This window comes from Callorhinus ursinus, unplaced genomic scaffold (genome assembly GCF_003265705.2).
Source record: "Callorhinus ursinus isolate GAN/ISIS: 27379988/994484 unplaced genomic scaffold, GSC_fseal_2.0 scaffold3, whole genome shotgun sequence".
In the NCBI taxonomy this organism is placed as follows: Eukaryota; Metazoa; Chordata; class Mammalia; order Carnivora; family Otariidae; genus Callorhinus; species Callorhinus ursinus.
In genome coordinates, this window is record NW_027397065.1 from 52,420,046 (window position 1) to 52,564,224 (window position 144,179).

The 144,179-nt window shown below is 47.0% G+C and overlaps 1 protein-coding gene across 9 annotated transcripts; it reads right to left on the reverse strand.

Annotated features, from left to right (window-relative positions):
- Positions 1-8,345: 8,345 nt before the first annotated feature.
- Positions 8,346-115,520, reverse strand: ADRB2 (adrenoceptor beta 2). Of its 9 annotated transcripts, none has more exons than XM_073890895.1 (2): positions 114,087-115,519; positions 8,346-8,368 (listed from the first exon to the last, which is right to left on the reverse strand). In XM_073890895.1, exons 1-2 carry the CDS (start codon positions 115,273-115,275, stop codon positions 8,361-8,363), a joined length of 1,197 nt encoding a protein of 398 aa, XP_073746996.1. In that variant the 5' UTR covers positions 115,276-115,519; the 3' UTR covers positions 8,346-8,360. The 9 variants fall into 9 exon arrangements, with proteins under 9 accessions (XP_073746996.1, XP_073746993.1, XP_073746995.1 ...); XM_073890892.1 differs by lacking the exon at positions 8,346-8,368 and adding an exon at positions 12,863-12,927; XM_073890894.1 differs by lacking the exon at positions 8,346-8,368 and adding an exon at positions 34,245-34,276.
- Between the last annotated feature and the right edge of the window lie 28,659 nt (positions 115,521-144,179).

Below are 144,179 nucleotides of genomic sequence, written 5' to 3' on the forward strand. Positions count from 1 at the left end.
CATCGCTCCGAGACACATACTGACAAATTCCTCCCCGTATCCTCACCTGAAAGACCACGCCTTGGAAAAATATGAAACACTGCCCAGTCCAGAGTGAGGCAGAGGACTGAGTCAGGGGTTTCATCTTAGTCGAAGGGATGCACCACCTTATACATCTTCTCCTTTTCTGTCTCCTGGCATACCTTCCTCATGAGTAGTGAGCCTTGAGAGGGCCTCCAGGTTCTTCTCAATATTGTTCTCATGCCGTCACTCTCAGACTGCTGGAGCTGGTCCTTATGACTGCAAGAAATGTTAGGTGAAACCTAATTATGAAGGAAGGGAGGAAGGGAGGGAGGGAGGAAGGAAGGAAGGAAGGAAGGAAGGAAGGAAGGAAGGAAGGAAGGAAGGAGCTGGTTCATGTGACTTAAAAACCAGGCCAGTTCCAGGAATGGGTTAACGGTACCCATGATGTCACCATCTCTTGTCTCTTCTTCCCTCCATTCCCTGGCTTCATGCAGTGTGAGTATGGTGACTGGCAGCTCCACTTTGCACATCCCCTCCCCCAGGTTTGGTTGCAACAGCAAAGAGAGCATCTTGCTCCCAACGCTTTGCACAAAACCTCCGGATCTGATGATGGCTGTGGCAGGGAGGGAGGATTCCAGAGTTGGGCCAGCCTGGGACACCCGGATCCAAGGATGGAACACATGGCCTGGGGACAGTGGGAGTGGGCAAGAAACCTCCCCCATAGTAGACTAGAATGTGGTTACTGGAAGTGGAAACATTCACTTCGGTGAGATGAAACCCATGTGTCTGACCTCATCTCAAATCTGATTACTCAGAGTGGGTCAGCTCCCAGGTATGCGGAAGCGGGAAGAAGGGAGCTGCATTTGGTTTCTTGGACCATCAGGCTGGGAAAACTGAGGCCAGGCGTTTAGCATGCATCTGAGAGGCTGCTCCCATCCTAGTGAATTTGGTTCTTGGTGCTCCTTGCTCTCTGTCTCTTTTCGGGTCATCTTATACTCAGGATCTGGCGTGTCTTCTCCATCACAGCCTGGGCCATAGTCACCTTCATGGCCCAGGTAACCTTTAGCAGAGACAAGGCGAATGTTTCTCAAAAGAAACCCTTACTAAATAGGTAAGTGGCAATTTTTAATAAAGGAAACAAATGAAGCAGAGTAAAACAAAATGCAGAGCTCGTGATGCCTTTTCAGGACCTACTTTACAGAACATGTGGTTTAATTCAAATTAAGGAAAGTGTAGTCATAGATTAGATCCCAGAATGTCAGAAGAGTAAGGGACCTTTAAAAACGTCCCCTAGCAGGGGCGCCCGGGGGGCTCAGTCGGTTAAGCATCTGCCTTCGGCTCAGGTCGTGATCTCAGGGTCCTGGGACATAGGCTCCCTCTGCCCCTCCTCAGAACCCCCCCAACTCGTGCTCTCTCTCACACACTCTCTCTCTCAAATGGATAAATAAAATCTTTAAAAAATTTTTTTTAATTAAAAAAAAAAGTCCCCTAGTCCACCCTCATTATCCTATAAATGAGGGCACTGAGCCTGGGGAAAGGAGTGACTTCTCCAGAGTTCACATCAGCATCAATGTCGGTGTCAGTGTCAGTGTTAGAGTTGACCTAGGACCAACATCTTTTCAGTATGAGCCCCACTTCTGTTTTCAGACACAATGCTTCTGTTGCTCCAACCTGAAATGATCTTCCGTAGGGTTCACACATGTGGAAAGAGCTCATTTTTATTTAAAAAATACTCTTTTAGCAATATATATGAACAGATAATGCATTCTCATGGTTCCCAAATCAAAAATTAAATAGGGAATGGTAAGCATATAAAGCTTCTCTCCCTCCCTGCTTCCATTTCCCTTACCCATGGGCAACACATTTTATTAATTTCTTGTGTATCTTCCAGGAAAATTTTGTGCATATACAAACCATTCAATGACATACTTCCCATTTTTAAAAAATACATTATAGCACACTATATGCCCTGCTTTGTATTTTGCTTTTTTCACTCAGGTGCTTATCTTGGACAACTTTCCCTATGAGTATATAAAGACCATCCTCATCAATTTTACAGCTGCATAGTTTTCCATCGTGAGATGGGGTCATAGTGTATGCAGCTGGTCCCGTAATGGTGGCAGGTTTGATGACATTCAATGTTTTGCTATTCTCAACAGTGCCTACCACAGATGCCTTTATAAACACATCATTTCACGTGTCTGTGATTGTACGTGCAAGATGATTTCTCCCAAAATGAAATAGCAAAATCCTAAGGGTACGTGCATTTGTTGTTTTCATGGATGTTTTTGAACTTGCCCTCCATGATAGTCCAGTCAGTGTGGGCTCCTCTAACATTTGAGGGGGCCTCTTTCGTCAGGTAACAGCTTGTTACCAAATTTTATATCTTTGTATATTTGATCGTAGTGAGATGTTATCTCACTGCTTTTCAATTCAAACTACAGAAATGCAAACAGTCACTGAACGTCTCTTCCTCATTTCTTCTGAATCCCATTTCCAGGATAAATTTCTATTACCACTCTGATGTTAAGGGTCCCAGGAGTACTGGCAGCTTTTTTTTTTCACTCAAAATACATCATTGTCATCATTCAGAACATACAGATCTGCCTCATTCATTCATACGATAGCTGTTGCCTGAGCATGCACTGGGTTTTAGACCCTGGAGATAAAGCTCCAAACAAGACACGCATTCCCTGTCTTGTGGAGCTTATACTCTAGTAGTGAAGACATTACAAGATGGATGAACAACGAGACTATCATTCTGGATAAAGTTAAGTGCCCTGAAGAACACCGGGTGATGAGGTAGAGGGAGCGGAGGTGGGGGCAGAACCAGCTGCCCCCCTCCCCCAATTCATTAGGAGCAAAAAGGTCGGTATGTAAAGTGAGCAAAAAGCTCTCACAAACCTACTGCTAATAATAGTAATTTCATTTATTAGTTTTGGCCTGAACTGACCTGTTGCTTTGGTGTTATGTAAACAGAACTTTCAGATTGCCATTAAGACGGCCCCCGGGGGGCGCTGAGCTAGCGACAGAAAAAGCCATTCCGGTCCCCCCAAGTGGGCTGGTGCTAATTCCGGAGATCACGAGGGAGAAACCAGTTAAGAAAAAAAATTATTTCCTCCCTTTCACCAAGCACTCAAGAAACAATACATTGTCTCTTGCAGGTTTAGAAAATCCTGTCTGGATTTGGAATCTCGTTCAGTTGGCCACACACGGATCAGGTTGTGCTAAGAGCACTGTGCAGAGGATCTGGTAAAGGGAGCTGCATTTCTGATGCCGCCCTTGCTGCCCACATGACGGCGGACAAGCCTCAGTGGGAGACTCAAAGACTTCTGGAAACGTAGCTTGATTAAGTCAGCTTGTGGCAGTTCTGACTCTGGCTTTTGCGTGGGTCATGGTTCTCTTTTCAGAAACCAACTGGATCTCCACCTTGGACTTCAGTTCTGGTCTGAGTTTTGTCTCTCAGAACTGCTGGAAAATTCGCTGGCCACCGCCAGCTCCCAGGCAGACAGTTCTGTGTGCCCAGGACACGGGGAGGGCCTGTCTCTACCCCATTTTGCTGGATCTCCGTTAGGCTGCCCTCTCTCTCTGGCTAGCACCCCATGACTGCCCTTCCTCAGACATCGTTTCTCTTTCTCAGAGGGCCTATCACCACCTACAGCTGGTCTGCTTCTTCTGTCCCCAACTCCGAGGCATGTCTAGTTTCTACCTTCTTCCGTTCTGGCCCATACCATGGCCAAAGGCAGCGTCTTCCACCCATCTTTTTCTTTTACACATAAGCTTTTAAGTGGAACCCCAAACAGAAAACAGTAAAAAAGGAAAAAACAAAACAAAACAACAAACCTTACTTAGGCTAATTAAATCTTCCTTAAGAGAAACACATCATGGTTTGCTGAGCCAAGAGGCACCACAGACCCCTAGAACCCTCAAAATTTAGTTTGAAACTCTGAACTAGGTGACCTAGTCTATTGCTTTCTACTTTGTAGGCAGCAGAGAAATTTAAGGGGCTTGCTCAGATCACACAGCGAGACTGGCCAAATCCAGTCTCTAGAATATGTTCCTTTCAAATAAAATCCTGCCTCTGGGAGGGTAGAGACCTTCGCTGCCATGTGTCACGGCGGTGGGCTTCGTGTATCGTGTAACACGTGGCATCTTGTAGGTGCTTGATCAATCGTGGTGAATGAAGAACGAGTCTCATTGAAGAGCTTTCCTGTGCCAGGCTCCCTGCCCTTAGCTCTGGGAATAGAACCATGGATGAGGCTGACCAATAGAACCATGGCTCCTTCTTGTACCGAGCCTAGGGATAAACTGGAACTTGGACCTGAAACATTACCACGGAGGTTCGTGCAATAATCACAACTCTCTGACTCTTGACAGATGGGAGGACAGGAGCCAGGCAGCCCACTGGGGGCCCGCTGGGTGAGGAAAGGGGCGAGGTCTGACCCTGAAGCCCACCTGTCCCCTATTAATTCCTTGTCTTGCTTCAGAGAGCTGGGCTGCATCATCTTGGCTAAGGGTGTGGCAAGGCCTGCTTGAGGGAAGGCAGTGACCTCAGCTACTCAGCTGCAGGAGCCCTGCCAGACGCTGTCACACCTACAGCGAGGGCTGCCTCTGCCTGAAGCCCTGGGCTGGGCAGGGACAGGGCAGGAACCGAGTCTCCACCCAGCAGCTGTATGTTGTGTTCCCTAAGCCCTCCCACCTGGTCAGCCTCTGCCCGAGCTGTTCTTTCCTCCTGGGGTGGCCGCTCCACTTCTCATCACCCAAAAAAGTTCTTCCCATGCTTCGAGGTGAAGTTTAAACACCACCTCCTTCAGGAAGGCTGCCCTGATTACTACATGCACTTCCTCATCCAGGAGGAAACGATTGTTCCTCTTCTGGCCTCACACAGTGCTCAATCTCTCCTTTTCCTGTTGTAGCCACAGGGGCCAACTATGGGTTCCTTGGGGTGTGTTAGATTATCCATCTCTTCATTCCAGAGCTATTTATTGAGTACCTACTATCAGCTGGGCATTGTCAACAATGTCCCAGCTTTCATAAAGTTTCCTTTTTGATAGGAGAATCAGGAAAAAAAAAGAAAATATTTTCAGGTTGATAAGGGCTAAGAAAAAAAATTATGATAGAGAGTTTTGGGGTGGAGTGTGTGTACCCCAGGTTAGACATGTCAGTCAGGGATGGCCTTGCTGAGGAGGTGAAATCTGAGGTGAGGTATGAGTGATGAGAAGCAGCCAGCTATGGAAAGAGCTGGAGGAAGGGCATTCCGGGTAAAGGGGAGAGCAGGTGCCAAGACCCTGAGGCAGGAAAAAGCTTGGTGTGTTTGAGAAACAAGAAAAGGCTAGCGTTGTGGAAATGAGTTGGGGAGAAGGAAGAAGGGTTCAGGGAGGTGGACAGGACCCAGGTCCGGTCAGACCTTGTCAGCCACGATGAGTCTCATGGGATTTTGTAAATCTGGGATTGCACGACAGGATTAAGTAGGGCACAGATGAGAACTGACTGGTATCCATTCACTCATTCAGTGATGACACATGCCTCCTTTGCGACAGATACGGAACAAGGTGCTGGCCCACGCAAGGAAGGCGGAGATGCCGCCAGCTCTCTGGGTATGTGTGTGGAGTGGATGCTTCCCCTAAATAGCATCTCCCAGCAAAGTATGGTTTTCTATTTGGCTGATTCAGATGTTTGATTTGTCAGGTTCCTTGTTATTGGGAGTGTGGTCCATGAGCCCTGCTGTATTACCTGAGAGCATGTGAAAAATGCAGACTCTGGGGCCCCATCCCAGACGGATGGAATCAGAATCTATATCCCCATTTGATTTGTATTCAGTACTAAAGTTTGAGAAGGACTGGCCTAGAAGTCATCACAGCATGGAGGAATAGACTCTCACTAGCCACACTGGGAGGACAGTAATGAGTCTACTAGCAGCTCAACACTTTGGAGTGGTGACTAGTGACCGCGCATATATTAGCGCTTCTCAAAACTCTAAAGCGTGTACACATCACCTGGAAATCTTGTTAAGATGCAGATTCTAACTCCATAGGTTTGGAAGGGGACCCCAACTTCTGCATTTCCAACCAGCTTGAAGGGGATGTTGCTGTTCCTGGCCCAAAGAGCACAGAGCCTTGCATGACCCCTGCATGAGCCCACTTGATTTTCAAGACCACCCCGTTGTGAGATGTTTGTTCGCGCGATGTGGATCAGGAAACACACTTACAGAGCTTAAATGAAGCTGTGTGACCTTGAGCAGGGGACTAGGCTCGCTTTCCTCATCTGTAAAGTGAGGCTTGATGGTACGAGCGCTTTAGAGGGTCTCTTGCAAGAGCAAATGAAGCAAAGCATGCCATGTGTTTAACACAGTGCTTGGCACATAGGAAGAGTTCAATATTTGGCAGCTTTTTTGTTTCCCTTGAGTCCAGGTTTTCTGACTTTAAAACTGGGGTTCTCTCCACCACTAGTAGAAACCAGGGTTTGGCTCAGCTAGAAGATGAAGTTAAGGCTGAAAATATTTAGCAAGAATAAAGATGGATGGAGTTGGTTGGGTACATTTCCCAGGGAAGTGGGACAAGTTCACTTCTCCACTTGGGATATTTGTGTTCTTTTTTTTTTTTTTAAGATTTTATTTATTTATTTGACACAGAGAGAGAGAGAGTGAGAGAGGGAACACAAGCAGGGGGAGTGGGAGAGGGAGAAGCAGGCTTCCTGCCAAGCAGGGAGCTCAATGCAGGACTCGATCCCAGGACCCTGGGATCATGACCTGAGCCAAAGGCAGACGCTTAATGACTGAGCCACCCAGGCGCCCCTGGGATATTTGTGTTCTTGGAGCTGGTTACCTATCAGGACCTCCGCTTCTCCTGCCTGTGCAGGAGACACATGGACACATGTTCTTTATTCTCTCTTTTCCCTTCTGCACCACACGCTCACAGCCTGTCTGCTCTGACAACAATCATGCCCTTAGTCGACTCTCAGAGATTTGTCCTGTTCTGAGCATGGCATCTAGAAGAGAGGCCCTGATTCCTGGCTGGCTTCGAGCATGTCTCCGTGGCCACCTCCATTTCAACAAGGAGGCCACCTTTGAGACCAGGTCACGGCTCCATTCACGAACGGCTCGGCTTCAGCTTTAGATATTGACATTTCTGGAAGTGCTCCAAATCCTGGGGATATACTCTGTCAGTAGTTACTTAATAAAAATAATCTATAGAGCCCTCAATGACTTATAAAGCGCTTAGTGTTATTTCACCGCTTTGAAAAAGACATAGAACTGATATAATCCATTCTGTAAGTAAGAAAATGAAAGAGGCAAAATGATTCACCCACTCCCACTCGTGCGGTACCTGCCTTCCGATGTGGAGTTCATTAGTTCCGCCAATATTTGCTGAGCAGTCCCAGTGCAAGCAGGTCCTGTGCCGGAACATGAGATTTGAACATGGAGAAAAACAGACAGGTCCTTGTCCTCCTGGAGCTCACATTCTAGCGAGGAAGGCTGCCACTGTGGTGAGAGCTATGGAGGAGAGACACATGTCCCTGTGAGCACCTAACAGAGATCTGACGTAAAATCGAAGGCTGATGTGGCCACTGAGCTGATGTTTGAAGATGACCAGAGAGGGCCCTGACAAGGACCTTTGACTTTATCCCCACAGTGTTGTGCAGCCACGGAGGGGCTGAGGAGGAGTGATAAGTCAGGCATGAGTTTTTCATAGAATCTCCTTAGCACCAATCTTACCGCAACTTTTTCAACCTTGGCGTGTTCTCCTGCTTCCCTGAGACATCTCTGAAGATAGAGAGCAGGTTTTCGGTGGCATGAGACCCACTGGGATTACATTTGAGCGGGGTGACTCGGTCAAGGCCACGGCCACGCACGGCATCCTCAGGGAAGGTCTCAGAATGTACGTGGCAAAAGTCAACATTCTCAACAGGCAGCGAAGTGGATGATATTCTGGCACCTGAGCCTATGCTTGAAAATGGGGAAAGCAAAGACTCCGGAACACCCTGTCTTGCCCATCCTTTCTTGGAAAGTCAGGGAGTGGAAGGCAGTCAGACACGGGCGTGGCAGATTCCTGGGTTTAAATCCCAGCTCTGCCACCTAGCAGGTGCTGGGTCAATCGCTTCTCTTTTCATCTCCATTTCTTCAAGTGGGGACTCCTCAGGGTGCTGTGAGGACTGAACAGAATGGTGGCTGGGAGCCCTAACTCGGGGCCTAGCACAGAGCGAGTCTTTAGAAGTGGCAGCCATAGTTTTAATGGTGCTGGCATAGAGCCTGAGTGGTTTCATAGAGTGAACCCTGATTCTCTGACTTCTCCGGGTGGAAGACCTCCTGTGAAATATGAGTAGCTGCCTCCTTCAGATGCAGCTGAAGCATGACCTCATTACCGCCCTAGAGAAAAAAAAAAGTAAAAACTCCTGAGGTGGCAACCAAAGATGATCACCATGGGGTCCCTGCTTCAGCCTCCATTTGGATCCCTCCCCGAGTATGTCACTGCCTGCCCATCATTCTCCTCATGCGCTTCATGTCTCGGTTTGGGAACTGCTCACCTGCATAACTCTTCACCTGGCAACCTCCCAAAGTCACATCCTCCCGAAGCCTTTCCTGATTTCTCCACATAGAATACTCATTCATTCAATGATCAAGCATTTACTGTTGGCATATCTAATCTATGCCAAGTCTGTTCTAGACATTGAGGGTATAGTGATGAACACAAGATTCAAAGTTCTGCTCTGGTGGAGATTGCGTTTTATTCAGGGGAGAAGAGACAATAGGCAATATAGAGATCAATAAACAAGGTAATGTCAGAGAGTGAAAAATGCATCCGGGGGTAAAAGGTAATGGGATAGGTCTTTGAGGAGGATGTATAATCGAGGCTGATTGATGATAAGGAACTGGCAAAGTGAAGAGATGGAGAAAGATCATTCCAAGCAAGGGAAGAGAAGGACAACAGAGGCCATGCAAGGAAGGACAGGGAGGCCAATGCAGAGCGAGGACAAGAGCACCGTGATCCGAGCTGGAGAGGCAGGGGATGCCAGATCACTCTGCCTCCCTCTCCGACCCCCGCCGTGCTTCGATAAGTCCTTTCCAGGTTGGAGTGCAATTGTGGCACTGAGGACCAGGCCCTTCCATGTTGACTGAATGAGGTGCAATTGGAGACAGGGACAGAGAGTCTGGTATGGATTCTGGATGGTGCAGCATGTCTGAGGCCGTCTTTGCTGTTCTGGAAATGAACACAGGTGGCTGATCAAGACCTAATCAATTTCAAAATAGAAACTGGAACGGAGTGTAAATTACATAAGAGTAAGGACAGAGGCGTGGCCTCCCCAGGAAATCAAATATGCTGGCGGGACATTGAGCATTGGCAAAGAGGGACTCCAACGGCCGAGCATGATAACTGGAAAAAAGTCAGATCCAAGCAGGATGAGTGAGTGCCCAGGAGCAAGAGTCTGAGTCACCGCTAATGAAACATGGAGCCACACTCAGCTTTTCCTGCCTGCCTAGTGAAAACCGTTTGCTCAAATCCTGTTCTATTTCAGGAAACACCAGCTGCACCATAGGAAGTCCTGCTTTTTCCACATTAGGAACAAGAGTCACTTCTCTTTGCTTTTGGGTGCTCTCACGGCACCAGCCCTGAGGCCACAGGGTTATGCTGCTGAAACACTATAGATAGGTCTAGTCTGTACTGGGGAGTGAAGCAGGAATCCTTCCCTCAGGGAAGGCAGGGAAAAGCTGAACTTAAGAGTTGTCACCATAAAACATGGATTTCAGCCCGCCCAAGGAGCCTTAACGTGTTCCTGCACCAGCTTCAAAGGAAAGAGGAAAAAGGGGCCAGATTTCATGAACCGTCATATCTCCCTTTCCACCCCTCCTGTCCTGCAAGAGGAACTTTGAAACCCTGGCTTCATCTTCCCAGAGAAGCAGCATGAGCAAGGATGCTGGAATGCACCCTCCTTGATAGACTGATGGCTTCTGTGTACTTTGATATCCAATTATTTCCCAGGGACTGTTGCTGAAAGCTGCTCTTTGAGGTGGACTGAGGGCAGGCAAATTGCAGGTGACCTTCTTAGTGGGGCAGAGAGGAGTTTTTCTCCTTTTATCTCCTACGCCTGATTTAAAATGTTATAATCAGTATGTGGTGAGGGCCTGAGCACAGGAGGTGTGCACGGAGTGTTGTATAGGACAGAGTCCGTAGGGGTGGGGCTGGCTTTTCTCTCCCCACTGAATTCTTTTTCAAAGCAGGTTAAACACCCTGTTTGAGCACTGGGATGTTCAGAAGTCTCTACACACTTTCTAGGTTTTACTTGGGATCTTAATGGATATTTCTACTACAAGGACCTCCAGAACACATGGAAAATGAGTGGATTTGCAAAACAGAAAAACAGAAAAAAACTTTCCATTTTTGCTAATGAGAGGGATTGACGTGGCTGCCAGTTTGAGATGAATTTTGGTTTCTTCCAGTCCAAAAGTAAAGCGGATCAAGGCTGGTCTTCAGTCATGGTGAATTACAAATATAGGAATTTGTTTAGATGTTAGTTTGGTGATCTGCTGCCCACTATAGTGGAACATACTGGTCTGGGCAGAAGACAGGGTCTTGGCGTTTGGTATCCACTCTACCGCTCAGTTGCTGTTTATCCTTGGTCAAGTTGCCACCCGTCTCTGGGGCCCACCTTCCTTTGGAAAATGAGAAGCCTGAATTAGATCATGATTCCCTAAACACTGTGACTAATTATCACAACATCATAAACCATTAAGTCACATAGTAGAAACCTGTGCATAATTTAATCTTCCTTTAATCCTCCTGATTAGGGAAAGGAGAACTCTCAGGAGTGTTCATGTAACTTTAACACCTTTCAACACCTTCTGATTTTCCTTTTTTACAAAGTGAGAGCAGCCTTTGGGCTCAGCGTCTTCCTTGGACTGCACGTAACTATCCGGATGAGAGTTTAATCATACTGCTTTGTTTTCATTTTATTTATTTTTAGGGTTACCTTTTATTTATTTATTTTTGTTAATGACAAGTGATCCTGGTTTTCCATTTATGGCAGTGATGTAGAGTTTTCCCTTAAAATAAAAGGGTTTATGTAGGTGAGAACATTTAGAGAAATATATCAGGGTGGTGTTGGCATAATGGCAAAATCCCTGCGGTTGGTGGATGAAAGGCTGCCCTTTGGAAAATTCTGGTCGAGATGACCTGCCAGTACCTTTCCAGCTCTGAAGGTCCGTGGATGTGAACACCCCAGTTTCAGCACGGAGCACACACTGCTGGGCTCCAGCTGCCTTAAATGTAAGCTTTGTGTGTGCAGAGACCGTATGTGGCTTTTTGGCCACTGTATCTGAAACACCTGGTTCAGCAGGTGGCACATGGTTGGATTTCAATAAGTGACTTTGAAAGAACGAATGCATGATTCAGGTGGAAAATATGGGGTTGTGACATCTCAATATGTTTGGGAACAAAAGAGAAGGAAACGCGTGCATTTCACACCCTGTGGAGCAGTGACAGGCACCCGTGGGCATGCGTGCACGCACGTGCAAAAAAAACACGTTACGTTTTGAAGGTCAACCCAAGTTGAATTTTTGTGTTATCATTGAAATTTGTAGAACACATGTAGTACTGTTAAAAAATATATATAATTTGTCTCTTGACATTTTAGATCCTCTCCGGAAAAAGGCAAAGTTTAAGTAATGAATGAATGAACAAACGACTACATGCATTTACCTTTTCTTTTCAGTTTTCTTTGTTTTCAAGTTTCATTGGTCCTCTGCCTGGAGTACTTTTAAATTGACTGGCTGTTTAGTTCAAATTATGTTTTAAAGTTTTGGCGCGGGCTACAGACCTGGTGTGTCTGCCGAGCTGGAGTTTGGGCGTGTCACCAAGTTGCTTTGGCTGGGTGACAGCTTAAACATAGCCAAACAGCTGGTCCGGCCGGGAGAGTCATCGGTGGGTAGAGTCCCCAGCAACAGTGCTGGCCTGCGCATCCCTGCACCTGCGGGGGACATCTGAGGGGCCAGATAGTCTCTTCAGGTCCAAGGGAGAGCACTGGATTCAGGGGAGTCTTGCGGACGCCTGCCCATCTCTGGTTTCTCTTTCTTTCCTCACTTGGAGTTGTCATTGGCTCAGACTTCCAGTCGTCATGGGCAACTCTGCCGCTGGAGCCAGAGTTGGTGGAACCGAGAGCCAGAGGTTGTACTGTCTCAGATAGGACCATCCTGCCCCCCTCTGTCCAGCTCCAGCCAATTGGCTTCCTTTAATAGCCTTCTCTGAGGGCCAAGGAACATCAAGGACATGGAGGATGGGAGCAGAATTATTGCAACGCACTGCAAAGTGGTCTGGTTGCCAAGCAGCACAGATAGTTATTACAAAAAGAATAGAGTGCCACGCTCCCCAGGGCTATCATGGTGATGGATTGAGACAATGTGGATCAAGCATTCTGCCCATCAGAGGCACTCCATAAATAACAACCAGGAGTTTTTCACTCTTGACGCAGTAGATGGCTCCCAGTGGGTCTCAGTCTACGATTGTGGAATGAGAAGATGATGAGCTGGCTGCCTCCGAGGGAGGAAGCCAGAGGTGTCCAAGCTGAAGATGTGTGTTACTGAGTCACAGTCCTGGTCCTCACATCTAATATCAGGCAGAATGAAGTGAGCTCGGATCTCAAGCTTGAGATCTGCTACCTGTCAGCTGATGCTGATGTCCTTCCGGGCAGGGTGTCTTCGACTGGCCAGGCAACGACTTTCCATTTACTCTCCCCTTTCTGCATAATTGATTTTGAAGGCAGAAGATGCCTCAAGTGAGGCCACCATGTCTTTAGAAGCCAGAGTCTCGCAGCAGCCCTTTAACAAGGCGTAGTTGGGAGCAGTGAAGCAGGCGGGCGGGCATCCCCTGTCTGGCACATGCTTTTAGAGTTTTCGAGGTCTGGCTGGAGGGTCCAAGGAATCTGCTCTGGTCTCTGTGGAATAGTAAGAGGAGATAAGGTCTCTAAGGCTGTGTCTTCTGAAAGGGTTTCTGGATCTCCTTTCCTGACCTCAGGGTGTGATGAAGCTAAGCTTTCAGCACCAAAAACTTTACTCAGACTGCTTGGGTTAGAGGCCAGCATATAGAACATTGCTGGAATGATGGGGAGAATAAAGTCTACGTGAAATTCTCTTTCTGAGCCATGGTCTGCCCCATCCCGGATACCGTTGGGTGCTCAATGGCATGGTCAGTAAAATCTCTGAAAGTTTCCAGCCAATTGGCCTGTACATTTAAGGAACCTAGAACCACGATTCCCAAGGGGAAGGGGTCTCAGTGGTTAGGCATGCTGTAGAGGGGATCTAGCTCCACACAGGAGCACAAGTGACAATGGAAGGCACTAAGGGTTAATAAAAGGCTCACTCTGTGCCAGGCAAGATGTAGATGTCTCTGTCATTCCTCTGAGTGGCCTATGGCAGGTGCACAGTTGTGGGATGTCCATGTTTATGGTCCCAGGCAGCTTTCCCATATGCCAAGAGCCCCTGGTTTCCCTTTGGGAGTTCCGTCATGTTCAGTGCTTTGGTCTTGTTGGGGGTAAATCAGATGTCTACGGTGCCCAAGGTTTTCTTCAAATCACACTGGTGAGGCAAGGGAAAGTCCAATGGGAATTTCTCTCTTCCAGCGCTTGGAATCCTGAACTTATCATCTGAGAGCAGAAGAAATCCTCAGGACTTGTTGATTGCAGCTCATTTTTGGACCAGATTGCCAGATAACTTCTGCTGCCTGCCTTGGGTTTGTCCTAAACCTTTTCTTGTCTTCTGTCTATGAGCTGCCCCATGCCCTCCAGCAAATTGCTTTTTAGCCGAAGTCTTTGGGTGGTCCTGAGTTCAGGTCTGCCTGCCTCCAGAGCCCATGAACCTAACAATTACACAATATTTGTGCCTCTCTGTTTCCTCCTCGGCGTGAGGTTGTAAGCTCCTGAAAATCTGAGAATATAGGATTCTAATATATGATTAATTCCTTTTCTGTTCTTTCAGAGCTGGTCAGTGTTCATACCTGCAAACCCCCCTCCCAAATTAGCTGTCGGCTTGAGCTGGCAGCTGAGTCAGCAGCAGGGCGTGGAGGGCTGGTGGACTTGGGCTCAGCAGCCAGAACACATCCCTTTACTCATGCCTGCCTCTCCCCGGGGCTCCACGTCACACAGCCCTGCCAGAGGAGGCCCCTGGCTTGTCCATGAGACCCGGGGTTTCCAATTCCCTGGCAGAAATCTGCAGATTACACAGAAGAAATACGAACTTGAGCAACAAGGTGGAGATCCCAGGAGCGGGGACACGCCAAGAGATTTTGCCCCGTGCAGTCCCCGGCGTGGCCCCAGCATGGTCTACCGCCTGGCAGGGATGAGCTAGCCCTCCTGGTGACTTCGAGAAACACTTGACAATCTACTTGCAGATGCAAGATTAGAAATGGTCCCCTGTACCGCCATTAAGCAAATATAAACAGATATTCCTATCTAAGTGGCTACAAAGTGATACTCATTTCCTCACTGTTAGTCTCCTTTATCAACTAAGTAGGTAATTTGAATTGTGTGAAACTTTTTCCTATATGAGACACAACAAAGCTATTTTTATTTTCAACAAAAATTTGGCCCGAGTTTTCCTGAATTGCCCTTTGCCAGAAGATGTTGCTTACCGTAGGCAATCCTCTTGGCTTCTTTGGTGTAGGGGCTTGGCTTCTTCCTTCTGCTTTAGGCACCGTGGCCAGCAGAGGGGCTTTCAAACTTTTTTTTTTTTTTTTTTTTTTTTAGCAATGGAGTCAGGTTTTAGATCATAGTTTTACGGGGGACTATAATATACAAAAGAACTAAGATGGAGCTGCTTTGTTGAAGTCACCCCTGACCTGCGGCATCTCCTAGAATTAATTCTCCTACCTGGGTCCCCGAGACATCTCTGAAGAATAACAGCCGTTGAGAAAGCATCGGACAAGGCAACAGTGGACACCTGCTGGCCCAGCACGTGTCTGGTTTGAACTGGATTGGGTTCGGGGGTCATACGTCTGAATGACATCTGAGCTAAGAAGTTTGCATCTTTTTTCCTCCATCTCTGTCTCACCCTCCTCTCTCTTCCCCCAGAAATGGTTGGAGGAATCAATAGGGGGGTTTACAGAGAGAAGAGCAAAGTGTATCCTTTAAAGCTGAAGCTCTGGGCAGACAAGGGCAGAAGACCGGATGATGGAGAGGTGAGTGGGGCGGGAGAGGAACTCAGGGCTCCTCGGATTTACAGGAACGGGTGGGAAGAACAAGGTCAGTGACTAGGTGAGGACAGTAGCTGAAAGACAGCCAAGGATCCCCTGAGCTGTCTGCGGCCTGGGGCTTTTGGGTGGAGCCTGGGCTTCCTCGGAGGCCATTCAGACACAGATTAAGGGCTTTCGTACCAGCAAGCAATCTTGTTGAGTCCTTCTGCTTTGCGTCTGTCCTGCCGTTGGGCTATCTTGACGTCTCTCTAAAAAATATACTCCTTATCAGAACCTTTAATTTAGTCTTTGGGGCTCTGGAAGCCAGAAAGGTGACACGTATGTCGTTTTATGGTTTGCAAAGTACCTTCCTACACATGACCACACTGCTCCTCTGAGGAACGTAAGGGAGGCCTGGATGAGGAATGTTCCTCAGCACCTGATGTCACAGAGCCCTGGTGATGCCCCACCATGCATGCAAAGGGAAACATGAGCGAGATCGGAAGAGAAACACAGCACAGGCTGGCTAACTGTTGTCTTTTCTGTGTGAGGCCTGACATACGGCCGGCCACCCAGGCAGGACGGCAGCCACGATGCATTCCATTTGCAATAGGTCAGACTGGCTTTGTGCTAAGTTTCCTGGATTGTGTCACTCACTTGTGTCATGTGTACTTGGTTGTCAAAGCACGTTGCTCAAGAAGGATGGTCTTCTAGGCCAGAGGTCACAAACTGGTTGCCCCCAAGCTGTGCTGGTCCCCAGATGGGTTTGGTTTGGTCTGCGTCGTCAGATTTAAAATTTGAATTGATTGCTGACACTTAAAACTGAGAAGATAGAAAGAGCTGCATTTCTGCTTTGCTTGAAAAGTGGGAGGATCTGGCAATATTGGTTTTTGCAACTGCCCCCTTTGCACGAGTCACGTGTTCTCCACATCGCCACAGACCCCACCCAGCCTGCTTCACTTCTACACCTGCATAGGCTCCCCTGCATTGGAGTTTAAAACCTGTAGCCAAGGTTGTTGTCTTATGTAACTTGCCATGTAGAGCAGGCCTTCGCAAACTGTGACCTGAGGGCCAAATGTGGCCCTCCACCTGCCTGTATAAATTAAGTTTTATTGGAACACAGTCATACTTATTTGTTGACATATTGTTCATGGCTGTGTTCACATTACTCAGAGTATAGCATTGCAAAAATGTTATATTGTCTACATAGCCTAAAATATTTACTATCCTGCGCTTTATAGAAGAAGTTAGCTGATCCCTGACCTAGACCCTGGCCGGAGGGCTGACTTTTCATTACAAAATGGCCCATCAAAGTGTTTTCTAAACAAAAGTTTTCTCCTCTCAGAGAAAACCATTTCTTAAACTAACTTTATTTTTTTTTTCCCCTCCAGGCTTTATTTATACCTACGAACTGAGAGGGGAAGTTGGTGACCAATTGTTCCCTGGGTCTGGGTTATTGTGAGGTCATATAATGTCAGTGGTAGTGGTCAGGGTCATGAGGCAGTTGGCTTCCTTTCATGTTTCCCTTGCCTGCCACATCCATAGGGAAAGAACAGGACTACCTAGAATTACTGGCATCTTGCTTTTCTGGAGACTGTACCTCCAAGTTGCAGGGATTAGCACTGCTGTTATTATTTATGAGAACAATATCTTCAGTGTGTGCAGGTATGTTTCACACCATTCATGTACCTTTTCTCTGGTTTCCTTCTCAAGATTGTTCTGCAAGGCAGGTTGGTTGCTCATTCAACAGCTCTTCTTCCTCCCATCCTCTCTGCCATAGAGCCCAGTTGTAGGTAGTGACTGAAAATAGCAGAATCGTGCTTTTCTAGCCTTCTGCAGTGGGCTAGAAATTGGACCAGGGCAATCACATAATCCTGTTCTGGCTAATGTCAGATAAGAGAAGTCTTCTGGGAGGTTTCTAGGAAATATTTCCTTTCTTCATAAGAAAGCAATAGGTTCAAGAGAGATCCCCATGTTCCTTCTTTTCTGTTTCTGGGTGTGAGTTTGTGAGGATGTGATGCTTGGAGCTGCTGCAGCCATCTTGGGACATGAGGGGAAGCATCAGTGACATGCAGAGGATATTGGGAGGAAGGATGAGAAGGTCCCACGTTGCTGGAGATATCCTTGCACCTGGAACTATTGCCCTTCAAAGGGTTCTCATTATGGAAGTAATAAAACCTTCTTGTTAAAGCCACTTGTCAGGCATTCTGTTATTTTGTAGCAACCGTCTTCATTCAAACTATCAGGTACTATTAACTCGTTTGAATAATTTTTTAAAAATCTAGCAAAAATGTATATAGTTCTTACCCTGTGTGAGGTGCTGTTCTGGGTGCTTTCCAAGTAGTGACTCATTTAGTCCTCCTAATAACACTATAAAATAGGTATTATTATCTCGATTTTACAGAATAGGCAAGTAACACTCAGTAAATGCTAATCCCACATGGGGTCACGCATCGGGTGAGAGCAGAGCCAGGATTTAACTCTGGGCAGTCTGGCTCCAGAGGCTCTGGGTTTAATGGCTCTCTGGTGTCCCCTCTGTAGAGAACAGGAAATGGTTTGCTCCAGGTCACACGACACAAGTTACCTCATAGCATCTGGCGCCACACTGAGCCTGGGAAAGGCACCAGAACAGTCTGTACGGCTGTCCATCCAGCTCCTCACCAGACAGGGAGCACTCTATCACTCCATCTTTACCACCCGGAGCTGGCCGGGATCTTAGCGGCTGCTCAATCCTAGGTCCGGATTTCAAGCCTCCCTACTGCTCACCCACTCCTCTTTCTTCCTCCTAAGAAGACGCAGACACCAAACCATCGACGGCCTGGATGAGCTCAGAAGGAGGGTAGTACAGGGCTTGTCCCCTGCACCCTGTATCCTACCGAGGGACATAGCTTGGTGGTCCTGCGGCCTGGGTTTGGAGTCAGGCGGAATTAAATTCAAGTATGGGTTGGTGACTTCCGTGTGTGGTACCGTGGGAAAAGCCTCTTTGAGCCTCAGTGTCCTCTTCAGTGTCCCCTTCCACAGAATGGCATAAGAATGACCATCCCAATGAGGTGGTTTTGAGTATTAAAGGATAGGCACCTAAAATTCTTCACAAACTACCTGGCACTGAATGGTCAGTACATACTGTTGTTAGTGAGATTGCTTTTTTATTCTTACTGTCGATGTTTGGGGTGATTTGTGGGCTAAATTGTCTCAAGAACTCACGGTTCTGTGTGAGGTGGACCTGACACCTTGTGGTATCTGGGAGTAAGGGAGCGGGCTCACGGTGCGAGGCGGTGCCCTAGGAGTCAGGAGAGTAGAGGTCTATCGCAGCTTTGTGATCTCAGGGGCTCTTGTGACCCCTACCTTCTGCCTCCCCAACTGTCAAGTGCATGTGTTGATTGAGACGACCCCCAAGGTCCTGTCCCAGCTCAGACAGGCCACACCGGCCGACGCCTGCTTTCTCTCCAGGGTTCTGCTCAGCCCGGGAGCAGCTACCGTCCCCGAGGGCTCTGATTCAGTCTTCTCTCAAATCAGCCAAGCCTCCCACGGGTTTCCATCCCCTCAGCCACCAGCATACCGAGCGCCCGGTGGCTGGTAGCTGGTGCATAGTCAACAATAGTGAGTTGCATAAGTGAATGAACTCCATTGAGCCCGTGAGTGGCACCTGTGGCCCCAGAATGTTGGGCAGGTTTGGTTTCTTGCAGGATAAATATTTAGAATATGACCGTGATTACAGTTTCTGGCAAGAGTGAATTACTTACTCATGGTCATGGCCTTGAACCTAACAAAACTGTGAGCTAGTACCAGAATAAACTGCACCGAACCTCTTGGCCTCAGAGCCAAAGGAAAACTAACTTTCCATTGACCCATGAGTCAGGTCTGGTTTTAGAAAAAAATTTTTACAAACCAATTTCTAGCAAACATGGTCAAGCCAGATGCTTCCTTACATTTTCTTCTAAAACACTGAACTGGAACAAAATCAGACCCCGAATAATCCTGACTTCTCATATTGCACAATACAGGCAAATAATAATATGAGCTACCATTTGCAGGGCAATCCCTTTGTGCTTGGGCATTATCTCATTTATTCCTCCAACAAACCTATGAAGTAGGTACTATTTTTATTCCTGTTTTACGAGCAAGGAAAGTTGGAGAGTAAAGTAGCTCTTGCCAAGGTCACATGGCCATGAGAAGGCACAAGGGGACATTTGAACCCAGGTCCTTTGGATTCTTGGCACCAGGGACAGCTGCAGTTTGCTGAGCAGGCATGATGAGGCAGTCAGTGGGCTGAGACTTCTGTGTGCGTGAGCCGTTAATCCCGATGACAGCCTGTCTGGGGAGCGCTGCTGCTAGCTTCACTTTAGAGATGAGGAAACAGCCTCGGAGAGCTTATGTGATCTGCCCGCAGTGTGTGGGTGGGGGAGCCAAGCTATCACGGTGGAACAGCAGAGCTCGGGAAGCTCTTGAGAGCCACGAAGGAGGAGGGACGTTACCAAGGTCACAGGGGGACTTGGCGGTTGAACTGGGACAGGGCTTCACTGAAGACTTTTTCCATTCACTGCTGGGAGGATGTCGGGATGGGGGGGGCACCTGCCATGTGGGCCTCCACTGTTGCCCTTGCCTTCCTGATGGGAAGGATTGCTCAGTGAACTAGAGCGCACGCTTCGAAGTCAGACAGACCTGTGTTCCAATCACAGCTCCAGAGCTATCTTGCTGGGCAACCTTGAGAAAGACCCTTCTTCTTCCTGAGCCTCAGTGTCCTCTTCTGCAAAATGGGACAGCAGTCATGCCTGCCTCCTGGCACTGCTGGGGTAGATGAGAGAACACACAGCAAGGGTCTAGTACAATGGCTGGCACACAGTTAACGTGGACCAGCTGGTGTTATTGTTATTGATACGATCTGCGAGCCAAAAATGTACAGAGAACCACTGTTCCATGCAGAGAAGCCCTGAAATCTGCATCAAGACAACCTAGTGTGGTGGGAAGGAGGGCCAAGTGCACATGCACACACACTACACCAATGGCTATTGCTCACACGTGTTTGCGTGCACCCACAAGTATGTGCACGCACACACATCACACGTGCACGCACACACATCACAGGTGCACACACTCTGGTTTTTTGCCTAACGAACACCTACTCATCCTTTAGCTCTCAACCGGAAGGTCCTGGAAGGTCCCAGCCTCGGGGCAGCTGCTGACCTCCCAGGTGAGCCCGGGCCACTCAGGTTGTGTTCTCCTGGCACCTTGCCCATTTCCTCCCTGGTCTACATCTCAACTGTGCTCAAATAATGTAATAAGTTGCTTAATTCTGCACTTCCTGCTAGAGTGGGAGCTCTAAAAGCCTATCTTCCACTGATGGAAAACACCGGCCACATCCTGGAGCATAGTAGACCTTCATAGATAGGTGCCCTTGACTGAACAGAGCCACCAGGATCCCTTTTGCCAGGAAGCCGGGGGATAAGCTGCTTCATTGTGGAGCCACCTTATACAGGGTTTTTGGCCCTGAGGTCTGTTCTGGTTTGCAGGTTCACCCAGAGAGAGCCAAACCTCAGAATGCTTGGAAGTGGTAAGAAAGAAAATCCACCTCTCAAGTGCATTCCCCCAGATAACAAGTGTTGGTGGCAGATAGAAAGCCTGAGAAGTCTAAAATGCAGACAGCTCCTTACTGCTTCTCACTCCGCTTTCCCCAGGGAGACTGGGGGACACCAGGAGTTGCCACTAGTGATACAGTTGATGAGTTGCTGCCTGGGCTGGGATGGAATGGTTTTCTTTCTCTCAGACCAGAAGATTGCAGTAAGCAGGCCTCTTTAGATGTCAGAGGGCGGAGGCTGATGGACTGATGGGGTTGAGAAAGGCCGCGTGGGGTGGTGAATAGCAGGCGATTCGGGTTAGAGTAACCTACTTGCCTTCATTTATTTGTTTAAGGAATAGTTCTGGGCACGTTCTAAGTGCCAAGCACTGAGCTAGCTGCAGGGGACCCAGAAGAAAATGAGATATACATAGCCCTGACCTCTGGGTGCTCAGGTCTGCGGGAGAACGCAGTGAGGTCGGGGCTCTGATGGGGGAGTCCAGCAGAGGGGCTCCAGGAGAAGATGATGGCCGAGCTAAGACCCAGAGCATGAGTGGCCGTCAGCCAGGCTGTGAGAAGGGAGAAGAGTGGTCTGAGGGAGAAGGGTCTGTGGGCAGGCCCCGCAGGGAGGGAGGGCACAGCATGCCAAGGGCCATGGCAGGTACTGAGTGTGGCAGCTGCTGGTGGGTCCGGGCTGGGGCAGCTTGGAGGGCAGGGTCGGGCGGATGGGTAGCTTGTCCACGTGGATGCTGAAGTGTCCCGCCCCTGAGGTGGTGGCGGATGGGTCCCAGGACGGAAGTACTCAGAGGCTGAGAGGGAGCATTCTGAGGAGATGTGGGGGGAGCCCTTCCGAAGAACTGGAGCTTCGTCTGAGGCTGGGCCACCAGGTTGGAGCATCTCGGCCACAGTGAGTTCCCCAGGCCTGAGTACATGTGAGGCGGGAGAGCCGGTGCTTTGCCATTCCCTGCGACACCAGTCTCCATTCTCCAGGTGTTTTCTCACTTGTCGGATGGGCAGGAGGCTGAGGTGACCTTGCACGTACCTTCCAGCCGTTGTCACCTGAGTGCGTGTTGGGCTGGATGAGCTGCGGCCTTCCCTCTTTCATTCCCAGGCCACGCAGTGCCTCAGTGCTCTGGCCGACCCCACAGCTCTTTCTGTCCTGCGGTACCCGCCCTGGCCCCCCTCTACGTCTCCATCATTACTCGGGAGCCGCGTCACCACAAGCAACTCAGGTCGCATCTCTGGGCCTCAGTTCCCACATTAACGGGAAAGAGGTGGGAGTAATAACACAAACCCACTTCTTCAGCCTCAGCCTGCGCCCTTCTCCGCCCCTGGCCACCTGGTCTTCTCTAGCTCAGGCTCGCAGAACTCTTTCTTGCCTAGGATTCTTTGCCTTTCCCTTCCCTCCCACCCACTCCTCACTTTTGCCTTGCTAATTCTTTCTCGTCTTTCCCATCTAAGCTTAAGCCTGATTCCTTCAGAGAAGTCTTCCTGAAGAGGGCCCATCGCTTGTTATACTTTCTATTCACACTCTGTATGTTTTCTTCCCGACGCTTGTAACAGGGGGCTTTCACCCAGTTTTGTGTGATTACTGAATGCCCCAGTCCTCCTCTAAGACAGGAGTGTGCGGGGGATGCATCCGACATGCTCCTTGCTACCTCCTTTTAGCTGACACTGTTCCAGGCGTGTGTTAGGCAAGGCGCTTAGTTGTCGAGTGGATCCATGACTATCTCAACGGATTTAATACATTTCGTTTATATGTAAATGATTAATTGTACTCAGGCCAGGCCTACCTATAAATTTATTTAAGCGGTTTTTTGATGAACATCACACCCTCTGGGGACGTATCCTGGCCACTAGAGGGCGATGTGAAACCATAAAGCTGGGTGGCCTCAGGGACCCCGGCCCCTTTTGGAGAACGGGAAGGGTGAATCTCCCTCATTTTCTCTTCCGTCTATGCCCTAGACTCATCAAATAAAATTTAAAAATATAGGCTTGCCAGAGACTGTTTGATCCATCCCTGGATACTGGGGCCTGCGGGAGAGCGTCTCCTCTGCCTTCATTGGCCCCATGGCACAGACTTGTTCCTAGCTATGGGCAAACCCCTCTCCTTTTCAATATTCCTATTTTCCACTATGTAGGAGAGACAATTGTAACTTCTGTGTGTCTAGCCTTCCAATTAATATTTATTGACTTTGTACTCTGTGCTAAGTCCTAGGTAAGGTGCTAGAAATTCCAGTGTATAAAAGAGGTCCCTGTCTCATGGAGTCCACTGTCTAGCTGGGAAGAACATTGAGAAATAATACATAGTTACTCACTATGATTAGTGCAGAGAAGAAAGGCGGAGCCTGGGGGCAGGAGGTAACAAGGGCACCTGATTGGGTCTTGAGCTCACTCTGGAAGGAAGGGCCATTTACTGGAGATGTAGAGGCTGAGCAGCCACTGGCAGAGGGATCAGCAGACAGGGCCTTCCGCCCACCTGTCCAGCCGGCTGCCACTTGCTGCTGGGCAAGTCCTTTCCCCTTTCTGTCCTCTGCTCCCTCATCTGTGTAATTGCAGAGCATTTCAATCCCGAGCTTTTGCCTGTAGGAACTGGTACCTTAGATACCTAGGGTGCTCGTGTATGAGGCTCTCAGTCACAGGAGCTTGAGGTCCAACTCTTGGTTGAGAAAAGGCATCAGAATTGATGGCCTCTGACTGAGCGTGTGCCAGGGGCTGAACCTCCAAACTTACAAGCTCTGGGGAAACTTGGTTCAGGTGTAGGAGGACGGCCACCTCAAGACCTAGCCCAGGGCCTCTCTCTGTGTGGCTCAGATTGCCTGCTCCCCATCACTGGGGAGCTGGTTAAGTATGTAGCTGCTTGAGCTTCATCCCCCAAATGATGATCAGGTAGATCTGGGGGAAGTCCCCCAGACCTGCGTGCTAATGAACTCTCCGGGTGATTCGGATGCACGTGAAGGTCTGGGGATCACTGCCCTGCCTGCCATCTTTCTGTAGAGAGGATTTATGACACTCAGCCTTCCAATTGTCCTTGGTTTATGTTCTATCATGTGTATTCCAGAAAAGTTGTGGCTAAACTGAATTTTTGTCATTCAAATTATATTCCCAACAGGAATAGGGATCTCACTTTAAGGAGTCAACCATTTGTGATGTGGATTTTCACCGCAGTGGAGTTCTTTCACCTGTGTTAATTTTCGTAAACGAGGGTCACATTTATTTATGCCTCATGAACTAATTAATTAATTAACTAATTTAAAATACCTAGAATTCAGCTTTGCGGAAGATCGGCAGTCATAGTTTTCAGCAATGGGGAGACGGGGTCATTTGTGGCGGAAGGTACAAGGAATTAAATTTCAAAGCCTAGAGTTAAGCTCCTCCAGCTTAAGGCATTTATTTATTCATAATCACAACCACCTGGGACAGGTGAGCCCTGGCTAAAGCTAAATGAAGCTAAAAACCTGATGCCCTTGAGGTTGCTATTGCTGAGGAGCCATGGTTCCTGCCAGGATAGCCATCTGTGGGGTTAGGGAATGGTCTGGTCCCCCTCATTCCGGGCTAAAAAAAAGGGGGGGGGCTTTCATCATGCCAGTGTCTGGGCTTTTGACAAGGACTATTTTAATCAGAACCCTAATCTCCTTGGCCTGTCCCTCTAGTTGCTGGCCTATCCACCCTTTCCCTTTCATGAGACCGTGGCAGCAGGGAGCTAGGTTGGCCCAGAGCAGGACAGCGGTCCTCAGAGCTGTGGGCACCCTCATGTGGCGCCTCATCTGGCAGCTTTTGAGCAGAGAGGTCTAACAATAGAGATGTTGACCCATTCAGCTTTTGCCTGTTGTGGGTTGGCCAGAGATCTCTGGGGAAGAGACAGGGAGGTGATGAGGATCCAGACCACGTAAACAAACATAGAAGTGACAGGTGCGTCTATGCTGGTGGCTACTCCAGGTCATGCTAAATCAGCAGCCAGGCTGTTGGATCAGAGAGGACAATTTAAGGCCCAAAGATCTATAATTTGCATTGATGGGGAGGGAGGAGATGGCATCCGGAGGGGCAAGGAAGACGAAACAGGCCGAACAGGAGATCGGCATTGATGGAAGCCGAGATGTGTGGAAGGAAGGGAAAAGAGATTGTTTCAAATGCTAGAGAGAGGTGATGCTTTTAATCTTAATTCTTCCTGGGTTTGTTGACATGTACACTTCATGTATACTTTGCTTGTGTCCACCAGTCTTGTCCACTGTCTCTGCTTGGACCCACCACCAGTGCTGTAAGACAGGCTGGTCATTTCCATAGTCCCAGTGGGGAGACTGAGGCCCAGAGACACCACTTAGTGACGTGGCCAGAGCAAGCCTGGGTCTCTGATATCTACACCCAAAGCGGTTCCGTCAGTACGTGTCCCAAGTTTGACACTTTATGCAGGGCATACTTGTATAGTAAAGACGAAGCTGGCCTGCCCTCTCGGCTGCTCTCTTCTTGAGGCCTCACGGTGGAACTCCCTTTAGAAGTCACCACGTTCATTGGTGCCTTGTGCCATAGGTCACCCCAGAGCCACTGGCATTCCTTGGCAGGGGCGGAGTCCTGGCTTCCATGATGAAGGCCGAGCTCAGGCACTTTAACTTGGTGATGCATGCAGGAAGGATTGGAAAGGAAAAGATAGGAAAGGGGTTGGCTCAAAAGGAAGTTGACAGTTGCAAGAGATAAGGCACGTGTTGCAATGTCTTATCAGGAATCATATTCAAATGCCACAGGACGAGCGAGAGAGCTTGTGAGAGGGAGTGGGTGATCAGCTCCGAGCCCAGAGGAGTAGTGACCACAGTGCCTAGTCAGGAACCCCCTGCCGTTGGGGTTGAGAGCGGGGGCCGTGGAGTCAGACTTGAGATCAGTCCCTGCTCTGTCATCTTCTAGTTGTTTCTTTGGACCAGCTCACTGAACCTTAATTTCTTCGTCTGTAAAGTGGGAATAATAGTGCTTGTGAAGATTAATTGAAACCATGCTTTGAAAGCACTTAACCTAATAGCAACCGTTTAATAAATATCAGTTGTGACCATCATAATTATATTGAATAACATCACTTACACTGAATAATGTGAATTATTGCATAATGTAATCATGCTCCTATCTCTTCCGATTGACAAATTCTTTCGCCTGATTTCAACCCTTCTGGGCTACCACCTGAAGTATCCTCCGCCTTTCTCGCCTAAATTACTTCTAACATTTTTTTTTTCAGGTTCCGTTCACTGAAGAAAATATTAGCCTCATTTTGTGGAGGAAGAAACTGATCTTGGCGATGGGCAGTAACACTAAGTAAGGTGACCGGGCACCCCTTGATCCCAGGCTGTCTGGCACTGCACAGGCTCAGCTGCTGCATGTTAGCAGGGAAAAGTACAGTAAGGTAGGGGATCAGGGAGGCTCCCCTGGGCGTTAGCAAATGCCACAAGGGAGCAAGGGCTCCACCACCTAAGGGCCACGGTCTTCCTACAGACACGCTACTGATTAGGCTAATCATTACCCTTTATTCTAAACAAATTGCACGGTCTATGCTTGGCGTATAAGGACATCAGGAATACAGACACACGCAGTGCGCTGGGGAGCTGCTCCGAGGGGCAGGCCATGGAGGGCGTCACTGAGCTGCTAATATTTAAGCTGAGCTCTGAAGGACGAGAAGGAGAGGAAGGAACGAGTGGTAGGAATAGGGACAGCCCGTATGAAAACCTTGAGGCAGAAGGCACTGGCACGTTCATGAACACGGGAAAGGCCAATGTGGCCGGAGGGGGAAGCGGGGGGCAGTGAGCAGCAGGTCACACTGACAAAGCGCCCACTGGTCCAGGCGCTCTTGGGGGCGCTCTGTGTATGTTCACTCATCCAGTCTTCATGTCCCCCACCCCTCAGGAGGCACCCCGTAGCTCAGATACGCCGGACACAGTGATGCGCACACCTTCCTCAGCTTTCCGGCTGCCTGCGGCATCGAGCACAAACCTTTAGCTCGGCATCTCAGATGCTTGGAGAAAGAGTTCCAACAGAACTTACTTGCTGTATTTCCTTTTTAAATTTTGCTGCGCCTTAGAATTAACTTTTACTTACATAAGTAATACCCAATTATGTTTTCATTGTAGAAACTTAATACAGGTAAAGTTAAAGTCCTTTCTTCTTTTTAATCACTGTCTCCCTTCCCTCTCCTTCCTGGGTGCCTCCCAGAGGTAATACTGTAGGTATTTCCAGATACTTCCAGATATTTCTAAAATCGATCGACTTATGGATACATCGAAGGAATATACAAAACTGGCACAAAAAGAAATAGAATCATTTTGTGTCTTTTTAATAAATACACACCACTACCTCCATAATCCATTGGCTAAGACCATCACGAGGCTCCTCCATTCAACTGAAGGCGGTGTGTGTGCAGGGGGCAGAAGGTGTCAGGATTATCGTTTTTCCCATGTGTCTGGAAAGGGAGGGAGACCGTAAAGGGGGAGCACTAGCAGTTTCTACCATAGATGCTGATAAAAAAAAATGTCCTTTAAAAATAAATTTCTTGAGGGAAAAATGGAGTCATTTAAAGAAAACATGACTGTAAAGAGTGGCATGGAGGGCTTATGCTTCTGGCAAAAATAGAGAAGGTGGTACAAGAGCAGACTTTGCAGCCTCCAAGTCTCTCATCCTGTGCTCCTATGAATTGTCAGATTTGGTGGCAAAGGCCACGTCTCTTCCTGCAGAGATGTCCAAGCCCCTGCATGTGCCCCCAGCCAGGCTCTCTATAGGAGACCCAGCCTGGAGGGACACGGGCCTCAAGTGCCCTCTCCTCTCTGCTCAGAGCTTTTAGTTATCCACCCCCTCCCAGTCCGTCTCCAGTTGTCCATTTTAAGACTTCCCCTTCCCCAAAAAATGCCTGGAGACCTTGGCCCTAGGTAATGACCTCTTGCTGATCATTAGCAGCCCCAGCACCTGGCTGATTCCTTCCCACTTAAGTGTCTTATGGCTCCTGAAAATGTGACATGGGACCACCAAGAGACTCACATGTTGTTCGGCAGGGTTCTGTTTCAAGAAGCTTTGGAATGCATCCAGAACATGGAGCAGCTGCGGCGGGGGGGGGGGGGGGGTGGAAGGGAGGGAGGAGGGGTAGAATCCCTGTTGCTCACTCTCAGTTCTTCACGTTTCTTCCCACTCCTTATATTCTATTTCTTTAAAGATTTTATTTATTTATTTGAAAGAGAGAGAGAGTGCAAGAGTATGAGCAGGGTGGAGGGGCACAGGGAGAGGGAGAAGCATGCTCCCTGCTGAGCAAGGAGCCCGATGCAGGGCTCCATCCCAGGACCTCGGGATCATGACCTGAGCCGAAGGCAGACACTTAAGAACTGAGCTACCCACGTACCCCCCACTCCTTATATTCTAAAGTAAATAGCCACTTTGGACTGATGTCCGTTAGGCAGCTTTGCAGGAACTAAAGGTATGAGGATCAAAGGGCGGCTGTTCTATTCTACTGTTGGCTCCAGACCCACCTAGCTGCCTGTCAGCCTGAGGAACCTGGAGGGGGCCTCTGCTGGTGGGGGGCGGGGCGGGGAGGAGAGGGGCAGAGGACAATGGGTAGGGTAGACATGAGCTGAGACTTCGGCCCCCGGTTGGTTGCCTATTAAGTTCCAGAAGCAAGTCACTTACTCCTGTGCTTCTTCCCATGCTTTAGAAAGAACTGTACAAAGCCAAACTCAGAGGATGCCAGAGGTTGAAGAGCCTGAGCAATCAGTTTTAAGCCCAACCCTTCCATTTACAAGCAGGTGCACGGTGCATTGGTTTCTACTGCTGCGGTAACACATTGCTACAGAGTTACTGGCTTGAAACAACATACATTTATTATCTTACAGCTCTGTAGGTTAAAAGTCCAACACAGGCCTCACTGGACTCAACTCAAGATGCCAGCAGGGCTACATTCCTTTCCAAGGGCTGCCTGCATTCCCTGGCTCGTGGCCCCTTTCCAGCTTCAGAGTCAGCAGCATGGGATGAACCCTTTTCCCATCACAGCACCCGACCTCCTGTGCCTGTCCCCCGCACTCTCAAGGACCCTTGTGATTACCTTTGGCCCAGCTGAATAATCCAGGATACTCTCCCCATGTTAAGCTCAGCTGATTAGCAGGCTTACTTCCATCTGCCACCTGAATTTCTCTTTGTCATGTATCAGAACACATTCACAAGTCCCAGGAATTAGGGTGTGGACGTCTTTGGGGGCCATTATTCTATCTTCCCAGAGAGGGTTAATGACTCATCTGAGACAGGGTGAGGGACACATCTGACACTCAGTATTTTTCTATTCCCTCATGCTGTTTTCAGCATAGAAAGCAGACAGCAGGGTGGATAAAAGCATGGGCTTTGGCATCAGATAGATCTGGGTTCTGTGATCTGGGTTCAAGGTCTAGCTCTGCTTTTATGAGCTGTGAGAACCTGGGAAAATTACTTGAGCTCTCTGGACCTCAATTTCCTCATCTGTTAAATGGAGACAATTGCAACAACTTCATCATGTGAAAATCCATGAAAGGTGCTTAGCATTGTTTTTAGCACCCAGCAGCCAATAAATGATATCTTTTAGTATGATTTATAATCAAATACCACCCTTGATCATAAGCCCCTCGTGAGGAGAGCATGTCAGGTATCACAGCAATTTTATGGATATGGAAATGAGCCGAGAGAGTTAAAATATCTGGAGTCGGGTCATTCAGAAAGTCCCTGATGGCAGTGGCTCAGGAACAAGGTCTATGGACTTCTTACCTTATGTTCCTTAAGAGGACACCTTACCATTTTATTCAACCTCTAGCAGGTGATCCAAGAAAGATGTTCATCTGGTGTTTCTTTCTTACATTAGAGGAAAAGACCCTTTCATCTTTTATTAGAATGTCCTGTAGTTCTCAGGCTCAAAATATTCCACTGAATTCCTAATGCAAAATACTCCAAGGTTAAGTTCACCGGCTTCTCCCTTGGGTAAACATGCTGTGGCTCACCACTAAGGCAACATTATTGAATGTTGAAGCCGTAATTAAATTGAGGCTTCTGTCCATCATCCCTGGTGAGCACAGCTAGAACCCCCACTGAATAATACAGCCAACATTCCTATGGTGAGATTGTATTTTTTGTTAGAGCAACACACATTTATCTGACCATTTATTTCTCCCACAGCAGACACTGATATTCTTTGAGTGCTGAGAAATTGATACATCAAGACATTTTAAAGGATTGGATTGTGAGTGTTGGGGTATTTGAGAGGCCTTGGAAAATAACACCCTTCTTCGCTGCCCACATTCAGAACAGAGGGTCAGATAGATGAAGACTAAAATGCTAGTTATTACTGATTACAATTGGGTAGGGTGCTGCTTGCATGGGGAGTGAATGGGCTTGTGGTTGATTTTCCTCCATGCCTCCAGGACCGGGCCGCCAAAGGCTTCTCAGCAGGCCCAGAATTGGCCCCACTGAACTTCCTGCATGGCCTCGAGCACAGACTAGACAGTGGTCCCCTCTCTGCTGGAGCCCATCCTGAGAAAAGAGAGGGTGGGCCCACAACCCTGAGTTTGCTGCACTGACCAGTCAGATAAATCCCCTCTTCTGGAGAGAGTTGGGGTCACCGGAAGCAGACACGGGGCCAGAGTTTGGGCTGTGAGATGTTTATACAGGATCAACACCTGGGTAAGGAAAGGGGCAGATGCAGGGCTGGGCAGAGGCAGAAGTCAAAATCCCAGGCAGCGTGCTGGGGAGCTCTGGAGTGAGCATCGTCCTTCAGTGTCTCCCCACAGCGGGGCCCGATGACCAGGCCTTGGGGACGCCCCCCCCCACCGCTGCTGGACAGGGTGGGGGTGCTCAGGCGGGGCAGGGGGGTTGGGGCGGCTGAGCAGCTGGGTCTGGGCCGCTGCGTGTCTGCTACACGGGGCCTTCATTTCCTAGCCCTCTGTCCACTGTCTCATCCTTGGCCAATTCCTGCCTTTTCCATCACATTCTAGTCATGCCCTGTTGCTGAAGTGCCCACAGATCTCAGGCCTTGCATGCCTCGGGTTCTTGTCTTAAATATCCTTTCTGCTAACTTAGTCTCACTTCTCAGGGCTCAGGTGGGCATCATCTCTTTTCAGAAGGCCTCCGGACCCCCAGCCTGGACTGAGTACCACCCCTCTGTGTGCACCTAGCGTTCTCTGTGCACTGCCTGAATGACACCACATTTTCTGCAGGCAGCCCCGTCTCCGCCAAGACTAGCTTTGTCTGCAGGATTGCATCTTGTTCACTTTTGTACCTAGATGCTTAGCCAGTTCCGGGTACATGACCGATGTTCCATGGACATTTGCCCTCTCATCTCCCCATCAAAGCCATGTCCTCATTCAACAAACACTCACTGAGCACTTCCGTGCAAGTATTCCATGGCACTCACAGGTGGGTGGGCCTTCCTCATTACTGTAGCCCCCATGGCTTAAACATGAGAGTTTTCGGGGAAATACCATTTTTAAAATCGGACCCTACTGCTCTTGCCAAAATGGCTTCAGTGCGGGATCTGGAAGCAGTGAAGGGCTTGAGCAGGTATTGACAGACACGAACGAGCGAGGTCTCTGGACAGTATTTGAAATGATCCCGAAGGAGAGGAAAATGCTAGGCAGACACCCTTCTTGATTTGCTTTCATTTATCCCATGGAGGAATTACTCGGGGCTCTGTAAAGATAAATGAATCCTAGACTCATAGATCTGTAAGTGGTTTTGGGGCGACGAGGTGGGGACAGGCGTGGAATTTGCACCCAGTGTCCCAGATCACACATTCCCTGACAGAGTAGACTAGGGAGCTGGAGAAAGTCTGACACTCTTACTCCCTCAAATCCAGTTCTGGGGGAGGATGCAAACTCGTCCCATGAAGTGCTCTGGAAGAGCAGGAGAGGCAGCGAGATGTCAACCCGCTCCCCGCCAGACTGGCAATGGAAAGCTGAAAACAAACGTGCCTTGGTCCGCTGGCTGCGCCGTAAAGCCGGCACGGAGGCGAGGTCTGACGCGCAACAGCAAATTAGGGGCTTCAAACCAGCCAAACGGGAAAAGGAAAGGCCCCTTCAATTGTTTAAGGGACAAAAGGAAGACCAAAGGCAATATTATCTTTCATCCGCCACTCCCTGTGGGGGAATGAGCTGCCGAAAGAGCACAGCCTTCACTTGAGCGGGGCAGGGAGGAGCCTCCTTCTCCGTCACCAAAAAAGCCTCAGTCTGAGCCCATAGGAAGTCGGTGAGAACTGGGACTCCCTGGGGTCAAAACCACAGTCGTTGACTTGGCCCTGAGGGTCTCCTCTGCCCTGTCTGAGGGGGATTGCTCACATTCATGCTGCAGAAGAGCACCAGGTTAGTGAGGAGTTCCGGCCTCTGGGCCGTGGGCTGGGGACCTGGACAAGATCCCACGCCAGTTCTGTCCCCAACGGGCCAGAGGCTGGTTGGAAGGACAGCATGTAATGATGATGGCATCAGCGGTAATCACTGCTTGCTGAGGGCTTGCTAGGGCCAGGTGGTTACCTCCTTTATCCCTATGACAACGCTGCTGGCTGTGATTCCTTCCAGTAACACCCCATTTCACACAGGAGGGAAGGGGCTCCCAGGGTGTAATGACTGATTCGGAGTCACCAGTGCAAGTCAGTGGCTGCCAGGAGACCCAAACACAAATCTGGGTGACCCACACACAACTGAGGGTGGTTTGGGCCCCTCTGGCCTCTCTGGAGGGACACCTGCCATATCTTGGAGGCTTTTGTGCTTGCCACAATGCGGGAGGGGGTTGGCTACTGGCATCCAGTCGGTAGAGACGGGGGGTGCTATTAAACAACATGCAATGTGCAGGGTGCCTCCCTCCCCACCCCAGATATCGGGCCCCAAAGGTCCAAGGCGCTGAGGTTGAGAAATGCCACTCTAGGCCATTGTGTCTATTGTACCCTAGAGGTCTCTGCTCCCCACCTTCAACATTGTTTAGCTCTCAGTCCCTTAGTGTCTCGTTTATAATGCTCATCACAATGTATTATTTTGTTATTGTCCATTTGTGATTTCACTTGTCTCTTTCTCCCACTCAAAGCTGTGTGAGGGCAAAGGTTGCCTGCCTCGTTCACTGCTCTACACCCAACACCTGGCAACAGTGCCCGGGACATAGGGGCTCGATGAGTATTTGTTGCTTGAGGATGTGGGCAAATGAGCGTAGAGAAATTGACCGATCTGTGCAAGGTCACGAGAACAAAGTGGCAGAGACGGTATTGAATCCCAGGTCTGTCTGAATCCAAATGACATGGTCCTAACCCCCATGGCAAAGGGCCAAGACAATTTGGTGTAATGGGGCAGAGGATTGTCCTCCAGGAGCCGGGAGTCCAGCAGAGGAGAGAGAAAAGGTCAGTGGGTGTCAGGGTCGGATGCCAAATTCAAACTGGAAAAGAAACAAGGGATGAAAGAAGGAGCCAGGAAGAACCTGAGGGCTCAGCCAAGGGCCCCTGCCCTTGAGACGGAGCGAAGACTCAGTGGAGAGTTTCCCAGATATTAAAAGAATGTCTTAAAACGACCAGAATCAATCTCTCTCCCTTTCTAGCAAAGATGGGCAATACAACATTTATCCTCTCCTCGTCCTCAGGGACTTTGGGTCCCTTATGGTTCCCCAAAATAATGGCCGGTGACTCCATAAATGCATGTTCGAGTCCTAGAAGTAGCCTGAAGTCAAGTACCAGGCTGGCTCCATCTGGCAAATCCTGGCCCTGGCAGCCGCACCTCCTGCCCTGGGCCTGTGTCTTGCCCCTGCAGCCTGCCAGCCTGCTAGCCAGAGGCTTTTAGGAGCCAGTGCGGGAGCAAACTCCCATGACTCATGGCTGGGGAAGCTGTCGGGGTGAGGGGAGGCGGGGGCACGCGAGGGCAAGGGCAGGGAACGAGAGGAAAGCAGAAGGAAGGGGCCGTGCAAGGAAGGAGGGCACCAGGCTAGTGACAGAACAGGGAAGAACGAAGCAAGAGAGCGAAGGAGGGAGGAAGGGAGAAAGAAAAGAAGGGGGGAAGGAGGGAAGGAAGGAAACATGGGTGCTGGTAACCATAATAGACCCTTTCTGAGTATCGAGAATTGCCTTGAATCGTGTGAAGTCTTTAGGGTGCGGACTCTCCTGAAATCCTGAAAACTATCCTAGGGGGTGGATTGTTTTATCATGTCCTTTTTATGGATTCAAAAACCCGTGAGTTGCCAAGATCTTAACCAATCTGAGGACACACAGGTGGTAAGTGGTGGATTCAGATGTGAAAAGCACGGGAGGGAGAGAGCTGGTATGGCAGGTGGGAGGGGAGCAGGAGAGGACCATGGGAAGGAGGACAGAAGCTTTTCTAGGCTTAAAAGTTCCAGGACGTGTGGGCCAGACAGTAGCGTCCTGGAAACTGGACTCTGGCTCAGCGTGGCTGTCTTTAAGCGGGTGGGGATTGGGGGGTGGCCTACTCACCTTGGATCTTAGGCTGTTAGGATCAGCCCGACGGGGCCCTTTGCTTGAATGGGCTTCTGTGACAGATTGTATTGGAGATTCTTTGGTGACACGTGAGCCCGAGAGAATTGCAATGCCATTGTTAGATATCGATCCTTCCTTCTTAAACAAAACAAACAAATGGGGGCCATAAAAATGATCCAATTTCATTATGTCCAGGAGCAAGGAAAACAAAGAGAGAAAGGAAGTTATTAAAATAAATACAAACGGCTTCTATACGCCCTAATGTTTCCAGGTCACTTTCCCATCTGTTGTCTCACCTGATAGTCCTGTTTTGTGGTGTCAGGCTCCACATTTTACCAAAGAAGAAACGGGTTGAGAGGGAGGAAGTTCTCTTAGTAAGAATCTAGCGTCCAAACTCGGGTCTTCCCCATATCTTCAGCTCTTTCCTGGGCTCTGTATTGAAAGTCATGCTCAGTGTCCCTTATAGGAAATTAAGACTTCTCAGGCTAGCTTCCCAGAATGAAAAGTTCTGTGAAACAAGACTCTGGCCTATTACTCAGGAAGAGAAGATTAATGCTAGGATCTTTTAAAATCATGTTGCTTATGTCCAGTGTCCCTTCAGCAACTGTTTATAAAAGAGCTTATTTAGAACACAAAAAGTTGGTTCCCAAAAAAAGCAGTGTGTGTCCTCCTAGGAGCGAATTAATAGAAGCAAACGGCAGTGTTCTTGGAAATCCCTTAGATAAATAATTTTGTACATGCTGTTCCATTAGCCCCACCTCACCTGGGGTTACACCCTTGTTCCGCTCTGGAATCGAACCCAATCGAAGCAAGTCTTACCTTATTCTCTGCATTCTGGTGGCCCTTCCGTGCCCCACTCCACCTCCTGCACCCTCAGCTCTGGGGAATCATCTTGTCCATGCAGTGCCTATTGACCCCCTTAGAAAGCAGCTCCTCGGGACTGGGGCCTGGCTTTTCTTCCTTGTCACCACGTGCTCAGCATGCTGCTCGGCTCGTAGTAATTGCGCAATGTATATTTGCCGGACAAATGACGGCATGGGCCACTAGGCATTATACACAGACTGGCTGCATTGTTAATGCGAGTTCTCTTTTTCTTTACTTGTCCCTTCTATTTTTATTCCCAGCCCCAACCCCGGCATACAGAATGGGAGCTCTGTGTGTCAGAAAAATTAAGGAGTGAAAAAAATATTGAAGTGTTGTTTGGTAGAACACGCTTTCCGTAGAAACGGAATTTATCCATCTTGTAAAATAACATCATATCTCCTCCTTGTCCATAAAGACAGTGGAGGGGGTACAATGGAGGGTGGGGGGAATTTATAATTTGTAGACGTGGGCGCCTGTTGATGACGCATCCGCACAATCACAAATTCCTAATGTTTCTGCATGAGAGGCACCTTAGCCATCAAGTGGCGGTAGTAATAATAGTGATGTTTAACAGTTACTGAGTACTTTAGTCCAGGCACTATGCTGAGGGCTTTATCTGTGTTAACTCATTTCATTGTTACAACCAACCCTGTGTGTGTGTCGGGGGGGGGTGGTTATTATCCCCATTCAACCACTGAGGGAACAGAGGCACAAAGAGTTATGTAAGCAGGACTCTATGAAGGCTTACGGGTGCCCTTGGGGGATGAGGGGCAGGGGCAAGACCGTGGGAAGTCAAGAAAGGGTCTCTGGCCCCCTCCTATATCCAGAGCTGTTATTCTGTTATATATTGTATATATTGACCTTCTGCAGAAGATTTATTATAGAAACAGAATTTTATCTAACTAGAAGAAAAGGCTTATAAAAAACAAAAAATAGATGGTTGAGTTTTATAGGTAGGAAGACTAAGATGTGAGAGATGTAAAATCCTCTGGCAATTCTCATCCATGGCCAAGCCAGGTCTAAAAATCTCAACTCTTAAGTAGTCTGGAACTCGATTTCCTGTGCCATGTTGCCCAGATGCCCAGGTAGTTCCATAATGGCGCTTGAATTTGGTACTCTTGTTAACCAAGAGACTTGTTTGTCCAGACCTTTGTTTCCAGAGGTATTTACTGAGCAATACTGAGTAAAATTAGGTAAATTATAAGGTAAATTTAGAAATCGTTGTCTAGCAGTGTTGTTAGAGGAAGACAGGAAGGACGAGGCAAGGCTAGACAGGGCGGGAAGTGGAAAAAGCACTCAGAGAATTCAGAGAAGACCAGGGTGTGTGTGTGTGTGTGTGTGTGTCTGTGTGTGTCTGTGTCTGTGTGTCTGTGTGTCTGTGTGTGTGTACGTGTGTGCCCTGGAATATAAATGACAACAACAATAACAATAATATTATTTTTTTAAATGCCTAACATGTGACATGTTCACAAAACTAAATGCATTGCATGCATTATAACTTTTTAAAAATATTTTATTTGTCAGAGAGAGAGCGAGAGAGCACAAGCAGGGGAAGAGGCAGAGGGAGAGGGAGAAGCACGCTTCCCACTGAGCAGGGAGCCCGATGTGGGACTTGATCCCAGGACCCTGGGATCATGACCTGAGCCGAAGGCAGACACTTAACCTGCTGAGTTAACTTTCTACCCGCCTCCTTGTTCTCTTTCCTTTTAGCCTGTAGGAGGCGGTATGGTGCAGTTAAACATGGGCTTTAGAGGTATGCGCATCTGGGTTTGAACTGTGGCTTTCCACTTACCAATCGAGTCACTCTGGGCATGCTTCCCAACCTCTTGGATTTGTGGTTTCCTTGTCTGTAAAATGGGTATGTTCATAATATAATCACGACTCTGGAAGGTGTGAATGAGGTGATATGTGTCATGCATGGAAGAACTTGGCACGTGGTAGGAGCAGAATAAGCTACTGTTGCTCATTCGTTTATTTGGTGTTGCTCTGGTCTCTACTGTGGGCCAGGCCCTGGGCTGAGGCACTGGTGTCATAATGCTGATACCCAAAATGTCCCTTTCGAGTCTTGGGCAGGGATCGGTGCCCCACTACCCCAACTACAACGTGTCGAGGGAAGATGGCTCCTCCCAGGGAGGATCTGGAAAATGGCCCCAGATCTAGAGACGGATCTGGGTGCTGTCTCTGCAATGCTGTCGAGGCCCCAGACTTGCCTTTTTTGCCGTATTTTCCTCTTGCAGTTTCCTTGCTCAGTTTAATTCAAATAACCGGTCACACTGCGCCTACTCCTATGTGGCTGGTCCTGGGCTGGGTCCCACAGAGGACACCAAGGGGAGTAAGCTGTGGCCGTGGCCAGTCTGACAAGTCCCACAGGACATAATGAGGTGGTGATGGGCGAGACCTGCCCAGTGAGGAAGGTCCGCAGGAGCCGGGTTCTTTAGCTTGGTGGTGAGAGACTCATTGAGTCTCCTAATTTCTGAGGGCTATCATAGGAAAGGGGGGAGGGGGTCCCATGTCACTTTTGGGTCCCCCAGAGACAGCACCAGGACCTAGGGTAGAAATCACTATAAGACATATTTTGTCTCATTAAAAGGAGCAGAGCTTCCTAATATCTTAGGGTGTCCAGCAATAGGAAAGGCTTTCTGGTAAGCAGAGCAGGCTTCTCTGGGAAGACTCGGGCAAGGCTGGGTAAACACTCACCAGAGGGAATGCCTGTTTTGGGTGGGAGGTTTGATGGGATGACCTCTCGGCTTCCAAGTTGCTGGAAGATACAAGGATTCTAAATTCCACTGTCAGGCTCCCACCACCTTCCCTTGGACACTTGCCCGCTTCCTCCCTCTGGGGCTTGCCGTGCACTCCTCGCTCCTTCCTGAACCCAGCCCCGGAATCTTGTCGTGGCAACTTAGCAATCCTGGGTCCAGCATGTCAGGTCGCCGGGCGTGGGTGAGAGAGATTCCAGTCTGTGCTCTGGCTGGACTATTTAGTTTTGTTATCATACCAGCCCCTTTTAGATATCTTTGCCCTTTAGGAGGCTGTGTGTCCTTTCCTATCTTTACATTTCACACACACTTCATTTGATAAAAAGATACACACACCAGCTTCTCTTACCCTACCTCTAAGCTTGATATTTTGGAAAATCAACAGCATCGTGATTGATTAGAGTCAGGTTGCTGGATTCAAATTCTAGCGCCACTACTTACTATCAGTGTTTTCCTGGCCAAGCTACTTAATCTCTGTAACAGATTAATATCTTACTATCTGTAAAACAAGCTAATAATAACATCAGCTCACAGGGAGGAATGCTGTAAGACTAAATAGATAACAAGGTGCAAAGAACTCAGAGCAATGACTGGCATGTTGTTTTAAATAAATGGTAATGGTAAATAATCATTAAATAGCTATTTGTTTCATGACCCTTTACGTTTTAACTAGTTTTATCAATCTAGCATTAAACTTATTATTTAAAATTATTAACCATTTCATTAATGTATTAATTTTAGACCAATTTGTGCAATTTTTAGAAACCAGAATAGTATTTTTGCATATATTAGAAATCAGAGTGTTGGCCTTGAGAGTGTTTCCAAATCTAACCCATCTTTTGGCTGCTAAGGACATTGAACCTCGGAGAGGGGCAGCTACTTGCTCATCTAGTGGCAGAACCAGGAAGAGAATGCAGGTGTCTTTGCTTTTGTCTGATGCCCTTCTGTATATCATGATTTCCCTAATGAGAATTAACTAAGGGTTACTGTATTTTTCTGGTAGGTTGCTTTAAAAGATAACAAATCACAGGCATGTAATTAAATAAATGAACATTGAAACCCTTCCAATGGAATTTGTTGTTTAAATCATTGGAAACAGGAAAATGGGATTTACATGCTACTTCCCGTCACTGTGTTTCAGGGACTAGGGACACTGGCTTCCGGGGGGCCAGCAGCCCTGCCCCTCTCTCCCACCCAAACCTGCAGGTGTCTTGAGGTCTCACATGAGTGCCTCTTCTCCATGGTCCTTCTCCTTGGAATACCAGTTCCGGGGTCAGCGCTCTTAGCTTGTGTGGTTTAAAGCATTTACAAATGTGTTGCCAAACTTGGATGTGTGTAAAATTCATTTTTGCTTCATCTGCACATCACATCATTGCAATGATGCCTGTTGGGGAGAACTCTGAGCTAAGTGGAAGACATGATATCCCGCAGAGTGGGATCAACGGGCTGCAGAGGGGTGTGGTGTGATGCCAAGGCATTCCAAGGAAGACTTTTCTGGAAGATGTGGCAACTTGGTTTGGGGAGTTTATAAGAAAGCTTGATCAGGGCAGAGCCAAGTTCATGTCAACCTTTAGCTCAGGACTGAGGGCCACAGAGTGAACCATGCAGTCTGACAGTCTTATAGAGAGACTTGTTAAACTTTAGACTTGCCCATATGCATTGCCCATATTACTGATTTTCAAGTATGCTGCCCCAAATTACAGACTTTTTTCTGAGGGGGGGTGGGGAGGGAGCAGGGGCAGAGGGAGAGGGAGAGAGAAGATCCCAAACCCACTCCACACCCAGCGTGGAGCCCGACATGGGGCTCGATCTCACGACCCTGAGATCATGACCTGAGCTGCAACCAAGAGTTGGATGCCCAACCAACTGAGCCACCCAGGCGCCCCATGAATTCCAGAATTTGAAAGTGTACTGTGAACAAAGCTGGAGAGCCATTGTTCTAAGCATGACATGGAGAAAGTGTTCCCTGGTGACATAATTTTGTGCAATACTGGGTTGAACAGAGCTCAACCTAATTCCTCACTGCAGGATTTCTCAGTGCCTTTAACGTACTAATGTATATGATGGCTCCTCCAGAGCAGGTTTAGACACATGCAGCATTTATCCATCTTTCTTGGTCACACAAAGCCAAGTTTTTACTTCCAAGAACATGTGGGGACTAGTGTTCTGAGGAAATACTTCAGCAGGAACTGTGTTAGAGGATTTCATTCTCTCTGTTTTTGTCTATGTGCAAAGGCTGTTATACAAAGAGTGAATCCAAAGATTGACCCTTCATAGTCCCCGATACACAACTCAGCCACTCACCTGGACGCCTAACTCTACTTAAGGTGCTTTGTGAACACATCTGAGAAGGTTCAATGGGCAGGAGATGGAGCCCCTTCTTAATGCAAAATGGATCTCATACACTCTTCCTTGAAGGTTAGAGCATCTTTGGGGGCTTGGCCTCCTTAGGCAGATACTCTTGTAAATCTCTTTTGCTTACAAGGCAGTTTTCAAAATGTAGCTGCCAGGCTGTGCCTGGACAGGACACACCGTGTGTTGGGACTGATTTCTCTCCATTTCATCATACACTATGGAAAACCATCATGTTTTGGCCTGATTGCTACAGGCTGGAGCTAAGCCCTCGGCCAGCATGTCAATAGCCTGCGCAAGATAATAGCTTGGAATGTCTCTCCAGTTTTTTTGATTCATTTTTTTCTCATTGGTAAAATGAGGGGGAAAGACGTAGGTTCAACAGACACTCACAAGCATTCTCTGAATGGACCCTGAGTGAGACGTCATGCTTTGGCCATGCAACAGAGGATAAAATAGAGTTTTTTGATAGATGCATGACCATAAATTATAGCACGGCATGCTATCTGTGAAAAGGGCTACAGAGACAGAGAGGAGGAAGTCATAAATTCTTTCTGGAGGATCTTGAAGATTCCTTCAAGCTCTGCTATTTTTAGACACTGTGCCTTTAGGGTCTGGCCTTCTTGTTGCAGTTGACCTTCTGAGTCTCAAACCAGCAGAGAAGGTCCAGCATCACGGTCACTGGGTGCTAGATGACTGTCTGCTGATCTCCTCTTGACTACACGTTGTCCCGCCTAGACCTCGGCTTCACCCAGCCCAGAGGGGCTACCCTGCCCTACTCCCCCAAGTGGGGGTGGGTGCTCCTCCTGAACGCAAGGGTACCTTAGATTTTTGGCTAGAGTGGAGTTTGAACTGTGCAACTGGCATTGCTTCTCTTGAACCAGCCTCCAAGGATGAGAGGACGTGGATGGGTCCCTGCATGGAAACCTCTAGCTCCTTTAGCTTCTCAAGGGCCTAAAGGAAATAGCCCCAAGTCTTCACCCAGCATGCTAAACCCTCCTGTCTGGCTGCCCGTGCATGTCCCTCTTTATCACCTACCCCTCCTTACCTTCTGAGATTTAAAGAATCACCTTCCCCTCTGTTCTCATTTCTCCCCTTCCCTCTCTTTTGCCTTATTCTTCTCTCTTTCCACATTCCACGTACCACTTGCTGAGGATGAGTTCAGCAATCATGAAATCATCAATATTAATGAGTTGCTGGTTAGAGTTTCAGACAGAAAAATCAGGATACACAGTCCGACAAACCCCGGTGGACCCAGGGTGTGAGGAAAGACTCTAGCTCTGAGAACCTTCAGGCACTACTAGTATACTCTGGAGAGCTATGGCCCTTCTCCCTCCTCTAGCAACAAAAAAAACCTCCTATTCCACCAGGGACAAAATACCCGGAAGCAGCATTGTTAGTAGCTGTAGCCACAGGCCACCCACCCTCTGCCCTTCCTCACCTTCACATCCCCAGGGACACTACAGAAAACAAAGAGTTGTGACTGGAGAGAGCACAGGGTGTTGGCACAAGGAAGCCTGGAAACCTGGTATACAGAGTCCAGGAATGGGAGACCCCAGCTGGGATGCCTTCGCTGGGGTCATCGAGGGGCCACTGCCTCCCATCGCTCCCGGGTGCAGTCAGAAATCAGGTCCCCTAATCTCCTGCCCCCAACCTGAGCGCACCCTTGCCCTGCTCCACCTCTCCTGATCAGTAAGCCTCCTCCTGCCCCCTTTGCTGGTAATTTGAGCCACCCACCATTTTCTCAGAACTCAGGATGCCCGACCACCATCTCCTTCTCTTGCTCATTCCCCGCCTGCCTCCCTCCCTCCCTCCCTCCCTCCCTCCTCTCCCTCTTCCTTCCTTCCTTCCTTCCTTCCTTCCTTCCTTCCTTCCTTCCTTCCTTCCTTCCTTCCTTCCTTCCTTCCTTCCCTAAATGTATCCCTTTCACTGGATTGATCTTTCAGGGCTTCTGCAGCACCCCCCCCCATTTCTTCTCTGCCTCCTTCTCCATGTAAGTACATAGATATATAAAACATTAAAAAATGTCCAGTGTTCCATGGCTATATCATAATTTATTTAGCCAATCTTCTTTTTATGGATACGGAGATTGTTTCTATGTATGTATGCATTTGTATATTCATTCATGCATGCATTCATTTTTATTACAAACAATGCTGTGATGAATTCCTTTTATATACATCTTTGCGTACGTTTGCTCAGAGTACTGAACACTGCCAATCACCCCCTTTTTTGCTACTTCTTGTATCTCTAGCTGCTGTCTTGGTTCTCTTCTGCAAACCCCTCTTTTTTTCCTGAGCACACAATGCATGTTCACCTCTTCTTGCTTCTGTCCGAAGTCTCTCCTCCTGAAATGAACACCACTTTCTACTCAGCCTTCTTGGCCAAGTCTTGTGCAGAAGCATCCCTGATTCCCCAGACCAGCCTTCCCTAATGGCTTCCATTCCTAGAGCACTTCCTATGTGTGAGGCCGTGTGCTGGAGGAGGCGTTATATTGTCCCATCCTGGAACAGTGGGGTGAGGCAGCGACTATATTGCTGTTAGCATTTAAAAGTGATAAAAACTGAAGCTCAGAACCTTGAGGAACTTGTCTAGGTCACTCACCTCGTAAGTGTAGGAGGCAGGATTCAATCTCAGGTCTCCCCTACTCTATAAACCACAAATTCACATAACTGCCACGTTCCACTGGCCCTTTGGCTCCGGTGCTCACAGGACCCTGCACCTGCACCTCCTATGGCACCTACCATGTGGAGTCATAATGCAGGTTCGAGTCTGCTCCCTTCACTGGGCTGGGAACTCCCCGAGGGCGGACCCGGTGTCCCTTCTTTCGGCATCACCCATATTAAGTATGGAAGCTGCTGGGTCAGAGCTGCTGACATGGATTTGAATGAAGGAACCTCTGTTGGCTGAACGAAGAACCCTAGCGCTCCCTGACCCAGGTCAAGAGCCAAACTCCCCGGCATTTAAGAACACGTGCTCAGCTTGAAGTTCATTTTCTACTCATTCACGAAAATAAAATACCCTCCACCGAGGGCCCTCATTAACCAAATTACCAGAAGCTCTTGAGATTGGCAGGCACTAGAACACAATGATTTAAGAAATAGGCCTGAAATAAGATGTTTTGGTCTCAGCTCTGCAATTTATTAGGCCGCTTTCTCATTTTCCAGAATCCTCCATTAGCCAGCTAGTAAAGAGGGACGAATGACCGTTCCTGTGGGTGAGCTTAGGGTGAGGGTGGGATGAAGTAGCTGACGTAAAGCACTTAGCACAGTGCCTGGCACACGGAAGGTGCGCAGTATGTGTTAGTCGCACCGTTAGCCTCTCTCAGTCTTTGTTCAAAGTGACATAGATCCAGCGTTTTCCATTTCCCTTATCACTGTCCAAAGTTTTGACCAGGATGACTTTTTTTTTACTTTCAACTTTTACAAAAATTATTAACTTTCTTATCCTTACTTGTAAAATAAACATGCATTGAGTGCCTTCTGTTTACCAGACCACTTCATGGCCAGACCCTCACCTGATAGGAAGAGTCTACAGTAGGGAAGATAAGCACTTGCCCAGGCTAGCAGCCACAGGAGGGTGAAATTTTCCTGTTTTTTGCTGTTGAGAACATTCCCTGATGCTCTAGAAAACACACAACTCTTTTTCTTTTCAAACTTCAAGGATTTGTTTTTATTAAAACATTTTATCATGAATGTCTGAGGTTTTGTACCTTGGTGCATGAAGGAATACACAGTTTCAAGACTGATTCATAGAGATGCCTGTGCTCTCTTTGTCCTTTGAGACAAAAAGATTTCCTCTATCGGCTGTTCCTGAAGGTGACTTTAGGAACCAGCGTACTTCGTGATTCAGTGCGTGGTTCCTACCCACATCCATGTATTACTTTTTAAAGGAGTTGTTGTTTTGTTTGTGGGTAACTGGGTCTTTCCAAGGACTATATTTGGAAGGGACCCCACCCCTGGCAACCAAAACCAAAACAGCCAAGTCCCCCAACCCTGAACTCAAATCCCAACAAAAGCGAATGACTCAGTACAGGTAAGCTTTCCAGACATAATCCATAGACGGATTATTCAGTGCCAGAAGTATATGTTCTCAGAGAACCATGCCTACCATTTTAATAAAATTACCTCACAAGGAGGAAATGCCTTAGCAATGCCACTCAGCTCCAAAACTTAGAGTTCTCTCTCCTTGCCACTAACTCACGTGGCTCCTATTGCAAACGAAAGGGTCCCTTCTCCAGGGGACATCTCTGTTCAGGAAATCCAGCTTCAGGGTCACAGGCAGACATGAAGGGGAAAGGCTCACTTCTCCTTTGGGTGAGCGTCTGAAGGAGGCGTGGCTCCGGGTTAGGCAAACCCCTAGCGGCAGTACCAGACTACTTGCACGGTCCCATCAGGGGACAGACCTCCCGGGTTGCCACGGGCTCCTTGCAGCTTGGTCTTCTGGGGGCTTCTGCCTGTTTCCTGCTGCCCCAGAGCTCTGGCTTCTCTCTCAGCTGCTTTGTTGTCTGAACTGCTCAGGCCACCGTGCAAAATCGAAGGAGATCGTGGGCCAAATGGCCCAAACTCTCACCTTGAGCCCACAGTGTGACCTTGGACCAGCCCCTTCTCTCCCTGGGCCTCTGTTCCCCCAGCCAAGAGGTAAGGAGTTTCACCAGAGTGTTCCCGAGCTGTCACCCAGCTCTGATATCCTGGGGTTCCAGAATCCATTTCCCAGCCAGGCCCGTGACCTAGTTGCGGAGGACAGTGAGAACAGAGCCGTTGTTCGGAATTCATGGGTGGGGTTGGTGGGGCCCCTCCTAATAAACTTGACTGGGGATTGGACCAACCTGTTCCTCCAAGCCCGCTGAAGGCTGAATGAGGCCTGCCACTCCTTTGGCACCATCACTGCAGAGACAGCGGGAATGCACTTATCAGAGCGCGGTGGGCTCCTGAACCTGACACTTCACCATCTGAATGCCAAGAAAGAGAAAAGTGGCTCAAGACGTGGAGCCCAGATGATGCGCTGATCAAATCAGTGTCTCAGCTCTGGTTCTCTTAGCGGCCCCTGTCTGAGAGAACACCCTGCTCTGCTGTTTCAAAAGGCTTCTTAATACAGTTTTCTCCCTGAGTAATTTTGTCCTCAGGAGGAATTGTGGGAGGACCCGCAGGGATTTAGAAAGCTTAGTGCTGAACTATTTCTGTTCCCTAATGATTTTGAAATTCTGGGTAATTAGGGAAGCGGTGGCAGGAGCTTGGGTTCTGGTCCTGGCCCCATCCCCACCCCACCCCGCCCCCGCCCCGGCTGTGCAGTCTTGAGCAAGCTCCTTCACCTCTCTGGGCTTCCGTGTCCTCTAAAGCAGCGTCTCTCTATGGCTTCTTTCTGCCCTGGCATGCCATGACTCAACACTCCAAAGACAGCAACATCCCATCCTGGGTGAAGAACGGAGCCAGATCTACCAATGATTTCTGATAGTCCACTACTTCCCCCATGCGGAAACAGCGCTCTGGAGGGTATATTTCCTTCCCAAGCTTCTCCCCTGTGATGGCTTTTGGGATGGATCCCAGGAAGCAGGTGAGCGGCATGGGTGTTTGAGGCTTGGAAGGGGCTTCGAGGAGAATCACCCAGCTATTTCAAGAACGCCTTTTACCCCAGTTGTCTGGTGCCAGATGCTTCGCCTGTTTGGACAGCAGCGTTTCATAAACGTGAAGAGCCCTGACCTTAGAGGTAGTCAGCTCTTCCTGCATATCCCCAGCTTGCCAACTTTTCCAGCTCATCATTCAGCAAATATTTACCAAGTGCCGCTTTTGGGCCAGGCACTGCACGAAAGCTGTTTTGCCTGCATTATTGTATGTCATCCTCCAGGCCCTGTGAAGCATGTACTAACTTTATCCATGCTTCACAGATGAGGACACCGAAGCTCAGAGAGGTGAGGTGACTTACCCAAGGTCACACAGCTAACACATGGAACCCCGGGGGCTTGGTTCCAGGCCCAGCAACTCCAGAGCTCTAGCTCTCAGCCACTACACACTGCCATTTCCCAAACCTTATTCTACTTAATCCTCATTGAAGTCCTCATTTGCTTTATTGCAAAGCTTCCACCTCAGTGCTTTAGAAAAGCCCCTGTGAGTTTGCCAGTCCGCATCGTGGATTGATGTGCGCATCCGCTTCTGAAGGAGGACTGAACACGCAGACCTTGGACAGGGTAGTGGGAAAAGCCCTGAATATGTTCGCCTCCCACAACTCAGCTTCTAGACTTGCCCGGCCCTCGCCAATCATCTGATCTGAGGCATTTGCGCTCTGCACTTTTCCGACCTCGCTTTCCTCGCAAGGATTTTATAAGAACCAATTGAGAGTATGGCCCTGACAGGACCTTATAAATTAGAAAGTGATGAAAGAAGGCTTACCATGAGTAGGGTAAAAACGTCTCTGCTTTTGTCACTTACCAAATTGGACAGTAAGTTGCATGTTGTTTTCGAGAATCTTAAATATCCTCGCTGAGCGGGGTGGAGCCATGGGGTCCTGTGATGGAGGAGTGGGGGTCGGGTTTTGCTTGGGGACACCGGGCACTCCTGCCTGACTCATTCAGAAATGCCCCGTTCTGGGAGGCGCGGCATTACCCTCGCTGCCACTGTGACATGTGGTTGGCCCAGGAAGGCTGGAGTGTGACATTCCTGAACAGATTCAGGCATGAGAAGGGGCAAGAAGAAAACACCACATTTGTAAACAGATGGTCTGGGGCTTAAGAGAGACAGGAGGAGACAATGTGCATTTTCTGGATGCTTGTTTTGAAAGTTTGTCACGGCGCAGCTTTCCGCCCATCACTAGATCTTATCGTCCTTGGAGAAGACCGCCTTGTCACACCCTGATGACAGCCCACCCCAGGACCACGGGTTCCAGGAGGGTTGGGTGAGGAATCACTGTTTCAGCCACTCAGCCCTCCGAGGACCAGGAAGAGCTGATACACCCCAGGTGCCATCGGCAGGTGGATGGAGCTCCGCACCATTTGCCTCTGTTTCTCCACTGTGCATTTGTTCTTTCTCCTCCCGCCCCGTCGTGCTAAGGGGGCACAGGAAGAGGATCTTATTCCCTTTGAGACACTGTGTGTGTCTCATTTAGGGCCCGAGGGGGAGAGAAGAAGCAGGCTCCCGAGTGCAGGTTGGAGACAAGAGCATTTCTTAGACAAGGTACGGAAGCTGCCAGAGAACAAATTGGAACGACTCCTGAGGCCCCCCTGCCTCAGACAAGGCCGAAGGGACTGCGGTGCACAGGGCAGCTCTCTTGGGGTCTCCCTACTTTGATTTCCATCCTGTCATGGACGCAGGAGTGTTGGGGAAACTTTAATATCCCTCCCACATACCAGTTAGCAGTTCAGCTGTTGGCAAATCCCCTGCTTAGTGTGGGACCAAGTCGGCAGCTCTCATCGTGGAAACGAGGAAGGCCGGCCTCCAGAGGATGCTGCAAGACAGCGCCGTCGAGGGAAAGGCCTGCAGGCTGCTCGGTGACCTGGGCTCCTGTCCCAGCTCCGTCACTGGCTTCTGTGTCAATTTGGCCAAATCCTTTGCCTCTCTGGGACGATATTTTGTGAAAGAGGGTTAGGCAATGATCCCTCAGGTCGCTTCCAACTGGGTAACCAGCCATCTCAGTTTGCCCACGGCTGTCCTAGTTTGCCTATGGAATGTTTCAGGTCTAGGAATCCTTGTTTCCAAGTAAAAAAATCCCCTGGCTAATGGTTCTTGTACCTTCCCTCTCGGGTCCCAATCCCCTTCCTCTCTGTGCTATAGATGTCCCCTCTCTTTAGAAAATCCCTGGGATAATTCCTCCTGCTAGAAGGGCATGGTCAGACACGTAACATCCTCTATGGCAAGGCACCAACTCAGCCGAAAGGACTGGGCCCCAGGCCCCAGGCTCTGCTGGCTGACCGCTCTCGGCCCCGAGGAGCTTCCATCCCCAGGTGTGTGATAATGTCCCTTCTTTCCGTCGTCATGCCAGTGGCTTCGAGGACCAATCGATCTGAAGGACTACCTGGTTTCTCTTTTGATTCTTGTTCTCAGACCAAAGGTGCTGACTCCCCAGTTCACTGGTCAGATCATCATCCATCTACCTTCTTATGGTCTTTAAAGGTGGCATTGCTCTGGGCCCTGCAGACTCACCCCAGAAAATAATTTCCACCCTGATGGGCTGCCAAGTGTTTCTGAATTCAGAGAGGAGCCCCTAAAACATCTGGGATTGAGGAAGTTTAAAGTCTCAAATAATGGTTACTGTACATGTATCAAAGGGCAGAGGAGGGAAGACTCACGTGACCCCTGGTTCCCATTCACCTCCACGTCCGCTATGCCCATCTCACGAGCTCGCTGCCTGATTTGGTCCTTCCTCCCGTGCGCTCTCTCATTTGTTTATGCGTGTCTTGAGCATGGTCACTTGCTCAGGCACCACTGGTGAGTTAGAAGCTGGCCACCATCACTCTGGTGATGCTGCAGTGCATGCTGTGACCTGCGTGTCCCACCACGCTCAAGGGCTGTGGCAGCAGGGAGCACGGTGATTCATCCTGCCGGGGGGGGGGGGGGACACCGGGGCTGGGCCCGCAAGGGGAGGAGGAGCTACAGGTGGAGTGTGGGTGGGGGGCAGCAGACACGCCAGGCTCGGAAAATAGCGCACACAGGGCATGAGCTTTCTCCCGCCCCTTCTGACTACCTCCTCTTGCCACCCACCGTGGGTGACACTGTGGGCGGCAATGGGTCAGGGATTGCTGGGCCAGAGGCCAAGGCAGGCAGAGTCTGCCCTTGGGAGACTGCTGGGCCCGGGGGGCCCGGGCACATCAAGAAGCTTGCTTCCTATTTCGGGGAGCAAACGGAGGCCCAGCCTCAAGATTCCTCTCTTTCCTTCTCAGGTCTCAGAATTCCTGCCTCCTCCTAGGTTAAAAACCCAGCTCTGACCCTGCCTTCGTTTCCCGGGCCCGTCTCCACTCTGTGACCCATGGCTGACAATCCCTCCCCAGCCCTCTGGCGGGCCCGCCCTCTGTCCCAGTGCCCCACCCACTGCCATGGTTCAAATCTGGCTGTCGCCCACCTGGTAGTTGCAACAAGGTTCTCACGGATCTTGTGATTCAGGCCTCTCTGTTCCTCACCATCCTGTGTGCGCTGCCAGACCAAGTTTTCCAAAGCAGTGTTTTGTGACCTCATGCACCTGTTCTGAAATCTTTGTGAGCCCATTTCCTTAGACTTCACGGTCCACTATGCACAAACAAAGCCATGTTCATATCCATAACCTAGTTGTCTTTGGCTCCAGCTTGCCTGTTCACATGGGACTGCAGTCTCTCCCCAAGTGCATCCCAAGTCATTGCAGGGTCCCCCAGGGCAGTGCTCGGAGCATCTGGGCCCGTCTGTGCGTGTTTGCTGTCAGCCTGCCACCAGGTGAGCACAAGCACTAAGAAGTGTTTAGAGACTTTCAAAGCAATGTGACACGCTGCGACCTCTAGCCTACATGATTTTTTTTTTTTTTTTTTATAAAACAAACAAGGAACAACAACAAAAAGCACCTGGTTCTTCACCACAGATGATTTAGAAAGTGCTACCCTTTGGGTGTCTCCTGTACAAGTAAGTCTGGCCCGACTCCCATCACCTCCCGGTTATCCGCTGGTAGCTCGAGTTGCGTCTTTGTGAAATCCATCCCCATGGCTTCTCTTGGAGCACTGCTATCCACAGTGCTCATGGAAGAAGCAGCTTGCTTCAAAAAAAGACACCAGTGATTCAGAATATCTGCCCTTTTACCATTAAATTTGGGATTCTTATTTCAAATCCTATTTTTTGCCTTCTTTCTCTAAAGGATTTTTTTGCCTGTTTAGCTTGGGAATGAAAGAGCAACTTTAAAATCAACTTTACTGAACTACAGCTTCCATACAATAAAGGGAACTTAGTTTCAGCATACAGTTTGATGAATTTTGACCAAAGAATACGCTTGTGAGATCAGCATCCCGGTTAAACTCTGAAACAGCTCCCTCGCAGCAATTCCCTCGTGCGCCTTCATAGTCAGTCCCCATTTCTCCCGCAGCAACAGGCAATAATTGATCTGCTTTCTGATACTCCAGACTGGTTTGGTCTTTTCGAGAATAGCACGTGAGTGGGAACATCCAGAACGTACTCTGATGCCTGGCTACTTTCACTCACCCTGAGGTTTCTGAGATTCGTCTGTGATGTTATATGTATCTCAGTTCAATCCTGTTCCTTGCTGAGAAGCATTCCATTGTATGCACCACAACCTGTTTATCCGTTCTCCTGTTGATAGATATCTGGGCAGTTTCCAGTTTTTGGCTACTTGAATGAAGCTCTCTGAACATTCATGTGCAAGTCTTTGTTTGGACAAATGTTTTCATTTCCCTTGGCAAACACCTAGTGGTAGGATTGCTGGATCACAGAAGATTCTGTTCAACTTGATGAGAAATCAACATTAATCCACGGCCCCTGTCTCTTTTGATGGGAATCACATGATTTCTCTTTGGACGCCAGTTCCCGCTGCCCTGGAGGTTGTCCGCTGTGCCCTGCTTCACAGGCTCACCAAATCAACGTCACGTGCACTGCTCTATCTTAGTGTCGTGACAAAAACCTTGTTATGGTCTGTTCTGAGTTGTGTTGTGAGTAACCTGTGATCAAAAATATTTGGAAGTACTGATGTTTGTGAAAGATTGGCTGTGAAAAATAGACACATACATAGAAGCTCTTGTATGTAGAATCTATGTATGTTTGTGTAGGGTTTTAGGCTATCTTTATAATACACACATTTTCATTTGCATTCCGGTAGGCTCATCTTATCCATTGCTACAACTAGTAGTAAATGGCTGAATTAGCTAGCATCTGGCCGGAACTACGTATAGCAAAGACCCACAAGAACAGTGGCTTAAACTAGAGAGAAGTCTGTTTCACTGTCATATAAAATACTCCGCGGGGCAGTTTGTGGCTGATATGGGACCTCCACAGTCATTTGGGATGCAAGCTTCTTTCAATTTTCTTATCACCATCTCTAGGGGTGTCCCTGTCCTCAAGATCAAGGATGGAAATCCAACCATCATATCCACAATCTGGATAGCAGGGGAAGTGCGGGTTCCGGAGGGGAAGGAAGGACACACACCCTCCTTTAAGGACACATTCCACAGCTTGACTTTGCTGTTTGCTTCCATCCCATTGGTCTGAATCTAGTCACATGGCCAAACCTAGCAACAAGGAATCCTGGGAAATGTAGTCATGTTGCTATCTAAAATTGGGGAGCTGTATGACAGAGGAAGAAGGGAAGAGCAGATATTGGGGGGATATGAAGCAATTTCTGCCAAATTAACCATTATTGAAATATTATTAATAGTTATTCTCAAACTATTGTAATTTCTTACACCCGACAACATTTTGTGGGTAATAAAAGTGGGCATGCCAGTGGGAGCGTGCTATACCTGGGAACAATGTCTTGTAAGGTGCGAGAAAACAGGGTGAAGACTAGTCCCAACTTTTTGCCCTGGTATTCAAGTGGCTGTTGTGTACTTCCCTAAACTTTTCACCCTCCATATCCATACCTGGGGGCTCTGTTTGGCCAAAGGGGACCTACAGCAAATCTTAACCTCCCTGTCATCATTAATATTTCCTTCTTCACTTAGAAACTTCCCTGGGTTTTTCCAACATCCTGGGCTCCCTCCCCACCTCAAGGTTCTTGCTTCATCCCTCCGGGATGTGCTTTCCCCAGACAGGCTGCACCCAGCGCTCTCTTTTCTGTCATTCAGATCTCATTTCAAATATCAAATGCTCAGAAAGGCCTTCTCCAGTCAAGTTCTCTAATACTGCCTCTTCCCCAGCCCATTCTGTCACCCTGCTTTATTTTCCTCATAGCATTTTCTTCACTGTCTGAAAGAACCTCACTCCCTTACTTGCTTATGTTGCTTCTTTGCCTTCCCCACTGGAATGCTCTAGAACAAGCCAGGGGCTTGTCAGCTTGCTCACTGCTGCATCCCTAGCTCCATGAATCATGTTAGGGGCTCAGTATCACAGAGCTTAACTTAATAAGTGCCCAAAGACTCTTTCCTCCCTCCTCCTTACTTATGCTACAGAGCCCAGCCTCATCCCCAGTTTGCCCCTGAAGTGTGTTTTGATCCTTTCTCCCCAGGCACACCAGGCCTGGCTTCTTGTCACCTTTCAAACTGAAATGTAAAGGTCACTGCTTTGGAATGGCCATGACCACTGACTCCAGCTCAAGCAGGTGTCCCCATCCATTATTTTATCAGAGAGCCCTGCTCACTTCCTTCAGGGAGCTCCTCACAACTTGTGATTCTAGGTTTACTCACTTGTGTAGTTATTTTTGTCTCTTCCTGCTGGCAGTTAAGCTCTGGCAGTGGAAAGTTAGGTCTGACTTGTATAGATATCTCTAGGGCCCAGTATGGTTTCTGCTACATACTAGGTGCCCCAGAGACTTGCAGATTCACTGATGAATGCCCAACATGTTCCCTCTGCACCACTTACCTGGGGAATAACAATGCTTTCCCATTATGTTCAATTGTCCATTAAATCTTGTGAAGTTCTCTATCTAGAAAAGTCTTATCCCCCTATTTTGTAAGCTGCCTGAAAACAGGAACCGGTGCCCCCTTTATACCTCTTCACCCCAGTACACTGGGTTCCTTTAGATCAGTTTTTCTGACTTATATTCTGGGAATGTTGATAAGCATTACAAGAAAGCCAGATCCTGGGACCAAGTTTGGTTAGGATTAGATAAAACTTAAATGTATATTTTTAAATTGCAGAATTTTATAAGGATTTTACCAAGCTACTGAATACTATAAATCTCCAAGAGGAAAGGTAAAAGCAGTCAGCATCATCCAAAGTTATTTAGACATTGAACCCTCCACGTTCTTTATTCAGAGACACATTTTAGGCACCCGAGTGCTCCCTGGTATACCCTCTCTTACCCTCCAGCTCTTCCTTTTTTCTCTCTTCTCCTTCCCTCCTTTTTCTCTAATCAGCCTCCTTTCTTGTTAAATCTCCTTTATAAGTGGCCTTGACACTGAACCCTCCTTTGTGGGGTGCAGAGCCCGGGTGTGGCCGTTTCGTCTCACAAAAGCTGCCTCTGGGTCTCATTTTCCACTCACAGGATTTAAGAAATGGGGTGATACACAATGACATTGCTGGCGAGTGTTCGGGGGACGCAATCTGGACCTCAGACCACTTGTGGGGTCCATCTCTGGTTTCGAAGGCAGAGCTGGTGACGGGTCAGGGGCCATGAGCAGGGCGTGAACCTGTATTCTGCCCTCAAGGTAGAGCCTCAGGGGCTCGGACAGCTCTGCGAGGCTTCCTGGGCAGCAGCCTTGGGACATTTTAATAAAAGTAAGCATCTGTCCTGCCTACTGGGATGTGCATGTCTGATCTGACTGGGGAGAAATGATTGATTCCCCACTATCTGTGGGAAGTACTGACTCCCCAGGCAGCAGCAGGATACACAAAACGGTACCAACAACAACAGCACCACACCACAAAGCAAAACACACCCATAAAAGACTAGCCACACCTACCAACGGAAGCCCCACACAGCTTTGGGAAGTCTTCTACAGGCAGCATTCCAGAAGAGCAGAGTCAAGAAGCACTGAGAGAGACACGGGACAGAGGGCAAAGCTGAGGTCAAGCTGCCGGGGTGGCTGCCCAAGACCACGCGGCAGAGGCTTGGAGCAAGCCGGGGCATCAGCTGGAACTTAAGCTGGGGTCTTTTGAATTTCCCCAGGCCCCGTCCGCCCCGGGAGCACACCGCACTTCAGTGCACTGTGCTCATTAAATGTCATTGGATGTTCTCTGACTCTGCCTTACAAGCTTGGGAGCCAAATATTTTATAAGAAACATAAATTAAATTGTTATTCTATGTACCCCTTAATTGATTCCACGGGACCGTTTGCAGGCTCCGCTCCCCAACAGCCATGAGAAAGCACAGCAGGTGACGATGGGGTAGTGGCGGGCAGGGGTGGGGTTGGGGGGGTGCGGGGGAGACGGCAGCATTCACACTGTCCTGTTCCCCTGGACTTCGTTTTCAAGGTAGTCAGGGAGCACCTTCAAAGTTGTCCTTGAATCTAAGCGTATCCGAGCCACAGGGCACCTGCACAACACCCTCATTTTATGTGTGAGGAAACTGAAGCCCAGAAAGGGCCAGGTCTGCCCTCGGGGCCACATTCCAGGTTAGTTTTGTGCATAGGTGAGTGTAGACCTCAGCCTCTGGTCTCCCATCTGTCACACCTCACAGCTTTTTGAAAGACAGGCAGCTGATTCTAAACTTGTTTTGGCCTCAATGGGAGCCCAGCATGGAAGAAATGGGGTCCCGGGGGTTGGAAATGCTGTGCTTGGAGTCCGTGGCTGTGCATTTGAGACATCAGGCCTCTCCTTAGACAGGACAGGCTCCCTAGGCCCAGAGAACTGAAATCTTATTTATCTGGGACTTGGCTGCCGCCGCGTGGCCCTGGGCCTCACCCCAAGCCTCCCTTCACACTGGCCTCGGGTTGCTGAAGAATGAGGTTTGCATTTTCTCAGAATGTTCCTTTGAGTTACCATTGCGTCTCCATGAGAGGCTTGCAGCCAAGCAGCCGGATCTGTCCAAGTGGCCAGCATGGTCCACGGTCTGGGCTCCGGGCCTCACGCATCCTCGCTGCCAGGGGCTTCATGGATGCTCGCGCTCCTGAGTGTGACTGACTGATGGGAAAGCTGGTAGGGCCTTTTGGGAGCTGACCCAGGGCTCTCCCTGTACAGACAGAGAAACTGGCCCAAGAAAGGGAGGTGACTTTCTTGTCACCAGTCATCCCAGAGTTAGGGACCTGCCACAGTGAAACTCCTTGCTTCCATCTTCCTCCCTCAAACATGCTCTTCCCTGGTGCTGGGCATCCCCTAAGTTGTTAAGTCCAACGTCTTGGAGCTGTCAGGGAGTCTTCTTTCCCATCTCCCGCTATATCTTATCTAGAAGCAAATCTCTCCAAATGCCATCCTGAACACACCTAGTAGTCCCTAGTTCATGCTCCAGTTATCTCTTGCCTGGGGTTGGGCATTAGGTTTCCGACAAGTCTCCCCACTTCTGAGCTTGCTCTGCTGAAACCCGTTCTCTTCACGGCAGGCAATGCTCCATCAGGTTAGGTCACCATTCTCACCTGCTTAAAATCCTTACATGGCTTTCTACTCAACTTAGAAAATCAGTCAAACTCCTTCCCACAGTTTAGCAAGCTCTGTGTGTTCCTGGCCCCTGTCTACCACCCTGATTTCAACTTGGACCCTCTCTCTCCCAGCTCGCTCTTCTCCCTGGTAAGGACCAAATGTTGTTCCTCACCTTAGGGCTCTGGCACTTAGCTCCTTCTGCCTAGAACACCTCTCCCTTTTCCCCTGGCTGGGCCCTCAGGTCTCAGGTCTCAGCTAGAAGGTCACTTCTTTAGAGAGACATTTCCTGATCATCTAAAGTAGCCACCCAGTCACTCACTACCATCCTATTCTAATTCTCTGCATATCATGCCATTCATTCATTCACTCATTCATTCATTTGCGTAGGGCCAGGAACCCTCCACTAGAATGTAGACAACATGAGAGCAGGAAATTGTCTATCTTGTGTATTTCTGTATGTTTCATGTCAAAAAGGGCACCCGGTAGGGTTTCAATAGATATTTGTAAAAAATTGGATATTTCTAAAAAAGTCTAGGAGATGGAACCTTAAATTTCACTTGGCTACAAATTAGATATCAAGCCATTTCCTTTTTTCAGACTTTTGTTATCCTACTTTTTAAGATGAGAGCTGCTCCCAATGTTGGCCACTCTTGTGTCCTCTATCAACATACATGGGTTTGCCCAGTTTCTGAAATTCCTATAAATGAAAACAAACTTCAGATACTCTTTTATATCTAGCTCTTTGGGACTCAATGTTATTTCTGTGAAATTCATCCGTATTGTTACATGTAGCAATAGTGCCTTTTTTCTTTGTTGTGTTACTATTTAAATATGTCAAAATATATGTATCCACTCTTTTTTTTTAAAGATTTTTATTTATTTATTTGACAAAGAGAGAGTGAGAGCAGGGGCACAAGCAGGGGGAGAGGGAGAAGCAGGTTTCCTGCCTAGCAGGGAGCCCGATACGGGGCTCGATCCCAGATCATGACCTGAGCCAAAGGCAGATGCTTAACAACGGAGCCACCCAGGCACCCCTATGTATCCACTCTTAAAAGAAAATGAGGGGTGATGATGATGATAGACCAGTGGTTTACAAACTCTGTTCCACAGAAGCACCCCTTCCCCAGCAGGGGTAGCATGGGGGAGAGGCCAAGAGAGTGAGGCTTCTATGCCCCTCCTTTTGCCAGCCCCCCCCAACTAAAGTGGTTTCTGGTTTTGTCTGTGTCATAGATGTAGGTGCTGGGTTGGATTGCATTTGGAAAAAAATGTTTCTGCTGTTCAAAAAAATATTTTTAAACCATTTTTTGATGTTAGATATGGGATTTTGAGCTCTGCTACTTTCAATCCATATGATGTAGGGCAAGTGCGTTAATCCCTTTGTGCCTCTATTTCCTCAAATGCATAAATGTGGCAGTAATAATAACACTAGTAGATTATCTGAGCTAATTCATGTAAAACACTTCTCACAGTGCCTGACATGTAGTCAAGCTTCCATCAACGCTAACTGCTGTTGCTGTCATCATTTTCTTTGTCATTGTCCTTATCAACTTCATCATCCCTGCCGAGGGCTCTTTCCACTCAGATGTTCTATGTTTGTTCCAGGCTTTGTTGCAATCACAGCCTGAGCTTGGCGGGAGATGGAATGTTTCCTAATTCTATTTCTAGCCCAGTTGGGTCTTCAGGCCTGCTCACCTTGGGTGTCAGAAATAAGCCAACCCGAGGTTGAGTGCCCGGGAAATGCCCCCCACCCACGTCCCCTGGGGCCAGACTGCATTCCTCCAGGAGAAGAAGGAAGGAAGAGAGAATATTCTATCTCAGCTAAGCTGCTCAAGTATATTATGAACCTGATACTCTTAAGGCATCCAAGTCAGGTTCTGAACCTAGTGGAGTCAGGCATAGACCCCAGCAGACAGAGAGCAACCTTGACTTTCCTTTTAATTCAGTCACCGGGTGACCTTGGCAAGTCATTGTTTCATTATCATAGAGACTCTGGGTTCGCTGACCTCCTGTTTCCCTGCTAAGGATCTCCTGGGTGGGATGGAATGGTATCTTATGCAGATAGGCAGTTGGGGATGGGAAAGCTGATGAACAGCGTGCAAGGCACAAATGTTAGATGGGAAGGAGAGCCTTGTTTGGTGCTACCCTTGAGAAACTGGGATCCCTGGGGAGTCTCAAGGCATGAAGCCAGTACACCATGACGTAGTGGGTAATGCTACAGGACCTGTGCCCTGGGCTGTTGTCTGCCACTCTGGTGCTTGTTTTGCTACCTGCCTTGGAAAGTCTTTCATCCCCTCTGCCTTCTTGAATGGTTGTTGTCTTCAAGTAAACGATTCAGTGAGGTCATGCCATCAGAAGGCAAGGCACGCTGGTGTGCTATGCTTTTCATTTGAGACTCGTTTTAAACACTGCTAATGACTTCGGGCATCTTGCCATGATGGGGGTGGTGGTGGTGGTGAAGAATCGAGCTGTTTATAAGAGCAGTTTCCCATTGGTACCATGAAGCATGCAACAGCACAGAAGGGCAGGATTCTGTCTGCACCCTATTTCGCTGGCCTCTGGCCTGGAGGGCCGTTATAGGGTTTGGACCACACATTAAAACAATGTATTGCTTATCTCTAAGTAGAGACCACACCGTTGCGCAGCCCAGATAAATGACAAAGTCTGTGTTTGAATCCAGAACTACCTTTCATCTCTAACCTATTCGTTCTAGGAGACCCTCATGGGTTAGGACTGGATTTTGGCTCTCTCACTTGTTTGTAGCTCTGTGATCTTGGGCAAGTTTTTTCACTTTGGTTTCCTCATTTGTAGGTCAGGGACAATCGTACCTACCTCAGAGAGGTAGAGGACATAATGTGTAAAAATGTTTAACACAGCACCTGGCACCGAGCAAACGCTCAATACATGGTAACCACTGCTATTCCCACCTCCTTCTAGTAATTGGGAAACAGAAATAGGACAAATGGGGAGACGGGAATTGAACTCAGGCAGATGTTTGTCACTGCACTATAAAATATGCATCTAGCAACTTGGCTGGCAGAACACATTGCCTTTCTTGCTTGAGGGCTGGAACACGGAGCCCACGTTCCCAACACAGTATCTCTAAATTGTTTTGATCATATACCCTGTCAGTAAAATAATTTTAAGTACTCCTCCTTAATTATGTGCATTCCCTTATTTGTAAATTGTACACATGTACCAATATATTATCAAGTACATATAAAACATATGAGATAAAATTTTTAAAAAACTGAGATAAAAGTAAATATCAAGAGAAGCTCTAATATTTCCTCCCTTTTTTGGTGACCTCAATGCTTGTCTGTCGGTGGGATGGCGGTGCTTAGGAGAGGTTGTTCTGTTAGGCTCCCTGTTGCATCCTTCCTAAAGCAGTCATAAAATTTTAGTTACATTTTTTTATTATGGTTAATTAACTCATGTATGGACACAAATGATAATAATGATAAGACTTTAGAGTCTTCAGGCTTGAAGCTTAGAATCTCTCTACTCGAGTCTCACTGCCTCTCAAGAATAAGGAGATTCTCTTAGTCTACTGTACCTGGACTCCTCAAACCAAAACTACACTTTTGGTTTTTGAACTTTTAATTGGACTATCCTCAAATAGTGTCATCCCTGGTTCCGCCGCTCACTGTGTTGCCTCTGTTCAGATGTGAGATGGCAACAGTAGGTCCAGGTCTGTCCAGTTGTAGTTTCAAGTTCCAAAGTAAAGAGACTTCTTGTCCAAAGTCAAACAAACGAAAAGCCCCCAGATTGAGTCTTGATGGCTATGATGGCCTGTTTGGGTCATATGCTGGTCCTGGAACCACTCACATAGGAGATCAGCTTAGGCCTGGGTGATACGTCCAACCTGCGGGAGGAGGTGGGTGGATCAGCCCTGCTCAAGTCAAATGGACAAAGAGTGAAGGCAGATTGATTCTTCAGAAGGAAATGGGGGTAAAATTACCTGGATGGTAAAAATTCTGGGTGCTGGAAATCAAATTCAGCAGTTGTCTACTACCCTTGTTGCCTCAGTGCTAAGGCCAGAAAGGCTGGAATGATTCTCGAGTTTTTATTATTCCTCACCCTCCCCATCCATCAATATGACAGCCCATCAATTCTACATCCTGAGTCCCTTCCCAACCTACTTTATCAATGCCGTTGCCATTCCAGTCCAAGTGAACATTAACTCATCCTTTGACTCCTGAAATATTTTCTTACACCCTCTTCCTTTTCTCTAGACTCTAAAAATAACAGCAGTAATAACTCACATTTGTTGAAGACTTACTGAATCCCCCAGGACTGGCAAAGCACTGTGCATTTACTATCTCATTCAGTTCTCAGAACATCTCTGTGAAGTAAATAACTGCCACAGTCCCCATTTCTTCATACTCAAAATTCTTCAATGGCTTCCCCTTTCCCTATATTCCTGGTATCTATTGTGATGTAACAAGGTACTCCAAACATGAATCATCTTGAAAACAATACAACCATTTGTTTACATGAAGAATCTACAATTTGGTCAGGGTTCAGCAGGGAGGACTTATCTCTGTTCCTTGCACCATCAGCTGAAATGGCTTGACTAGGGGTTGGAGAATCTACTTCCCAGATGACTCACTCATATGGCTGGCAAGTTAGTGCTGGCTATCATCTGCAAGCTCAGCTGGCGCGAAGGGCCAGGGACCTCAGTTCCTGTCCATATGGCCTCACTATGTGGGCTTCTCCAGAGTCTGCTTGGGCTTCCTCACAATGTGGTGGCTGGGTTCTAAAAGTGTACCAAAAGACACGAAGTGGAAGGTGCCGTTTCTTAAGACCTGCCCCCAGAATCTGGCACAGCATCAGAGAGCCCAGATTTGAGGTGAGTGACCTGGAGCTCCTTTCGACGGGAAGAGTATCAAAGAATTCTTGGGTCAAGTTTTAGAACTGCCACATCCTAACTATAAAAATTCATAAAATGAACTGAAGGTCTTTCCATGATTTGCTATTTATTAGCCAATCCATTATCTCATTCCAGGATAAAAGCTGTCTGTGTACAACGGCCTTCTTTCAGTTCCTCCAAGGAACTGTGTTCTCTCTCACCTCAGGGCTATTGCACCTGCTATTTGCACCCACCCAAAATGCTTTCCCCATCTGTACCCAATCTCCTAGTTTCAGAGCTCAGCAGAAAAGATCTCTCCCAGGACGAGTCTAGGTTAAGCTCTTCTGTTTTAAGCTCTCATACAATTCCTGGCTCACAGTAGTAGGTGGGCCAGAAGTAAATTTTGAAAAAAGAAATGATGGAATGAATGAGAACATTCACTGCCCCTTCAGTCTGAAACTCCTTTCCCGTCTCTATGTCTTCTCACAACGCACCCCAGCCCTACTCAACGTCTAGGTTCTAGGTGGATGGACTCTGTATCTTGCAGCATTTCAACTCTTCTTAAAATCCCATCTCCTCCAGGAAGGTGATGCTTTTCCTTAGAAACTACTCAGGATAAACATGCAACTTTCAGGACTCACTGAATCCATTGCTTGTATGAATGGAAAGTCTTGAGTGCTTGTTTGTATGGGACCTTTGTCTAATGGTCAGAGTGTCCCTATCAGTATTGTCACCATTTACTTTGAAGCTCCTGGAAGGCAGGCACCATCTCTCTGACTCATTCTCCTTTCTATTTATAGAAACAGATGGCCTGACGACCAGCAGAGTGATGTTGAATTTTAATAGGCAGAGGGTACAAAATGAACAAAGACTAAGTAGGTTGGGTGTTCTCTCTGTCAGCCGGTAGGGATAACTCGGCTCTCATCAATTTCTGGTCAGGGAAAGAGACAGATCTTATAATGGAAAACACACTGGACAGGAAGCCAGAGCTCTGGTTTACCACCAACGGGGCTGTCACTGAGCCAGTCTGGGAATTGTCTTCTTACCCATAAAGCAAGGGCACTTAAACAAGAGGGTGACTAGGGCTGTTTCAGTTACAGTGATGGTGATTCTGACAGTGGTCCTGTCACGGCACACAAGTCCAGCTTTGCCTCTTTTGATCTCTGTGACCTCAGGTAGGTGACTTCACCTCTTTGAGCCTCACTTTTATCATCTATAATCCAGGAATAATAGTTTTTCCCTCATAAAGCTATTTTGAGAATTCAAATGGGACAAAATATTCAAAGTGTTTAGGTAATGGTAAGCACTAATTAATTAATTAAACAAATGGCCATTGAGAACTGCTTACAGAAGCATGTGGTACAGTGGAGTGGTTATAATCTTGACTTTGGAGTTAGATAATACATGAGTTTAAATACTGGTTTCAGGGCATCTGGGGGACTCAGTCAGTTAAGCGTCTACCTTTGGTTCAGGTCATGATCTCAGGGTCCTGGGATCAAGCCTTGCATCTGGCTCCCTGCTCAGTGGGGAGCCTGCTTCTCCCTCTCCCTCTGCCCCTTCCCCCTGCTCATGCTCTCTCTCTCTCAAATAAATAAATAAATAAATAAATAAATATTTTAAAAATATAAATACTTGTTTCATTATTTACTATGTGACCTTGGGCAAATGACATCCTTTCTGAGCTTCAGTGTTCTCTAGAATGATGGTAAGAGATGAGAACCTAGTCCCTTATTGTGACTGTCATTGTGATGATTCAATAAGATGTAGTATATAAAATGTTTACCATGGTGCCTACTGTATGATACATGCTCAATAGATAAAAGCTGTTTTTAAAATTATTATGACAAATAATTACTCTTCCTCAGAGAATAATCTGTGTATCAGTTGGGTTGGTATGCAGAGGGAACATGTAGAAGGAATCCTGGGAGATGTTTAGAGAAGATAGGCTGTGATCATATATGGTGGTTCTTGAATGCCCAGATGAGGATTTGGGATTTTATTCCACTGGCAATGATAAGCCACTGAAGAATTTCAGGTTTTGGAAAAGATAATGTCAATGTAGAATATAGAAGATACTGAAGAGAAGACACACTGGAAATGGGGAGACATTATTCATTCACTCATTCATTCATTCAGTCGATCATCTGACAATTACGGAGCCCTTACATGCCAGGCATTTATTGGTGAGGATGCAGAGAAAGACAGATCATTAAACAATACTTAAAATATAACAAGTGCCAGAGAGAAACATCTCACTCAGATTTTTCAAGGGATCCAAACATTCTTCCAGAAGGAAGTGATATTTAAATGGAGACCCAAAGTATAAAGGAGGGGAAGTACATTCTAGACAGAAGTTTCGAGTGCCAGGGATACTTAGGCCAGAGAGAGCAAGGTGAGTGGAGAACTTGAAAGATGTTCAATCTTTAAGACAAAAGGTAAAGAGAAGCAGAACTAGGGTGATGAACACAGAGATAGAGAAGAGAGGATGAATGCGTGTATCATGTGGAGATCGAAGCTATAGAATTTGATGGCAACTGGGCATGGGGGAGACATAAGAGGAGTCAGTTGTGACTCTCATGTGATACCCCTTACCGGGCTAGTAAGGCCTTACTTCAGTTTGCCTTTTACCTCTTTAGGGTGTGTGCTGGATTTTGCTGTGTCGACTTTGCTTAGTTGGGGATGACATATGGTTCCCTTTTGGGTCTTAGCCTGGAGTTGAGCAAAAGAGGAACTTGTACAAGATTTGGAAGGCGGAAGTGAAGCGGTAGCCATCATTCCATAATGGCAGGGGCAGAGGTACCTTGTCAGGTGAGCTCATGCAGCTCTTCCTCTTGACGACCAGCAGCTCTGGGCCCACTGCCTCATCTTTGGACCCCCAGAGGCCATACCTCTGAGACGTCATGGCTTCCCACAGACCTCTTCCAGCACTGTCCCTCTGTGAACCCACTTTGGTGGCTGCATGTTCTTGGCTTTTCAGATTACCTGTGACTCTGTTTTTGATCTTTCAAAAATGCCTTTAAGACTTTTACTTCCCTAGCTTTTCCCATAATTGGGCAAAGTCTAATTTTTTATAATAATTCTCTTATTCTATAATATTGATAATGAATCTACCCCAACTGAACCCTGACCAATACAGGCTCATAAAGTCCTAAGATAGATTTCACTTACTTTTGAGTATTTCTGATGCACTCAGGCAGCCAAAGTTTCTTCCCTTTAAGAAGAGGTATAGATCATAACCCCCTTAGTCTAGAACCACCACCAACAGCCACAAAAGATATTTGTTTGAGACTGACTTTTCTCCCCTCCCTCAAGTCAGTGGACCAAAACATAGGAAATGACAAACCAGATAACTAAGCAATACCAGAAGAAAAAGGGAGAGGAGGATGTTCCAAGAAGGGGGTACAGGATGTGCAAATATCCAGAGGTCAGGACTCCTCGTTGTCTACCTTAGGCTTGTTGTGGAAATCAAATGAGATCATGAGCATGAAGGCCCTCAGTAAATGGTACAAAGATGTGCAGATAGGAAATCAGCTTAGAAGGACCACTTATAAGAAAGACTTTTTGCATTCTGCTCTTTATAGTTTCTCCGAGGTCTTCAACCTCTGTGCTCCAACCATCAGACGACTAGAATTTCAAAGGACATAATTATGTGGTTAGTGCCAGCAGGGCCGAGAGCATTTGGCTCAGAGAAAACCATTGTCTGCTTCTGAGCCACTAGGAAAAAGGAACGGAGAGTACTTAAAGACCAGTTTGCTCTCCTTTCATGCCAGGACTTTTCTGGAAAGAAAGTGTCCTGGCAACCTCTGAATTACTTCACCTTTCCTGCCCTGGACCCTTTCAGTTTATTTTTTCTCCTTTGTCCCTAGGGCAAGTCAGGGAGAAACACAACTAAAGAATCTTGACTCCAACACTTACTTGCTGTGTGACTGTGGGTGAGTTATTTCAACTCTCTGTCTCTCAGTTTCTGCATCTCCAAAATGGGGATTAGGACTGATTTCATGAGGTTGTTGTGAGGATTTTTTTTTTTTAAGATTTATTTATTTATTTTTAGAGAGAGAGGGAGCTCAGGGAGGGCAGAGGGAGAGGGAGAGAGAAACTTTAGCAGACTCCTCACTGAGCTTGGAGCCCGACGTGGGGCTTGATCTCAAGACCCTGATATCATGACCTGAGCCGAAACCAAGAGTCAGATGCTTAACTGACGGTGCCACCCAGGGACCCCTGTTGTGAGGATTAAGTGAGTTATATGTGCTGGGTCTTGAGAACAATGCATAATACACTATGAGTGATCAGCAACTGTTAGCTGATATTATTATAATAAAAAAAATTTTTATTATTACTATAGAATCAAGACGTCAATTGCAGCTTCCTTGGCATGTTGTGATATTCTCCATAATCTTTATTTCCATCATTTTCTTCTTAGAGAAATCAAGTGACTTAGAAGATCAGTGATTCCTGACTAGTAATAATATGGTTTACCAATTCTAGTGCATGTGAGCAGACATTGGTCCAGCTCATCTATTCAGAGTGTAACTTTGAGGAGGGAAGGAACCGGTATTTAGCCTTGGCTCTCCCCCACCTACCACTCCACCTTTTCCCGTCCCCGTTGAGCCAGGGAATGTGTCTCCTCCGCTTGCTTTCCTCCTACTCACCTGCTCCTCTGGCTTCTGCCCCCATCTTGCCACTGAAACTACCTTCCCAAAGGTGACTGACATCTTCCTTATTTCTAGATCCAGGTAACATTTCCTTGCCTACTGTTGACTCCCGCCTTCTGGAATCATTCTCGCAGCGGGCTTCTCGGACACCTCACTTCTTCTGTAGGCATTTTTCTTACCACCTTCCTGGCTGCCCTTTATTCTCCACTTCTTTTCATTCTTTCCAGCCATTTTCTTTTGCCCCCCGCACCCCTTACACACCGGTGTTCTTCAGGCTCTATCCTAGGCTATCTTGTCTCCTCAAGACACACCTCTCCCAAGGGAATCTCATCTGGTCCCAACACCCAGTCCTCGGATATAGAGACTTCTAGTTCTGCTCCTTCGTCTGAAACTCAGACTCAGTGTCCTCACTGGGTATTGCCACCTACATGTCACAAAGGTGCGTAAAGCCCAACTTGTCCTAAAGTGAACCCATTACCCATCCCCCGCCTGTGCTCCCTCTTTCGATGACCCGCACCTCACTTGGCAGATAGCTTGACCTGCCTATACTTGAGAATCACCCCAACATCCTGCTGTTGCTTCTTTTTCATCTCTCTATGTTCTATTAATTTCTACATCTGTCAACTTTACTTCCAAAATATCTCTGGAGACATTTTTTTTTCTCTTCCTTGTTCCTTCTTGTTCTGACCACCATGGTCTCTCCTTACTGATCAACGGCTATAGCCTCTTCATTGACCCCCACGACATCATTCTTGACTCTTTCAAATTATTCTCCGCTGGGTTGCCAGAATTGCATTTTGTAAATGGAAAACTGGCCCTGATGCTTTCCTACTTAGAACACTTCAGTGATTTCTAATAGCTTCAAGCATAAACCTGGAATACCTTAACTGATCTTCCAAGGCCCTGTATCATCAGGTCCCTGCTTACCCTTCTGGCCTCATTTCTGCCTCCCCCCAGCCCCTGTATCCTGTAGCATTACATATGCTAGGTCCACTGACCTTTCAATTCTCAGAACGTGTCCCCAGGTCCTTGTCTGGAAGCCCCTTCTCAAATAGCTACAGCTCATTCTCTAGGTCACAAGTAGAGGTTGCTTCTTCCACAAAGTTATTCCTTATACTCAGGTCTGGCCCAGGTCCTCTCTGGTGGGGCCTTGGATGGGTCTTCTGAGAGCTCTGTCCTCTTCCTTGTGATTTATTTAGAGCTTGGGCTTTGGAGTCAGGCCACTGGGATCTGAATTCCAGCTCTACCACCTGTTGCTACTTTTTAACCCAGTGAACCTCAGTTTCCTTATCTCTAAAATGGGTCTAATAATCTATTTTACAGAATTGCATGTTTCTTTCATTAAAATAGGGATTAAATGGCATTCAATTCATTATCTGTATTCATATTAATGGTTTAAAATCTATTTTTTTTATTTGAATTTAAACTGCAGAATGGCAGGGACTATATCTACCCCTGAATGCCCACTGCTATAGTGCAGGTAATAACTCAATAAAAAAACATTGAATAAATTACTGAATGTGATCTGGTATTTTGATTATTTTTCTAAAATTTAGCATTATCTTATATTTCCTATGCAGTTAAGTATTTCTCTATTAATTGCTTTTTATTGGTTGATAGTCTATTGTGTAAATGTTCCAGAAATGATTTAACTATTTATTGTATTTCAATTCTTCGTTATTTTAAATAATATTGTGACAAACATTCTGGTGTATAATTTTATGTCTGTATCTTAGATTATTTCCTTAAAGTTCTTTTCTAGAACAGAAATCTTGTTAACATGTTCTAGAACTCTCTATTTAATTTTCCTGTCACTGTTTACAAAACATTTACACTTACTGTTTGGGGACTTCCTCTTCCTCTCTGATGGCTTTGGGATAAGTAATACCCAAAGCCCAAGGCTCAGCCTTACTCATCCCTCCTGCCCTCCACACCAGGAGTTCATGTTCTTGTACCTATACTGGGAGCCAGCAACACTTAAACCTCTGTCTTTTAAGATTGTATTTATTTATTTATTTTAGGGTTTTGTTTTGTTTTTGTTTTTGGAGAAAGTGCATGTGAGTGGGAAGAGGGGCAGAGGGAGAGGGAGAGATAGAATCTCAGGCAGACTCCTCCCTGAGCACGGAGCCCCACTCAGGGCTTGATCCCACAACCATGAGATCATGACCTAAGCCAAAATCGAGAGTTGGACACCAACCGAAGGAACCACCCAGCTGCCCCTAAAACCTCCTTCTTTTTAAAAAACATTTTATTTTTTTTATCATGATAAGTATACTCCTTAATCCCCATCTCCTATTTCAGCCACCCCCCCACCCACCTCCATTCTGGTAACCATCAGTTTGTTCTCTGTAGTTAAGAGTATTTCTTGGTTTGTCCCTCTCTCTCTTTTTTTCTTTTGCTCATTTGTTTTTTAAATTCCACATATAAGTGAGATCATATGGTATTTATCTTTCTCTGACTGACTTATTTCACTTAGCATAATACTCTCTAGTTCTATCACGTTGTTGCAAATGGCAAGATTTCATTCACTTTTATGACTGAATAATATTCCATTGTATATATACTACATCTTTTTTATCCACTCATCCATCTGCGGACACTTAAATTTTAAGCTTCCATATCTTGGCTATTGTAAATAATGCTGCAATTAACATAGGAATGCATGTATTCCTTTGAATTAGTGTTTTTGTATTTTTGGGGGTAAATACCCAGTAGTGTGATTACTGGATCATAGGGTAGTTCTATTTTTAATTTTTTGAGGAACCTCCATACTGTTTTCCACAGTGGCTGCACCAGCTTGCATTCCCACCAACAGTACATAAGGGTTTCTTTTTCTCCACATCCTCGCCAACACTCACTTCTTGTGTTTTCGGTTTTAACCATTCTGACAGGTGTGAGGTGATATCTCATTGTAGTTTTGATTTGTATTTTCCTGATGATGAGTGATGTTGAGCATCTTTTCATGTATCTGTCGGTCATCTGGATGTCTTCTTTGGAGAAATGTCTGTTCATGTCTTCTGCCCATTTTTTTTTAAAGTAGGATCCCACCCAGTGTGGAGCCCAATATGGGGTTTGAACACATGACCCTGAGATCAAGACCTGAGCTGAGATCAAGTCAGATGCCTAACTGACTGAGCCACCCAGGCCCCCCTCTTCTGCCCATTTTTTAATTAGATTATTTGTTTTTTGGGGGTGTTGATTTGTGTCAGTTCTTCATATATTTTGGATATGTCATTTGCAAATATCTTCTCCCATGTCTTTTAGTTTTGTTGATTGTTTCCTTCACTGTGCAGAAGTTTTTATTTTGATGTAGTCCCAATAGTTTATTTTTGCTTTTGTTTCCTTTGCCCCAAGAGACCTATCCGGAAAAATGTTGCTATGGCCGATGTCAGAGGAGTTACTGCCTGTGTTCTCTTCAAGGATTTTTATAATTTTTAGGTCTCACATTTATGTCTTTAGTCCATTTTGAATTTATTTTTGTGTATGGGGAAAGAAAGTGGTCCAGTTTCATTCTTTGGCATGTGGCTGTCTTAAGGAAGAAAAGATAAAACTCTTTGAAAAAAATAACAAAAATATATTTGTTATATATTGTGGGTAATTGAGGGAGAAAAATAATGAAAAGAAGGGAAGGAGATAAAGGGGAGAGAGTGGGAGGAAGAAGGAAAACTAGAAAAAGAAAGAGAACAAGAGAAGGGAATGAGAAGATGAGAAGAGACCTGAAAGCACATTTTAGGAAAGGGACAAGAATTAGAGAATTAGAAAGGAAAAAAAACAGAAAAAAAAATCCTGCTGTAGCAAAACACACATTTGGGGCCATTCCACATCCTTGTGGTTTACATTTTGCCTGGTAACCTTTCAGAGGTTTGAGGAAGGTACATGATTCCATAACATTAATTTTGATTTTTCTTTTGCTTTTCTCCAGGGTAAATTTACCTAATTCTATCTAGTGTTCTTCTGGGGACATAGTTTCCATACCCCTCAATAGTCCAGTTCCCCCTTTTGGGTAGTGTTCCATTTGTCAGCATCCCTATTCAAGTGTGGCCCTCCGAGTCGGACAGGGGATTCCCGAGTGCTCCTCACGTGAGCCCGTGAACTCAGAGTGCACGGCACTGTCCCTTCCTGCGCTCGACACAGGAAACTTCTCTTTACTCTCTTTTGCTCTCTGCCTGTCCCTCTCTCAGACGCTTGTAGCAGTGATTCTGAAACATCTTGGTCTTAGATCCTTTGCTCTTGAAAAAATGATTGAGGATTACAAACAGATTTTGTTTATGTAGTGGGTATCTACCGATATTCACCGTATGAAAAATGAAAACAGGAGTTTTGAAAATCTTGATTTATTAATCATTCAAAAGTAAACCCATTACATGTTAACATAATTAGCATGTCTTTATGAAAGACTTTCAAAACCAAAAAGTAATATGGGGGGAAATGGCATTGTGTTATATCTTTACAAATCTTTTTAACATCTGGCTTAATGGAGGACAACTTGATTCTCGTCCACTTCTGCATTTAATTGCAATGTTGCAATGTGTGTTTTGTTGAAGGATATAAATAAATGCTGGCCTCGCTCAGGGGCATAGTTGGAAAATGGAGGAATATATTAATGGTCTTTCAGATAATTGTGGATATTCTTTGATATTACACTAAAACTTGACAAGTGGTAGTTCCTTTTTTTTTTTTTAAGATTTTATTTATTTATTTGAAAGAGAGAGAGAGAGAGTACATGAGAGGGGGGAGGGTCAGAGGGAGAAGCAGACTCCCTGCCAAGCAGGCAGCCCGATACCGCACTCGATCCTGGGACTCCAGGATCATGACCTGAGCCAAAGGCAGTCGCTTAACCAACTGAGTCACCCAGGCGCCGGACAAGTGGTAGTTTCTAAAAGGTTAGTTGCAGTGGGGAATCTGGAGGCCAATCAATGAACTTTTCATATTTTATTACATAGAATCCATTGGTCTAACTTACATTTTATTTAAGTGGATCTTTAACCCATGCATGGTTTTTTTTAACTTCATGCACTGGTCGTTGGGGAAATACTAGTTCACTGAGTTATGTTGATCTTCTAAATGTTGACACATTTCATTCTATAGTACCCCAAATAATCACATTCATTAACATACCCATCAATCTTTAAGTATCGGGAAGCTGACAAGCTCATGGTAGCAGATATAAATCTTTCAAAATTCACTTGAAACTTGAATATTATCATTGGCAGCAAACATTTCTAGTGATTTTCTTTGAAATAACAGGCTCACTTCATTTATTTTTGAGAAAATGTCTGCCAAATATCCACATCTGAATAACATGGCTTGTTGGTCAGTCATTCTTTCAAGTGACAAAGGTGGCTCATTCCTATTGCAAACCCACAACTGCTGGCGTATTTTTCCTCCAGACAACCATCACACTGCAGGGCCCTGCAGAAGTACTTTATGCCTGTCTGGATTTTATCACCCAGAACATTACCGAGAAGTATACTCAAGGGTCCAGAGTTAATAAAATTAACGATGTTTACTGCTTAATAAAACACAGTGTTAAATGAAACAGGCTTTTTCTTTCTTTCTTTCTTTCCTTCTTTCTTTCTTTCTTTCTTTCTTTCTTTCTTTCTTTCTTTCTTTCCTTCTTTCCTTCTTTCTGGTAGGTGCTGCGTATGGTGAAGAGTGCAATGATGAATCGCACAGCTGGGCACCACCACTTGGATCGTGAGTCTCAGCGGTTTGACCCACCATTACTTTTGTACCATCGGTGTAAATGTGAAAAAGGCACCGTAGTAGCTTGCAACTAGTTTTGGCTTTGTGGATCCCTTGAAAGGATCTCAAGGACTTCCAAAGGTCTGTGGACACAACTTGAGAACTGACTGCTTTCAGGATGGCTACCAGTTCCATTAGTTGAGTCGTGCACTGATCCCATCAATGGTGGTTGGGCTGGCACCAACAGCTTAGGGCTTTTCAAGGAGGTAACACTAATAATAACAGGAACTAACACATCTTAGGTGCTGCTTTAGATGCTTTTCATACATTATCCCCCAGCAACCCTTGAGGTAAATTCTGTTTTATCCCACTTTCAGATGAGGAAACAGAGGATCAGAGAGGTGAGTTCACTTGCTGAAGAACACACAGCTGGGAAGTAGGAGAGTCAACATGAAACTCCCGTCAGTCTGACTCCTGAGCCCATGGCCTGAACTGCTTTGTTATTGCTGGAGAGGCTAACAGGATGGGCCAAGTGAAGAAACAACACGTCAGAGGGGCAGGAGGTCAGAGTAGTGACTGAGAATCTTGGACCCAAGCGTTTAAGTAGCAATTCAAAGGTTTCCTCCAAATCTATTTTCCCATCTGGTTTTCACAAAGGCCCTCTGAGTTGGCTGGTGAGAGTTCTTATTTCCATTCTATAGGTAAGGAAGTTGACTCTGTCTAGCAGAGAAGGATCCTTTTGTAACCCCAGAGTCATATAACTGGGCGAGCTCCACCTTCTCACCCAATGCCAAAGACCCAAGGCCTTTTCTTGCAGCTTTTCCCCTTTAGGGTGTCCTGCTGTCACATGCCTTGGAGGGGAACTTGGCAGAATAGGCAGTGGTGCCTTTGCTTCTAGAGAGAGAGAGAGAGAAAGGAAGGGCGTGTCCATTGGCCCTGGTGCCATAAGGGAAAGTGAGCCGAGGTCCAGGCACTGCTCCGACCAGCAGTGAGAGCAAGCCATCCTCACTTTGGGGTCTGTGACGAAGACTCAAAGGGCTCCCCATTTGGTGGGGGAGTGCAATTTACATGAAACCAGTAACAGTTTATCTGTCAACAGAAGAGGAGGCACGGAGGGGTGGGGGAGAAAACAGGCTGGAAAAGTACACTGAACTCTTTGAGGCCACTGACAAGGAGATTCGAAGGAACAGAGAGAAAGGTGCCCAAATGTAGCCCGGATCTCTGTTTCTATAGAAGGAAAAACTGAGTCGCACAGAGAAGAAGGAACTTGCCAAAAGTCACACAGTCGGTAAAAATGCCATGTTGGCCCCCAGACCCCCTGATGATTCACAGCACTTTCAGAAAAGAGACAGTATTTAGATAAATAAAAGCAAGGCTGCCTGGTGTCTCCCTCTCCTGTTTTGGAGCAAACAGAAGTGCTACTGGTAGCCAAGGTGCTTTGCAAGGAGAAGCTCAAGCTCTGGGGAGCCATGTTCCTTCTCCAAAACTCTTGCAAACAGGGGCTGAGAACCAGGACGGAATTTCTTTGGTTTCTCAGGACTTTTCTTGGGGTTCGTGATAGTGTTCCTTCTGCATATCGCTACGGGGGTTTAAATTCCAAGTGGGCTTTATGTGCGGTTGGCTCTGAGATTCTTTCCCTTTCAATGAGTTGATTTTTGCCTTTTGTTCTTTTGTTTATAGTCCCTAGACAATCAACAGTTCCTGAAAGTTAACAGGCCTCCTGGATGCGGAAGAGGGGAAATTTCAGGACAGTTCCTGAACATCCAAGTCTTCAAAGCCCCATGCAAGGCCAGGCCAGCAAACAGCCTCCAGAATAAAGGGGGGATCCTTTCCGAGTCAGGGTCCGCTCCAGATGGAATGCCTGTTCTCAACTCAGCATTCTTGCTGGTCTCCCTGCCTCAGGGCAGTGTCCCCTGGCCTTCCACAGGAGGCTCTGTGTAGGAAAACCTTTCCAGGAATAAGGGGAAGATCGCCTGGTCCCCCAGCTCCTTAGCAGTCTGAATTCAGAATTTTAACAATTAGGAATTAATTCTTCAACTTCAGGTTTTGTTCCCTAGGACAAAAGGCAGCGTTTGGAAAAAGGCTGGGGGCCAGTAGGCTCCCCTCCCTCCTCCTTCTTCTTCTGTCCACAAATACTGAGAATCAGCTATGTTCAAAGTCCTGTTTTTAGAGCTCAGCAGTGAAAGAAGGAAACAATACATAACTGGGGAAGTGAGAGAATCTATAACGTGATGTCGGGCTGTGTGCGGAGCCCCAGTGCAGGCGAAGGGCCTAGAGCATGGCAGAAGAATGGTTTAGATTGGATAATTAGGGATGGGCTCAGTTAGTACTAGGGTCGGAGGAGAGGGCGGAGGAGGTGATATTTGAGCTGAATGAAGGTAATACACCTGAAGGAAGCGAGAGAATATGCCATGAAGCCATCTGGGGCAGACACCTCTGCTGGCCAGAATGGTCACCCCAAAAATGCCTTCCACCCCTGGCTTGCACAGGACCAGCTTCATTCTGTTTCCCTGAGAAATCCTCCTCCACCTTCCTGAAGACTTTTCTTAGGTCCCATTAAACCCTTCTTATCCCAGCAAACCTCACTGTTACTTCTGCCTAAAGTTACCTTTCGTGGTAAACTTCCCTTAAAAAGCCCTCCCCAAACAGCCATTCTAGAATTTAAGGTTAGCTGACTGGGTCTTTATTTGTTCTTCTTCTACCATGCTTGTCCTCACAGGATTCCGGAGCTTCAGAGTTGGAAGTGCCCTCTGAGCTTAGATGGTCCCAACCCCCTCATCTTGGAGATGGAGGATGTAAGGCCCTGGCCCAGGAACAACCTGGCTCCTGGCTGGTCACGGGGTTAGTTACAAAAATGGCACAGTGGGGCCCATACCCAGGTGTCCTACTGATACAGTGCTCTTTCGCCATCCCCGGCACCCCACACCACAGCCCACAACACCGCTGGTCCACACTTCTCTTCTATCCTTGGAGAATAACAATAATAGCACGTGTTTCTCCAGAACTCCGGTTTCCTCCTGCAATGTTGTTCTCTTCTTCTCTGAGGACATTTTCTAAGAAGGGAAACTCTCTGCAGATTTCTTCTTTTCTTTTCTTTTTTTTTAAACTAAATATTATCTTTTGCTCTATGCCAGCCTCTGTGCTAAAGGCTTTCCACCCAGGATTTCATTGAACATTCACAACCCTTTTGTGAAGCATTATTATAATCATTCTTATGGAAACACCAGAAAGCCCATGTTCAGAGAGGTTGAATAACTGGCCCAAGTTCACACAGCCAGAGAAGGGTGGAGCTGGAATAAGAACCCAGACAGTGGGACTCCCAGAGCCTGGCCCCTCACGCGACAGGCCAGTCAGATCTTCGGGTGTAACATCTGCCGCCAGCCAGGGCAGAGTGCTCCTGTGGGAGCCTCTATGTCTTTGGCCATTTTGGTTACTTTCTTCACCTCCATTGTCATAGCGGGTAGACCAGACAAGGAGCCTACTGGCCCCCAGCCTTTTTCCGGGAGGCTCCTGACACATAGGTTGACCATGCTTAGCATCACCTAACCTTGACACTCTGGCCACAGGTGATGTAATTCAGAATGGTAGCTTGACCCAAAGACTACCATCTATGGGCTGGTTGGCAGCTGTGGTGTGAATGCTCTGACCAATAGGCAGGGGACTCACTAAACCTGTCAGACCTTGTCTCTTGGAGAGCTGTGAGATAGGGTGAAGGCTCTGAATGGTGCTCGTAATCAGAGGGGGCAGAGACAGATGCCCATGGCTTATGGACGCATGAGAGAATCCAGTCACTCAGTGTAAAAAACTGTCCAGTGAACAATATTCTGGCCTCCATGGGGTTTGGCTCTGTGGCTCAGACGGTTTCTTATCTTCTTTACTTTTCTGTGAATTCTTAAAATAAACCTCTGGTAAATGAATATCATGAGTGGGTCTCTGTCCATGCTCCCTGGAAGGGGCAAGTAACCCTCCTCAGTCTAGGTTCCTTCAGGTGCTTCAGTTGGCTTAGCTGGCCATCCTCCTAGTACCAAGCACCCACATCAGCCAGGACTCCTTCAATCATCACTTCAACAGCCCCTTGCTAGGCCTGAGACCAGTTTCCCAAAGGGAGGCCTAGAAACCATCAGGCAGATTCCTGAGACCCACCTCAAATCTAGTGAATCAGAATTTCTATGAGTGACACCTAGGGATGGAATGTACCCAAACTCCTTGGGTGGTTTCATTCCCAAGTGATTTTTATGGATCCTGAAGTCTGAAAACAATGGTCATGGACAGCTGCTTTTGGGTCAGACATTCATCTCAGGTTCTACCAAATGTAGAAACCATGCATCCCATGGAGAGTAAACCTCTGTTCCACTGGGGGGAATGGAGATGGGGAGTACTGGGTCACAGCAGCCAACACCTGCTGATATGTTTTAGGAACTAATTACACCGGGGATTGAAAAATACCATCCATGAGCTTAATTTGCAGATTGCAGAAGTATTACTTTTTAGAAATTTTGAATGATGTGCCAACCTCATGATCAGAAGATTTCACGTGCACACAAAAGCTGATTTCTGGCTTTCCTTGAAAATCTGGAAGATCTAGTAGCACTGAGCCTTCATTCTGTTTGGCAACAATAGACTGTTAGTGAAGAGCAGATGCCACCTTTAGACGGGGCCTGGGTGCCCCTCCTACTACAGGATCCCCCTTGCCTCTAGTCTCTCAAAATTTGAGACTGTGTCAGTGGCTCCAGAAAAATGGAATGAACACGTTTCTTGGTGGATGTAGAGAATATTCCCTCATGCTTCATAGGTCAACTTTGTGATTGTTTTGAAAACAACACAACTCAAGATGGCTCACTTAACTCAGGCCTGATGTGTGCCTGATCCTAAAGGCATTTGAGCTGGGACCCTGGACTCGGACTCCCAGATCCCTCCATGGGGCTGCAACTAGAAGCTAAGTACACCACAAAACCAGAGACTATTAGCATCCGATTATGGAGTGCCACATCCTCCTCATGCAGATGGAGAGATGGCGGCCCAGAAAGAGGAAGAACCTTTCCGGTGGTTACCCAGGAAGCGGGGAGTGGCCGCCAGTCCTCCTCCAGAGCATCATCCACCCTTCCCCCCTCCTCCATCTACAGCTGGAACTATTCCCTTCAATTTCTCTCACAACTGGTTATACCATTTTTTTTTTTTCTGGATGTTTACCATATTCCAAGCACAGTGCTGAGAAAAGTGTCTTACAAACATTGTCTGATTTAATCATTATTCCTGTTTGACAAATCAGAACACTGAGGTTTACAGTCATTCTGCTTATTCGTGGAAGAGGAGGGACCTGAATAGTACGGGTGTAATCAGGCCTTCCGCCCTGTGCAACCTCATACTGTAAACCATCAGCCCTTCCAGGGAGACACCATGCTGTTCCCATTTTATAGATGGTGGCAGCAAGAGGCTAAGTGGCTTGCCCAGGTTCACGCAGCGGGTTGTTGATAGAGTTAGAACTGAAGGCTAGGTCTGACTCCAGGGCTCCTAAGCTGTGGCCTCCTTCACTGCTCTTCTGTCCCCCCATGGAACCTCTGGAAACCTTCCAAGAGTTCATTTGCATCACTTGGTCTGAAAGCACCCTTCAGAACTTAGTAGCATACATACATTCGGGGGTATGGAGGGGACGGGGTCCATTCTGTGGTGCACTGAGCATCCCCGTACAGCTTTGCGACCCTGCAACATTCTGTGCCAACCACACCGAGTGGCAGCCCCAGCCTAGACCCCCGGGGAAGTGACTCCCACGGATGGGGGATTGGAGTGTGCAGACAAGAAGGGGCCTCTCCGCTGGCACACAGTGAGAGCTAACTCTCCAAAGACTAGCGCCCAAACTCTCCAGAGCCCAACCTAGAACACAGGACCCAGATTGTTTTCTGCCATCACCTTTTCTCTCTCCAACACACGATGCTGGTTCCCTCCTATTCCAACTTGATCAGTCAAATGCTGGGACCTGCTTCAATGCCTTTTTGTTGTCTTGACCTCACTTTGTGAAACATGATGGCAGCGGCCTTATGGCTTTGTTTCACTTTGTGAATGATGAGGCAACCAGCCCTGATCACTCAGGATCCCGACGTCCCAGGAGGAGTGGCCTTTGTCAGTGGTTTTACCACCATGCTCCGAAGAAGCCTCAGGTTTCCTACAGCTACATCTGAGATTTTGAAAATAATAACATCTTTGCCACCAAAGAATAAAGATTCAGTCTGAGGAAGGAACATGTTAATCACTCCTTCAAAAATATATTTTATACATTGGCGTTTAGACAGCATTTAAAGAAAGCATTCTGCTGCTAAGAAAGAGAGCGAGTCTCATTTTCTAAAATGTCGTGGGTCATTGAGCTACAGGATACATCTGCTCAGGGGTAGAAAGTTATCATGGATCAAAGTCAAATATCCCAGCAAAGCAGAGGAAACCAAATCTTCACCTTGGGCTAACCAAGTACCTCGCTGAAAGGTGACCCTGCCTCCCCAGCATCCCCTCCTTGATTTGCTGGGACAACAGCAGGGTTTCCTCTCTCCCTGCCGGGCATGCATTGACCTGCCCCTTCTTCGAATCGGAGCCCGGGAATGGCCAGCTATCCCTTGGCAAGAGGGTCTGAACTTGCTGGTGGCTCTCCACTCCAAGGTCCTCAAGCTCTCGGAAGTGTAGAGCTGGGCAGGATTGAGCCATCCTTTGCAAGCTTGTGGATTTTACATGTGGGAGAGGTGGAGGCCCAATATCTCAGGAGGAGGAAGACATGGCACCTACTACTTCCTACTACTACTACTACTACTACTACTACTACTCAGACTGGCCTATAGGATTCTTTACATTTCCACTCCGGGTTTGAGAACCCAAAGACCTGGCTACATATTCTAGCCCTGGGACCTGGAGGCCAAGGGTGCTGGGCAGGGAGTGCTGTGAAGTCTTCTGGAAATGCAGCTATAGCTGATATTTCCTCCTCTGTGAGTACAAGAGATTAGGAAGGTCCGTTCATGCAGGAACAAACTTGAGAAAAGCAAACAGATGAAGCAGATATACACTCAGGCCTGTGTTCCTCTGTCTCCTAGAGCCTCCCCAGTGAGGGCAGGCCTGCGTGCTTACACACACGGAATCACATTCAGACTCAGTTCGGTTATAGTTCTTAGTAAAGTGGTTTAACTAGTCAGGTCAGATAGCCTGCTTGTCTGCCTCTCTCCAGCCAGACTTACCACCTCTCCTGCGTGTCTTTTTCTACTGTAGGTAAATAACCACAGGGTTCTGCCCACTGCAGCCCTGAGCCAGGCCTGGGCTCCCTGGCAGCTGGCCCAGCCATAGACCCCTCCCAGGGCTCATCTCCTCAGCACAGTCAAGGCCAGACTCCAAGATCCTCAAGATCTCGGAAGTGTAGAGCTGGGCAGGATTGAGCCATCCTTTGCCAGCTTGTCGACTTTACATGTGGGAGAGGTGGAGGCCCAATATCTCAGGAGGAGGAAAGACATGGCACCTCTATCTTCCAAAGAGGCACGCAGGATCTCTGCATCATGCTGGAAGCCTGTCTTAATTCAGAGACCACACAAATGGCGGCCCTTGGGCTGTACCGACCCCATAGGTGTGTTTTGTTTGGTCCATGCAGTGTGGGATGCCACACATTGTTTTGTAATTTAAATTTAAATTTTTATATGGGAAATGTTAGCCCCCCAAAGTTTAGATTTCTGACTTCTCTTGAAAACTTGCACATCTGGCAACCAAGATTGCCATTCCCATGTGGCAGGAGTCTGCCGAAGGTGAAGAGTCACTGTTCCTTTTAGGCTTAATTCGTTTCTCTTTCCAGTTGAGCACCTGTGGGCATTTGTATCTGCAACCTCTGTCTGAATTAAAATAATAAAAGAATATTGATAATTGTTGATGTAGAGTGAGTATCCCACTGCTGGTAGACACCATGCGAGGGACTTCCCATAAGTATGCTCTTTGCTTCTCACTAAAGCCCTGTGAGGTCCATTTATTATCATTCCCATTTTACAGATGGAAAGTAGAGACTCATGTGAGTTCAGAGATTTGTCCAAGGTCACACACGTAAGAAGGAGCAGAGCTAGAATTAGAAGTCAGATTTTCCCAACTCTAGACACTATGCTGATTCCAAGGTGTGGGTAGACTCTGTTCCTGGAGAGAACTTTCATGAAGGTAACCCTCAAGATTTCTCCAATCCTTTCCTATACATTTGGAGTTTTAGTCTCTGTTTCCAACAGCCAGAGGGATTTTGCTGCTTGCGTGTCTATGGGTACTCACGGAACGAGGAATGTAAAAGACCAGAGTGGACTTGACTTTAGTCTCCTTTCCAGACTCTTAACCCCACCCATTCTTCCTGACTTCTCCGCTCTGCTGCAGTGGCTCTCCCTCCCTTTCATGAGCCATGCGGGCACTTAGACTTCATCACCGCCTCTCCCCTTCCCTGATCATTGTTTTCAATCAACATCCAACCAGACACCGAATCCTGTTCATACGTTCTCCGCATTTCTGGTTTCAGACCTTTGCTTTCTGTCTTCCTCCCACCTCAAATCCAGTCTTCGAGGCATTGCCTTATTAATCTTCTTAAAGCGTTGGTTAGACCCCATCATCCCCTCCTTATACTGGCCATCCACTGCCTGGTGGAGGCAGGCTCTCCTTCTTTGGCATAGCCTTTGTAGATGCTCTACAAGGTTGGGGAAATTTCTCCAGGCATAGCTTTCTATAATCCTCTTTACATTTCCGTTTTTATGTTTCCAGTTAGCCAAATCTACCTCTTCCCAACTTCTCAAATGTTCCCAGGGCTCTCGTGTCTAGATGCCTGTCCCTTCTGTTTGGAATGCTCTGCTGCTCAGCCTTCCTTGTGGAATTCCACTCAGTGTTTTAAGGTCACGCTCAAAAGCCACCTCTAAGAAGGCTTCCCTGAACAAACTCTTCGCCTCTCAGTTCCTTAGCCACGTCTCACCGTGTGACACCTGTTTATGGGACATCTATTACGTGACAGGCACTGTGGATCCTCATTCATGCATTCTTCTAACTTCCGGCAAGTCCTTCCTGAGTGCTTACTATGGGCAGGCACCGTCCCCATAGAAGAGATACAATACTCACTCCCTGGACATGCTATCAGTGCCATGAAGAAAATAGAAAGCCGTTGAGTCTGATTCACAGGACGTGATCAAAACACCTGAAGAGTGAACAGGGCCCACCAAACATCAAGGGATGCATTCTCCTGGGATGTGCAGGCCCAGCTGGACCTGCCCAGGAGCAAAAGTTCAGGAAGAGCCTCTGGCCGTTCTGTGGCTCCCCCTGTATCCTGACTCCCTCTTTGATGTGGATCCACATGGTGGCTGCTGGGCTTCTCGTTTCTCTCTCTCCCAGGGCAACGCAGCAGCCCCGAGAAGGATCAGCGTCTGTGGATACAGGAGCACCAAGTGGCTGGACCCTGGAGGCTCTGTCCTCCTGCCAAAGGCACCACTATCAGAGGAGGACGTGCAGCGCTGGCCCACGAGGCCATGCAGCCAGAACAGAGCCTGCTGAGACGCAGGAGGACGGACCTTTCCTTCTCCAGTGAAGTCCCAAGTCTGCGGGTGGGATTGCAAGCTTTAGCGGAGAGTAGCTCAGGGTGCTGGCAGGGCTTTGGAAATCACAGGCAAACTGGCTGCCCCCTCCGTGCCCCACTCCCTCAAGTCCCAGCTGTGGAATGTCCCACGCCACCGTCCTCCCTGATGCTGGTGCTGATGAGGATTACCAGGGAACATGTGCGCAGGCTCCGTGCGAGGTGTGCTGTGTGGTTTTCTCATCTGAGGCTCATGCACCGTCCTGATCCTTATTTTGTTGGTGAGGACACTGAGGCTTAGAGGGGTTAGGACATTTGCACAAGGGCACACCAAGCACACGGGAGTGTCAGAATTCAAACCCAATCAGACCCCAGACTCAAGAGCCCCTGTGTTAAACCATATTGCATGGACAACTCACTGTTAAAATTATACCTGACCCAAGGCTTTGTTCAAATATCACTTCTACTGTGAAGTTTGCCTTGATTGCCATGTCCATCCTTGCCTGTAGCACACCGAACTGCACTGAGCAGTAGTTGTAATTCATGTCAGTCATTCATTCCTTGTGTATTGCATGTCCACTCGCCCTCCTCTAGCGAAGCCCCCTTGTTCAGTGAGGATCAAGGCTAACCATGCATTTAGAACTGGTGTGTTCCCAATTATGAAGAACCCACCATCACTTCCAGGACCCGAGAAAGCCGTGGGTCTTTTCCCGTGGTGTGATAGCCAGAGACCATCCAAGCCACGTAAGAATCCAGGTCAGACATATGGAGATTCAGCAAGCTGCAAAACAAGCAGGTGGAGAAATAGCAGGGAGCTCCGCTAGGCAACGCAGTTGCTGGAGGGAGAGCATTTATAATTCTTGCCCTTCTCCTTGCAACCATCCTGCAGAGCTGAGTTTCTGAGTCTTCCCCAGAAAAAGTGAGGATCTGCTTGTGCTGTGCTCCGAGGGATTCTGCGTTGGGGGAGTTTGCCAAATGTTTACGAAGTCACTTTAAGCAAAGCCCTTCTTTCCTCAGGGTCTGTCATTCCAGCACCTCTGAGACTCCTCCTCCACCGGGATGTCGGAATGTCGAGGGAGCCAGCCCCAGGCCGTGCCCTGCCAAGTTCCCAGGCTCCGTCAGGTCCCAGAGAAGCCCATCCCGCTCCCACCCCACCAAATGACCTCAAGGTACTTCTTTAGCCAATTAGAAGACAGTTAGAAAGGAGGATGGCAGGAGATTTCACTGAAGAGAGCCCCAGGCAGGGTATTTAGAAAATGCAGTCCTCTTTGCCCCATCGCTTCTCGAAAAAGATCTGACAGGGTCTGGAGGCCGTGGTTCTCAGCATCTGTATGGAACAGACGGACCTTTGAGAATCAGAGCAAACTTATCTAATTTCTCCTCAGAAAAATCCCCCCTCTCCCACACACAGCTTAGTGTCTGGTTTTAGGGTATTCAGAGGCTTCCTGAAACCCACCCATGAACCCCAAGTTGTAAGCAAACAGGATGATTTTAGATGGTGTGTGGAGAAAGATCGTTTAGCATTTTAATCCTCGAGTACTTACTTTAATATGTACCCAAATCATAATTAACGCTTTAAATCTGTGGTCTTGGAAATGTTTGGGGGATGAGGCTACACTAAAAAAAATATGAGCAGAATTGAAGACAGTTTTAAAGGGAGTGTTATATAAGTGAGCAGTGGTTCCAGGGGCCCGAGATGGAGAAAAGCCTGGAAGATGCTGAACACAAGTGGACTTTTTTTTTTTTTTTTTTTTTTAAGATTTTACTTATTTATTTGACTGAGAGAGAGAATGAGCCCAAGCAGGGGGAGCAGCAGAGACAGAGGGAGAAGCAGGCTCCCAGGACCCTGGGATCATGACCTGAGCTGAAGGCAGATGCTTAACCGACTGAGCCACCCAGGCGCCCCTGCAAGTGGGCATTTTGGATGCACTGTCCTGGTTGGTGGGCCCTCCAATCTGATTTGACACTCTCACTTGTCCAGGCACCTGAGGCCCAGTGGGTTTAAGCGTCCTACCTAAGGGCTCGGGGTAGTCAGAAGCAGATGCCAGGGATGTCCCGGGGTAGCCGACTCGCAGGCCAGGGCTTTCTCCGATAGCCTCATTTGTTTTCTTGTTTCCTACCCCTGTGGATTTCGCCGCAGAGGGCCAAAGGAGCCCTGTCATTTTACAAGGGCTTTTACAAGTATTTTCCTTAGACTCTTCTCACTGTTTATACTTATAAATGAAAAAATGTTTCAAGATGCTTGTCATTCCTCCCACATTGTTCCAGGTTTGCCTGTGTAGAGTCTCAGGAAATGATCTGATGTCTTCCTCCAGGGGTTTATTCTGTGTAGCTGGAGTCAGAAGAGAGAGTCGGTTTTGTATGTTAGGAGGCTTCTTTCAGTTTGGGTTGGCATTGTGCTTGCTGGTCAGCTTGCCAGGGTGAAAACCAAGGGTGTAGCCTATAAAGAACTTTCTTTAACTCCTCTGCCCAGGTCAGCCCCCACCAGCCCCTGCGGGGAGCATTGTTCTGACTTCTGAATGCATGCCTGTAAGGGCGACACGGACCTAGGGGACTGAGGTCGGGTGGGTGTGGCGGGACAGGTAGGAGGCTGGAGATCGAATCAGAGGAGCCACAGCGGAAGGAACTGGCATTGGCTGGCTTGCACATGGACGACCCTCGGGCCCACTCCAAGGTCACTGCCTGCAGATCTTTAAAGGGTTGTTGTGGGGCCGCGCGGGGCGGGTGGGCCCCACGGCAGGTCCGCTGTGCTGCAGGCTGAGCGGGCGGGCAGAACAGAGTGGGTGGGTGGGCACCTGCGGAGAGCAAGGAGGGATAAGCAGCAGCTCCAGGTAATGGTCCTCATGCAGGACCGCAGGCTAGAGACCTGAATGTTTATATGAAATCTGATTTTCACGTGGTGGCCATACATTTCAAAAACATCTGAGAACATTGTGTGGCCAAACAAAACACAACTATGAGTCAGATCCGGTCTCTAGACTATGTTGTAACTTCTGCCTCTATGTTCATGAGGTTATTTTGGGGTTCCTGGTTGCTGAGCCAATACTTAAGTCCAAGCTTGCACTCCCCTTTTCGGGGGGATGCCACTTCCTACGGCAGGGTCCTGTGCTCAGCATTCAGCGGACAGGTGGACTGAGGACTGCATTTTCACTACTCTCTAGGACAAAGTGGGAAGCCCTAAAAGTTGGGGGATCCCTTCTGGAGGGAAGGGAGGGTCAAGGCTGGGGAACGTGGAGGCGGTGGCATGGACACTGGAAATACTGCTCTAGAGGCAGGATGTCCGAGTTCTCGTGCCACTCTGCCATCCCCTAGCTGTGGGTCCTGGAACAAGTGACTTCTCTGCGTCTGTTTCCTCCTCTACACATTGAGGGATGGGATTGGATGGCGTTCTGCGATCTTATGACGGTCACTCCTCACGACCCTCGGCCCACCCCTCGAGGACTTCCATGTCCCTATATTCTGTGTTCCTTTCTGGGTTTCCACCAACCCTAAGAAATCCCGCTGCAGAGCCCAGCTGGGTCAGGTTGCCTGCTTTCTCTACCCACGAGCCCTCACTCATCCACTCCCTGGGCAGGTGTCTCCAGAGTCCGGGTCAGGTCTGTTCCCCAGTCGTATGAGCCTTTCCATCAGAGCACTCACTGCGGTTGCACCACATGTTTCTTTGTGTGATGATCAGATTCACGTTAGATTACCCTGGCTTAGATCATCCTGATGGCCTCTTCTGATGCTCATATTTGGTGATTCTAGGACAATCTACCAGTGAGGGCCAGAACCAGAGCAGTGGTCCTCAACCTTTATTTCTGACCCATGCACCGGGGAGGTCACAGCACACTCCCAGTGGGCACTGGCCTACCGGATTCAGAACCGCGCACATGAAGGTGAGGAGCACATTCTCTCCGCCCCTTGTCAGTTGGGCAACTTTTTACACAAGCCCCAGTGAGTGTCAGTTTTCTCACCTGGAACATGGACACAATGATGCTGCCCCACGGGTTCTTGTGAGGCGGAAGTTATCTAAATCACGTAGCTCCTATCGGCTGCAGAGGAAGCAGGCCATACGTGGAAGCCCTGAGAATGGCTTCAAGTCTCAGGTCTGAGCCATCCTTACAGTATAGATCCCAGCTGGACTTCTGGATATTTGCTCCCTTCACCAATGAGCATCCCCTCGTCAACCAGAGGACTAAGGGAGACATGAGGACAAATCATGGTTCTCAACTGGGGGACATTTTCCTTCCAGGGGACATTAGGCAATGTCTGGAAACATTTCTGGGTTGTCACAGTGGTGGGCAGGAAGGTAGTATTGGCATCGAGTGGGTAGAGGCCAGAGAGGCTGCTAAATATTCTACAATGCACAGGCCAGCCCCCATTACAAAGAATTATCTGGTACGAAATGTCAATAATGGTCTAAATGGTAACCAGGGAAAGCAGACTATGATGAAAGAAAAAGATTTCACGAGGTTTTGCATATGTATAAAATATACATACATACATACATATGCAGGTGTATCTGTATATAGTTTCTGGATGTATATGGGCTCAACAACGTGCACTGTATTGTGTACATATCATGTGCTATGTCTTAAAGCCCACAGACTTACAGTACTGACAGCCAGCATAAAGACAAAGCCATGGCACAGACTCCTAGCAATGAGCCAAACTGACTCACCCACCGGAGGCCGATTTACTGGAATGAGAAATTAAACCCTTGATCTACGCACGACTCTTGAGGAAAGTAAAGCTTCAGGGAAACTGGGGTGTCCCTGGTGTCCTATAGAGCACGATCCTGAAGCATGCCATACATTCAGGCCCACACCCTTTTCCTGCCTAAACTTTCCAGGACCGAGCAGCTCTTCAGGAGAGTGAGAGGCTGAGAGGTTGCAGGCAGCGGTGACATGACACGGGGCTGGCCTTTGTGCTGTACCACCCACCGGCCAGGCCACCAACATTGACTCACTTTCCCCTCTTTGGTTTTAAGCCTCTCATGGGTGAAATGAGATTGTGGAGGAGATGACCTTGCAAGTGTTCTTTCTGTTTGGACAGCATGGACTCTTAGTAAGGGAAATGTGGAACTCCCTCGTGGAGGGTCTGTTCTCCCAGCCACTCTGCTCGGAAGGAAATCAAACGAGCTGCTGGGAATTCTCTAATTCCCAGCAGCTTGGGAATTAGAGAATAAGATAAACCCAGGCTGGAAATCCTATCTCCTTCTCTTACTTCTATAGATCCCTTGGAAAGTTACTTAAATGACAAGAGCTACTTATCTCAATGTCTGACACAGATTGAAGAAGATATTTTTTGAACAGTCTCTGACACAGAGTAAGTACTTGAACAGAAACTGCTATTATTATTACTAATTATTGTTATTATTAGGTATTGGGTGATGGCAGTAGTGTGATTAAGAAATGGTCTTTATACTGAAAGACTTCACAGTCTATGAAAAGAACCAGAGAAGTGGCATAGAAAATGATGAAATGGTAAGTAGAAGCATGGCCACTGAGATGTAAGGTGGGATTTGCATTTAAGAAAGACAAATTCATTCCAACTGGGGAGATCAGGAAGACTTTGGTTGGTGGGAAAGGCAGGGAGAGGGTTGGGAACATTCTAGAATATGCTAGAAAATTCCATCACCTAATAAATGGTTGTCTGGCTTCTAAATGCCATCATCTTTACTTTCCTGGCAACAGTGAAATGGGCCAAGCAAGTTCTCTCTGTGGGCTACAAGCTGTCTGTGGAACCGATGGATTCCACAAATACTTTATGATCTGCTCGACCCTTCTGTCAGAAAGAACTGGAAAGGAAGAAAGAAAGAAAAAACACCAAATACATGCCGTGTCCGAAAGGAGTACTTGGTGGCAGGACGCAGGTGTACAGATAAAGGAGGGTGGGGGAGACAAACAGAGAAGAGCAGGAAAATTCACAGAGCCTCTTCCAGCCAGGATTTAGAGGGAGTGTTTAAAGAGTGAATGTCTTCCCCCTCACACTTGGGTTGCTCTGTGAGACTCACAAGCAAGCTGTGCGTGGTGCCTGGCCACACCCAGGGCACTCAGGGAACAGAGTGACTTCCATAGGAAGAGAGGGGCGGTGGGGCATGAGGGTGGGAGGCCAGGGCCCTGAAGCAGGTCCCACACGGTGGGACAGAGCTAGAGCTGATGTCACAGCCCAGCCTCCTCTCGCTAATGAAAGGTCCAGCAAAGGGGTGGGGCCAAAAGTCCCAGACCTGGGGTCCTAGCTGACCTGCGAGGGTATCTCCTGCGGCCATAGCTTGTATGGGATTAAATGGGAAGCCCCAGGTAAGGGACTGGGGAACAATGCAAGGTGCTCCATATGGAACAAAGGTACTATGACTGTTATTTTCAGAGAAGAGGAAGTGAGAAGGATTGAGGGAGAGGTCTTTGGCCAGGTCTCACACAGTGAGTTAGTGGCAGCTCTGGAGCAAGGAAGGTTCCAGGTCCCCAGGCCTGATGGGCAGGGCACGGGCAGGCCTGGGCCACCTGACCAGCTGGGCGCTCTGCTCCAGCCCAGAGCCAGGGAGCGGGGAGCCGGGGCTGATAAACACAGCCAGAGGCATATCCGGTCGGTCTGCACTGTGAGGCCTGCTCGCCGCCCAGGCACGCAGGTTTGTTGTGGGAAGCCCTGGGGAGCTGAGAGGAAGAGCTTGGGAGAACATGTGGGAAATTGAGCCCGCCAAGAGAAATGAACAACACGTTAGCTGGTGTGAAGGGAAGAGGATGCAGAGACAATCCATAGCTTCAATGTTTCCGTCATCTGCGGCAGAAAAGGTGAAAGCGACCTTCTGCCAGGCCAGCCTGAGTCCGAAGCCCAGGCTGCTTAAGCGAAATGCCTCTGGGTCTCGTCTCTGTCAGAACCTGCACGTAGACAGCCACTGTGCCAGATCACCGTGGCGCCGACATGCAGAATTTCCACCGTTTGGCTCCTAGGTTGCTCCCTGGAAACCAGCTTGTGTGTACTCTGGGGAGGGAAGGCTAATCTAAAAGATTTCCCAACCTTTTAAGTCAAGGGACACAGGATGGCTTCCATGCCAAGTGGCTGTGGTTTGCTGAGCAGAGTGATTGCCCTATTCGAGTCCTGGATTCCCCAGCAAGGCATCTGGATGGGAAGTGTGGTAGGGTCCTTCCCGGGATGCAAGGGGGGCTAAAATGCAAGGGGGACTCGAAGCAGAAAACACAAACGTGACTGAGTAGGACCAGGTGTTGAGGACGAGCTTGCATAGTTTACAGGCATTCCGTCCTTCAGATTTGAAGGTTTCCCTTGAGACTGTGTTACCAGTCGTAGGTTAGATATGGGGAATCTGAGGCCTGGAGAGGTTTGCGACATATTCGGGATCACACAGCCGATAGCCACAAAGCTGTGATTCAAAGTCCTGTCTCTTGCTCTTTAAGAATCATGGTAACTGACATTCTTCCCCCGAAAACGATGTTGTCATAGCACGCACGTTCCTTGTTTCCCTCAGGAGCCTGTCTCATGTTCTAGCTCTGGATATTTTAGGGGAAAGATCCCAGGCTTTGGAGATGAGACATGAAAGATGTGTGCGGGGTCTGGTTCACAGGGTCTCAAAAGTGCCGCCTGTGTACATCTTTTCCTCAATTCCATGTTCAGTGATGCGGTGTTGGTAGCTTGAAACTGGCCACAGTAGGAGTATTCGCACCATGGAAATGGGCACACTACAAATCGGCTGCCCCCCACCTCCATCACCAAATGCCGGCTAACGAACACAGCCCTGGATGGTGTCTTGTCTCCATCACCAGCCGAGAGAAGAAGCATTTGGAAAGCTATGTAGAAATGTGATGTCTCTGTGACACCCAGGTTTGTGAAAAGTGCACTCGTGTCGCTGAGCTGGGTCAGGCCGGCTGGGTGTCAACGAGGGTTGGAATCTAGTCAGAGGATGGGGCCCCGGGCTCCTCGAGGTAGGATAGGGTCTGCTGTATTTTCCCCAAGTTCCCTCGTGAGTCTGGAGCCCACCACAGCCTGAGAACTGTTAGCCTGAACTCCGAACTGGGAATAGGGCTCCCTCCTTGACCTTCCCCATGAGGATGATTACCATAAGCATAAACAAACAAAATCAGATCTTTAAAAGGAAGGTGCCTTATAAGCACCACTCTGAGGCTCCATCTCCTTGCCTGTAAAATATGGATAATTTGGTCCTTGTCTGCCAGTTACAGAGATGGTGATTCTTTTTTTTTTTTTTTTTAATTTATTTATTTTAGGGAGAGTGAGAGAGAGCTCAAGCGAGCACGAGCTGTGGAAGTGCGGAGGGAGAGGGAGGCAAGCAGACTCCCTGCTGAGCGGGGAGCCAGGGCTGGATCCCAGAACTCTGAGATCATGACCAGAGCTGAAATCAGGAGTCGGATGCTTAAGCGACTGAGCCACACAGGCGCCCCTGAGCCATGCAGACGCCCCTGGAGATGGCGATTCTCTAGTAGCGGTTTTGTAAGCGGGGACGCTGTGCAATATGTGGCATTGTGACGGCAAAAATAGGCAGATGAGCTCTCCTTTGGCTTGGTTTTACTGGGAGTGTTGGGGAACACCCTCCTTTCCCCTCCTGTTTCCACATCCTATTTTTGAACCTGGCATATTAGGGCCTAGGGATCAAATGACCAATGGGACCAACAAACCTGCGTGATTGCCCTGCCTCTGCTTTTCCGAGCACCTCAGCTCCCTGGGTCTGCCTCATCCCCAGGGCGACCGAGGGTCTCCAGCCTGGGCTAAGGAGACCCAGCAGCCCCCATCTCCTTTCCTGGGCTCACTTCTCAAAATCTGGCACTTAGTGTTTTATGGAGTAGCTGCCCCATGTCAGGAGGCTACCCGGCTTTAATCTGTAAACTATCCCTCTCTCCCCTGTGTTGTGGCCTAGGGCCAGCCTGGCCGTAGCCGGTGACCTTTCTTGACGGGTACAGATGAAGTCCCCAAGCCTGTGGGCAGGGGCCAAGATTCTGGTGTGCACTTGCCACGATCTTGCCAACCAGTTTCTCCTCTCTGGGTCTCTGATTCCTCATCTGGTGTTCCCAGTGGGGAAGTTGTTGGCATTTTGCATGGGATGTTCCTTTATTAAATGTCCTAGACATTACAGGAAGTTTAGCTTTCCTGGCGCCCAGCCACTAAACGCCAGCAGTGTCTGCTTTGTCACCCTGACAACTTCAAACCCCCCACAGTACGCCTGTGTGCGTGTATGCGGACACACACACACACACACACACACACACACTTCCAAATGGCCCCGTGGGGCTGGTTCTGCTCCGGGACTATGTTCTGAAGGGCCTCCCTCTCTCCTCATCTGGTAAATGGGCCAGGGAGGTTCCCCAGAACCCGAGGAGCCTCTTCAGGAGCAACCGCAAGACCTGCCCAGGGCCAGAAGGAGAGGCTAAGTGTGCCTCTGCTCTGTTCCCCACAAAGTTCCGCTTAGATTTATTTAATCTATATCAGTTCCACAAAATAGCTTGTTTGGAGAAAAACCCCTGTGGCTAAAAGAAGTGTAAAAGCCACTGGACTGGATCAGAGGTTGCTAAATGACAGCCCAAGGGTCCAACATATTCTGTACACATGTTTGTTTTGGCATGGGATTTTAAGATATTTGAAACTAACATTAAAAAAAAAATTCTGGATTTAGGCTTCTTGAAAGGATTAAAAAACAACAAGGAAATGGGAAGATTTGGCGACACTGAGGCCAGATCTCTACCGGGCAACAGTGGGCTTCAGCTGAGTACTGGCTACCCACTGAAGTGGGGCCTCCAAACGCTTGTTTCTTTTACTTGCTTGGCTCTGGAGGCATCTGTGTGCAATGCTTGGATGAGCTCAGTGGTTCTCAACTCAGAACACCTGGGGGAGCTTTAAAATTCCAGTGCTAGGGCCCTAAGCCAGACTAACTTAAAAACTGTCTTTGGGGGTGGGGCCTAGGTATTAGTACCTTTAAAATCTCCGCAGGTGATTTTACTGTCATGAGAACCAACAGATTCTAGAGGATCTCTAGTTTGGAAACTGGTACTTGCTCCCTACCCTCTTGCCCCTTAGGATCCCCAGCCTCTTTCCCTTCCTCTGGAAACCCCTGATTACCCCCAGAAATAGCCCCATCGGTCCTCTTGCTTAGTGAGTGAGTTCTCACTTGGCAGTGCATCCATCTGGCCTCCCACTGGACTCAGTGCTCTCTGGTCAGATCCAATCACTGTTCTGTTCTTACGGAGGCCCCACAGGGCTCAGAGCCCTCTCTTGGGGTCCCAGCCCCACCACTGGAAACTGCTAGCCTCATACTCACTAGGTGCTATCAGCCTCTGCCACAGAAGCAAGTCCGGGCTCTTTCCTAACACTTCATCTGGAGTGACACCTTCCAAGACAGTGCTCTCTGGGCGTAATTCATTTGTATAAATCCCCAAAAGTAACCTATAAAGTAGAGTTCTCCAACTCAGCACTGTTGACATGTGGGGCAGAAAAGTCTTTGCTATATGGGCTGTCTTGTACATTGAAGAATGTCTAGCAGGATCCCTGGCCTCTATCCCCTAGATGCCAGAAAGACTGCAATCTCCACCCCTACCAAAAGTCATGACAACTAAAAGAGTCTCAGGACATTGCCTAATGTCCTTTGGGGCCCCAAATCACACCCACTGAATACCACCGTTGTAAAATAATTCATGGTCTCACTTTCTCTTAAGGCATAGATGATATTTGCTAATACTGCCATTCTTTTTTATATTTTAAAGATTGTATTTATTTGAGAGTGCATGCACACACGCGTGCACACGAACGAGCGAGCGAGAGAGAGGATGAGGAGGATGAGTGGGAAGGGGTAGAGAGAGAAGCAGACTGCCCACTGAGCAGGAAGCCCTACTTGGGGCTCGATCCCAGGACCCTGAGATCATGACCTGAGCAGAGGTCTTCACCTCTGACACTTAACCAACTGAGCCACCCAGGTGCCCCTAATATTACAATTTTTATGCCCGCCTCATACCTGTACACTCCCCAACCTTGTGTCCCCTGGGACCCCAGTTTCTCTTTACTGTAAATAGATCTCTCTAATCCTACCCACCCTTAATATTTGTTACCACACCTGTGATGACACATCCATTCATCCAGTTGCCCAAAAGCCTAGAAGTCTTTTTTGATTCCTCTGATCCTCAGTTTATGTAGCCAAGTAATCAATAAGTCTTAGGGGCTCTAGGTTAGACCTATCCCAAACCCTGCCACTTCTTATCATTTCCATTGTTACTAATTTTGTCATTTTTTTTGGTCTGGATGATTTCAATAGTCTCATTTCCTCTTCTACAATCCATTCTCCTTCCTGCAGTCAGAGGGGTCTTTAAGGAATACAAACCAGAATGTGTCACTTAACTGCTTAAGAGTTTTTGGTGGTTTCCCATTCTTAGACTAAAACCCAAACTCCTTATGAGGGCCTATGAGGCCAATCTGGTTTCAGCCAACTCCTCCAGCCGCTCTTCAATCTATTTTTCCCCTATTACATTCCCATTGACTGGCTGCCTTTCTACATCATGGCTACACCAAAAGCTTTCCTGCCCCAGGACCTTTGCACATGTCATTCCCTCTGCCTATTACTTTTTTACATCCTGGTTTCTACAGCTGGTTTCTTCTTAAGCTTCAGAGCTCATCTTAAGGGTCACAGTTGCAAATAGTCACCCTCCCCCACCCCAAGTTATTCAATATCCATTGAATAAAGTGGATCAATCCATTACATTTTTTATCTAATTTTCAAGCAATTCTTACAAACTGTAATTATCTTGCCCATTTTTTAGTTTCCCTCTTACCCTGGATCTTGCCCCAGAAGCATCTGTGTGGATAGATCCCTCCTCTTCTCCATTACTATACCCTAGGACCTAGCACAGTGCTTGGCACACAGCATGGGCACAATCAATTCCTACGGAAGGAATCAGTAAATGGATACTTGCAAGCTTCAGATCTCAGACTCCTCAATGTACTCATGGTAGAGGATGACGGATGCTCTTCCAGCTCTGACATTTTATGATGCCATAGACTCTGCACCAGAAAAATGTCAATTCACAGTGGGGTGCTGGGAATTCCATGAGTCACTCAGGGGATTATTACAATCTTAGTGCCTCTGTGACCATAATAGGCCTTCTTTGGTGGAAGGATACTGATTTCTTAAATGTCAGTGCTAGAAGGAAACTTAAAATCAAGGCACAATCTCTTCATTTGACAAGTCAGGAATCCACCCTTGAGCTTTATTGTCCACTCGCCAAGTGCACCTGGCACTGAGCGATATGGAAGACAGCCCCGTTCTTGCCGAGAGGGTCAAACCACCTCGTGCCATTGGTGAAAGTACTGCCATTCTCATGGGCCTGGCTGGAGTGGCCTGGCGCTTAGTCAAAAGTTCTGGCTATGGCCTGTACTTTCCGCCAGTAGAAAGGAAGAATTTGCACCCTGTTATTTTCACCTGAGGTTGGCAGAAAAACTGGTCTCCCAAGAGTTTGTGATGATACCTGCTCACTCCCGATATCAAAGGGGAATTGCGTGATTTTGAAGAGTTTACACTCTCCCCTTAAAATAGATATGGCTTAGCGCCCCGCTTCCGATGTCCATCAGTGGAGTGGAGCAGGAGAGCAGCGTGAGAACTAGTTGTCAAAGATGATTAAGAAGAAGAGGCTTAAGACTAACAGGAAGGAAAGGAAGCTCATGGAAAAGAAGGATCATAGAAAAGAGCAAGGAAATGTTGCCGTACCAGCTGCTATACGGGGCTGACTGGAAACCCAAAGGCCCAAGGAGGAGGGCTGGGGAAGAGGGTGAGTCTCCTCCTGGGCTGTATGTCACTCTCTGCCAAGAATTTGGCATGGGACGATGGGCCAACCCTGTCTCCTCTCTGGTCCTCTGTGAAATGAAAGGGGTGGGGAAATGGTCTTGGAGTAATTTCTAGAGTCCTCCTTATTTGTCACTTTTTGATGCAAAACCACAGACAGATCCCCAAATAGAACCAAGAACCTGCTCTGACATCCTTTCAGTTATGTGCCTGTTTATTCAAAGTCAGCCGGTGGCTTTTGAAAAGGCTGATGGACCAGAGTGATGCAATGAAGGAACAAGTGGTAAAATGCAGAGCTACTTCCCTTCGCTCAGGCAATCAGCCAGGCATCACAAAGTTCCTGACGACACCTGAACACCACCCCACTTCTTTCTCCCCAGAGCCCAAAGTCCCAAACACTTTGAATGAAAGCCAATAATAAAAGCCCTTCCATTTGTATACATGCCTTTTGAAGCTCATAAAGTGTTTTCACAGATTTTATTTCATGTAAGCCTCACAACAAACGTGAGAGGTATTATTCTTCTCAAATTACCGACAAGGAAACTAAAACTGAGAGCAAGTGATTTGCCCAAGGTCACCCGGGGTGCCAGTCAGCCCCTGTCTTCTCTCTGTTCCTTTGCTCATACTTTTCCTGCTGTGCTCTGCATCCTGGGGACCAACAGGCTGCAGTGTGGCTAAGGAGAGTGCGCGACAGCAGACTGGGCGAGAGGTGGGGAGAAGCTGCCTATTTCTCCTCTCTCTCTGCCTCCAGGGGCACCTCCCGCAGCGGCTTCAGGTGCTCTGTCAAATAACCCAGCTGCAGCCAAATAATTCCCTGGCTTCTGGGGTCTTGTCACACCACCTTCTCCTGTGTCCTTCCACAGGAGCTCAGGAGCTCAGGAGCTGCCGCATCCTCCTGCTGTTGCTAATCTCTGGTTCCTCACCGTCCCTGTTTGGCTCCCCAGCTCTTCTCTCACCTGTGCCTCCAATTCTTGATATGGAATTTCTTAGGTTGAAGGACCTAAAGTGGTTTCCATTCTCCTGGTTGGACACAGCCCGAATCCCCTGGCTGGGCAATCACTACTATGAGGAAGCTAGAAGCATGGCAGAAACGGCCCGAGACAGAATAGCAAGTGTGCATGTGTGTGCGTGAGTGTACATGGGTAGGCATGTGCATTGCACTATTAAATGGTGAGAGCCTTTTTACTCGGGAACTGAACTTACATATCTTCAGATCTCAAGGCTCTAGCACCATGCCTGGCATGCCTGATATATCGGTCGGTTTGGTAAAACAAACCCAGCCAGAATGGCTGTTTAGTTTATCACTCTATCTCAAAGTGTCTATTAGACATAAGAAATACAGGTCCCTCTAGTCTATAAAACATACCGGTGAGCAATTCAGCCACACTCGGCAGAACCACACAGGGAAGAACATCATCAGTGATTTCTATGGGCTCTTTCTGACTTTGAACCATAGTGGTTATTTTAGATGAAAGATATTAATTACTTGAAACTTGGGGAAATGTACAATTGCCAAAAAAAAAAGAAAGTGGGTGAAAACTGGATGAAAGACATGGGAAAACATGGGGAAAAAAAAACATTCCTTTTTTTTTTTAGATTTATTTATTTATTTATTTGACAGAGAGAGGGAGAGAGAATACAAGCAGGGGGACAGTGGGAGAGGGAGAAGCAGGCTTCCTGCAGAGCAGGGAGCCCGATGCAGGGCTTGATCCCAGGACCCTGGGATCATGACCTGAGCCGAAGGCAGACGCTTAACAACTGACCCACCCAGGCGCCCCAAAACCCATTTCTTTAAATTATGTGCTCATGCAGGCCAAGTTTAGCAGAGTGTAGCTTTGGCCCAGGATTGAGAGATCTGGGTGCTGGGGTCAGCTCTGCTACTAACCAACTGTCTGGCCTTGGGCAAGTCCTTCCTCTCTGGCCCTTGGTTTCCTTGTTGGTAAAATGAAGAGGTACGATGACATGATTTTGTGCTAAAATATCCAAAAGCTTGTCAGTGTCTAGACCATAAAGCCCAGTTTTCTTATTTTGTGAAATAAGACCTCACCTAATCTGACTGTGATTTACCTTCGCAGCCTCTCTGCACTCCCCAGCCCTCCGTGCCGCCCGCTCAGCCATCACCTTACGGCTCTCGACCTTTACAATCTTATTCTTTCTGTTTGTAATTGTCTTCGCTGCTCCTTACCCCACTTTGTGGCTCAGCTTTAGTTTCCCTCCTTTTTGCAGTCCTCTCATTTCCCCCTCCTATTGGGAAAAAGGAATAAGATGCTTTGTCGGGGAGAGGCAGTGTGGGGCGCTGGTTAAGAGAGCGGACTGTGGGGCCGGAATGAGTGTGTTTAAGCCCTGGGCCTGCGATTTACCAGCTGTGCGGTGGCGGGGGCCGGGGGGGAGTCACTTCTTGGCTCTGTCTCAGTTTCTTCATCTGCAAAGTGTTGATCATTTTCCTGGTTGGACACAGACTAAATTACTTTGCTGGGGAATAACAATTAGTCTGGGGGCTGTAAATGTGGCAGAAATGGGCTGAGGCAGCACACCAGATGTGTGTGTGTGTGTGTGTGTGTGTGTGTTTACTTATTAAACAGCCAGAGTCTGTCTTCTGTGACTTAAGCTTGTACGTTTTTGGATCTTTAAGCTCCAGCACAGTGATCGATGTGGTAGGCACTAGGGAATGTTCGCTGACGTTTAGTGACACCTTCTGTGCCTAGAAGACAGCATGGCGCACGGGAACGCTTGGTGCTGCAGCCATTTCTATTATCACACCATTGTCTGGGTTCCACTGGCTTCGTACTTCCCTGTATTAGAGCACAGATCTGTCCATTTTTGTGTTCTCCCCAAATTCATATGTTGAGGTGTCAACTCCCACTACTTCAGAATGTGGCTGTATTCAGAGGTAGGGGCTTTGAAGAGGTGATGGAGTGAAGACAAGGCTGTTAGGGTGGGCCTGCTCCAATCTGGCCGGCGTCCTTCAGAGAAGAAGGGATCCGGACCCAGAGAGGACAGCAGAAGGGGTTTGGGACCCTGTGAAGAGGCAGCGGGAGGGTGGCCTCAGAGGAAACCAGCCCTAACAGCACCTTGATCTTGGACTTCCAGCCTCCACAACTGTGAACAAATGAATAGGTGTTGTTTCAGGTACTCCGTCTGTGGTGTTTTGTTCTGGCAACCCTAGCAAACTAATATAGAAACTAAGTGTTTTGTTTTGTTTTGTTTTCTCAGAAACGAAGTTTTTATTCACGTATTCAGCAAAAATTTACGGAGCATCTGTTATGTGCCAGGCACCAATTTGTTACCGAGTGCTGAAAAATCAAAGAAAAAGAAAGAGCTTCTGTTTTCAGGAAGCTACTAGTCTGGGGGAGAGATGGACATCGATAGATCATCTCAGGGAGAGTGTGGTTAAGAGCGAGCAAGGGGACATCCATGCCCTCTGAGGGTGCATCGTGCTGGATGGGGGTGGGGATGACAAGAAAGGGGGGTTTGGCCTTGTGTATTGTTTTATGCTTTGTACCCCTGCGGTGCTGAGCTCACAACCCATCCTCGGGGTGAAGTGAGGAGATTTCTTAGCCCTCAAGGGAACAGAGCCTAAGGGCAGACTCTGCTAACTGTTGACTGTTGACAAGGCCCCACAAAGCTAGGGCAGTGGAAAGGCTGATGGATGGGAAGGAAGAGGAAGTGGGTTCTCCTCACAGCCCTACCACAAACTGGTGGTGTGGTGACCCGGTACAACGCCCTTCCTCATCTGGACCTCTATCTCCTCATCTTTAAAACATGACCAGGTTGAGATAGTTCATGTCTCAGATCCCTTCCAGCTCTGCAAAAATCTTTTCCGAAATCGAGTTCACCAAAGATACAGTCTGAGTCTCAGTTTCCTTTTTCATCACTTGAGGGTGTTAGTTATCTTTATCCTCTTTTTAATTCACAGAGATTTTATAAGCCTGTGAGCATTTGGAAACTCTCAAACCTTCCATCCCTGAGCATTGATTAATTTCAACAGACACTCGCCCCTGAGTTGAGTATGAGCTAGATGTAATGGGGTCTGGCCTCCATTTCTCCATTGACTCCATTCAGTTGTCAACACTTATAATGGTTTATCTTCCAAACAGGAAGTCATAGAAATACAGCCCTGTACTAACCGCAAGTCTTTGACTTAATAACTAGATCATCAACTAAGTCAATCCCCACTGAAGGAGGAGATAGGAAAACATACAAAATGAAGGACTGGTCTGTTGACATTTCCTGGAAAGAAAGTAATGTCTTCCACTCAGCTACTCACAGCAAGGAGTAGTTACCACAAGTATCTTAAAAGCCAAGTTTTATTAGGATGGTTTGGAGAGAGACTAGATCAGTTAGAAAAAAAAAAAAAAAAGAATTAATTGTCAGTGTCCAAGATTAGGGAAATGCTTCAATTAATTTTAATATATTCATATGTAATTTATGCAGCATTTTAAAATATCATTTTAAAAGCTAATTTCATAGCATGTAGAAACACAACATAATGATAAGAGAAAAAAGCCACAATTTAGCATAAACTTATTTTCTATCAGATGTATACTATATATTCTATATATACCTAGGCAAAAAGAGACCCCCAAAAAGAAATGCTCCAAAATATTAACAGAAGTAATATCCGGAAGGAGGAAGTATTGAGTGGTTTTTATTAGTTTCTTTCTACTACTCTCCATTTTCAAATTTCCTTCAATATGTATTCATTTGTTTGTATGATGAGTCATTTGGCAAATATTTCTTATGTATCAACTGTGAGCCACAGTGCTGTAGACATTAGAGATAGAGGCGAACACCAGTCCTCCTGCAGTTTACCCTCTAGTGAGTGGACACAGGTCATAAAGAAGAAACACGAATGAATCATCAAGACGGTGCGGATGGTGATACGGCCTGGGAATGCACCTAGTCACGATGATGAAAAGGAGAGGGAGTGGGGCCTGCAGCCCCCTTGCATGCACATCAGGGAGGATGGCCCCGAGGAGGCGCCATTACAGTTGAGACCCACTCACACAGAGAAGCCTGAAGATCTGGCAGAGGAGCAGTCCTATCAGAGGTAATGGCAAGGATGCAGGGGTTGAACTGCACCGAGACCCTGGGCCCAGGAGGATGCTTGGCTTCTTTGTAGTTGCAGTGGGGCCCCGGAAAAATGTCCACACGGGGGAATGATAACATCGCATGCCCCTCAGAAGGATGACTCTGGCCGCAGAGTGGAGAGGGGCCCCTGGTAAGAGAGGCAGAGTAGAGACAGGGAGACCTGTTAAGAGACGTGTTTTCTTATAATTTGCCAATTCTGTAATATCCGTTTCTACAAGTGTGAAATGAGGCTGTTGGGCTAGGCCAGTGATTTCTAAGAGCACCTCCAGTAATTAAAAAAAAAACGTTATTATTTTTTGTGTTTCTGTTTACCTTTTCGCGAAGCATGTAGGCCTCTTAAACACAGGGCCCAAGCCTTGTTCCCCCCTCTTTCTTTATTCCCAGTGCACCGCCACACACTTCTCAGGTCCCAGGGAAGGAGTGCAAGTCATGGGGGTGTATGGATGGATGAGTCATTAGTTCTCACGGTGAGTTTCTACTGTGCTTCTTGGGAACTTGCCTGCCCGCCGAGGTCTTTATCCTGAAGGTAATAGGGAACCACTGAAGGTTGCTTCTGTGTTTTAGAAAGTTCTGTGTCTCGGGCAGTAATGAAGGGAAATCTGGAGAGGACCCAGTGCGGAAGCAGAGAGACAGAGAGACACATTGTTTTCCTAGAGAATGCCCCTGGGCTGTGATACTCGAAAAAGCCCAACTGTGAAAAAAGGGGACACCTCATGGGCACAAAACCACCTCCCTGGTGGTGGGGGCAAACACTGGGAGGTGAGAAAGTGTGAGACTCCACCTATTTATAATTGGGGGAAATGAGGCACAAAGAGACAAAGTGAGTCATGTGCCAAGGATTTCTGACTTCAGGGCCTCCTCTCGGCTAATGTGAAAACCAGACTCCACTTAGTGTGTCATCCAGGGGAGGGGAGGGGCTCTGCCTGTACCAGAATGGCAGGGAGTGTCAGGATGGGCCGCGTGGGGAAGGAGGAGACAAGTATCCTGGGCAGAAATGGAGACCAATGCTCTGGGACCTTCCTGCGGACACTCTCATAATCCAAGAAATGCTAAAATCGGCTGTAGAGCTTGTGTTATGAAACCAGAGCAGATCAAACGAAAGAAGCAAAACTTGAGTCATCGGGATGACAGTCCTTGCAGAGAGCATGCAAACCCAAGCGAAAATAGATCAGAGACGCTTTCCCAGGAGACACAGAACTTCGGACCAAACGTGTCACGTGAAAGATGGGGAGGCCAAGGTGAGGACAGGAGGGGGTGTCACACCCTGGAGATGGAGCGCAGGCTCCGCCAGCGAGGTCGGGACTGGGACTCGAACCCAGCTCTCCCCATTCGGAGGTCACTCATTCACAACTAATTCTGGGTCTAACTCCTTATTTCCAGACTTACAGATGGGCACAAGAGCAGGGGGCAATTAAAGTGACTTCAAATCCTGTGGCCGTGTACACACACACACACACACACACACGTACACACACATACACACACGTACACACACACGTACACATTGCTTTCGTTTGGCAAGGTCTTTCTTTCACCAAGTATCATGGACTATTACTTACGTATCTGCATCCATCGCCCCCCATTCAACGGCACAGCTCATGGAACCTAAAGAAATCTTAGTCCAACCCCTTTATCTTACAGATGAGGGCCAGAGTCCAGCATGGAAGAAGAAGCAGAGTCACTTAAAGCAAGAAGCGGGGCAACCTGCCCCCAAATCCAGTGCTCCTCCTAGCACTGGCCCAAGACCTGCAGGAAGGAAAACTGTGATCTTTAATACACATGCATTACTTTCTGTTCTCAAGTTCTCAAAAGGAAGGTGTTAGAGATTGGGACAATTTCCAGCTTATTGCTCTCGCTAAGGCCTGAAGTCTTGGCACACTGATTATTGCAATTATATGGAAATCTTTTAACTTCTCTGGAAGTCTTTACTTTGATGGTAACAATCACAGTCACCCATTAAATAAATATTGACTGAATGTCCACTTAGTACCGGCCCTCTTCTGGGTCTTTAGAATGTACTTTTAATCTCTTTTCATTTCCGTGATACTATGATGCAGATATTATCATTCTTGTTTTTTTTTTCATAGAGGAAAATATAAGTTGGAGAAGCCAAGCAATTTTCTCCAGGTCATAGACTCAGGAAGAGGCAGAGTTGGGATTTGAACCTCTTTTGACTTCCGTTATGCAGAATGCCTCAGGTATGCCGTGGTCGGTGTGGAGACCACCTGGGGGAGGCTCACAGTCCTGGGGGAGCAGGGAGCAAAGTTTCTCCACACCCCACCTTCTTCTGAGGTGCTAAGCTCAGATGTGAGCTCTTGTTTACTCATGAGGTCCATAAGTCACTCACAGAGGCTCAGGGTGGGGTTCCAAAGAGCCAAGACCCAAGGTAGCTGGGCTAGGCTATGAAGAGGCCAAGATCAGAGCAAAGCTCATTAACTTGAGAGGACTAATATCCTTGAAAGATTTGGCCCAGAGTTGTGAAGGGAACACAGTAAGAATATATCCAAGAGGGATAGACTCAGACAGCACAGGACATAATTTTAAAACCTGTTTGCCGGTGGGGGCCCCTCTGTGTTTTATGTGAATACACCTTTCCTAGCAGACCCAGAGAATTTCCTGCACAAAACAAGAATTTTCTCTTGTGTCTCCAGTAGCATTTTGGTTTTGCTTTAACATCTTCAGATGGGGAGCTCATTACCTTTCAGACTATTATAATTGTTAGGAAGTTTTAGTCTTTACCCTGGGCCAGAAATCTGTCTCCCAGATGTGTCCGTGCATTGGGTACAGCTTGGCCCTTTGGCTTACGAAGACTAAATCTGCTTCCTCCCTACCCAGCAGCACTCTGGATATTCAAAGAAAACTTTTATTTTTTACGCCAGTGTTCCCCAAAGTGTGCTGGGCAGAGTAGTAAGTTTGCCCAATGTTAATGGGTGTCCTCTATAAAAAAAAAAAATCAAAACAAACAGACAAAAGACCACAAATAGCATTCTGTAGGCATGCTAAGTTAAACCAGGTCAACCAGGTCTGTTTCCCACAAGAGTGCTCAGAACATTTACCACGCTTCTGCGTAGTGTGAACTCCAAAATGGGAAGGCTGGCCATGTAATGTTTCCCAAATTTTCGACCTTGAAAGCTTTCTTTTTTTCTCCCAGAGTATCATTTGCTATTTTCCATATATACTATTAGAAAAAAGTGTTTGGAAAATGCTTCCCTACAAAAATCTAGGTTCTTATTATCATTGTCTCCAAGCTAGAAAGTCAGGCTTCTCTAAAGATTCCTTTTGAGACACATCATTGAGATTTCCTCACTATCTTTGCTCTTGTTCTCTAGTGTAGGGCTGTCAGATAAAAATTCAGGAAGCCCAGTTAAATTTGAATTTCAGATAAACAGTGAAATTTTTTTTTTGGTATAAGTATGTTCCAGGCAATATTTGGGACATATTTATATGAAAAAAGAATTTGTTGGTTATCCAAAATTAAAATATAACTGAATGTCCTAGATTTTTATTTGCTAAATCTGGCAAGCATAGAAGGGCCCCAAATGTCCCCCTTCCCTTGAAAAAATGTGGCTTCAGAATTGCACACAATACTCCAAGAGATGTACCAAGACTGAGACCATTGGTAACCTTGGAAGCCACTGTCAACTACACGTTTCCCTGAGATGTGTTTATTTTTATTATTTTTTAAATTTATTTATTTATTTGAGAGAGAGAGAGATCACGTGGGTGGAGGGGCAGAGGGAAAGAGAGTCCTGAGCAGACTCCGCACTGAATGCAGAGCCTGATGCAGGTCTTGATCTCACCACCCTGAGATCACAACCTGAGCTTAAACCAAGAGTTGGGCGCTTAACTGACTGTGCCACCCAGGCGCGCCTCCCTGAGGTGTTTTTAAAAGGAAGACAGTAATATTTTTATGGATGATTAGGAGTCAGTCTGAGGTTGACATATACCTCAGCAGATTTCCTAGTCCTAGTAAAATCCTGACAACCAATTTAGTATATTTAAGTTTCTCTGGTGTTAATATTGAGGAATGTGATCCAAAAATGATTTACAATTCCCTTTTCATTGTCTGTCTTCTCCATTAGACTGTAAGAAACTAAAGCACAGGGACCCACCATGTCTATCTTGGTCATAGTTCCATCCCTCGTCGCCAGCACAGGTTCTGCCATTTATAAGTGTTCAAACATCTTTTCAAGGAAGGAATGAAGGAATCAAGCAATCAATCAAATGTTGTTTGGAGAGCTAAGTAAATCAGATAAGCTGACACTTGGAGGGGAAGCAATTGGCAATATGTCCTCCATCCCAAGTTTTCTCAGACCTGTTAAATACCGTTCACCTGTGCTGAAGGCAAATCTGTTGGAAGATGTGTGTGCAAAACAAGAACATCTAATTCCTATGACTAAAATAAGATATTTTAGCCCAATACGAGCTGTTCTCAAGAAGTTGAAATACTTCCTGGAGACTGCAATTTTTACTGAGGTGTGGAACTTGGCTCTTTGAAGCAGGCTGGGCTGTGCCCAGTGGGCATGGGATTGGGGCAAATCACACCAGGTCTTCCCACAGAAGCATCCTGGTCCAAGAGGAATTGGGCAAAGCGAACAAGCATGGCCTCAGTGAGCCCTGCGCTGCCCAGCTGGGTAGGTGTGTGATCCCATGGCTCCCACTTGTTGAAAGTACATCTGGTGACTGGCAGGAGGAACCCGAAAGGTCTGGAGCTTTTGCTCTAAGCCACAGTTGACAGAGATGAGCACTGCCCTCTCTCAGCATGAGCTCACCCAAGCTTGGGGCTTGTCAATATTGAAAGCATCCTGGGGACTGTCTCGGGAGCAGGCAGTCACTTATCTGAAGCTTGGCAGCTGTGGCTTCCAGTGCTAGGGAGCGTTAGCACTGAATTTATAAGATAAAATGCAGCAGAAAGCAGAGAAGTACGATAAGAGGAGCCTGAGTCCTAGAAGGGTAGCTGAGTGCGGGAAGACTTGTGTTATTTCCTGACTGAGCATGAAGACCTAAATTCAAGTCCCAACCCTGCCATGTGGTAGCTCCATGCCCTTAAGCAAATCCTGTAACCTCAGTGTTTTTTGTTTTGTTTTGTTTGTAAGATTTTATTTATTTATTTATTTGAGAGAGAGTGAGTGGGGGGAGATGCAGAGAGGGACGAGCCAACTTCGAGCTGAGTGCAGAGACCGAAGCGGGGCTCTATCCCACGACCCTGAGATTATGACCTGAGCTGAAATCAAGAGTTTGGACACAACTGATTGAGCCACCTGGGTGCCTCTCACCTCAGTCTTTTTATCTGTGAAAGGGGAACAAGCATGCTGCCCTCAGAGTTGTAAGGATTAGATAAGAGGGCAGATAAAAAGTCCTTTGTAAACTGCCAAGTGCTAGATCAATATGAGGGATGGTTACAGCACAGCGTCCCCTTGAGCACCGGGCTATTGTCTGCAGCACTTGATGGGTCTGATATGCTTGTGGCCAGGGTAGCATAAAAGAGCACCCAACTGGGAGAAAAGAAGGATGTTCCTTACACAGCCTGAAGCAAAATAAGAAGAGCTTCAAATTACATTATATAATTCTTTTTAATTATAGAAGAAAACATTTCCCAGCACACACTGGAAAACATCAAATCTCAGTGGGTAGGAGTCTTTAAAGTATATATAAAAAAAAAATCACTCAGGAACGTCTTTATGGCCTTAAGATGTCAGGCTCTAGGTGAGCCTTGAAATCGGCATGAATGTTCCTATTGATCGCCCTGGAGTCTGTCGCTAGCTCTCATTAAGGCCCGTACAGGCTTTGCTGGTAAACAGGAGCAAACGCACACAAGTGTAGTTCCAGTTCATCGGACGGAAAATAATGCAGTGTTGTGGCTGAGAAATTACTCGTTGCTTTCTCTGTTGAGAGATGTTACACCCACCAGAGGAAAATTTGTCAACGAGCAAATATATGTGTACATGTGTTTACTGTGCCAAAGCAGTAAGCATGCAGTGGGACATCTTGCCTTGGAAGGCTTTCCTGCCAGACTTTGTCTGTTTCTTCCTTCAGTGTCACATTTCGTGCAGTGGTTCCTTATGGAAGGCACTACTTGGGGTCCCACCACAGTTGCCACCGGGACCTGCAGACCTCTGATTTCCCATCGTTACATTTTCTTCGTGGTACTGCCGACTCTGGGCAAAGGGTGTTCGGGCTTGGAGCTGGGCAGAGGCTCTGCTTACAGCTCTGGGAGGGCACAAGGCAATCTTTATGCAACCCAACCTGCCCATCCTCCCCTCCTTGCCCAGGCCGAGAATAGTCAATAATCATGTTCTGAAGGAAACCCCACCTTGTCATGGTGTGCTCCGAGCCAAGAGGAGTGGGAGAGGAGCAGGAGGCCAAGCCTAAAAGCCCAAAGCTCCAAAGTTAGAGGGTTTGGATTGGGTCTGATACACCACTAACCTAATCCCCACCCCAAGGACTGGCTTAGGCCTGATGATACCCAGTGAGGAATATGTTCCCACACCTCCCAATGCCCGCTAGGTTATACCATGCACATAAATACATAAGAGTGTATTCAGAGAGGCAGTGTTTTTAAGTGAATATTTACAGGTAAAAGTGTGTTTCTAAGAAAACACACTCAAGTGTCCCTGTGAACCCATGTGTGTGCCCTTATCTACGTGAGAGTGTCTTGTAGAGTAGATACAAATCTGATCTCTACTGTAAACATATCAGTGATTTCTAAAAGCTTTTGGGACAAAGACCCAAATCTTTAGTGCGGCCTAAAAGTCCCTTCACGTGTGGCCCCGCTCTGCCTCTTTCGGGCTTACCCTGCACCCTGCCTTGCTCTCCCTCTCTGCACACCGACTAAACTGACCTCTGCTCAGTCTTCTTATGCACGAGGTTTCCTATTACCACAGGACATTTGCACATGCTTTTCTACCTGAGTGGCCTGCTCTTCTCTCCTTTCTTTTTCAAGAAATTATCTAGCTATCCTTCAGCTCCCAGCTGAAACCTCAGTTCTTTGGGGGAACCCTTAGTGAGCTCTTAGAATTAGTCAGATTCCTCAAAACACCACCTATCTCCTCCATAGCACTGATCACAGTTACAACTTGGCATGCATTTTTAAAAAAGTTCTCTCTCTCATTACATACCAACTCAGTAAGGGCAAAGATAAACTGTCTTTGTTCACTCACTGTTCTTCAACACCTAACAATTCCTGGCACTCAATAGGAATTCAGTACACGTGCATTAAATCAAGGGGTCTGCACATGGACCTGTGCCTACTTTGGCAGCAGTGGGCCCTTGATTACATGACGTGGCATGTTTGCTCATTAGGAGCACACAAGAGTGTACTTAGGAATCCCTACATGTGTTTTTCTCTAAGGTTTAAGTCTGAGTATGTCTGTGTCCTATATGTGTGTACATATTCGGGTGGGAGTACACACAAAAGAACCTAGATGTGGCCACACTGCTATGTGGAAATGCGTGTGTGTGTGTATTTGTGTTGACATGGGTATAGGCATCAATGTAAAAGTGTGTGTGTGTGTGTGTGTGTGTGTGTGTGTGTGTGTGTGTGTTTATTTGGGTGTGTGGAGGTATATGGGTGAATATGTGTGAATCATACTCTTCTCTGCAGCTGGCTGGGACCCCCGTCAGGTTTCTAAGTAGCAGGGTTTATGTACATTGGGCAAATAGATTCATATAGACTTTAGCATGATTTGGCTTAACCAAGGCATGGTGTCAGGGAGGAAGGAGCACTAGACTAGGAGCCCATCACTGCAACAGAATCCCTTTTCCTCCTGTCCTGCTACCTTCTGGTCTACTGCCGAAAGTTTGGGACTGGGCATTTTATGGTCAGTCGGAGTAATTCTTTATCACTTATAAATTGTTTTCATCTACATTGTTTTATTTGGTAACACAGGAAAATTAGGATTCTGTTTATTTGATAGGATGATTTTTTTTGTGAATGTATGCAACTGTACAGGATCATTTCTTTTGTATGCCTACATTTTGTGCTCTTTAGTGGGAAGGGCAGGGAAGGGAAGACAGTGCTGGTTTTAGGTCCTCAAATTGCCTCAGAGCACCTCAGAGCATCGCAGTCCTCTGGGAGATATTGTGGCAAAATACAGATTGCTGGCTCCCAACCACAGTCCTGTCAGATTAGAATCTCAGGGATGGGGGCCAGGAATGTGCATTTCCTCAGAAATTCCCCCAGATCATTTTTGGGACCCCCTGCAGTAAAATAAAATAGTGCCAAGAAACTCCTACCTAAACTACCTAAACTGTTATCACTTAGCCCTTTCACGATCCTATAGAAAGAGATTTGTAAGGCTGGCCACCTCAGGCTCTTGAGGTTCACCCTCAGTTCTGTGAGGCTGTGGAGGCCAGGTGATCATTTGGAATTACAGAGAGACACTGGGAAGTGAAACAGGAAAGAAGTCTAAATGTGGTGAACAGAACAGACTTAGAATTGACAATGTATCTCAGAGAACTGTGAGCACCTCTTAACCCAAACAAAACAATAAAAGCCCACCCACAGATGGTCAGGCTTGTTTGCAGTACCTAGGAACACCTAATAAGATTTTTATAAAGAGGAACATTCGGCGGTAGAACAGAGACAGAATGGGCCCAATGAAGAAAACTCTCCAGACAAAGGCAGTTATGGTTGAAAAGAAAGCAAGAGTTCCCTAGGACCCTAATTTTGCTTTGTCATGAGTATGGCTGTTGTGATTTTAAAAACTGTTTTCTCTTCCTGGAGAAGTGAATATATTCAGAAACGCCAGTCTTCCTCCTCTCAGCACTGGAACAGTGCTAATAGAACCAGCCAGGAGAGATGGTCCCTTCCCAGCCCCTGGTACCTTGTCACCAATCCCACCTCTTGGAGCCTGGGGTTTCTTAGTACACTTGGGAAGTAATGGGCTTGCTCAGCACCCATCCCACCTGGATATTCTCGAATGTGAAATCTCAGATACTAACACAGACCTGGGCAGAGAGATGGGGAAAACACCCCAAAGCCAGATGTCAAGAGCTTCCTGCCATAACGGTCAGGATTTGACTCAGTGCAAACCAGTGTGCTGGTACCAGGAGCCCATCTCTGCCTCCTGCCTAGCAGGGGAAGCCCGCAAACAGTGCCTGAATGATGGTGAAAGACGGGGGGCAATCTGGTTTCCTCGTTCATACTTCGCCACAGCCTACCCCCCACTGGCATGGGCTTGCCTCTCAGTCACGAGGCTCAGAAATTAATCAGGCCTCAGGAAAAGAATCCCTGGAGAATGAAACCAAGTGCACCCAGTAAAAATGTCTTATCATCATCCTCTGTCCCCTTCTCTCTGACCTGACCCCCGCAAGAGAGAAAGATGGCATATCCTAGCGGTGAGGCACATGGGCTCTGGTTCAGAATACCTCCGTTTCACTCCAGTGGGTCGTGTCATCTTTGGCAACTTAGTTAACCCCTTCGAGCCTCAGTTTCCTTATTTATAAAAGGAGGACAAACACAATGGTACCCATTCTGTAGGGCTGGGGTGAGCACTAAATGAGATCGTGCACAAAAATTGCCAAGCACGATGCAGAGTTCATAGTAGCACTCTGGAGTTCTTAGCCATTATTCTCACGAGAGGTGCACCGTGGAATAGAAGTCTGCTGTTGTACTTTTCAAATAATAGGTTTTGGTCACTATATAACTTGAATAGATTTATTTTAACAGAAGTCAACTAGCTGGGCTGGAGGCATTTAATAATGCCCGAGGAGTTCAGTGGTCAGTTCCCTATGCTCTGAAAGCAGACTAGAGCTCATTTGCAGAAAGCATGCTTTCCAAGAGACAAGTCTTGGAAAAGAAACATCTTTTTCGTCAACTAGCAAGGAAGTGGGGGGCATTCTGTTTAATTGACAGAATTTATCTCTGTAAACTTATTCATCAAAATGTGATCCTTGGACCGCCGGTGTTAGAGAAACCTGGGGGAACTTGCTAGAATGCAGATTCTTGGGGCCCAGCTCAGACTTCCCAATCCAATGCTCTGGGAGTGTTGATTCCTCTGTACCCTGAAAGTTTTAAAACTGTTGGACGCTGTATATTGCCAGGTTAGTTATGATATCTGGATCGTATTATACATAAAATATATTCAAGGAGGAATTTGTAAAATTATTATCAGTGGGTCCAAAGTTGTATTAATAATCTAATTCATTTTTATTTAAAAATGTATCTATGCGTGTTGCATAGCCAGGCTTAGGACAAAGACTGGAAGCATACACATCACGTTTAACAATGGCTATCTCTAGGGGCGCCTGGGTGGCTCAGTCGTTGGGTGTCTGCATTCAGCTCAGGTCATGATCTCAGGGTCCTGGGATCGAGTCCCGCATCGGGCTCCCTGCTTGGCAGGAAGCCTGTTTCTCCCTCTCCCATTCTTCCTGCTGTGTTCCCTCCCTTGCTTTCTCTCACTCTGTGAAATGAATAAAAAAAAAAATCTTAAAAAAAAAGAGGTCCAAAAAAATTAAAAAAAAAAAAACAATGGTTATCTCTAGGTGGTAATGTTATGGGTGATTTATCTCATTTGGGGCTTTCCTCTATTTTTAAATGTTCTACAAAGAGCATCTATTACCTTTTTAATGAGAAGAAAATGTGCTTTTAAAATAAAAGCATTGCAGCTAGATGTGCAGCTTTGAACACTTTCTGAAATCTTACAGAATTCTGGAAGAAGGAAACACAAGACTCATGGAAACCAAACTGTCTCTCGTTCAAGAGGATGAAACCAGGTTAGAGAATGAAAGTGACCTGGCCGCCGTGGCCCAGCTGGTCAGTGGCTGGGCTGTGAGAGACGCCAGGTCTCCAGGCTCTCGGACCAGAGGGCTTTGAAGTGTTCCACGCTTTCCAGGGACCTGCCTCCCTTCCTTCCCGCCCTGCGAGGGTGACGGAAAAACCACAGGAAGGAAGTGCACTGATTCCGAGGGTGGAGAAGTATGTAATAGCCTTTGCAGAGGGGACTTTGCAGCTCTCATCATTCTCTCTCTGGGAGTTAGTAGGTCATTTGCAAAAGCCATGGGAAGAGCAGCTGATGAAAAGGTCTAATAGTTTGGAAAACTGCTTAACCTTATTTCTCTATTTCTGGATTTCCCCCAATGGCCAAGGACTGTTGAGATCCTGATTTCCCCCGGAGGTTTCCTGTTTAGGAATGCAGTGAAACCTCTGAAATCCAGAGGAATTGGGGAGAAGGCCAGCTGGAATTAGGGAACAGTCTGAATACTTTTTAAGAACATTCAGGTCTATTGTCTTCAAGGACATGGAGACACAGATTTGGAAGGAGCTTAGTCCAGCGCCTGCTTGGTGCAGGAACCCTTTGTGCTTCATCCCACACAGAGCTTTGTTTGGGCTTCTCTTGAATGCTTCCAGTCATAGGAGGCTCACTCTTCTGACAGATAACCTACTTCGATCTTAGTCTTTTTTTCACCTGGGCTGGGAATCTACCTTCCTCTAAGTTTCTGCTTGCCTTCTGGTGTTCATATAAAATTGATGTGCTCCTACTGGGTGTTATGCACAAACAATGAATCATGGAACACTACATCAAAAACTAATGATGTAATGTATGGTGATTAACATAACAATAAAAAAATTGGTGTGCTCCTTTCCCCCCAAATGGTCCTTAAATATGTGAAGGCAGGTACCGTGCATCAAATAGGTCTTCACAACAGTCTCCTCTGCCAGCCGACCACCCCCAGGATACTCAATCATTATTTATATGACAAATGTCATCCGTTCTAGTTAGAATTATGAACTACTGGCTGTACTTAGCTTCTAAATTAATGACTGTCTGAATTCATACTTGAGTGGAGCTTAGAGACCCCCTGCACTGGCCTCATGATTTTACAGGTGAGCAAACTGAGGTCCACTGAGGAAAACGGCCTGACCCAACATGGGAGAGAGAGAGAGAGAGAGAGAGAGAGAGAGAGAGCAAGCCTGAGTGGAGACCTGAAACCTCTCTGCCTGAATCCCAGATCAGGCCTCTTTTTACCTCACCCTGCCTCCTATTATTCAATAAGATACCAGTATTTCTCAAGCCCTTGAGAGTGCTTGGGAAGTTTGTTCTCTTAGGTATTTCAAAAATGGCTCCTTCAAATTGTATTTGCACTGTCAGTGAAGGAGGGATTAGCGCAGGGCAGAATTTCGTGGACGTGATACTGTCCGTGAAAAGTCTCGTTCCAAGTGCATTCACTGAACTTGCTCTCCGCTGTCAGAAGACCGTCTCCCTGGCCCTGGAAGGTGAGTGCCCAAAATGAACAGCAGCCCTGAGAGGGCCGCCTCGGCCTGCCCCATTTCCCATCAGGTCCCAGCCGCCCGCTCCATTTCCGAGAACTTCCTAACTTCGGAACCAAAAGTGAATTCGGGATGTGAGGCTGGCTGTGTTTCTGCTCCACCCTGGTGCTCCTTTTAAAGTTTCAGATCCTCTTTTCAGCGTTGCCTGATTCTCAATGAAAAGACAAAGCAAAGGCTCGGAGAAACAAACTAGGCACTTGGGTGATTGGTTTCCTGTCCCAGTCCCCGGCAGCCCTGCAGTCACATGCTCCGAAGGGCACATTCCTTCCTGCCCCAGCCCACAGCAACCTCCCTCTTCTCTCAGCAAGGTATTGCGTTTCAAGCTCTTACACTCTTTCTGGCATGGATTATGAGCTGCCTTGGGCTGCTTCCTGGTCTGCAGGGGTTTGGACTCACGGGGACCCGGGTTCCAGTCTGACTGCAGCTAGCCAGTTTGTGCAGCTTTGGAAAGTTACTTAATCTTTCTAAGCCTCTGTCGTCCCATTTGTTAGGAGAGGACAATTATCTTGCCTACATCATAAGGCTGTCCAGATGATGTAATGCCTAAAAAGGTGTCTAGCACTGTCCCGATCATTTAGTAAGATTCCATAAAAGGGATCTGTTTAGTATTATTCATCTTCTGCTACAGAAGGTAGAGATTGAAGCCTCTACTCTTCTCACGCTGCTCACAGTAGGTGCTCCATAAATGCACCTGACTGATTCTAGCCTGCGCTTCTTTTGGTGGTAGTTTCACCAGAACTATGCTAAGCGTTGCGTGACACCAGGTCCTACTTCCAAGCCCCCTTTGCCCCAGATTCCTTCCCCTGGTGGTGACCTCAGTGGGGAGGCCCACCCTGACCCGCCACTTGGAACACCTGCCAGCTTGCATCTCAGGATAAGGTTCTCGTTTGACAGATTCTGAGAACTTGCTGTCCAAGCAAAGAAAACTTTATGATGATGAATCCAACACAAACCTTATGTAACCAACCTGTCAGCAAATGGAGGGACAGAGGGACACCGACAAATGCCTGCCCACCTCCCCCCACCCAAAGCGCAAAACAAAAGATGACAGAAAGCAAGGGATTGAGACCTGCCTAAAATGCCTGTTTGTCAAGACCCTTAAAACCGATCAAAGTTTTTATATTAAAAGGATTCCTAAAGGAATATGGCTAAACTCCCTTGTACCTGAATTTTAACTGAAATTACATTAGATGCTTCTCTAACCAAAAGAATATATATACAACATTTTTTTTTTTTAAAAACAATGTTTATTGTCCACGGGACTTACAGCGATGACAGAAAAGTTTACAACAATTTCTACTTGAAATTTCTACCTGGAGTGGCTTGGAATTCCTGGTGGGCTAAGGAATCTTGTAGCTTCCCCCTAAACACTGAGGATATCCTAGTAGACTCTTGCTGAGTAAAAGAACAATTCTTTCTCTTGCCCCTATTGCGGATTATTTGGTCATTGCCTGAATTTTGTGCTAAGGACCTGAGAGCAATAAAAACATCCACTGAAAGGAGTTTGTTATAGGACAGCCCCAGGGAAAAGCTTCCACAATTGAGGGTGAGGACAGAAGTCAATGACCATGCGGTGGAGGGAACACAGCTGTTCCTGGAGTAATAGCCGACAGTTGGCTTCTCCGGCTGTAGCCCGTCTCTCACATCCTTGGCTTCTTACCTTGGGCAGGTCATTCCCCCTCACAGATTTTTCATCTCCTCGGATGCCCAATGCTTTCTATGGGCTCTTGGAAGTCCAAGATCCGGTGAGGCCACCAGGAGGGTGAAGATTAGCTGGAGAAGCGACCCACACCCCTGGGTCGGGGGCCCAGAGCAGGTGGAGAATGTGAGAACGGGCAGGTAGGCCCTTGGAGAAAAAGCAAAAGCGCTGAAGGGCAACCACTTTCCCATTTGTCATGGCACGTTCCAGAAACTCGGGCACCTAGCTTTCTCCCGAGAGCTGAGTGTGCACCCGGACACCCATCACTGAGCTGACAGGAAGCAGAGGAAGCCAATGCTTTTCTGGCTGGGGACCTTGGCTGGGACAGAAGGGAAGAAAGAAGTGGAGTCAGCTTCAGGAGCGGGTGAAATGGCAATGAACCTGCAGGCTGATCCTCTCCAGGCTGGCGTTGCCGAGGAGGACGGTCCACTCTGTCAAACCTGGGCCAAGTTCTGGCTCAGGCACACAGGCAAAAATAGAAAGGGGGTGGGAGAAGAAATGTGTTTACTTTTGTGATTTTCCCTCCTGTGCCTCTTCACAGTATTTGAATCTCTCCACAAAAAAGCCGTAGGACTCCCAGGCCTGGCTTCCACGGATAAGCCCCACCAAACACTGCACGTCCCCCGCCCCCAAATACAGTCATTGTCAGGGCGACTGGAAGGTGAGTTCGGAAGGCAGCATGGGGGTGGAGGGAAGAGCGCTGGCCTGGGGTCTGTCACTAACTGGGCGACCCATGGAAAATCCCTCTCGGATGCTCTGCAAAATCAAGTGGTGGCATTAGACAGAATCTAAAAATCTAAACAGATTTCTATCTGTGATTCTCAACCAGGGGTGACTTCACCCCTCGAGGAGTATTTGGCAAGGCCTGGAGACATTTTTGGTTGTCACAATTCAGAGGGCGCTCCTGGCATCTAATGGGTAGAGGCCAGGGATGCTGTTGGACGTCTGACCGCACACAGGACGGCCCCCCACCACGGAGAATCATCTGGCCCGCGAGGTTAATAGTGCCGAGGCTGAGAAGTCTGGCTTTATACCCGAGTGAGGAGGGTCAAAGGGAGAGGGGGAAAAGAGACAGAAGTAAAGAAGGAGGAGGGGCTGCAGTCCCCTTCCGAGCTCATGAGGTATTCATCGGGTAAGTGTTTTCCAGCTTTCTCCCTATGACCAGTGCCCTTTTCAGTTTCCCTTGGAATTACCGGGCTGTGTTTGAGTGGCTTGCTCATAAGAGCTTCTTTCTTATCTTTAAAATACCAAACCCTGATGCAGTGCAAAGATCTCCACTATAAGATGCAGCCAATATATAACAAAAGCAGCTATTAAACAAGTAGGACTGGAAGGTGGGTGGCAGGGGTGCACAGAGGGACAAAACAGATGCCCATAAGTCCGTTTCTATGAGTCAGTGTTTCTGCTGTAACAACACAGAATCATCACCATAGGACCTGTGAGACAAGCTATGCTGACGGCAGGCAGAACTGCTCTGAGGCACTGGCATTAGGAGAGATACAGGTTTGCGGCGGCAGATTCAAAGGCAAAGGAAAGGGTTAAGCAATCAGTGCATGCCATTCCTGTATCATTCCATATTAAGTCCCTGGGCAGTTATTACAAATAGTTACCTGCGGTTTCCAATGGGGGAGGCGACCACACTCCGGTCAAGGGGTTTTGGAGAAACAGGTGCAATGAAGTCATGGTCAAACAATTTATTTACTGTAAACTTTAGACTTTGCTCAGGAACACAACTGAAGTTGCCCCTCAAATCCCTGCCTACAACACCCTGTTTGAGCAAATAAGAGGAGCGGGGAGAGTCCGTGTTCACAGCTGAAAGGTCCAAGATACTCAAGGTCCTCCAGTGCAAGGGTGCAGGAAGGAAAGACTCCTTCACATACAAATTACCAGCAGCAATATATATTACCCCTAATACTTGACCAATGAGGTAGATCCACAGAAAAGTCATCAAAACATAACAGCCCCAGGTCCTCTGGGACTGAAGCCCTTCAGACACAACCTGACATGTTCCATGCAAAAAAAGGAACTGAACTGTACAAGAAACAATCACTCGAATATGCCTTCTCTTTTTTACAGCTTAAAAAAATAAAAAAAGGCAGAAGGCTGTCCTTCCTCCTGCACATCTCTATACAATTTTATTCTAAATGTATTACACTCAAGTTAAATAGTCTGTTTAGTGTTTTGTTTGGGGGGGGATTCATAAAAAGTAGAAAAACTGCATTAGAGCAGTGAGTCGTTTGTACTACAATTCCTCCCTTGCGAATCAATGCTATCGTTAGGCACAGTACCTTGACGGTTCACAAGGTCTTCCGTGCCTGGGGGGTCCTCACACAGCAGTTCGCTGTCTTTCTCCTGCCCCAGGTGACATCCACTGTGCTCCCCAGCATAGTCGGTTCTGCTGTTACTGTTGTTGGAGTAGCCATTCCCACAGGCCTTCAGAGAAGACCTGCGCAGGCACAGAAGCTCCTGGAAGGCAATCCTGAAGTCTGGGCTCCGGCAATAGATAAGGGGATTGAAAGCAGAGTTGACATAGCCCACCCAGTTTAGAAGGATGTAAACTTCCTTGGGGATGAGGTTATCCTGGATCACGTGCACTATGTTGACGATGAAGAAGGGCAGCCAGCATAGGGTGAAAGTGCCCATGATGATGCCCAGAGTTTTGAGGGCTTTGTGTTCCTTCAGGCAGAACTTGGAGGCCCTGCGATGTCCATGCCCGCTCCGCCCATCGTGCTCCACTTGGCTGAGGTTTTGGGCATGGAAGCGGCCCTCAGATTTGTCTATCTTCTGGAGCTGCCTTTGGGCCACCTGGAAGACCCTGGAGTAGACGAAGACCATGACCACCAGGGGAAAGTAGAAGGACACGATGGAGGAGGCAATGGCATAAGCTTGGTTCGTGAAGAAGTCACAGCAGGTCTCCTTGGCGTAGCAGTTGATGGCTTCCTGGTGGGTGGCCCGGTACCAGTGCATCTGGATGGGCAAGAAGGAGGTAAGGCCTGACACGACCCACACCATCAAAATGACCACCCGGGCCTTATTCTTGGTCAGTAGGCTCTGGTACTTGAAGGGTGATGTGATAGCAAAGTAGCGATCCACTGCGATCACGCACAGGGTCTCGATGCTGGCCGTGACACACAGCACGTCAATGGAAGTCCAAAACTCACACCAGAAGTTGCCAAAGGTCCACATTTTCATGAGGATGTGGCTGGCCCCAAAGGGCACCACCGCCAGGCCCATGACCAGGTCAGCGCAGGCCAGGGAGGTGATGAAGTAGTTGGTGACCGTCTGCAGACGCTCGAACCTGGCGATGGCTGTGATGACCAGCACATTTCCAAACACGATGGCCAGGACGATGAGCGACATGACGATGCCCATGCCCACCACCCACGCCTCGTTCCGTTCCTGCGTGCCATCTTGGTCCGGCGCGTGGCTTCCGTTGGGCACCAGCAAGAAGACGCTGCGGTTCCCGGGCTGCCCCATGGCGCGCAGGCTGGCAGGTGAGCGCACTGGCTGCGGGCGCACCCGCCGCGCCTCAGCGGGCGGACCTCCGGCGCGGCGCTGCGGGCAGCGAGTGGACGCCGGGAAGCCTCATTCAGTGGCCGGGGGGTGGCTGTGCTGGGGGCGCGTCCTGCACTCAGCTTGCGGTGTGCTGCGGGCTCCCCGTGCGCGTTGGACCCGGCCGGCGCTCTGGAAAAGCCGCCCCGGAGTGCGCGCTGCCCGTTATGTGCACAGGACTTTAGGGAACTGCCCTCCCCGTGACGTGCGGCAACTTTCGGCCAATGGCGGGCGGGCAGTCCCGAAAGGGCGAGGTCCCCTCCCCTCCCCGTCCTCCCCTCCCCTCTCCCGCCCCCTCCTGGGGCTGGCCCGGGCGGGGCCCAGCTGCCTCCGGGTGGCGGGCGGGCCACCTCTCCCTGCCGGGCTCCCCGGCTGGCCCCGAGGCCTGCAGCTGGGGCTGGCGCGCTCACCCGCCGACCCTGGAGCCTTGGGCTCTTCTGGGGGCTGCTACCTATCTGGCCCGGGCGCCTGGGCGGCCGCTCCCCAGCATTCAGAAACAGAGACGACAGTGCCCACCCAGACACGCACGGACAGGCACACAGGCACCCCGACAGACATGCTGAGACTTATACAGAACCACAGCCACCGACACGGAGACACACCCGTCCAGCGCACCCAAAAGCACACTCGCGTGCGCGCGCACACAGAAACCCACAGGCACAAAGTCACCCCTGTCCAACAGAGACGGGGCCAAGAAACAAACACAGAAGCACCCAGAAGCGCAGAGGCATGGGCACACACACAGAAAGAAGTAAACAACACACAAACGCTCGCTTGGGGGGCAGGCAGAGCGCCACAGATTCGGACGTCCCCGTCCAGGTACTCCAAACCCCCTCACTTGTGCATACGACCCCCAAAATCCCCCTCCCCCCGCAAAACACACACACACACACACACACGCACACACACACACACGCACACAGGGCACATTCCCTTTCAAACATTTGGCAGGACCACAGGAGGTGACTTCAACAGCTGCCCGATTTCCTCAGCGCGCTCACTGTCAAATACTTTTGGTGCCCTCCTTGGGAATTTGCAGGCATTGAGACATACAATTTCACCCTTGGTTTTCATTTGGAGCTGGAGCTGGGGTATGTATGTATGCGTTTGGGGACAGAGAGAGAAGGTTGTGCGCTTAGATTTGTAATTCTTGGGAGTGTAGCATCACTCCCTGGTTATCTGTGGGAATGAAGAGGAGTTGAAAATGAAATAATTTTCCTTTTAACCTCATCTTCTTCAGCAAACCCACTGCAACTAGAAAAATCCTTTCATCTGCCATGCAGTTTGTTGATCTGTTGGGTCGAGCCATATGAAATTGCCACTCTTCTGTGGTGTCTAACTTTAAAAGTGTCAATTTTGGCTCAGACTATTAGGATGTTTACATTAAGAAAGTTTTGAAACCACGGGAAAGAAGATAATCTCTCCTTTAAAAAAAAAAAATCAGACCAAGCCTTCAGACTAGGGTCTTTGTCCAGGAACTATTATCCTTTGCATCTGGCGTATGACTTTACTGTTAAAAAGAAATTAATTTTCAGGGTTTGATTTCACAAGTATTAGTAGCTTCTTTGAAAGACTGAAAGCATTTCATGCAGTGTAACCAAACATGCTTTGTAGATTACATAATAACATAACAATGGCTAACATTTAGGGAACATTCTGCTATGTACTTTTCATGCATTATTCCATTTAATCCTTCCCACAGTCCCATGGTGGGGGGAGTACTATTTTTAGCTTAATTCACAAATGGGGCTCAAAGAGGAAAATAGCTTGCCCAAGGGCACAGGGCCAGGCAGTGCCAGAGGCAGGAGATGAACCCAGGTCTTCTTGACTCTAAAACTCATCTTTTCGAAGTACACTATCATCACATGCAGAGGGGAATGGAGGCTAGACAAGAGACTACAACCAGAACTGGAATACTCAGGTTCCAGACCCCTGTCATAGCACTTTCTAGCTCACCTTCCTTAGGCAAGTCAAAAAGATGGAGCCTAATTTCTTCCAACTCTAAGTGGAGAATAAAGTCACTTCCACTGGACAGAGTGAGAATGGAATATATGATAATAAATGTGAAAGTACTTTTGCACATATATATGCCACACAAATATGGGTTATAAATGAAATGTGTACAAATCACTTAGTAGTTTAGAATGTGTTTTAGTCTTCTCTAATAGAACAATCAAATACTTTAGGACAAAAGTAACTTGGGTGTTTACTGTAGAAGTAAAGCTCAGAAACAAAATTTAACCTGCATGCTCCCTTTAACTTCCTTTACCAGCCGGAGATTGTTTTCGCAGGACAGATGCCTTAAAAAGCAAATATTTCCCATAAAAGGCACAAATAGTAATTAAAGATCAATTATGTTCCCATAGTTTTCAAAATATACCCACCCCATATTTGTGTTTTCCAAAATTGGCTCTGGTATGATGCATTTTAGGAAGAAGCCGTGTCTGTTATGCAACACAGTTTCTTTAAATATACATTTAGCCCAAATTGTGGAACTAAGCCATTTAAAACCTCCTTCCTGTTTGCGAAGCTATGGAATAAATAAGCATATTGTTTAACCTTCCCGTAATGACAACAAAAAGAACAAAGAAAGCCCTTTTAAGACAAACACTAATTGATCATTTAGATGTACATATGAGTCATCTCAAAGTTTAACTTTGAATATTTTGGGAAACACCTTTTTAAAAACCCACACACACTAAATCAAGAGGGGAAGATGACTTATGTCAACGAGGTGGTTCCAGGCTCTTACCCATCAGCTTTCCCAGATGGACAGTCTTTCCTCCCCCCCACCCCTTCTCGCCTTTTCTTTCTCTCTCCCTCCCTCGCTCCCTCTCCCTCTCTTTCTCTCTGCTGCATCACCAAGCTGGTAGGAATTTCAAGATGCTGTCTTCACACCAAGAGTCTTCTCCTGACCTCCTCTTAGAGTTACAGGAGTAGAGAGAGTTAGAATGGGACAGAGTTTAATAGATCATTCAGTTCATTTCCCCCCATCCCCTCCAGTTTGCAAATGAGGAAACTAAAGTGCAGAAGTACAAAGTGTCTAGTCGAAGGTGGCAGGCAAGATAAAGGTCCAGGCCTGCTCCTCACCCAACGCTGTCATTTCATTTCCCAGCAGAGTACTTTGGCCCTACCTGCTCGGCTTGCAAATGCTTCAGCTGAACTGGGAAGTTCTTAGACTACATGCACCTTTATCTGATGTAAGAAAAAGCAGGGTCTTTTATGGTAATTGATAGTGTCTAATTACATATTTTGTCAATCCCTTAAGACACTGATTTGTCATTTCCTGCCTGCCAAACAGGAAAAAACAAAACAAAACAAAACACATTTTGATTTACTGAACAAATGTTTGAATAGGAGTAGGGTTCCATGGTGCCGGGGGATGTCCTCACACCATTAGCTGGACAGCTTAGGAAAATCTAATCCTGTTCTTGGCTTAGAACACATTTCATCTTTATGATCCTCTGAGCAGAGAAACATCTGTAGATTTCTTTCTAAATAATGGTCTTAAATGTCTGTCTTTAATATCACCTCTGTATACCTTCGTCCCATTAAATTTACATTAAAGGAGATTAAATGCATGTAAAGTGTTCAGCCTCCTCCCTTGCAAAAGAGGTAACTCTTACTGTTCTCTTTTTTTTGAATCAAAATGTACATGTAGAATGCACATTGATCTTATCAGATCCTATGTGTGAAAGGACCCTTTGAACATGAGTAATGAGTAATTTGTTTTTAATTGGAATTTCTGTGAAAAAGAATGAAAACAGGGACAAAGCTTGGTGCCTTAGAAAGAAACATGACTGAAAACTTAACCATTACCACTGAGTTATATAATATGCTGGGTGGAATGTTCATGGTTTTTGAATGAAGCGTCTTACAGTCTGACCAGCCCCTTACACAATACATGCACCAAAACTCTCAGACAGCTCTATCGAGGGCAAGCTCACCAGAACCTTCTGCCTTTGTATGTTTCTGACTGTCCAGATAGGGAACTGAAATCCATCTTACAGCTCCTGCCTGTGGATTTTAAGTCTGCCCCCTTGAGGCCACTCGAAACAAGCCTCCTCTCTCTTCCCCAAGACTGTCTACAAGCTTTCAGGAGAATCACTTGGAGTTCTCCTGAGCCTTCCCTTCAGCTTAAATATCCCTTGTTCCCTTGGGTTTGGAGACTTCTTTACCATCATGGCAAATCTATTCATACTTGGGTCTGTCAGTGTCTAAACTTAACATCAGTACCTGGAATGATCATAAACAAGTCCTCAAATAATCAATTTGCCGTCACCTTGGCAACCACAAAGAAGCAGAGCAACCAACAAAGCTTTCAGAACAGCTGATTATACCAGATGAATTTAATTTCCTGCTGTGCTAGCGTTTTATGAGAGACATGCTAATAAATTCCCCACGTCTCAGGGGGACTGAACAAGGGGAGATGGCTTAAATGAAAGCAGGAGAGACTTCAGTTTGTCATATGAAGGGCTCCTTGGCCTGAAAACATCCAAAGAGGCTAACCTCCAGCAACTTTTCTCAGCTGGGGCTTTGCAAGAGAATTAAACCTTGCAGGAAACGGAGTGACTCTTCTTGCCAATTCTCCCAAGAGTGGTACCTAACTATTACCCTCCTAGGGATATAAGAGAGAGATTAAGTTGTGACATCCCATGTAACGGATGCCTTAGGGCATAGGGCTTAATTTTTTTGCTGAATCTGAGGGGCATCGCTTGGCGTCTCCTGCAGATATGGGAATGAATGGTGTGTGATGATGCGCACTTCCGTGTGATGGACCAGTTTGGTGCAGAGGAGGGAACGTGGATGGGGGGATCAGGAGACCCAGGCTCTGGGCCCAGAACAGCTATGACGTTACAAATAACCTTAATCAAGTCACCTCCTTTTTTGAGCCCCAATGTCCATCCATGACATGAGGTTGGCCTAGGTGACATCTAAGGCCCTACTATTCTAAGCTGAATGAGCCTGTTGTGGGAAGGAAGCATGTGGAAGGTCACTGAGGAGTTGAGTTCTTGACTCTGAAGCCACTGAGGAGCTGGCGAGCAAAACCTGTCAATATCCTACAAAACAACTTGGCTATGTTCCCCTCCCCACCCCAGACTTCACCATTGCGATTCCTGCTATTCTGAGTAGCAGGTGTACCATTATTTACTAAATATTTTTTTGACATTGACTTATTTCTAAAATGCAAATACATTTATTTTTAAAGAAAATTTATATTACTGCCATTACTGCACGTGGAAAACCAGTGTCATCTGCCATAAATAGAAGGTAACCATGAAAACAAAACAATGTTAATAAATTCTAGCTAGATTTTGTTGCCTGCCAAAGTTCTGAGCCTGAGGCTCGCTCTCTTTTTATTGAAAAGGAAAATTAGCAAGTGCTGGGGAGATATTAATGGTATTCTAGCACTGAATGGTACTTTCTCCATCTATTTTAAAAGATGGAAAGAAAATCGAAAAGGGAACAACTCTTAAGTACTACACTGTTTTTAACGTAGTGTTACGGAAGTATTTAAAATCACTTCTTCTTCCATCTAAAGGGATCTCAGCCCCAGACTTGTGCTACTGAGACCCACCGCTGTGATAGAAAAAAGCATTTTTATTTCGGAACCAGGTGGGTCTGGGTTCCATTGACGACTCTGCCCTTACCCAGTTGAGTGCTTCAAGCAATATGCTTAAGCCCTCTGGACCTCAGAGTGGTTCTTTGTAAAAAGGGGATAAAATTCCCAGAATGGTTGTTGAGGTAATAGAAAGAATGCATGTAAAATTGGGTTTGGAAAGGAAGGGAGAGAACCAAGAGACATGACAACGGAACAGATCAGCATAACTTGGATGGGCTGAGGGTTGGGGAGTTGAGTCAAAGGAGACAGGGCCATTGCCCTGCGGTGGCATGAGGGTCTGTAGGACAGGAAGCAGTGATGAATTCAGATATGGCCATTTTGAATTTGCGGTTTGGACTGGACATCAAGATGGAATATCATAATGATTAGGAGATAAAGAGATTTGGGGTGATGTGTCTGTCGGTGGTTGTCATTACACTGGACGTGTTCCCTGAGCAGCAGTGTACCCACAGAGGATGCCTTTGGTGGTTAAATGAAATAATGCATTTAAGGAACTTAGCACGGAGTTTCCAAAAGTGTTAATAATCATCATCATCATCATCCTGGATTTTCCAGCACACACACCTCCAATTTCAGGACATTTTACTCATTTCTCCAGGGGCAATCTTTTAAATGAATAAATAAATTGATCCAATGGGGAAACAGAATCTTTTGAATACATCAAACTGCTGATGTACAACCTTTGGGATGGATTTTTGGGAAATGTCTTAGGTTGGATTTCCTAGCATCTGCTTCAGAGATGAAGGTTTGTGTGCAAGTGACTGATGGAGGAAGGAAGAGAAACCAGCCATGGAGGGGAGAGGCGAAGTCGGTGTGTGGCTTCGGGCAGTGACCCAGGCACAGCCTGGTCCTCTGGGGAGCTCTGGAGCAACTCTGGAGCCAACTGCTTGGTTTGCAGGCCTGGTTCCTCTGTTTCTGAGCTGTAGAACCCTGAACAATTACTTACTTAATCTCCTGGTGTCTCGATTTCCTCATCGGTAAATGGGAGTTGTTGATAATAGTATCTCATGTCTCATGGGGTTGTTAAGAAGAACAAATGAGTTAATATCTGCAAAGTGGTTAGAACTGGCTTGGCACAGAGTAAGTGCAAAGTTAACTGTTGGTATGAAACTCAGAGACGCCATGGAAAGGTCTGTTAGCTATGGCACTCAGGACACCTACCACAGGGGAGGGCTTGTCTACGCAGCCTCTTGGGCTGAAGAACTGCTAACTGCAAACCTCCCAGGGTTTGAGCCTCAGAAAAGAAAGTGCATAACGTGTGGTGGGCCCTACAGGCGAGAAGTAGAATGATTGTGGGGATCAAGCAGTGTTTGCTGGAGCAGAGGAGGGCATGAAGTAGGGCTGAGGGGAGAACAGAAAGCTGGCTGTGGTGGGGGAAGAAGGGCAGAGGAAGAACAGTGCCTTTGGTCCACTCAGGAAAGGAAACAGGGCCAACCTCTCTCCAAAGCAGTGTCCAGTGAGGGATCTCACTGGATCAAGGAGAGGAGGTCCGGGGGCCCCAGCTAGGCTAACCACTGTGGGGCAGCGAAACATGCCCCGGGCCCAGAGGAGGGCGAGCCCTGTCCTGGCCCTCACAGCTCTGGTGGTTGTCCCTCCCCGGGTCTCAGTCTGGTCTTCCATCTGTCAAATAGAAAGGCTGAATTGACTAATGGCATTGCAGTCAAGGGGTGGTCAAGGGGCCCGAGAGACAACAGGCACACTTCTTATTAACTGTGTGTGTATTATATACAGGAGCTGGGCATAGCGCCTTAGACATACTCTCCTCTTTTCTCATTTCTGTGCAACGTTACGAGGTAGATGCAGTTATCCCCATTTTACAGATGAGAACATGGAGGTTTTTTAAAGAAATTACAGCCTGCCCCAGGTAGCGTGGTAGGTAAAAGGAGCAGAAGGGCTTCAAACCTAGTTCTGTCTGATTGGACACCTGACCCTGACCCACTAACTCAGGACTCGGATATGGAAGTCCAGCCAGTGCAAGGACTGCATGTCCAGGCTGGGAAGCTTGCAGCTGACTTTTACCAGACTGCTGGGGTGAAGAGGCAGCAGTTCCCAATCACTTATGGGAAAAAGGCTAAATGACCAAGATTTGGGATCAAGCATCCTGGTCACAATTTCTAAAAAGAGAGGGTGGATGTCAGAAGTTGAGTGTCAGTGGCCATGAGCCTCTGAACTTTGCCCATGTCCTTCCTCCACTCCTAGTGCTCTTCCTTCCCACCTCCTTCCCTTCTCCCCTCCTCCCGCACAGGTCCCCAACCCCAGCACACACACACACACACACACACACACACACACACACACATTTACCTGGATATTCTTAAAATATGGGGCTGGGGGATATTACAAAATAAGCAATTGAACAAAGGTCCTTGCCTTTAAGAAACTCACACGCTGGTAAGGGAGGCTGGTACATGAACCTGCCTGCCACGTAATGAAGTAAATACTGTGATAGAGCTAGGGACTTGGTTTTGTGGGCAAAATGATGAATTCGGTCCTCTGTCTCACCACATAAACACTGAGGAAGAGACCTAGGGAAAAGAACAAGTGAGCATCAGATAACAGGGAGTCGCTAGCCAAGAGACTAATGAGATTCTTAAAAAGAAAAAATAAATTAGCAGAGCTGTTTGGAGAGTAGTTTGGTAGAATTCACCAAAATGTAAAATGTATATATCCTTTCATCTAGCAGTTCCCTTGCTTGAAATTTGTTCCTTCTATGTCAGATGTATATGTCAAGATCCGGTTTCAGTTTTGTTTGTAATAAAGAATAAAACAAAACTAATTGTTCAGAAAGGGGAAATGATTAAGTAAACCAGAAGAAACCCATATATCATGATGTGTAATTATTAAAGACAATGAAGTAGATCTAAATGTGTGGACTCCGGAACTTGCCCATGCTTTTATCATTAAGGTAAAAAAGCAAATTGTATACCAGGTTTTATAGAATTATTTCAGTTTTGTTATGTTACAAACATCTGTGGCAGAGTTTGGGGCACCTCAGTTATGACTCACGGGTCCTGCTGAAAGCCCTAGGGGGTCATGGTTAGCCGTTAAACACCGTGCTGCCTCTCAAGGATTTACTGTAACACGGCAAAGATAAGAAGGTTGATGATATGACAGGGTGTGTGGTAAAGGCTAAAAAAGAGGCTTAAAATAGATCTGCATTAACAGAAGCCTGGCCTTGTTCATTATGTGAGGGACGAAGAAGAGAAATCAGAGTTGCATTCGGTTGGTGGCCATGAGCTGGGCGTGGAGGACAGACGTGACTTTGGTAGTCAGGTGTGGAAGGAGGGAATGCCACAGAGAAGAAACCGTGGGAATGGGTATAGACGTGGGAAACTTTGAACTATGCTAGAGAAACAGCAATTATTCCCAGAGAGCGAGGCCACCTGGTCCACGGGTCGGGGAGCAGTAAGGTGTGATTTGGGCTATGTATTTTGGAAGTCCCTGAATGCTGGGATAAGAAGTTGAGGTTTACAGAAAATCATGGAAGGGGGTGGGACAGCCCAGAAGCAAGCCCAGAGTAGGATAAACAAGACTATTTCACAGAGGTGTGCCAAGCAGCCCTGGCCAAAGGGGCAGATAAGGAAAGAAACAAATGCGGCAAGGGAGTGACATGGTGCTGCCCCCATGGCTCTCTGCTTGGTGCCGGGTGTTTGCTTCCTCCTCTGTAAAGCAGATTTGGACTCTTCTCCTATCTGCCACCACCGGACTGGTGGTGAATCAAATGCACAAGTGTGTGCGACTGTGGGACTGGTTGCCAGGAAAGGGCTGCTTTCCTATAGGGACTGTGTTTATTGCTGCAAGAAAATACAGGACAGACCTCAGCAAGAGGAGAGTTCAGGCTGACACAGGGGGAGGGACCTGGGGCAAGCTGTGGGAACATATGGGGTGGTGATCTGCGCCACGGAGCCTGAGAGGAAGTGAATGGATCTACATGCAAAATCCAGAAACAGCAAGAAACCTTTTCTTATCTACCACACCGGCAAAATGTAATGCTTTACAAAAACTCAGGGTTGGAGCAAGACTCAGGAAGACGCTGTCATCACACATTACACTGTTACACGGTCATTGTCCCAAGCAGGCAGATCTGTAACACATATATGGAAAGATTGGTCACTGCAGTTTAGCAAAATTAAAAAAAAAATTATTTAGCATAATATTATTTAGAGTAGTAAAAAAACAAAACCTGGAAATAAGGCTGCATAATGTATTGACATACATGGATGATTATGCAAACGCAGATACTTGTAGCAGCTTTATTCATCATTGCCAAACTTGGTAGCAACCAAGAGGTCCTTCAGTAGTAGGTCAGTGGATAAATAAACTGTGGTCCATCCAGACAATGGAATCTTATTCTGCACTAAAAAGAAAGGAGCTATTAAGCTATGAAAAGATATGAAAGAAATAGAAATGCATATTACCAAGTGGAAGCAGACAGTCTGAAAAGGCTATACACACTCTGTGACCCCAAATATATGAATTTCAGGAAAAGCCAAAATTAGGGAGAGAGTAAAGAGACCAGAGGTTGTCAGAGGTTAGTGGGGAGGGAGGAACGAAGAGGCAGAGCACAGAGGATTTTTAGGGCAGTGAAACTAGGTTGCATGATACGATGATGGTGGATATATGTCACTGTACATTTGTTGAAATCTTTAGATTGTGCAAACCCAAGAGCGAACGCTGATGTAAACTACGGACTTTGGGCGATTATCATTTTTCAACGTAGGTTCATCAACTGTAACAAATGTACCTCTCTGGTATATATATGTGGGGTCAGGGAGTATATGGGAAATCTCTGCACCTTCCTTCTCAACTTTGCTGGGAACCTAAAACTGCCCTAAAAAATATTAAAAAAAAAAAAAAGAGGAAGCTCTGTACCAGCTGATATGAAGCAATAGCTAAAATATATTATAAAGTAAAAGGGCTCACTGTACAACAGTGTAATATATCCTCATTTGATAAACAAACCATGGTATGTGGCATCTACTTAACAACACAAATATGTATCAATAAGGAGACGTGTAAATAGATTCAAAAAATGAGTGCGACTCTACAGTGGATTTTATCCTGCAGTTCAAAAGAATGAGATCAGTACGTGTGATAAAGATCTCTAAAAGATCTCTAAGATACTAAAAGAAAAGGGTTGAAACAAAGTAGTATGTATATCACCTTTTTGTATAAATAACATATGTTTCCATTTTCACAAATATACTCCGGAAAGACACTCAGACACAGTTAGCAATGTCTAATATAGGGGACTGGTGACGAGGAGATGGGGCTGTGGGGAGGGCAGGGCAATAGGCTTTTTCTTTTATCTTTTACTCATCTGTTCTGTGAGATTTTTCACTCTGAGTATGATTTTTTTTTTTATTTAAGTATAATGAACATAGAGTGTTACGTTAGTTTCAGGTACACAATATAGTGATTCAACAGTTGTACACACTTCTCAGTGCTCATCATGGAGGGTGTGCTCTTGACCCCCTTGGTCTATTTCACCCATCCCCCCACCCCACGACGCGCACTATTAAAAAGTGTAGTTTAATAATAATAATAATAATAATAAAAGTCATGCTTTCAGAATTCTAGAATATACTGTCATGGCCGCAGAGTCCTTCCTTTTGACTACCCTTTTTTTGGTGAAGAAACTGAGATACAGTTTAACCAAAGGTGGGTGAACTGAATGATAAGTCGTCTCATCTATGGAGACCAGGAGTGGGAGCAGGGAGGGGATGTGCAACAGGCAACAGCCAAGACGTAAAAGTAGAAATTGTTAGAATTTGTAGTAACTTCTTCGGTGCGGGAAGAGGAGGGGTGTGAGAAGAAACTAGGAAATGAAAATAGAAATGGCAAAAACCTGAGCAAATGAGGAAGTTCTCCGAGAAAAGCCTGAGCTTGCCGAAGCTGTTTCTGGGGCCCGTGTTCTGTTTGGAGGGCACGTGGGTGCAGATCCCTGCCTCTGTTTGCTGATGTGACCCTTTCAGAGAGTCCAGCGGATTAGCAGGGCTAGGAAGCATTCTGCCTCAGAATTGTGGTGCCCCTCTCGTTTGCCCAGCTCAGTGGAGCCCCCACTTCAGCAAAGGGGGCCTCAATGCAGCACAGACAGCAAGGGGGCTGGCGGGAGGCCCTGGGTCCCCTGCCACCTAGGGCTGCCCCACTCCTAGCCACCTCCTTTCTGTCTCCTGCTTCTGCATAAATTAGGTTTGTGCCGATTTTTCATTGCTAATAAGATCCCCACTGATATTCTGACCCTTCCAGGGTCCAAATGGGAAACTGAGACCCACAGTGAGGAGGGAAGCTGAGAAATATGGTAGAGGTGGGAGAAGGCATGGGTCAGAAGCCAAGGGCTCTGACTCTCAGTTCCCTTCAGCTTTTCATTCTTATGTTTTAGGTGAAACTGCAAAGAGGAAAAGACCTGGAGCAAGCTGAAATTTCAAAGGCTTAAGGTGAAAGAGAAGGTTCCCGGGGTGGGGTTGGGGGGGTTATTAGACTCACAAAAACCAATAGGGAGAAAATCATGATCAGGCATTAGAAGAGACAAAAGAGGAAAATTGAACCTAAATATTTCTGAGGATCACCTGGACCCTCAAATGGAAACAAAGAATTGAATGGCAGGGTTTAAAAAGAAAAACTAGCCGGTGCAACCAACAAATACGTTGTGATTACCTACTACGGACCAGGCCATTGTTACAGTGCTGTTGATGCCCTGATGAATGAGTCAGGGTCAGTTCCTGACCTCGGTGGGTTTGCTGCCGAGTGAACAGTTTGGCGGTCTGCACAAAACAAGAGCGTGGATTCACTTACACAAGCTCTCGTCTGACACACGCTTGCGATGGACATAGCAATCATCCGCAAAGTGCAGCAGAGCCTGAGGGGCCCTGTCTGGCATAGAAAAGATGTTGGCCTCTGCCTCTGTCAAGTTCCAAGTGGAGAGTGAACCCAGCCGCACAAGGGAGGCTGCGGAGGGGAGAGACATACGGCGTGGCTTACTGGTTATGATTACAGGAAAGTGGAGGAGAGCCGGGTAAACCCAGCCAGGGGAGGGAAGCGGTGCGTTGCTAAGAGGAAAAGGGGAGGAGGGTGAGCAGAGGCTACAAGCTGACACATCGATGCACTAAACGAGGGAAGGGACCAGTTGGTGACCCACCAGCTCAGAGGGTGAACTCAGACCCTCAGAACCCCAGCTTCCTAGAGCCGCCATCCAACTCTCCTGCACAGAGGAGCCCAAGGCCCATCACAGGCAGGAAGGAGCTCACCCGATGTCACACAGCAAGTCGGAGGCAGTGCTGGGAGCCGAACCCAGGACTTTTCCCATTGGCCCGTCCTGCCGCACTGAAGGAAGAACACGGGGGTTCATCAAGTGCAGGATGTTCTGGAGTCAGACTGACCTGAGTCTACACCCTACTTCTGCCACTTGCTGGTGGTTTTGTGATAACTGGGCCAGTTTCTCTCTTCACCTGGATCTCTTCATCTGTAAAATGGGGACAGCAATTGTCATGACTAGGAGGGCTTATCTCCACCACGCTCAACATCGGTTCCTTCCTTCCTGTATGCATGTGCCATTGCCCCATCAAAAGGTGGGGTTCATCTTTCACCCTCTTGAATCTGCTCTGACTTGTGTCAGCTGTGACCAGTGACAACAGAAGGGACGCTGTGGCAGTTCCAGAGCTAGTCTTTGTAAGGACTGGTAACTTCCACCTGTCTCTCCTGAGTTACTTGTTTGGGAGGGGGGGAAGAACCCCACCAAACACACTACCCAAAGACCGCCATGCGAGGAGGCAGCCCGAGCCAGCCAGGAGGTGGCGAGGGATGTGCCTGCCCCTCTTCCAGCTATGCCAGCATCACCCCAGCCTCCAGGTGACTCCCGCCCCAGCCACCGTGTGACTGTAAATGCGTGAGAAGCCCCAGGCAAAACCCACCCAGCTGAGCCCCTGCCGCAAGCAAAAGAGATAATAATAAATTGCTGTTGTTCAAGCCATTAAGTTCAGGGGGTGTTTGTTACACAGCAGTGGTAAGGGGACCACGCGCCTTCTGAGGAAGGATTCAAGAGACAATTCTTTAGAACAGAGGTGGCGACATGTGAAATTTGAATAAATGGTAGCTTTTTATTTTAGTGAACTCAATGCAAACAACAAATTCTAAACACCTCCATCAGTCTCTACTAAAGAGTATGTTGCAGCACCACTAAGTGAGGCATTTGCAGACCACACAGAACAAGCTTCATTCTCCCTTCATCTGACAGTACCTCAGTCCTTTGAAGACAGCCCCCATGCCCTGCTGCAGCCACACCGGCCTTCTCAGACCTTCCTATGAGTCACGTATTTGCACGTGCTGTTCCCAGTGCCTAAAAGCCTTTCCTTCCCCCTGTTTACATCTTTAGTGTTACTCAGCTCTCAGCTCTCAGCTGAATCATCATTTCCTCTGGAAGTGTGGGTCCCCACCCTCTGGGGAGATACCCTCAGGACATGGTGCCCCTCTTCTCCCAACACGAATCTCAGTTTTGCGCCTACACGTGTATTCATGAGATTATTCAATCACCATCTTTCCCAGAAGACTCCCTCAGGGCAGGGACAACATTTGATTTCATTTGCCTTTGCTTCTCACTATATCCCCCCAACCTAGCCCCGGCTGGAACCCTGCCACGTGTGGAGGCTTGGTAAATACTTCTGGCAAGCAAGCCAGGCAGCTCCCACTTCCTTCGTGCCTCTTCTGCATATGAAGCACCTCCGTCCCCTCTGTGGTGTAGGACTTTGTTTCAACTCCATTCCTCTTCCCTTTCCTTGGCCTCCGGTCCAGGCAACTCAGCCCACAGGTCCTGCCCTACAGCCACTTGGGGCTTGTTTAGTCTTTCTGCTATTTTGGGAGGAGGCATCTCTAATACTAAGCAGTTCCTCCCCCACGGTTGTCTGTTTTCAAACAAGGCACTTCCTTCCTCAGACTTGAACAGTGGGCCCCAGGGCTCTAGGCAACACTGCAACCTTGGCACCCCTCTTGGGCATGCCCTTCCCTGCATCGATTCTAGCAATACCACACCCTCACCTCTCCTTCCGGTTGCCCCCTCCACTGCCCCAGGTAGGGCAGCAATCATCCGTCCTCTGGAATGTTATCCCTCCCTCACACCAGCTGCCTCAGGAATTTCCTGAACTACAAATCTGCTCTCGTTACATCCCTGCCTAGACTTTCAGTGAAACCTACCTACCCCTCATTGTCTTTAGCAGAGGTTGCAAATTGGTGGCCACATCTAGCCTATAGATGTCTTCGGCTTGGTGGGGAGAGTTAAAAAATTAATTAGGCACTAATATTTGAAAGTTGGGGACTTTCACATAAAATTCCAGATGCTCAACTTCTCTTAAAAATATCAATAATCCTTGTGTTTCAACTATACTTCAACAAAAAAAAGAAAGAAAAAGAAAGAAAGAAAGAAAGAAAGAAAGAAAGAAAGAAAGAAAGAAAGAAAGAAAGAAAGAAAAGAAAGTAGGCAGAGATAACCTCAACATACAAAAATCAATTTTGCATTTCAAGTAAGGGGCTCGTTTAGTCTTTCTGCTATTTTGGGAGGAGGCATCTCTAATACTCTAATACTAAGGGAGGAAAGATAGACTATTGAACAAATGGTTTTGGAATAAATGGCTAACATTTGGGGGAGAAATTAAGTTAAACTCCTGTATTACATCAGACACAAAAATAAATTCCCCACAGATCAATGTACCAAATATAAAGAATAGAATTATAACAGTACTAAAAGGAAAAACAATATCAGTGATCCAGCCACACTGGAAACATGGAAGAATGGGTGGAAGGGAAGGAGCCTGTGGAGCACGTGGTCTTGAGTTTGTCACAGCCCCCATGCCCCCCTAACGGCCCCCATCTTTCCCACCGGCGGTCAGCGGCCATTCATCTTTGCATTGCAGTGCCCAGTCCCAGCTGTGTCACCTGTTATTCTACCTTCCTGGTTTCCCTCAGCCCTTGCACTGCCACCCTTACCTGGCATAGGAGAAGTCTCAGTTTCTGAATCTGTTAAGAAGTAGGAAAGAAGGAAAGGAATAAAGAACATTTTCACCAGTCTGTCCCTCATAGTCCAGGAGCATGTGTACTTTACGGAGAAATTTTAATTTTGTGTGTGGGAGGAGTGAGGTGACAGTCAGTTTTTATTTTCTCCTCCATGCTTTCCTTTTGCAAAGCTAGACTGAAATACAGGATGCACCTGCAGATTTTAGCTATGTCTATAAAATCCAGAGTACTTGACTTTCATTCTATAGATACTCATACTACAGGCTCTGTTACCTAAGTAGATTGCGTCTTACCACATCAGATTAAACTAAATTTAAATTACCTTTTACTTCTCTTTCTTGTAGTTTTGCTTTTTTTTTTTTGAGGGTAATTGTTACCCTCATTTTAATAAACACATTTCAATGCTTAATGCATTTTTATAAAATGACCACACTCTTGCAAATGGCACCATCTTGGGAAAGTATTTGCGCACACATTAGCTCCTTTGCTCCTTATGATCTTGAGAGGTAGGCCGACCTGCGGGTGAGGAAATTAAGGCTCACGGGAGGCCACAATGAATGGCTTGCTTTAGGCCTCTGAGCTGGCATGCGGCTGAGCTGCGACTTGAACACCATCTCCCTGCACCACGATGAGACTCCAAGCAGACCATGCGAGGCAGAGAGCAAGGCCAGCACAGGAGGGCTGGAGGAAATTGTGTTGCTGTGAATCAGACACACAGTAGACTCAGGCCCTGCGCGCACACACAACATAGCCTCTTTTCAGTTGCCTCCTCCCGACTTGCTCCTCCCCACCCCCCTTCCCGACACTCTCCGTCTCATGTTTCTGTTTATTTAACTGAATGTGAACGTTCCCCTTCATGGCTGTTTTGGAATCACCATATTAAAGGTTTGTCTGAGAGAGTCACCATATTGGAGAAAGGCTGTCCTGCCTTCCTTCCTCTGCCTTCTTTGGAGCATGTAAACAGTAGCTGGAGAATGGGAAAAAGGAAGTGTCGTATTTATTTGACGGCTAAAGCTGGGGATAGGATCCTCTGAGTGACAGCATCATTCAGAAATCCCTAGCAGCTCCCCGGTGCTTCTGTCACATCCCTGCTCATACTTGCCAAGGCCCTGAGAAGCCATCTAGTTTCTGCCTCCTGCCACGGATGGGGAACCAGAAGCTCAGAGGAGGGAAGCTGCTGGCCCAAGGATAAGGTCAAGCTGTGGCAGAGCCAGGATTGGAAACCCATGGCAGGAATCTTTCCTAACTAAGTGAACTTGATACACTTTTGCATCGGGTTCTTTGCTTGTGCTGGTTATGTGCCTATTGCCTTCTCTGCCCTGTGACACTGGGGGTGGGAGTCTGCAGACTGCGTTGCCCGGAATTCCTTGCTGGGCATCTGGATGTTTCCCTCTGACAGCAGAGGGCCATCCTGGCTCTATTTCTGCGACTTCCAGCACACTCTGCGTCAGCTGTGGGTGTTCTCTGGGGCAGAGGTCGGAGCCACGGCCACCATCTGAGAGCTCAGCCGTGGCCACGCAGGGCACTCTCCTCTCTTGCTTTCTGGTAACCTTTCCGTTTCCCTTCTGTTGCCTCCGTCCTAGGGGTGATAATGGTTTCCTGCAGTTGTTCATGTATGGATTTTTCTCAGCATTCTCTTTTTGCTTTCACAACCGTCCAACAACTGCAATCAAGTCCCTGTATTAAACGCCTATCATTGGAAATACCAAGCATGGTGTCTGATCTTCAAACTAAACTCTGTTATGTTGCTTGAAAAATTTGCTTGCTAATTTTTGCAGCTTTCTTCTTCCATGCATCCATAGAAGCGTAAGATAGGTGATGCCCAGAATACAGGAAGAGAACCTAGCATTCATTCATAGAACAGCTATTTACTTAGGATCCATCCTGGTTAGCAACCCTTGTCCGTGAGGGATTTGAAGTGCTGTGGGGAGTTGGGTCAGTAAGCAGGCAGGTAAAGTGCAAAGTGGTAAAAGTTGTGGGCAGGGAAGCCCAGGGGGGCTGGGAGAACATGAGAAAGGTCCCTAAACTGAATGGGTGGGTTGGAAAAACTTTAGGGAGGGTTTTCTCAAACAAGGAATATCTAAGTGAAACTTGAGGGCTATGTAGGAAGGAGTTTGTCAAACAAACTGGAGGGTGTGGGAGGTTGCTGGGAGAGATATCATGGACACCGATGATAAGCAAACATGTCAGGGCCTGTTCAAGGCTGAGTTATGCAGAAAATTTATGTTTAAGTTCTAACAGCTAGCATCTCCAAATGTGACCTTATTTGGAAATAGGATTGTTACACATGTAAGTAAAGTTAGATGAGGTCACACTGGAGTAAGACGTGCCCCTACACTGTGATTGGCGTCCTTATTAAAAGGGAGAAATGTGGAGGCAGACATCACACAGGGAAAAGGCCGTGTGAAGGTGAAGGCAGAGATTGAGGTGGTGCATCTATAAGCCGAGGAAAGACAAAATTTGTCCAGCAAACTACCAGAAGCTATGAGAGAGGAACAGACTCTCCCTCACAGTCCCCAAAAGGCGCCATCCCTGCCAACGCCTTGGTCTTGGACTTCTAGCCTCTAGAACCGGGAGACCACCAAAATCTGTTGCTTAAGCCACCCAGTTTGTGGCACTCTGTTATGGCAATGCTAGCAAACTAACACATGGCCTCATCACGAAGGGTATTGGAAGGCTGGTTAGTAATACGGTACATTTAATGAGCACTTACATAACGGGATCTGATTTATAGGAAGTGCTTTATAAGAATCTAAGGACTTTATAGGAATTAACTCACTTAATTTTCATGACAAGTTTACGAAGTAAGTACTATTATTACTTCATTTTGACAAATATGGAGAACGAGTACAAAGTACAAAGGTGACTTGGTCAAGGTTACCCAGTTAATATGTAACGTGATGAGTCTGGGCTTTGAATCTAGGCTGAGAAGGAACAATCTAAGCATGACATAATATTATGGCCCCACAAAAGCTTAGATTTCTACCTGGAGAGTGGTGACTACTGGAGAATTTTTAAGTTGGGCTTATGGAAGTATAGCTTACATAAAGTGACATTTACTCTGTTTAGGTCTGCAGTTCTATGGATTCTGACGAACACGTATGGTTGTGTGGTCACCACCGCCATGATTTGTATAGCCACCACCATTGGTCAGTTTTCAGGAGAACAGTGACGTGATACAATTTTCACCTCACAGATATCGTCCTGGCTACAGGGTAGAAAGTGAATCGGGAGGGAATGAGAATGGAGCCAGAGGTGAAAGATGGTGGTGTCCTGGACCCGAGCAGCCATGCTGGACAGGGAAAGAAGGAAGAGGTGCCAGAGATATATAAGAGGTGGAATCCATAGACCGAAAAACCGCTTCTTCTTGAAGCGTTTAACATGTAAACATGGGTCAAATACAATCTGAATGACTCCACATCATCTGAGATCTTTCAGTAAAGACCTCTTTTAACCCTATCAGCCAACACACCAGCAATAACGTATATTCCCCTACTGCTGCTCATTCCTGCCACCAACCCCGTCCAGGATCACTCAGTTAAGTTTAGAACAGTTGATAATAATGATTAGACCTGAGCAAATTATCTAATTTTGAGGCTACTAAATTACACTAAAACACCATCATGATGAGATCTTGCCATTTGCAACGACGTGGATGGAACTGGAGGGTGTTATGCTGAGTGAAATAAGTCAATCAGAGAAAGACATGTATCATATGACCTCACTGATATGAGGAATTCTTCATCTCAGGAAACAAACTGAGGGTTGCTGGAGTGCTGGGGGGTGGGAGGGATGGGGTGGCTGGGTGATAGACACTGGGGAGGGTATGTGCTATGGTGAGCGCTGTGAATTGTACAAGACTGATGAATCACGGATCTGTACTTCTGAAACAAATAATGCAATATATGTTAAGAAAAAAAAAGAAGAAGATAGCAGGAGGGGAAGAATGAAGGGGAGTAAGTCAGAGGGGGAGACGAACCATGAGAGACGATGGACTCTGAAAAACAAACTGAGGGTTCTAGAGGGGAGGGGGGGTGGGGGGATGGGTTAGCCTGGTGATGGGTATTAAAGAGGGCACATGCTGCGTGGAGCGCTGGGTGTTATGCACAAACAATGAATCATGGAACACTACATCAAAAACCAATGATGTATGGTGATTAACATAACAATAAAAATTTGTTTAAAAAATAATAAAATAACAATGCAAAAAAAAAACCACACACCATCATGAAATTGGACTTACGATGAAAGACAAAAAAGCAGGGAGAGGCTTAAAGTTTCCACATACATCTGATTTAAATCTGAGACATTTTCAACAGTCATTTCCCAGCAGTGGGCCCTCCTGCAGCATTAATGTCTTCAGTCCCAAGTAGCCTGTGTATAAATTCTTATGCTCCTTCTTATGAATCCTTTCTTTACTCAGAGGTCCTCTCCTCAGAGCGCCTTCACTGATGATTCCCTATAAAATATCCGCTGTTCTGCACCTCTCATTCTCAAACTCTTGCCCTACTCTGTTTTCTTTTGGGGGCTTATCTTTTCTCTGGAAATTTTACCCCGCTTATTTTGTATTCCTCACCCTTACCCCCATCCCTAAAATACAAGCTCCATGAATGCAGGGACTTTGTTGATATTGGTTACTGTTACATCCTTTATGTCACGAATGGTGCCAGGGACACAACGCACACTCGATAAGTGCGCGTGGAGTGAATGAATAAAGCTAGAGCCCACCATGCAAAGATCTCCACATCCATGATCTAGGCCAGCCACATCTATTTGCAGGTGAGGAAATTGAGAGCTGAGTGAGGGGTGAAGAAATCTGCTTAAGGCTCCAAGCAGATTGGTAGCTGGGTGCAGGTGGCACCCAAATTCCCTGGTCTGAGCCCAGACTTTCCCCCACAGCTTCCTCTCAAGCTTGTCTAGCTGCAGCATGGCAGAGTGAGTTAAGAACATGGACTTCAGAAAACAATCTGGGTTTACCTCTACCGCTTGGACAGGTGTTGCTTTTCTTCTCTGAACCTTTTTTACTTACCCATCGGTCAGGGATAAAAACCCACCTAGTAGCATTGCTGTGAGCCCTAAAGGAGATAATTCCATTGAAGTACTTTGTGCAGGGGACCTGGCACAAAATAAATTCTCTATGAATGCCAGATACTGCTATTCCTTCAAGAGAACCGCCAGTAGGCATCATCTGTCTCCTGACTGTTGATCGGCTTAAAACATTTCTCATTTTTTACATTTTGTATTTTTTCTTTTTTTGAGAAGAGGGAGGGGCTGAGGGAGATGGAAAGAGAGGATCTTAAGCGGGGCTCGATCTCATGACCCTGAGATCATAACCTGAGCCCAAATCAAGAGTCAGACGCTTCCCTGACTGAGCCACTCAGGTGCCCCAGTAATTTTTCATTTAAATTTAAACTGTAAATACCAGCAAAGTACTAGGGGATATGTTAATGTTTGATGGGGGGAAAAAAGGGAAAACAGTTCCCTTGTATGGGAGGGAGACAAGCATATAGAAAGAACTGGTCCCCTGACTCACTGAATCCTATTTTCCTCAGGTTTAGAGTAGAGGGTTGAATTTGATAATCCCTATGATGCTGTTTGTCTGATATCCTGTGATTCATCTCCTGAAAATAGAATGAGGTTTTAAATGGTTCATGCTTAGTATGAGTGAGAAGTTGAAGGAAGATAACCTGGTGCCTCAATCCCTTCTTTTTACCTCTAGCAGTAATCAATCACTTTGAAACTCACTTCCTTCTTAATGAACAGGCATTGCCACGTCTCCCATGTGCAAGGACCTGTGATCGGCATGGGATTGGCTTTGTCTACTGGACTCTGAATGGATGGGTTTTCCCTGCTTCTGTCAGGCACACAAGTGTTCCTGGGTCAAATGCTCTGAAGAGTACTGTGTTCATTTCCTAGGGTTGCCATAAACTGGGTGGCTTAAAATAAAAAAAAAAAAAAAATGCATTGTCTCCCAGATCTGGAGTCTAGAGGTCCAAAGTCAAAGTGTCAGCAGGGTTCACTCCTTCGAGGACACTGAGGGAGAATCTGTTCCATATCCCTTTCCTGGCTCCCGGTGGTTTTCTGGTACCATTCATTGTTCCTTGGCGTGCATACTTCACCCAGATCTCTGCCTTCATCTTCACTTGGCTTTTTTTCCTGTATGTGTGTCTGTCCCTCTGCCCAAAGTTCCTCTTCTGATAAGGACACCAGACATGTTGGATTAAGGCCCACCCTAATAACTTCACCTTGACTTGATCATCGGCAAAGACCCTATTTCTAAATAAGGTCACGTCCACTGGGGGTTAAGACTTTAACTTCTTCTTTGGGGGGGGCACCATTCAACACATAACAATGACCCTTCTTTCAGCCTCATATAGCAGCTTTGAGCCTTCCCTACAGAGAGGCCCAAATATGTTCTCTTGGCTCTGACTTCCCATGGAATTAGACTCACAGATCCCAGAAACCATGAGCCCATGAATTCAGCCCAAGATTCCATTTGCATTTCTGACAGTCACCTCCCATCAGGGGGTCATGTTAAGCTTGTGGTCAATTAAAATGCCCAGATATCTTTCCTATTAGTTGACAAGCCAGTTCCTCACACCCAGTGCTTAAACATCTGATTTTATGAAGCTAAATACCAAACTTTATAGAGAATACTAAATGATTAATCTTTGAATACTTCAAGTTAGTATCATGAGAACTTGAGTTATTCACAGCTTTAGGCTCATAAACAATTTCTTCCGTTGCCACGGCCCCAGGACCTGGCTGGAGGGCTCTTCTGTACAGGTGATTGGTCCCATGAGTCATAGGCCTTTAGCTCCTCCTGAGCAATCTGTCTCATCTCTGGAGACTTACTTATATGGCCTCCTCAGGCTCAGACTCTGGAGGTCTTTCCAGAACGCTAGGACTAGGGTGAGGTGAGTGAGGCACTTCCTCAGGCACAAAAATTCATGCAAATATACCCACGATGAGCAAAATACCAAATTTTCAAATAAAAGACAGGCTCCAACCGGGCAGGGTTTAGGGTGAAGCGAGTGACGTGAATCATGTAACGTAGGGTCAGATCCCAGCTTTATTTAAAGTTTGGATATTTTGTTCATTGTGGATATTTTGTATTAATTTCCATTTAAAAATATTGCATGAAAATATTATTTATCTTAGGGCCTCCTTAAAATTTGCCCTTGAGGTGAATGCCTCACTCAGCCCACCTTGTTCCTGGCTTTCGGGCATGGAGTCTAGTGGAGTAGAGTAGAATCTGGGACCAGCCTCACAGCTGGCAATCAGGACACCTGGGCCCTCACCCAAGCTCTTCTATTAATTACCTGTGCTGCACTGAGTAAAGTTATTTCCTTTTTCTGGGCCTCAGTTTCTTCAAATGCAAAATTACGTGGATAGACTCCATGACTTTAAGGTAAAACCTAGTCATAAGATTTTGCGATGCTAACCAGAGCTCTGGCTGGAGGTCAGGAGGCTTCCTTCTCTGATCCTATCTGTGCTACCCACTGACTGTATGACCTTGGGCAAGTCACTTGCCCAATTAGACACAGACAGGCTTCCTTATCTCTACTAGTTAAGAGTGCCACTGAAACGATCTGCCAGGCCCTTTTGAGCTCTGTATTTCTCTGATCCTTCTACTGCTTAAAGGCAAACAAGAACATTCACATAGCATAAACATTACTAACAGCCAGGCGCCAGTTATAAGCAACCATGTTTAACAAAGGGACTCACTCAAGAGCAAAGTTAGTTATTTGGCAAGATATCAGGAGGCCTTTTCTACAAGGAAAGAGAATTCAATGTCAAAGTATTGTTTAATTTTGAAACACCCTCATTAGAAACTTGAGCCTGTGTATTTTGCTGTTGAGGAGAAAATTACGGATCAGGGTGCTGATATTTTTCATTGACACAGTGGCATCTCATCCACTGACGTTCAAAGTGCCCTCATGGGAGCTCAGTGTGAGTGCTATGTAACCTTGAGAATGGCGTATACCTGCTTTGGAATACTTTTTCACCTGTGAAATAGGGACGAGTCTTGCCATGGGGTTGCAGCAAAAAACAGGTAAGGTGTGACTATGTGGGAACGTGAAGTGTAAAGTAAAGAGTTCACAGAAGTTATGAAATCTCATTCACAATTACTGGAAGGCAATTTGAAAATGCATATCAAAGGCATTTAAAATGACTCAGTGATTCAACCCCCAGGTATTTAAGAACATGGACAAAGATGTAGATGCTGTATATTTATTTCAGCATCTTTAGAATGAAAACAAAGAAGCAAAAAACCAGCTTACTGGTGCAATCATAGAGGACTGGCTAAGTATATTGTAACATCTCCATATAATGAAATGTTATGCAGATGTTAATAATGACTTCATGGAAGCATATTTATTGACATGTATAGATAATTGGAACACATCATTGGGGGTGCCTGGGTGGCGCAGTGGGTTAAGCGCCTGATTCTTGGTTTTGACTCAGGTTATGATCTCAGGGTTATGAGATCAAACCCCGTGTTGGGCTCCACGCTCAGCACGGAGTCTGCTTGAATTTCTCTCCCTCTCCCTCTGCCCTTCCCCCCACTCTCTTTCTCTCTCTCTCTCAAATAAATAAATAAATCTTTAGAACATATCGTTAAGTGAAAATTACAAAGTAATATATATAGTACAAGCCCATTTTTGTGAATATATGCCTGGGTTATCTCTGGGTGGTGGTATAATATGCTTTATTTTTTTTCCTTGTCTTTTAATTACTTGCATTTTCTGATTTTTCTGTAATGAACATATATGACATAATCGTTTTTTGTTTGTTTGTTTTTTAAAGATTTTATTTTTATTTATTTGACAGAGAGAGAGAGACAGCGAGAGAGGGAACCCAAGCAGGGGGAGTGGGAGAGGGAGAAGCAGGCTTCCCGCCGAGCAAGGAGCCCAATATGGGGCTTGATCCCAGAACTCTGGGATCATGCCCAGAGCCAAAGGCAGACACTTAATGACTGAGTCATCCAGGCGCCCCTGACATAATGTTTTTAAAGTCTATCATAAAATGTATAGATACATCCAGGAAATTGCTCTTTTGAAAACAGCATTGATCTCATGTTAAAAACAAATTAACCAGTATCAAAGGATGTTATGATGGTTTTTTAAATTTTATTTTTAGGAATAGCATTTGTGGAACCTTGATCTGGAAGAGGATTTTCATTTTGCCCCAATTTTCCTACTCTATATTCTTTTGCCGAGCCCTCTGCATATCCTCATTCACTGATTCAGTCCCTCACTCATTAATTCAAATCGCCAATATTTATTGAACACTTGCCATGTCCCAGGCAGTGGGCTAAATACTCTAAGTGACGCAGCGCGGATGCATAACAATTGCTTGGCCCCCTTGTTCTATTCCTTCTCAATTTCTCCAACATAAACTTCAACCAACTCCAGAGCTCCAAGTCTTGGAGCAATCATTCAGTCCTCTCTGTGCCCATTTTGTCATAGTTCTGCTGATGACCACCTCCTGCTCCCCATCTCCTTTCCCCAGAAATCCCACTCCCATCAAGTTCTTGATTTTGTTCTTTCCCCTTGACTTCCACACCACAGCTCAGTGCAAGCACCAGGCACTTCCTTCTCCAGGTCATCTCACTCCAAGCTTTCCATGATCCCTATCCACAACCTTTTGAACATCTAAGCCTAATGTACATATTCATAAATCATATGACATGTGCCGCTTTCAATCCATGTATTAAATATTAGAATATGAATTTCTTTATGGCTTTTTGAAGCAAGACAAATATAACCAGACATCATCATGTTTTCTTCCCGCCCATCACTGGGTCATCTTGCAAACTCCCTGATATGCTCTGAGAGGTCTGCTCTATCTTACAGTTCTCAACAGGACAGCAAAAGTGACCTTCTCACGTTTTTATTTGTTATGAACTTCATCAAACTCTAAGTTGACATGGACTCGTATTTACCTCAAATGCCCGATCCATAGCTTCAAGGTCTATTAATTATACCCCTGTTTTCATCTCCAAATAGGTCTTAGCTTGTTTTAAGCTGACCTCGCCACATTGGGGTTTCCCAGCATTGTGCTAGGGGAAGGATCCTGTGGCAAATAAGTTGGGGAACCCTGCCAACTCCAGCCTGGTCTGGAAGAGTCCAGGTGTAAATGAGCACGCTGAAGTGTCTGAGGAAGCCTCCAGGAAAGAGACCAGGTTACCTTTTCTGAACAGAGTATTTCCTGAGCTGACTCAACTCTTTATTTTATAAAGTTTATTCCCACACCTTAAAATAGTGTGAACGCGAGCTACTTCTGGAAATGTTAATTTACATAACGTAACTGACTTCTGCGTCATCACCACATACATTACTTACCATCGCCAAGAATAGCTTCCTCCTTGCTGCGAGCTAAACTGTCCTCTCTACGCTGGGATCCATGTTCCCTCCTTAGTCAAATCATCTCAGATGAACCATGAAAAGCCACAAACCCCCAGGTGTTTTAGAAATCACCTGATGTCTCAGGGACTAAGTGTAACAATCAGTTACAGAGTAGTCTTTTAAAAGCTTAGATCATATATGTCATTCCTCTGCTGGGAATCCTCCAGTGGCTTCCCAAAACATGCAGAAGAGAATACAGACCCTTCAGAGCTCAAAGATCTGCCCCTTCTGCTTCTCCAACCTAATCCCCATCCCTTTCTACATCTTCCCAGCCACACTGGCCTTTCCTCACAGATGCCAAGCTCCACCCGTTTCAGGGCCTTTGCACTTGCTCTCCCCTGGGATGCTGTTAGCCCAGAACCTCACATGGCTCACTCCCTCCCCTCACTCAATCTTCCTCACATATCATTTTCCCAGTGATGTTTTCCTGGACCTCTGGACCTCAAGCCCCCACTTCCTTCATTGGCTACTTTCTGACTGCATGCTCTGCTACTTTCTCTTCATAGTTTTACCACTACCTATGTTATGTCATATCATCTTGGGTCATATAAGAGTCAAGAGGGAAGGAGAGTTGACTGTCTTCTTCACCTTTATCTCCAGAGCCTGAAAGAATGGTTGGCATATAGCAGAAATTCAAGAAGTATTTGTTGAAGAAGTGAATAAAACGTTTAGTCAAGGTTCAAATTCTGTTTATTTGCATGGTTTAGCTGCATAACTGGGCCTCAAATATTTCTCTCCACGGGGCTAATTGTTTTAATAAATGGGACTGCCTGATTATTTCTGTTACTATGCTCATCCCAATAACCCAACTACTAGACTATAAATTGGAGAGAAAGAAATAGTACTTTATTTATTATTCCTTGGCTCATAGACACAAGCACAGGACTTTAAAAATAAAGGCACTGTCAACTTGATCCCTGCTAGTTCTGAGTAGCCTAATTCATTAAACACTCTGAAACACATAGCTTTCTTCAGAGTATTTTAGTTTGATAGTCATGAAAGCTTTAGTGTGTTTTTTTAAATTATTTTTCAAGGCAAATGTAATTTTAACCTTCAAAATACTAACTTTGATCTTTATGAAGAATATTACAGAATTGTAGAATGTCAAGAAGAATGTCTCGGTTGCTTCTAAATACAGGTGTAGGTGCTATTTGTTATGGCTTGTATTGAATTGAGATCATATCTTGACTCACGGGCAGTGGTACAAAGGCACTGGGATTGAGAAAGCCTTGGACTATACACTCACCTGACTCTTAGAAGGATCTACAGTCACTTTTAGGACTCGGTACGGCTTGAGTATGTTTTGAGAAATTGAACTGATTTTTCAAATTTAATATTGAGTTGAATTCATTGGCAAGCAGGTATGTGGCCAGCTCTAGCATCACTTCGGGGGTGAGGACAGGCAAGTCATTTATCCTCTTCTGTAAAATGGGCATAATGATAGTACTTACTGAATACAGTTATGAAGATTAAGTGAACAGTACAAGTGAGATGTGTGGCACAGTAGTAGATCCCATTCTTTCATTTGTTGTTTTCCCAGCACTGACTCCATTGCCTAGCACGTAGTAAGGATGGGGAAACGTTAGCTAATGCAATTCTTCACTCAGATATCTCCTTTTTCCTAAAGCTTGCAGACTGATTCCCTATCAGTCAGTCAATGCACATATGCTCGGGACCTTTTCTGTATCTGGCACTCAATTAGGCATGGTAAGAGGACACATGGACATATGAGAGATGTATCTGAGATGCTTATAACTCAGAAAGCATAAATGTATAATAATATGATTTGAAAACTGGGCAGACTCGGAGCATTGAAAACAGAGAGAAATGAATGGAGACATCTGGCTAAGTGATGCTCGAAGGCTTAGTACCACCTGCCCTGCAGGAGAGGAAAGGGTTCTCCAAGGATGGAGAACACAGGGAGGAAGGGGGCAAGGTTGGAGAGGGGAAGGTGTGGTGACCAAGGGAGGGGGGTTGACAGCATGGAGGACAGTGAGATAGATATGCCAGGAGAGGCAAAGGTAGGGGGGCACTGTGGGAAGAATCACGGGCCCTGGGAGACTATGAGTGAGTGTCAGGTTTCCAGCCTAGCCTGCCAGGGGTGGTGTCTGTAATGGACATGAAGGTCCAAGAGGAGAAGGAGGTAGAGGGCAGATGAGAAAGTAGGTGATGCTGTGGAGAGGAGCAGCAGCTCAGGGCCTGGGTTCCTGGGGAAGGTTGGAAAGCATGAGGAAATGGAGGGTTTGGCTTTAGGAAAGAAGAGACGTTTGCCCAGAGATTGGAGGAGGGATGGGCCAAGAGAGCACCAATGATCGAATCCCAAGTGCATAAAAGTACATACATTGAGAGCAGGTACCACGTAATGTGCCCTCGACAAGCATCATTTCCCTTAATCCTCCTGGTGGTTCCATGAGACCAGTCCTTTGAGGCTTATGTAAAAAGCTGAGTTGCTGGTTCAGGGTCACACAGCCCTTAAGAGCAGAGCCAGGATTTAGACGCAGAGAGTCAGACTCTGGAGCCCAGTCCCTAGACGGTATGCTGTTGGGTGGTCCGAGGCCCAGGGGGCCCCAGTGCAGGCAGGAGGAGGCTGGGGCCTCCCCAGCTAACTCAGGAATAGGTCACAGGGTGAGGGAGAAACTGGGTAGTGGGGTTGGGGAGAAAGGAGAGGGCAGGGTCCTGCGGGGTGAGTTGAGGATTTAAGGAAAGAAGTCCAGGAAAAGCAATGTGGGAAAATACGCTCGGGAGAAAAATGAGAAAGAACTAAGAGTCCTGATTCAGAGCAGCATGAGTTG

Bases quoted from the DNA above. Each gene is read 5' to 3' on its own strand.
- ADRB2 (XM_073890891.1), bottom strand. From the start codon at position 115,275: ATGGGGCAGCCCGGGAACCGCAGCGTCTTCTTGCTGGTGCCCAACGGA. The intron at 97,956-114,086 runs GTACTGTGCCTA...CTCTCTTACCAG, and splicing joins AGACCTTGTGAACCGTCAAG to GGGCCCCTCTCCACTCTGCG.